Consider the following 134,584-nt stretch of genomic DNA (forward strand, 5'->3'; position numbering starts at 1 on the left):
AATCCCTCTAAAACCATAAACAAAAACCCATAGCAATAATCCAGAAACAGAAACCCTAACCAATTAAAAAAACCCCCAATTTTGTATTTCAGAACCCTAGATTTCGTCATCTTCAATCCATTGATATTAGAGATGAATAGTTCCCCTCCAAAACTTACCATAATTAGGGATTTCATCCTTCTCGTTCTCCCCATCTGCAGCTCGAGGAACCCACAAATCAGCGTCGTTCATGACCATGTCGCCACCATAAAACGTCGGTCTCTTCTTCGACTCAGGTTGCCTTCCTCACTACCAGTAATAGATGATTAGTAATCTGATTATGATTTAGGATTTTTGATTTGCAATGTTGTTGGATTTTGGGTTTGTAAGATTACGAAGAAGAGACTAGCTCCATTCTCACAAATTCAAATTTTAGAGTTTTTGGGAGTTTAGGAACATGATTTGGAGTATATCAGATCGAATGCACCGTAATAGAGGTAGGACTGTTTTCACCATTTTACAACCCATGTGGATCCACGTGGAGCCAGGTGTCGACTCAAGTTGCCACATCAGCATCTTCACAGACAATTTGGACGGAGGCTTGACGGCAGGGACGAATTGGGAGGAAATATTTTAGAGTTCAGGGATTTTTTAGGTGAAATTTGAAAGTCAGGGACTGAAATGATGAAACCCTATAAATATAGGGAGTAAACAATATTTAACTCTATCAATAAAACTCCACCTTCTGTTCATACAGTCTTTATCATATTTCAACCACAACAACTACAAGTATATAGCTCATATAAATCTATAATTGTATTCTTGAGCAATAATCAAGCAGAAGTTTGAAGTGCAGTAGACATTGGTGACTTCCTGTGTTCGAAACATGTTCGTGTGAAGCATCTGACAACAAGTTTGTCAACATTTAACTTTTTGCTGAAGTTTCAAGGAAGACTGTACTATTAGTACTAGCACGATCAAGTAGGTTTCTTCCACCCTTTATTTTTTCTATTTTCTTAGTCGACTTCTAGTCTCTTTTTACTTTTTATTTTTTAGAAGAAAAAGAAAGATTACAACATAAAGCCTCTAACAACACCAACACCAAACTAGTCTAAATTGAAAGCAAAAAGGACAAAGAGGGGAAGCATATTCCTCCAAAAGCAGGGGTCCCAGTTTGCATGGCCAAGAGAGGTCACAGTGTCAAAAAAAATTTTTGTTTCATGGAAGACATGCTTGAAAGAAATAGCATTGAACCTCTTGAAATGGCCTGAATAACTTTGATCAAAGCAAGGATGGGCCAAGGGGGGTCACATGACTTGTTGATGGAGTCGATAATGAGTTTAGAATCACCCTCAATAAGAATTTTTGAAAAATTGCATTGCTTTCCAAGGCTTGAATTAAACCATGTTAAACTGCACTGCACTCCGTAATGATAACATTGGAATGACCTATCTTCCTAAAACCAGCAATGATAGGGGAGCCATTAGGATCTTTGATGGCAAAACCAACATTAGCCTCTTTCTTTTTAACAACCGAGCCATCAAAATTTAGCTTGGAGAAGTGCTTCAAGGAAGGAGACCAGTGGATGAGAGAAGGCTGAGAGATGAGATCATATGTCTAAAGCGGTTGTGAGCTCTGTAGTTATAACCACAAGAGATAGCAGAATGGACTACGTACCAAAGTGGGAGAAGGAGGAACATTTTTGAAGATTAGATTATTCCTCGCTTCCTAAATTTTTTGGCTTAAAAAAGCCTTTCTCATCAAGATATCATGATCAACAAAAGTAGACGATTTCTTGATATTCCAGCAGTCATTGGCTGTCAAAATAATGAAACTTCGAAAGAATTTCAGAAGCAAAGCTCTGTACCCATTACACATCTTCATTTTCAAAGTTGTTAATTTTCAAATCAATCCTGGATTTTTTAATTATGATTGACTGATTGTCAACCAAAAAAGCATATAACAGTAATATTTGATGTGACTAAATGACATCTCAATATCTTCTATGGCCACTTTCAGTTTTTCAACAAACACGGATCATGTTCGGCAAGTAAGCCTATGGACACCTGAGAAGTAACACCATTGATATAGTCTACATCTCACTAACATTCAAACTGTAAGTGAATGTTTTCAACTATGGACACAATTAACATTGAGAAAAAGAATTGAACTGTAAGTGAAGGAAGCAAAGCAATGTATGACAGTTTCATCTTAAGAGAGACCCTGATTACATGCAAAGAATCATTTGATATGTAAATTCTGGTCCAAGAAATTCACAAAAAGTAAATGAAACCCAGTAAATATCACCCATGACTTTTCTCCCCCTACCCACTAAAACCAATCAATCTGTACATGAAAAAAAATCATAGCACCCATCATCATCACCATGATAAATAGCTAAATACATAAGACTTGATGTAAAAGATTGAAACTTTGTGATATTCAAAAATTTACAGTAAAAGCAATTCAGTACTTGAAAGGAGTCAAGGGAAGACGCCTGCTGGAGACCCAACAACCTCCATTAATTGGGAATTTTTGGTAGACAGGTAATTGACCCAATTTCTGATCTATAATGATCGACATCTAGAAGTAACATCTCATAATTACCTGAATTTTAATCTCATACAGGCAGTAAAAATATAAACAAAGAATTGTGGCTATGGACAAGTAGTGCGGTGTTGCACTGATAATCGAAAAGTTAAGCGGTCTGAAATGACTCAACAATGTATATCAAGTTTTGTCATGATCAATCTAAAGGAACTAATATCAAAGGTTGAAATTCATCCGAAGAAAAGATATCATGTGGTGAAGAAAAGATATCACGTGACAATTTTTTATACAAAATTGTCAACACCAAGTGTAAATGCATCAATGAAGGTGCATCTTCTTTATGAAAAGTCCTTCATATACTACCTACCCTAAGAGAAAGGGTTTGTTTTCTACAACAAAAAGAAAACCTTCATGTATGAGAAACCCTTGAGAATGACCAAAAGGCATTGCATTGTGGTGTAACAATTTGCTATATTGCTAGCACTTATCGACCTTCAATCATTGTAATGCTAGCTTCATTTTTGGAGGAATTAGTATTCTTAGAGTGTGGTGATTTGTTGGATCATAATTCATATACATATATGTATCCTAAAACATAGAAATTACTTGTTCTAAAGTCCAATTTAATGTTGACTAATTCAATTCCATTACTCGCCTAATCTTGTACTTTTGCTTAACCTTTGTGTGTGTTTATATATATTTATTATGTTTTCCTTGTCATGTTAGGAAATAATGGAGAAGCATGGAAATACACTAAAAAATCAACCTTAGAATATTTTCCTACTCCGGCTAGGAGAAAACGAGCTAGACAAGAAAGGAGGTGCGGAAGCCTAAACAAAATAACTCCAAATGAGTTGAAACTTTCCAGATCCATTCTAGACATCCTAAAAATAATTTCTTATGAAGAGCGCAAGAGCTATTTCAGAGTGAAAGGCCTTCAAAACATCGGTCCAAGTTTCTGACTAAAAGACGAAAAAGGCAAAACAGGACCTGTACGGATTCCGGCAGCATTACTGCCAAACCACAGTGAACTAAGAAATGAAATTATACCATGATGATCTAAACTTATCAAGGAACATTTGGTATGAAGAAGTCAAAGGCTAATTCTGAAGTCTCAGTGGAGATTCAATTGAAGGAAGCTTCATAGACATATTCTAGTCAAAACATGGCTATTTGGCCTAGAACCTTCTTTGGGCAGATTTCTTGTGCATTTTTGGAAGGGCTATGATGCTGAAATAATTAAGGAGAGCCCTAGAAGAATCCTACAAGACTATAGTAATATTAATCCAACATATTATCTTTTGGATAATAGGCATCCCTTGCAGACTTTCTATCCCATGTTTGTCATCTTGATTTTGGTGACCCAAAACCACTCCAACACTCTTCATTTTCATGCTTCCCATGCATAATAAAGAGAGTAAGCTGCTCATCTCTTCTCCCTTAGCCATATTTTTCTACTCTACTCTCTTTAATAGCTCATCATTACTTCCCTCTTTTTTCTCCATCTCTTCCATACCTTTTCCCCTTATTTTTAGGATTTATTACCACTCTCATACTTCACCTCCATGTTTTTTACAATTCTTGAGCTGCTATCTTTGCTTTCATTCATCATTTTACTCCTTTATCTCTTTTCTATATAAGCATCTCTTCATTACACTCTTAAACCATCACCCATTCCACCCCATTACATCTTTTTTCTCTCTATCTCCACAACAAAACCTCCATCTCCACCTCCCAAAATCCAAACTCATAATATTCATACTCCCCTTACTACTCCATCTCCTTCCACCACCATAAACGCCATCACTACCACTCAAAATTAGCCAAAGAAGCATCATATCTTCATCACCATTCCATTCATCCACCATCAACAAGAAGTCCATCATCAATCCAGTCCACCATCAAGAAGGATCCAAGGAGCAATCAAGGAGGACAAGGAGGAGCTAGCCATCAATTTGTCAAATTTCAACTAGTTCACTCTTTCCTTAAACTCCTTATTATTATTATTATTATTTTGGATGTATTTTAGATTTGGTGTTAATTTGTATGAATATGAGTGAGTAATTACTTTGTATGATGTTATACAATTTTCTTTAACATGCCTACATGCTAGTTCAAGAGTTGAATGTATATGCTTAGACTTTACGACTTTGAGCATGTGTGTTTGCTATGTCATGATATAATATTTAGAGATTGGTAACCTTTGAATGTTAAAGCATGAAAGCACACTAGATGTGCATGTAGGGTTTGTGAATTACAATCACTTAAAGATAAGCTTGACTGGTTTGCATGATTTCTTCATCTCCAAACTTTATGCACTTAGTATAATGCACTAGATACCTAACCAGATTTAAATGCATGATTTAAGTAGTTAAGTACTACACCCGAGAGGAGTTGCTTGATATCATAAAAGGAGCATGTCCCTTGTCATACTCGAGAGTGATACAAGGAGAGAAATTTGTTAATTAATTTAGACTCATTCATATTGAAATGCATCAATACTTGCAAGGAAGGTTAGTGGTAGACAATCTAAATCTTAACTTTCATCCATTTGATCACTAATTTAGTTTACATTTGAGCATCAAGTTGTTTTAAATTCAAAACTATCTTTAAAAACCAAAATCAAATCACTGCTCCATCTTGCACATACTCACCATGAGCCTAGATTTCCTTAAGAATTTAGGTTTGTGATTGTTCATTTGCATATTCTAGCTCTCCTTAAGTTCACACCCTAGCTAGTGAAAGGAATTCAATCTTTGTGGGTTCGACAACCTTTCTTAAATCCCTATACTATTACTTGTACCCCTTATACTTGAAGGTGGCTAGTTGGCTAATATGGTTGAGGATGATAAGCTGAGTTTTGGATAGTGAATATAGGCAGCTTAGGTTGTGGACCATCTTTCTCATTACTTAACGTCAAAGCTATATTTGTCATGGTTGGTCTATCCACAACATTGTCTTATACACACAGAAGCCCGATATGCATGCATTTCAGTACTTTCAATGAGGAATTTGAATCGCCCAATGTTTCATCTACCAACTCCAATCCCTTGTCTTCATTCCACAAGTTCCATGCCTATAAAGGTTCATATATATGGTTCAAGCTATATGAAAGAAACTGCCCATGAGTTCACATTTTACATTAGAAGTAAGTATGAACTTACATTGGCTAAAAAGCCTAGCTATTGGTCATATAAAGAGAAGTTGGACATCCGATTTTTCAGAAAACATCCCTCCCATGGCATACTCTGGAGACATATAGCGACTGCATGACAAACTCATTAGTAGGTAACAATTGACCATGTTAGAGATGAGGAAGGAAATGATTCTTATCGAGTTCCAACAACTCTCTATGTATTTTATAGATTTTGTGTTCCTTCAATTATGCGTGTTGTAACGCCCCAAACTGCACCTCACCAGCTTGAACACGTCACAATGCCGCGAGACCTCGAAACATAAACCGAAGGTTCGATTTACATTCCAGAAACCCGCAAGGCATTTTATTAAATAATTTTTCGTATACCGCATAGCGAAAACGTTTAAAATAATATTGAGGTGAAAACTTTAAAACTTTTATTTCAAATATTTGTTCGTCTAAAGCTTGAGTCAACAAGGAGTCAAGAAATAATCGACATATCCGAGTATCGAATTTGTAATAAATGATCCATCAACTACTTCTTAGATAACACTAAACAATCAAGAAATAGAATTAAACTTCAGAACCTGTTCCCATTACAACTATTTACCGAAGTTGACTCAGCACACCTGCTCCGTCCGTCAATCCCGTCACCAGTGCACAATACCTGCATCCACACTGTTGTAGGGGTGAGCTTTCGTCCTCGCTGCTCAACAGGGGCTTCACCCCGGCTAGATTTGAAAACCTTTAAATAAACTTTTGTGGCGCTAGTATAAAAACATATGTAAATGCATTTTCTTTAAGAGCGAAAAACTTAAATGATTTTCCGATATAAAATCTGATGCATGAACTTCAAGTAAATAAAGCCCAAAACAATACCTGATGGCCGGTCTCATAGACTAACTACATGACCTTATCTCAAATCAATTCATAACTAGGTAAGCGTAGCGAGAGCGTCCGCTACCTAGCTACACACACGGAATCGGGTTGTCATTACGTACGATCGTGCACCGTCCAACCTGTGTAGTTAACCCTCCAGAGGTTTAGGGGATCCAACCCAAGGAAATCAGTGCCCCTTTCGCTCTCAAGCCATCAACGATATCTCTCACGGAATGGTTAGTATGCATTGCATTTAAACATAACCATACCATATAATTTAACATGCATGCATGCATCACTTAATATAAAACAGGAAAGCTACTAACCGAGAAAGGCCCCGAATCCCCTACCTGGACTCTGAAGTCGTTTAATTCACGTTGTCCGAGATTCACGAACCTTCCGTTCCTAGGGTAACTGGAGTCCTAGATTCCGACATAATGATCTTTAATAATTTGTTAAACACTTATCTAAAATCTCGACGTACAACCTGTCCTGGTTTGACCAGGATTGACCAAGGTTTGACCGATGTTGACCAATTACGTCTAGTATTACACTGTCTCAATTACTGGACTTCTTATACCATTTGCTCGATTTACACATATCTATACCATTCCATAAATCTGGCAGCAACACCAAATTTCCAATTTTTCACAATCAATTCCAACTCACTTAGCAATCACAACCCATAGTAATTCCACTCAAATTACTATGGACACCCACTCTTAGAAACAAGCCATTTCTGCCACTTAAACCATTTCCACATATCCCAAATACTTAATTCAAAATTTCAAATTCACAATTGGATTTCAGCATTACAACTATTCACCTTGTTCATTCGATACCAAGCATCAGATTTCACTGGGACCATCGATCAACATTTTCAGGACAATCAACCATCCAACTTCAAATTTCCAATTTCACAACTGACACAATATCAACATCTCATTACCCAGAATCTGAGTTTATGACACAATTCCGTCGATACCCGAAATCACCCAAAATACAATTTCAATCAAAACTTAATCGAATTCGAGAACCATTTATACCAGCCCGTAGATTGTAAGGAGAGGGTTAGTTTTCCTACTTCGCACAGCCCCGAAGATCGCCGGAAATTGCAGAAGCATCGCCGGAAAATTCAAACCTTCCAAGCTTCGAATCTCTCTTCAGAGTCCGTGCATGGACAATCCGTGGCGAGAGGAACGTCTACGTCGTCGAGACGAAGCGAAGGCAGGTGGTCCGCCGCTGGCATATGGTCGGACGGAGGAGTTCTGACCGGGTCTTGTTCTCGGGTCATCGGGTCGCGTCGCGGGTCAGACGGAGCTTGATTTCTGGAACAATCTGATTCGTTGATCTGAACGAAGGTCTATATATAGTCCCTTAATAAATCCTGCACGGTCCAGATTAAGCGGTGGGTAAATAAATGGATCAGATTGAACCAGATAATTTCCATTTTCCTTAAATAATTGTTTATAATCCCAAAACTTCCAAAATTCGTATAAATTAGCTCGGATATCCGAAAAATTCTCCGAAAATTCTCACGAACTCGTCGTGTCGTGTACTTTACTCTTGAACAGTTAAATCAAGAATTTCACCTTGTGAAAAATTCAAATAAATATTCTCAAGTATTTAAATAACCATCGAGGTCGAAAATTTAACCCCTCAAACGATCTCACTAATACCTTTAAATTTTTCCGGGGCTCACAACGTGCCAATCCAAAATCTGAAATTTTTGGATTCATTTTCTCATCCAAGAAAATGTTGCTAACTTTCAGATCCCTATGTATCACCTTCACATATGAATCATGATGGAGATAAAGAATCCCTCTAACTGCACCCTGAATAATATTAAAGAGTGTCGCCCAATCAAACACTGCTTTTTTTCTCGTATCTAATCAAATAATCAATGCACCTATTTGGAGTGTAATCAGTAATGGTTTTTCATAAATCATGACTCCCATATAAGTTATAATGAAATATCATGAGACAGCTACCCTTTCAAAACTTGGTTAGAACTAGATTTCTAGCCTTCTTTAATTGCTATGCAATGCAGACACATTTGTATGAAAAGTAGTAGCTAGTGAATGCATCATAGAGATCTGTACAGACACATTCAATATCTAATAGTTCTCTGCATTATATATGACATACATAATCAATATATAATATCTGAAAGTAGTCACTAGATTATTTATCTCTCAGGTAATTTATTTCATGTGAATCTATTCATACACAACAAAGGTACAGAATACTCAATCATCTTCTTGCTTACTTTGTTGTTGTCAAAAACTCTTCACTCATGTTACCTTATCTTATTGCATTCATATTTGAGGATTGCTGCTAACACTCTTGTCTAAAAGGCTATTTCTCTATCAATTGTACAAGGATACAAACCCACTCATTATGTGTTGCATTTCATTCTTGCATTCCTCATAACATGATCTCACTTAGGGGGAGTATTGATACTTGGACTATCTTCCTCTGATTAATTCTTCTTGGGTTGGTGTCTATTGATCAACATCTACTGGTGATCCTCCTTTTGCATAGCTTCCGTTACCCTTTTCAGTTGCCTTTGTCATTCCTAGACAAAAAGGGGGAGATATTGGTGAACTTGTGCTTTGATTGTTTAAATCTTTTGATAATTGATTTGAAATTGTCTTGACCTTCCTATGCCTTATCCTTAACTTGCTTTTTACAAGGTGTGTTGATAAGTGTTTCAAGAAAGGTATTTTGATGATGGAATGTGATGATTCTCAAGTACTTGTTGAGGGGGAGTTTGATTAGTATAGGATTGTTTTGTATATGACTACCAAATGGGGAGATTGTAAGTACAAGATTTTGTACATGTTGTTGTTGGCATTCCCATACAAAGCAAGTGAAGTGTATCATGTTGTCTCATCACTGAAGAAGCTGAAAAAGTGCCTCAAAACTGATCTCAGAGATGTCTCAGGTAAATGCATTTTATGTGTCTGCATATGCACTAAGATTGCAACATCCCCGAGTCTGTCCTGGGTTTTAGGTCGTCCATTTTCGGAAAGTATCTTTCTGTGATTCAAATATTATTTTGCAAAGATATTTTTCACATGTTTAATTCGTACCATTTATGTGTATCAGTCCTAATTGATTTAGGATCGTTTTATTCTAATTGACAATCTTTTATTAAAATGTTTTCCTAATTGGAATCAATTAGGGTTAGAAACATTGATTGAGTAGGCATCTTTTCCTTCATATATTCTGAAAATATGCTTTCAAGGAGGGGCAGCTCTTTACGTGAGATTAGTGTGCATCTTGCTTAGTTAGAGAGCGTCTTACATGCTTCCTTAAAACTCTTGTTCCTTGTTAAGTGTTTCCTCATTCATTCAATTGCATGGTTCTCTGGAGATCAGTGGAGAAGTCATTGATGCAAGAAGATTGATAATTGAAGAACATCCAGGTGAACAAGACTGAACATATTCAAAGACAAACAAATCATTTAGTTAGACTAGAGATTGTAGTTGAGGCTAGTGCTACTTGTGTTTGTAACGCAACCTATTCTTCACTATTACTGGATTGGTTACTTCTTTTGGGCTCTCAAGAGTTAGAGCCCCGCAGTGTTTTTAACCTCGATTTGGGGATTTCACTGGGTAAAAAAAACTTTGTCTTCAGTGTGATTTTCAATTATCAGTACAGTCGGGATTGCAATATAGTTATCAATCCCCGATACCCAGAAACACGTTCATCCTAGTATTTTCACTAAAGCACCTAGGCCACATAGAACTTAGCTTAGACCAGGTAATTGAGAAAGTTCTATGATAGTTCTATCAATGCTTTCAAAGTCATGGTAGACAAATTTGATATTATCTAACCACACCTGGATTTTTTAATTGTGATTGACTGATTATCAACCAAAAAAGCATGTATCAGTTAACTTGAATATGATTAAATCATGACATTATATTGATACAGTTCACATCCCACTATCTTCTAGGCCACTTTAATTATTCAACATACTAGCTAATTGAGATCCAACTAACAAACACGGAACGTGTTGGGCAAGTAAGACTTTTGACGCAATAAGCATTGATACAGTTTACATCTCACTATCTTCTCTGGTCACTTTCAGTAACATTCAACTTGTTTCAACCATGGACACAATTAGCATTGAGAAAAAGTTAAACTTTAAGTGAAGGAAGCGAAGTGGTGTATAATATTTTCATCTTGAGAGAGACGCATATTACATGCAAAGAAATCATCTGACAAGTAAATTCAGCACCAAGAAATTCAGAAAAAGTAAATGAAACTCAATATATATCACCCATGACTTTTCTCCCCCAACCCCTCACCTAAAGCCAATCAATCTCTACATGAAAGAAACATAACACACATCTCATCATCATGACAAATAGCTGGAATAAATAAGAACTTGATGGAAAAGATTGAAACTATGCACTATTCTAAAATTTACAGTAAAAACAATTGAGTACCTGAAAGAAGTCAAGGGAAGTATAGTGAAAGCAAAATGCTTTGGCTTTTTGACCAGTTGTATGCTTTTAGGGAGTATACGACGCCTACCAGAGACCCAAAGAGCTACCATTGACTGGTTATTGACCCTGTTTTTAATCTATGGTAATTAGCATCCACAATTGACATCTCATATTTACTTGAGTTTTAATCTCATATGGCAGTAAAAAAACACCAAACAAATAATTGTGGGTATGGACAAGTGGTGCATGTGTTGTAGTGATACTCCAAAAGCCTAACCGTTCTAAATGACTCAACAATATATATCAAGTTTTATCGTGAACAATTTAGGGGAACTAATTCAAATGATGAAATTCCTTTGACAAAAAGGTATCATGTGTTGGAGACTTAATTTTTATATAAGTAATTGTCAACACAAAGTGTAAACTCATGAATGAAGGTGCATTTTCTTTATGAAGATACCTTCATATGCTACTTACTCTAAGAGAAACAGGTTGTTTTCTACATCGAAAAGAAAACCCTCAACATGTATAAGAACCCTTGAGAATGACCAAAAGGCATTGCATTGTGGTGTAAGTTGCTATCACTTATCGTCCTTCAATCATTGTAATGCTAGCTTCATTTTTGGAGGAATTTGTATTCTCAGAGTGTGGTTGAGGATAATGAGCTGAGTTTTGGATACTGAATACAGGCTGTTTAGGTTGTGGACCATCTTTCTCACTACTTAACATCAAAGCTATATCTGCCATGGTTGGCCTATCCACAGCATTGTCTTGTACACACAGAAGCCCGATATGGATGCATTTTAGTACTTCCAATGAGGAATATGAATCGCCCAATATTTCATCTACCAACTCCAACCCCTTGCCTTCATTCCACAAGTTCCATGCCTGAAAAAGGTTCACATATATGGTTTAAGTTATATGAATCTATGAAAGACACTACATGCTCATGAGTTCACATTTTACATTAGATGTAAAGGGGATGAACTTACATAGGCCAGAAAGCCAATCTGTTGGTCATATAAAGAGAAGCTGGTATTCTTCTTGCTGCTAATAATCTCCAACATCAAAACCCCGAAGCTGTAGACATCGGATTTTTCAGAAAACATCCCCCCCATGGCATACTCTGGAGACATGTAGCCACTGCATAGCAAACTAATTAGTATGTAACTATTCAACATATTGGAGATTAGGAAGAAAATGATTCTTACCGTGTTCCCACAACTTTTTGAGTATTTTCTAGATTTTGTGTTCCTTCAACTATGCGTGCCAATCCAAAATCTGAAATTTTTGGATTCATTTTCTCATCTAAGAGAATGTTGCTGACTTTCAGATCTCTATGTATTACCTTCACATACGAATCATGATGAAGATAAAGAAGCCCTCTAGCAATACCCTGAATAATATTAAAGCGTGTCACCCAATCAAGCACGGCTCTCTTCCTCGTATCTGATCAAATAATCAACGCACCTAGTTAGTGTAATCAGTAAAGGTTTTTTTTATAGATCACGACTCCCATGTATGTTTCAATGAAATATCATGAGACTGCTACCATTTCAAAACTTGGTTAACACCAGATTTCTATCCTTGTTGTAATTGCTAGGAAATGCAGACACAGCTGTATGAAAAGTAGTAGTGAATGCATCATAGATTTCTGAACTGAACACACAGCAGAGATTATATTATACAGACGTACGCATTCAGTATCTAATAGTTCTCTGCATTATTTTTTACAGCCGCATTCAATATATAATATATTTCTAATAGTTTAGATCTAGAAAGTACTGACTGATGGATTTTGTCTCTTGGTAATTTGTTTCATGTGACTCTATTCATAGCTTTATGGTAGTATGTCGTTGTGAATTTGTGATTTAAGGTTCAATTCTTCAGACCTTCCTAATCTTTTTCTTCTTAGATGAGAAAAGATAGGTGAGATCCTACTTTTTCAAAGAAATTTTCATGGTTACCTCAAGTTCGACATTTAAAAACAGCTAAGAGATGAAAGATTATATTGAAATATTAAGAAGATAGGTGAATTTGAGTTTTGCAATGCAGCTGAACATGCATAAAACACTATTGAAACTAACCGAATAGAAAAGTATCCAAGCTTTTGTTCGGCATGAACTCATAAATCAGTAACTTCTCATCCTCTTTAATGCAGCAACCCATGATCCTAACTAGATTTTTATGTTGAAGATTGGAGATCAACAGCATCTCGTTCTTGAACTCTTCAATGCCTTGTCCTGAGCTACTAGATAGTCTCTTTACAGCTACTTCCTTCCTATCATGTAGCATACCCTATAAATCACGAGCTCCACAATTTATTAACTGAAGTCATGTTTGTTTCTTGTACTTGTCGAAATTAGATATATAGTATCCTTGAGAAAGAAAGTACCTTATAAACTGGGCCAAATCCTCCTTGCCCAAGTTTGTTTGCGAGACTGAAATTGTTTGTAGCAATTAGTATGCTGTCAAAATCATATATCTTTAGCTCTGAGGGATCATGCTTTCCTATATATTCTCGGAGACCATCTCTTGAACTCTTAATCATACCAGTCGATTTAAAGTTCTCTGTTGTTTGTTTGATCTGTCCTGTTTGCATAAATAACATCGAACACTGAGTTAAAGCAAAACAACAAAGCAACATTCGGATGCCAATTAATAAACAAAACAAAAACATACTCCTATGAAGTTATTAATGAAAGTTACACTGATTTCATTTTATATTTAAAAACAGAGCGGAGAGATAATGTGCTGATGCATGAATTGGTTTATTTCTTACTCTTCTGGTTAGCTTGCCTCCTGTAAAATCCGAATACTACGGCTACCAGGATACTCACAAAACCAATAGCTGTAAGGCTGGCGATTAACTTTATTGGCTTTCCTTCACCTGAAAAAAGAAGAGAGAAAAAATGAACTTATAATACAAACACAAGCATGAAACAGAAAATTAAGAATGATATTGTCGTAAGAGTAATGCAAGCACTACTATCAGTTACCTAGTTCGGAGCGTGCTAGGCGAATATAAAGATCTACTCCGACAGATGCCGAAAACTGCTGTATATCAATAAGATCTTTGGACCACACCAAACACCCTATATTATTAACAAATGCATAAGCAAGGCAAGAACAGTTGTTTAGGCACCGTAATTTGCAGTCGTTGGACGTTTCTTCGGCATTGAAAGCAGTAAGGAACTCATGAGAATCTGGTATTTTCAACTTCATCATCTTCCAAAACCCATCATCATCAACTTGTTTTCCGCTTGATGAGACTGACTTATTTGTTTGTCTCTCACAAAACAATTTGGTCTGCCTCACACACCCTCCTGTCCAGTTTCCTTTGCTCCATTGCGCGCTTGACTTCGGTACAAAACCTTTCAAACACTTACAGATTGGAGATGCAGAAGCTTTGCAAACTCCAAAAGGTCCACAAGCTCCATAAATGTCACATGCATTCTTAGGTGTCTGCCAATAAACATACCACTTCCCATCATTCTTGGAAAATGTAAGCCTCACTATTCCTTCTGGAGATATGTATATGTATGCCACAGGTTTGTCATATAAACTATAAGAAAAATCCTGCGTGCCCTGCTTTAAGTTATCATCTACACTAAATCCATTTATATATCGATGATCCATTTCTGGTACACCAATGAAGCTTGACTTATCCCATGGTCCACTTCTCCAGTAAGGAACTGAATGTGAATCATTTGATCCATTATTGATCCAAATGAACACTTGTGACGGCGTCTGTGGAGCCAATCCAATCAAGAATCTCCCTGGTGATGGATCATTCTCTGCTCTCCAAGAACTCAAGAAGTTCCCCTTTCCAGACTTATCATAACGCAAAACCATGTTTGGCAGGACTGTGTCACCAGGATGATCAAAGCTCTGCCATAACTCAGCTCCCAGATGATCATTGACAACTAAGTTTCCATTGTCTAAAAGAACTGCAGCAACTGAACTATTATCCAATGATGACACCAAAAAAGTAACATTGGTAGACCAAATAGACTTCTGTTTCCCATCAACAAGCTTCAGATTTCCTTTGCTGCTAACAGTCAAGCTCGCCGAGGTGTCTGTAGCTGCGAGAGGATTTTCTCTGTTGGCCACCCATACAACTTTTCGCGGAGATATATCCTTGTGCCATATCCCCACATACTTGTTAGCAGAGTTATTAGGACTGAAGAAGCCCAACTCAAAAATGTGGCCAGGGGAAACTAGAGTCTGCCCTTGCGCTAATGGTTGCGAAGGAGTTATCTCATCAACGTCAGCGCAATGATAATGGGATGGAAGCAAGCTGAATAAGAAAATCAAAAGGAAGAAGAACATGGAGCCATTTAAAGCACAGACGCTTCTGGTTCTAGCATCCATTAATGGCATCCCAATAGGTTGTCAAACAGTAATGGACATTAAATGCTACTCTTATATATACTAGTGGTCAAGTTCAATTGCTTACAAACTTCTGTCAATATCAAATAGATGCGCATTTTGAAGCTTGTGAATTTCCTTGCCTAACTTTGGGGACAAAAGGTGACAAATGCTTCCAAAGTCATCCCTCAAAGAACAGTACGTCTTGAGTTCTGGAGGATAAGAGCCACCAGGTCCAGAAATTACACCGCACCATCCCCATCGACCATTGTAAGAACAATCAGCAAGTTGCCCCCTAACCTTGTGGTTTCCGTGACAACATTCCTCTTGCAGTTAAATTAAATTAGAAGTCGTCGGCAGTAGGGCGTGCGATTCTCTTATTAATTTCGTATGTGGGACTAGACTACAGCCTGGTTTTAGTCCAAGTAGTCAAAAATTTACACATTCTTCTCCAATGCAGTCCACTTGTGAGGCAAAGTGCACGGCGCACTGAAGCAGCAAGTGCATTTACTGTCCAAGAGTGGAATCAACGCATTGAACGAAGTCAAGTCTTTCCACTTCGAGTATCTACAGAGACTTAATTGCTACGTCTACTGTGAGTCTGTGAGCGCAAGAAACTTCGACTGGGCTACTAGGCCTCCAAAGTCAAGTCTTCCCAGGCTTTTGCGAATCTGGTAATAGCTTCATGAAAAAAAGCCTCGAATATTTTGAAGCAATTCGTCAACGCAATAGTGACTAAAAACAAGGGAGTGTTAAGTTATTTCAACGCAATTCTTTGGACAGGTGCTAGATTTAATAAGATTTATGTTTCCAGGACCAGTTATTATTCCCATTGAATAATGGAAACTTGGGACCCCTATAAGGAAATCAGAACAAAATAAAAAAAGGAAAAAAAATTCTCGGTGTGGTTATCTTAAATAGGGTGGTGGACTCGAGGCAAGGATTAAAATATATCAACTTTCACATGTCTATCAAAACTTTCAAAAAAGAATATATCAAAAATATTAGGAACATTTTAAAAAGAAATATAGAGTAGAGTGAATTTATTAAATTTATATACAATAAATACGAATCTTAACTTTATCTACATGAAAAAAAAAACTCTAGATAGTTGAAAAGTAGCTCGCTGATATATGAAAATACTATAATTGTTGATTTCTCCTCACCCAGATTCGTCTTCATATTCCATGCGAGAGAATTACTCCTCACTTAGATTTCCTTCGAGGAGACTACTCCTCACTCAGATTCTCTTTGAGGGGATTTTATTATATTGGGATATACCCTAAATATCTTATATATCATCATATCGAGGATATTTGACGATGTTCGATAAATTTCAAAAAATAGTGGAGGATTAGATATTTTCCCTCTATGATAGATCGGTCCATCCAAAATAGATATATCAGGGGATATATAAAAAATATGGCAGATATATCAATCATTGATTTGTGGTTCTATTACTCTATATTTTCTTGATTTGATATCTTGATTTTGCATTTTTCAAAATTAAATGCGACTAATAGTTTTGAGAATCATTATTTCTGTCTTAAACACAAGTAATGAACGAAAACACCTGTTTTTCAAGCCCAAATACCCTGTAGCATTCCGGAGACCTTCCTGTCGCAATTTGTGGTGGCAATGCATCGGGCTCAAAGGCAAGAGCAGATTAGGGAACTTGAAGAGCCACGCCAGGATGCGTTGCATGCCAATTATTGGGCTTCGACGAGCTAGAGAAAATGAGGAGATAAGTCAGATAACCATCTCTCCCAAGAAACTGCGACTTAGCCTAGTCGTTGGTAAAAATAAAAAATAAAATAAACCTAAATGCAGTGACCATATATGTGACACATTGAGGCACCTGTTGGTGCTACTAACCATCCAAAGCCGAAGAGAGAGGCCGCCATGTAAGAAGTTTAAACAAGTTGTCATATGGTATAACATAGAACAGCAAAACTACCGAGAATGATGATGATTACGGCAAGAAGATCACAAAGAAAAGCAAGAAGACCAACTTGTTGCCAAGTGATTACACACATTTATATGCTTGTAGTTATATCTAAAACACTATAATAAGTTAATTCTTAAATTAATTAATATGTAATTAATATTTTTATATATATTTTATAGAAAATAAGCAGAGTTACAAAAATGAGACAAATTAACGGGAAAATAGAATTATCAACAAAAAGACAAAGTAGTCGACGTGAGTCAACCACAATCAATGTCATCATCAAGTAAGAGAAATCAATTATCTTTGACGTTGTGTGAAAAGCTAGAGAAAAAAAAAATTATAATTATGCAATTATGGAACTGCAGGTTAATTAATCAATGGTTAATTGAAGCACGCAGGCCCCTGGTCTAGTTTTGGCTTATATTCCATTCATCTTTTATTTTCTCATATCTCTCCCAGCCACCCATGATCTCACCAAGCATCTTTTCCTTTAAAATCACAGCCATCAATTAATTATAATCTCATCCTTCTGCCTTTGCAACCATAACCGTACCCAGAATATATATGTACCGTCGCAGCCAATCCTTTTAGGGTTTTAGCCTTCCTTCAGAGTTCAGACACATAATATATGTACCACCACCATTTTTTTCTCAAAGGGGAGAGCTGCTGTCCTCTCCCTCCTTTCCTTCTATTTTTCTTATTTTGTTTAGTTTTTTTTTTTATGTATATTTAGCGGACTACTCACACAAAGTTTCAAGAATTCATCAAGAGACTTTGATATCTACAAGATTCAAGATTTGAGTAATTGTAGGAGTTGTAATTCAAGACTAGGCATGCTAGCTTTTTAGCTATTTGTGAGTATTCTTGTTTTCTCTTACACTTCTCTACTCTTTTATCTTCAAATTTTGTAATTTTGATGTCTATAATTATAGATTGTGAGTAATTTCATTGTTGGAGGCTAGGGTTGTGTACCCTAACCTAAATTTTGTGTAAAAGATGTTTAATTTAGTGTACGTAATGATACACTTTTATATTATGGATACTTATATCAATTAGTATTGGGTTGAAATGCATGTCTAGAAGTCTAGTCAACTCTAAGGCGTGTATTTTGAGCGTATCTAGGATGGTGGTAGAGGCTTGACCCCCTCTAATTTCTAAGCTAGAAATCCCCAATTTCGTATTCAAGAGGTTATAAGCATGGTGATTTACACCCGTTGCTTGATTGAGCGGGCAGATTGCTTAGTAGTCTAATTCCCGATCTTTACGCCGATTAGAGTGAGTTAGTGACCCTTGAACTGGCTCTAACACTCTCTAATTGAGTTAGCTAGTGTGACCTTTGAACCAGCACATTAATACCAAAATGTGCTAAATTATGGTGAAATTAGCTAAAATTTTTTACCACACATAATTTATTATAATAATCTCATCCAACGGTCGGTTTTTCAATTTTATTTGAATTGATAGAGGTTGCCCTTTGGAATGTATGATATATAAATATAGGTTTATAAGAGTAACTAAGTTTGACCTAGTTGATTGAATTCGAAACGAGAACCAAATTGGCTGGATTTTCTACAACCACCATAAAACATTACAATCTCTCCATCGAGCGGTTGGTTTCTCCGAATTCATTTTCCACTTCATGGTTGCTTTAGAATGAACCTCAACAATTTAAATGCAATGTACAAGTTATACAACTTTAGGAGGAAAATTGGTATAGGTTAACGTATTTGTAATTAAAATTGAAATTTTTATCTTATGTCCACGCACATCCATTGACTGAATATTTACATACGTGATGTGAAAAAATAAGCACGTTTCGCGGTCGCCATGTCATCGGTCAACCAAGAAGACATACAAGTGACAACGGTTGACCAATTCGATCGGATTAGAAAATATGGTGAAATTGGCTAAATTTTTTACCACACTCATAATTTATTGTAATAATCACATCCACCGGTTGTTTTTTTTTCATTTTATTTGAATTTATAGAGGTTGCTCTTTGGAGTGTATGATATATAAATATAGGTTTATAAGAGTAACTAAGTTTGACTTAGTTGATCGAATTCGAAATGAGAACTAAATTGGCTGGATTTTTTACAACCACCATAAAACATTACAATCTCTCCATCGAGCAGTTGGTTTCTCCATATTCATCTTCCACTTCATGGTTGCTTTAGAATGAAGCTCAACAATTTAAATGCAATGTATAAGTCATACAACTTTAGGAGGAAAATTGGTATAGGCCAACGTATTTGTAATTAAAATTGAAATTTTTATCTTTTATCTACGCACATCCATTGACTGAATATTTACATACGTGATGTGAAAAAATAAGCACGTTTCGCGGTCGTCATGTCATCGGTCAACCAAGAAGACATACAAGTGACAACGGTTGACCAATTCGATCGGATTCAAAAATATGGTGAAATTGGCTAAATTTTTTACTACACTCATAATTTATTGTAATAATCACATCCACCGGTCGGTTTTTTTTCATTTTATTTGAATTTATAGAGGTTGCTCTTTGGAGTGTGTGATATATAAATATAGGTTTATAAGAGTAACTAAGTTTGACCTAGTTGATCGAATTAGAAACGAGAACTAAATTGGCTGGAATTTTTTAAACCACTATAAAAATTACAATCTCTCCATCGAGCGGTTGGTTTCTCCATATTTATCTTCCACTTCATGGTTGCTTTCGAATGGACCTCAACAATTTAAATGTAATATATAAGTCATACAACTTTATGAGGCAAATTGGTATAGGCCAACATATTTGTAATTAAAATTAAATTTTTTATCTTATGTTCACTCACATCCATCGATGAAATATTTACAAATGTGATATAAAAAATAATCATGTTTCGCAGTCGTCACGCCATCGGTCAACCAAGAAAACATATAAGTGACTACGGTTGACCAATTCGATCGGATTCGAAACTATGGTGAAATTGACTAAATTTTTAACCACACTCATAATTTATTGTAATAATCACATCCAACGGTAGGTTTTGCCAGTTTCTTTGAATTAATAGAGGTTGCTCTTTAGAGTGTGATAGGAACATAATGATGCGATAATAATGTTGTTAATTCCCATATTTACTTTGTTAGTTTATCTTATTTTCTGGTTAATTTAGTTGTTTTTATGTTTATTAGGTTTTCCGAAGCAAGGAAAGAAATAAGAGCAAAAGGAAGGATATCAACCAATCTCAAACCTGTCTCAGTTTCATTTTCTTTCTGTCCTCTGTTTTGACGTATTTATTTAATATAGTAAATCAACTCCAAAATTCACCAAATTTTGTGTGCTGGACGCCTTGTGTGTCTGGTACGTCTCTGTAAATTTTTGTATTTTTCTGAGTTGTTTTGGTTAGGTTTTTAGTTTTTTTTTCGACTACTGTTCAGTAGGAACTGCAGTCACGTTTTGTGACTTTTGTTGAAGCTTTTAGTTTAACTTAATCCTTTGCGGGAGACCCTAATTTCCCTACACTACAATCGACATATTTGTAGGAGAATAAGAAAAATCAATAACTTTAAATTTAGCTAGAAGAGTGTATGATATATAAATATAGATTTATAAAAAATTAGTGTCTGTAAAGATTTATTTATAAAAAAGCCCGCAAGGCCCGGCCCGAAAAAGCTTGCAAGGCCTGTTTATATGGACGGGCTTGGATACTTCAATTTACAATAAAGCTCGGCCCGTTATTATTTAAAAATATAATAAGGCCCGACCCGGCCCGTTGACAAGGCCTATGACCGTGGGGTCCTCAGGAGGGAAAAGTGGACTGATGGGTGATAAAGAAGTTGGAGGTGGACAAAGAAAAAAAGAAGATGGAGGTGGACAAAGGAAACAACGTGGATTAGGGGTGGGCACTTGAACCCGGAAAACCGAACCCGACCCGGTCCCGTCCCGAAAACTGCCGGGACGGGACGGGTTTGAAACTTCAAACTTTACTATTTGGGCCCGTCCCGTCCCGTCCCGTTTTAACGGGACGGGTTTCGGTTTGGTTCGAAGAAATCCCTCAGAGGCCCGACCCGTCCCGAAGTATTAAAACTTATTTTATTTTCCTTACTTTTCGATCGGTTTTTGACCTAAACCCTAAACTCATTCCTCATTTCCTCTCGAAGTCTCGAGTCTCCAGTTCTCCACTCTCCACCTTTCCTTCACTACTTCACCGACTGAGGGTGTTCCCATTTCTGCAATTCACCTCCACTCCTCCAGGCTCCATCAATTCAGCTCATAAGCATCACCGAGACACCGACCCATTCCCAATTTCCCAAAGTACCTGCCTTCCTGGTCCTCGAGACTGCCTTCCTGGTCCAGTCGTCAGCTCGGGGAAGTGGTTTCTCCGTCGTCAGCTTCGCCGTGGTTTCGAGCCTTGCTTCAAACACATAAGACTGCAAATGTAAGCCATGGATTCTTAGTTTCTTACAGTTTTGCAATTTATACTTTATAGACAAACTTCGATTTCATTGCCGATGGTTTTGCAATTTTGATTTGTTTGATTGGGATTGTGAGATTACATGTGTAGGATTAGCCGATTAGGACTTAGGAGTTCAATTTGTTCGATTGGGTTTGTGAGATTACAGTTGAGTTCGCGAAGATCGATTGGGTCAGTGGGTTTTGTGAAATTTGTTCGATTGGGTCAGTGGGTTTTGTGAAATTTTGATACTTACGCTTAACAATTGGATTTTTAGAGTTGAAGCGTGAGTTAAGCAAGAACTCAGATGCTTCAATGTTGTTGTGCTTCTAAATGTAGAATCTGAATTGCACTCTCTAAATGTAGAAGAAGAATAAGAAGAGCATTTGGGGTTTTGAAGTGAAGAGAATAATGCAGGTGGGGTTATGGAGTAGGTGGCATTTTATTTCTGTGTTTTAATGTAAAAATCAATGTCTGTGTCTAAAAGTGTCTCGATCGAACTGGAATTTAAGCATTTGGAACAAGAACCTCTTTCTTTTCTTCTTTTCTTACAATTCTGATTTTGTATTAACACCTCGAGTTTTATGAAGAAGTTGAGCAAGGTATGAACTGTTGTAGTTTTTACATGTGTTTGACTGTTTTCAGTATTTTCACTGCATTGGCATTTACTAACTCTTTTTTTTTTAGAGCATGAAAGCACTGCATCTAGCAAAACCAATGTATGTCCAGCTCCAAATCCAAGAGCAAAAGGCAAGGGAAAGCTTGGGGCAGCTAGTAATGTGATAGATGTTTGAACTTTGTTCAATTCATTTAGTTGTGTGCACATTTTCAATGAAGTGTCAAATTGTGAACTGTAATGGATTATTAAATTATGCAGATTTGGTCTTCTTTCAGTTCTTTGAGTTGCAGTTTGCTTATTATATGATGTTTTTCTTCTTGTTTAGGTTTAGTTGCAGCTTGCTTTAATGGAAATGTAGAAATGCATTAGCTTTAGTTGCAACTTGCTTTGATACTTTGGTCTTCTTTGAGTTGTAGCTTGCTTTAATGGAAATGTAGAAATGCAAAACAGGGAAATTGATGAAATTGCAGGAGATTTTTTTTTTTTTTTTCCTTTCGGGATGTCCCGGTCCCGTCCCGATCCCGTCCCGGTCCCGTTCGGGTTCGGGATGGTCGGGATCAATTCTCAAAAAGTGTCGTCCCGTCCCGAGTTTTATTTCCGGGTCCGGGACCGGGATCACCAGAATTTCGTCCCGTCCCGTCCCGTGCCCAGCCCTAACGTGGATTGATGGGAAAAGAATACATGTGGGGCCCCTAGGTGAGGACGGTAGAATCATGGAAGGAGGACAAATCGATGGACAATTTTTAGACTCCTCCAGCCTACCATGTGGCTCTAGCCGAAAATTTGACAAGTTGAATAGTGCTGATGCTATAAGTTTAAGCCAATATGCTACTGTGCAGCCCCAAAGCGGCCTTGAAAGTGACCCTACATCACAAACTAATGAATTCCTCATTGACTAGCCCGTCAGTGATGCACCCAATGAACAAAATATAATTCAGAGTCCTTATCTATAAGTACGGGTCATTAACGGGCCCGACCTTGCTATATTTTTAAATAATTGCGGGCCGGGCCGGGCCGGGCTTTATTAAAAATCAAAGGATCCAAGCCCGTCCATATAAATGGGGCCTTGCGGGCTTTTTCGGGCCGGGCCGGGCTTGGCCTTGCGGACTTTATTTATAAATAAATATTTAAAGACACAAGTATTTTTTTTTTTTAATCAAGCTTTGGAAATTCAATGGATAATTATCAAATACAACCAAAGATAACAGATCTATATAACTATATTGTACCAAAAAAATCTATATTTATATATAGATACTAATTTATTGATAAATAAATTTTTAAAGACACTAATTTTTTATAAATCTATATTTATACATCATACACTCCAAAGAGCTACATATAGCAATTCAAAGAAAATGAGAAACCGACCGTTTGATGAGTTTATTACAATAAATTATGAGTGTGGTAAAAAATTTAGCCAATTTCACCATATTTTCAAATCCGATCAGATTGGTCAACCATAGTCACTTATATGTTTTATTGGTTGACCGATGCCGTGACAACCGCGAAACGTACTTATTTTTTCACATCACGTTTGTATATATTCCATCAATGGATGTGCGTAGACATAAGATAAAAAAAAATTTAATTTTAATTACAAACACATTGGTCTATACCAATTTTATTCCTATAGTTGTATGATTTGTACATTGCATTTAAATTGTTTAGGTTCATTCTAAAGCAACCATGAAGTAGAAAATGAATTCGGAGAAACCAACCGCTCGATGGAGAGATTGTAATGTTTTATGGTGGTTGTAGAAAATCCAGCCAATTTGGTTCTCGTTTCGAATTCGATCAACTAGGTCAAACGTAGTTACTCTTATAAACCTATATTTATATATCATATACTCCAAAGAGCAACCCCTATCAATTCAAAGAAAATGGAAAAACCGACCGTTGGATGAGTTTATTACAATAAATTATGAGTGTGGTAAAAAATTTAGCCAATTTCACCATATTTTCGAATCCGATCGGATTGGTCAACCGTAGTCACTTATATGTTTTATTGGTTGACCGATGCCGTGACAACCGCGAAACGTGCTTATTTTTTCACATCACGTTTGTATATATTCCATCAATGGATATGCGTGGACATAAGATAAAAAAAATTAATTTTAATTACAAACACATTGGTCTATACCAATTTTATTCCTAAAGTTGTATGACTTATACATTGCATTTAAATTGTTTAGGTTCATTCTAAAGCAACCATGAAGTAGAAAATGAATTTGGAGAAACCAACCGCTCGATGGAGAGATTGTAATGTGTTATGGTGGTTGTAGAAAATCCAGCCAATTTGGTTCTCGTTTCGAATTCGATTAATTAGATCAAACGTAGTTACTCTTATAAACCTATATTTATACATCATACACTCCAAAGAGCAACCCCTATCAATTCAAAGAAAATGGAAAAACCGACCGTTGGATGAGTTTATTACAATAAATTATGAGTGTGGTAAAAAATTTTGCCAGATTTTGGTGGTTTTTTGCCACCGGGAGAGTAGTCTCCGATCATATTCAAGGGCAAGGAGGAGAGGATCGAGCTTGGGTCGTTTGGGCCTTAGTTCGAATATGGTGTCAACAAACCATATCTCGTGACCTGCTGGATCTTCTATTTGTGGGAGACTCTTTGCAATCTACTAGTATTTTCGTACACCAATTGAGGTCTCTAGGCGAACTTACTTGTTGTTCAGTTGCTTTGAGTCATGTATCTTTCACTAGGTTGCGATTTCTCCTCCTTTGGGGTGGGTGAAACAGCCTGAAACCAAAAAACCAACCCAGACTAGCTGGTTCAATCTAAGAGTTTAAAAAAAAAAAAAAAAATTAATCAGACTAGTCTGAGTTGGAACCGTATAAGACCCAGTCCTGTCTTGATTTTAAATTTTAAAAAATTAAAAAGCCCAATGGGCCCAATCAATGTCTTAAACTCTTAAGTAATTTTTTTTATTAGTTGTCTTCTCCACGCATCTTTTTCTTTTTCTCCTTCTTCCAAATTTTTTTTTCTTTTTGTTCTTCCTCTTTCCTTTCTTCTGCAACTCCCATCATGGAGTAAAAATTTCCAACCTGCCGCAACCTCTCCATTGCTCCCCACCGAACTCCGTAGCTACACTCCCCTGCGCTGCCACATCCTCATCGTTCGATCAACCATGCCCACCTCAAGCCCCCAAGAACAGCACCGATCTGTTGTAGTTTAGAGCTAAAGCGTTCACAGCTGACTTGTTTCTCCAGCGTCGCCTAGACCTAGAGACTTGGTTCTTCATGGCTCTTTGTTGTCGTAAATTGGATTGGAAATATATACCAAATAATCTTCTACAGTAGTTTTTGGAAAAATACCAGCTTGAATTCGGTCTGTTGCGTTGGCTGTGGTGAATTTTTAAGGAACCTAATGGGGATGTGTTTGATATTTCTTGGTTTAGGATGTCGAGAACGTGTTGGAAGTGACAGTGTTGCTTCTTTGGTTATACATATATGGGAAGAGGAAGCTTCGACCTCTGAGAAGTGTTCTCAGTAACTTCTTTTTTGGCCTGTTTGGAACCAAAATCTCAGAAAACCGGCCCAAAAATTTTGAGCTGGACTTTATTCGGTCCTTAGAATTCAAAAATAGAAAGTGGACCCGACCTGAAATATTTCAGTCTGGGCTTGGACCTCAAGATGTTTAGGAAGGCCCACACCGTGCCCAGAATTTCCTAGAAGTATAGATTTAACTGGCCTAACACTACACCAAAAACGTTAACAGACAACACTTTTTGCACAAAAAAAGAAAAGTAAGTGTTGTGTGACGAAGAGAAGTGAATTAGACAACATGTTTAGTAAACTTACGTAGTATAAGGTGGTTAAAATGCTGAAGTTTTTGTTTAGAAGGCCATTGCACAACGGTTACAAGAATAATCTGTTGTGTGAATCATAAAAAAGTAGCGGCAGATTTCCCTCCTAGATCGACTCAAATTTGGCTCCAAATTGGTACTACATCGTACAACAGTATAGTTATATCTGTTGTATGAGGCATGCAAAACATGATACAACGGTTTTTTACTTTTTGTTGTGTGATGAAGTGGGAAATATTTGGATCGATGTGCCTTTATTTGGCCCAAAATGACACTGAAGTCCCCCAAAAACCTCCAAGTTTTGATTGAAATATAGCACCAGATTGATGATCCCACAACCAAATGAGTTGTTTCCGTTGTGTAAATAAGCATTGCCTAGCATGTTACTTTGGTTACATATTATAGCGGGAACTTTTCCCTCTTTGGAAGCTTAGCTGAGGTTTAATTTGTTCACAATCAGACAACAAAACTTCGTTTTTATGTTGTCTGATTCATAAAGCAAAAATTAAAAGCCCGCCTTTGACAACTTAATTATCTAGCTAGGTTTATTGGATTTGCTGTCTCCCCGTCAACACTTTGTCAAAACAGCCGTTTCCTCTTGTCGAGCAGCTCTCTTCTCAACTTCATCAAAAACCATCAATCTCTCATCAAAACACCATGGGTCTCTCATGAAAACACCATCTGTCATCAAAACACATCTCGATTAGGTCTATCTCTCAGAAGCCATGCCAACCTATTCCCTCTCTCATCTCCCCTCACCTGCAAACTAAAAAGGAAGAAGCTTTGAGTTTTGATTCTAAGCAAAATCACCACGAAGGTAATTCCCACCTCAACCAAAACGGTGCGGCTTTAAGTTTAATTAACAGAAGCACTGACCTTGTTGTTCTTGCGCAGCCCACTTGAAACCACTGAGCAGATCTCTCTCTTTCTCTTTTCTTTAGTCACTCGCTGTTAATGGTGCTCCGGCCACGAACCCGTCTGTAGTGAGCAATTTGACGGTGAATCCAACTAGACTTAACCTCCACCGTGATTTGTCGAAGCTTGTAGGTTCAAGTAAGATTCCAATTCCACCTCTCGAATATGGGTCATCCAAATTCGTGTAATTCATGCTTATTTTCATTAGTTATGTGATTCTATTGAACTAAGAAAGAAAAAACAAGCATGCCCACAAAGAAAAAAAATGACGTAGTTACTGTGATTGTGTGAGTGGTTTCCCACGAATTCTCCTTCTCTAGATTTGGTCTGTTCGTCCCATTCTACCATGTTTGGATTTCCTGATTTTGATTTTAGGGTTTTTTGTGGATTTTTTTCAAGGGAAAAAACTGTTGCTTTAGGAAATTGGATAACTGATTTGTCAAAATGGAGATAAGGTTTTTGACATAAGTAAATTGCTCAAGTAATGTCATAACAAATAGCAATTCTGTTTTATTAGAGTCCAGGGAACAAAATAGTATTTGATTGGTTCAGACTTACAATTTATAATATCTAAATTGGTGGTGAGTTGATGGTGTTAGTGTTAGGAATATGATTTGATCTTTTTATGATATTGTTAGACCACAGAAAGTGAATTTAGTTTAGGCTTAGCAGATTCAGTGTTCTTTTTGCCTTTGCCTTGATTGAAGATGTATATTCTGTGCAGTAAATTGATTGTAAATTCATGGAAAAATAGAGGTTTCGGTTACAATATTGAAAGTTTGGAGTATCATGGTGACTTTCAGTTTCCATTGGCTTGTATTGCTTGAATGTTGAATGTCAATCTTACTTTCCAAGTTAAAATGTGGTGATTTTTCTTCAATTAGTATTCCATAAGTCAAGGACAATATTTCAAAAGAGGCATGATTGTTTTTTTTGTGTACAAATATAGTTTTGAAGTTTGGATATTTTTTTTTTCACCTCAGGTATGATAGTGTACGAAAAGCAAGTTGTGAATATGCACTTTAAAAACATGTATCTATTTGGTTGGAACTGGTTTTCTGAGCTTTTCTTTTTTCAGTTTCTTCTTGTTGGGACAGGGAAGAATGAATTTTATTGGCTTGCAATGAATTATTTCATGCTAATCTTGCTTATAGAAAGTGATGTGATTATTGTTAACGGGAAGAAATTTGGTGGTAAAAGCTAGCTTTTAGGGAAGAAGGGAGTCCTATGATATATGTCCTACAGTGTTGAACATGATGCAAATTTGTTTTAGCTTGTCGAGACATAATTAGATTACTGAACTTAGAAGACATAAAAGATGTAGAACTGTCATCCTGTTATCAAGAGTGGTCTCATAGACTATACATCGAAATTGTTTCAGTCTAGAGTCACTATTGTTGCTTTTGAAAGTTCAATATTGTGACTTCAAATGTTAAATTGAAGCCACTAAAACTCTACTTCCTCCCAAGGCCGTTAGGGAACTTGATTGAAAGTATTTTCAAATGCTCTAGCCAAAAATGGAAAGGAAACATCTTAGGTAAAATTGTATTCTCTGTACTAGAAAGATGTCACTTAGATGTGGAAATTGTATTCAATGACAGCTGATGAGATTGCTCAACAAACAGATAAAGCTCCGTTTGAAGAAGTACTGAACAATGTGGATGGAACTAAAATTCTAAGCGTTTTTGAAGCAATGGAAAACAAGACCATCATGCGTACAAGGAAAAGGACAAAGGTTGTTAAGGAAGGCAGGTTGGATAAAAGTCCCGGGTGCAAGAAAGGTAATGAGTTTCCCAATAGTTGCTTGAGAAAGCAGTTGTCAACCATGAGGAGGTCAAGGAGGCTGTTGAAGAAAATGTCAATATGATAGGTATCAAGGAGCCGGAGAATGAGGAGGGGGCAGAATATGTGGATTTGACGATGCATCAACCTACATTAAAGGTAATTTGGTTTTATTTAACGCCAATAATGGACTGGAAAAGATCAAAGTTCGATTACTGCATACATGTGTTTGACACCCAAGTTGAACTAGTAGGGCATTTCATGATTTTTGAAAAACCTGTACTTATTATTTTACTCTCAGTTTTTGACAGCTTAAAGGAGACTCTTCAATGATCATTTTGAACTTGGTTTTGTGAAAAACGAAGTTAAAATGGAATACTTATGCTATTGTGATCAAACTGCACTGTTTTAGGATTTTTGTTTTGTTATGCGTTTATGTCACTTTAGATTCTTGTTTGACAACTCATTTGAACTGCGAATAGCATGAAACTCTGGAAAATATTAGCTTTGTATGTCTACTTGAAATCTGGAAAGTTGTGCTTCAAATCATTGAAAGAATAATTGTTGGTGAATTTTTCTTTCAAGTTACCAGTTTTCTGAAACTGTCTGAAGCTTGTAGCATGTTGTTACTCATAGAATGCTTATGAGTATGTCTGTGGAATAGATTTAAATCTGTTACTATTTCGAATATATATAGGGAGTAACTATAAATCTTGTTCTTTGGTCCATTTTTTAGTCAAAGGTAGCTGAGGTTGATTGCAAATTGGCAATAGGTTCTGTTGAACATATTGTTGCTTATGCCACTGTTATGGAGTGCGAGGATCCTTCCCAACTCATTCATGGCACTCCACTAGGGGATAGTAATGTGTGCATTTCCATCTATTCCGCGCTTGAGGAGAAAACAAAAGTGCAATTTCCTGTGAAAGATGAAATTGAAACAGTGAAGCAGGCTATGGAGAATTGGGTCCCATGGCCTAAACACCTAGTCATAAAATCTGCAGTCAAGGTAAGAACTCTGTATAATTCAACCTGTAGCTACTTTGATAACATTCATTTGTTTATAGAAAATCACTTAATTGTAGATATGCAGCATATATTTATGATATGTACCTTACATTTATTTTCTTATTCTAGAAACCTACCAAGGATAATGCTGATAAGAAGAAGAAAAGGAAAGAGATAGGGGAAGAGGACTCAGAGATTGAATTTGGCTTGGCCAAATTGGCACCATCGTTGCCAGCTTCATTGAAGATGTTATGTTTGTGGGGTGAGGATGCATTCAAAGATGGGAATACAATAGGCTTCTACATGGAGCCTGAAGTGTTTGGATATTCTCGCAAGACATTTGATAGAAGCATTTTAATGTGGTATTTTAATAGTTAATTCCTCACATTTTGCTTAGTTAATTCCTTAACGAATCGATTTTTAACTCAATTTCTATTTTCTTAGGTACATTGGAGTAAATGATGGTGAAATGAGCATTAGGTCCACACTTACCTATAAATGGTGGAGAAAAATGGAAATGTACTAAAATGACAATTTTACACATTTTCCTACTCCGGCTAGGAGAAACCAAGCCAAGCAAGGAAGAAGGAGCGGCCACCTGACCAAATGAACTTCAAATGAGCTGAAACTTTCCAGATCCATTCTAGACACCCAAAGGAACATTTCATATGAAGAGTGCAAGATCCAGATAGAAGTGGAAGGCCTTCAAAAGATCGGTCCAAAGTTCTGACTAAAAGACGAAAACTGAAAGTCGGACCTGAACGCATTCTGGAAGCATTTCCGGCCAAAATGCCTTTCTAAAAGATCTGAAATTTTACCAGGGTAATCTACATTCATGGGAGAATATTTGTTATGAAGAAGTCACGGGCAGAATCTAAACTTTCGGTGGAGATAAAATTGAAGTAAGAAATGAGCAGAAAATCCACTATCATCATCACCCAAAAACCTAATTCCATGTTTTAGGGTGTAATCATCATGTTTTCTCCATCATTACTTACCCTAATTTACTCCATCTTTCCATCATCATGTTTTCTCCATCATTACTTACCCTAATTTACTCAATCTTTTCCAATTTCACTCTCCTTTCTCTTCCCTATATAAACACCTTCTCCTCTCACTCTCAAAAACACACATTCCTTCATCCATTCCATCTTCTTTGTCTCTCCATTTCCTTTCCATCCTCTAGTTTCAAGTTTCTGCATTTCCAAGCAAAGAGAAGAAGATAAGAACAAGCCATGAAGCCTCCTAGCCGTCATCATCCACCTTGTGCCGTGATAGTGAAGTCTTGCTTTCAAGATTCAAGATCAACGTCTCAAGCTTTTCATCATCCACTCCCTTCATGGTGTAATTCTATCTTTTTCCTTGTAATTTCTTTTGGATTTCCAAACTATGAGTGAGTAATTTTCTTGTTGAGAACTAGTATGAAATCCTAGTTATGTGATGGATATTTAGCTTTTGAATCTCTTTTTCGATTACAAGGTTTTGTTTTATAAAATTTTTTATATGTTTATGTCTTAGATTGATCACCTAAAATATGAGCATGTAATTGGAGCTAGTTTTCAGGTGCAGTGCGTTCACGGTCTTAAAACACTCAAGTAGTAAAGCCTACATGTTAGGTGAAATCAAACAAATAAAATGCATGCTAGGATGGCGTTCCTCACTAGTTTTGTACTCTAAAATCAATCTTTCCAAAGAGCTTAATGTGTTTATGTGTGCTTAATGAGTTAATTTGATAGGGCAGCGTTCTACACCTTGATTGCATATAAGCAAGCTTAGGATGCAGTGCGTTCACGGTTCTAAGTAATTTTGGGAAAAATAAGGCTTTAGCGGCGATCCTAAAGTTCTTGATTGGTTTCATTCACATGCCTTAGTAATTGAAGATTAGGTTAAATTGTCTTTCTCTTATCTTAGCTAGTGGTGGATTACGAAGTTCTCAACGTCCATACATCTGATTTGGAATCCCTAAAAATTGAAACATTTTCTTTCTTTTATTATTGTTTGCGTTTTGAAAACTCCAATCCCCCTTTTTACATTAACTTGTATATATTTCTATTCTTTGTTTTATTTTTGTACATAATACTTTTTACTTTATTATTTTAATTCTTTATTTGTTATTTTTGTACATAAAACTTTTTACTTTTATTAATTTATTTTTGCAATTACAGGTGTACCCTCAATCCCCGGACTGAACGATCCCTGCTTATCCTATACTAACAATTGTCTTTTGCAGGGTAATTTTGTGCGCTTAATTCAGGCGTACCAATTTTTGGCGCCGTTGCCGGGGATTGAAAAATCACTTGCTAAATTGTGTCATTTATTGTATATATTTGTTGTATATAAATTGTTTAAAACTTAGTTTAAATATTATTTATATTATTGAACATGAATTTTAATTGTAGGTTGTAAATTGAGAGGAATAGGTGAAGTCTCTTTTATTAATATTGGCCTAAACCCCTTATTGGTACCTAGCTCAGGTCCCTTAAGGTTGAGGGCGGCCTTTATTAACACTTGTTGAACTGTCTTCACACTTATGAACTTTTTCATCTTAGTAAGTATAGCCTATGTGGAATGGTGTCTAGGAAGGGGACAACGTTCATGACGGGTTTTTGAATCCAGAAGTGCTTGCAAATGGGCCTAAACCACTATGTGGGAGTAGCTCATGCCAAAATGGATTTTTCCTCTCGTGTTCGTCCTCCCCCACCTGGCCATTTCAGTAAGGTTGCCCAAACGATTTGAAAGGGAGTTTGTGTCTAGGCGACTATACTTGGGCCGCACGTCCACTTGATTTGCCGCTTGGAATTTGATTCGATATCAATAATGTTAATAACAAAAGAAATACTTGTGAATACTCTATACGTGTAAATTATTTTGTTGTTTCACACTTTAAACTTGTAAAAATACTTTTCACGTTTTATACTCACTTGTGTACGTAACTTGTGTCTTATGTACAATATACTTGTTAATTATACTTGTAGTTTGTAATTAATAGTTATACTTGTTTTTATTTTGTATTTCTTTGTTAATTATAGTTACTAACTTTATTGTAGGTACCGTTTGGCTGCAAGACGTAAAATACAAGCGCTACTTGGGAGGCAACCCAATTCAGAATATAATCAGATTTGCTTTCTCTTTCCCTAATTCTTTTTATTTTTCAGCTTTTCCCTTGTTTTTATTTTAGGATTTATATTTTTGTCTTTCATTTTGAGTCCTATAAATATTTTTTTTTCTTTCATTTTTGAGTCCTATAAATAAAAAAAATAAAAAATAAAAAATAAAAAATAAAAAATAAACTGCATTCATTCAGTCTTATTAAATTCAGCTATTTACAAAAAAAAAAAAAAATGCACTATACTAAGCCATGTCAGCAGCTCCGGAGGAGTTGAGACTAAGCTCAAGAGAAATGCAGGAACCACCATTGTTGTCGTCCCAGCCACCGGAGTACCAACCATATGCGCTACCTTCCTCGGAAGTAGTCTTCGGGTTACCAAGGACGTTCTCACCGTGCATGGGGAACAGTGGAAGGGTTTCAATCTCCTGGTGATATTCTCCTCGTTGTTCCATGATCGATCCATCAACACCATAGCCGACACGTGACCCAAAATTTAGATCAATGGATCCATCATCACCAGTAGGACCAGTGGAACCAAAGTTTAGGTCAATGGACCTACCATCATCAGTGGAGCTAGTGGATCCAAAATTGAGATCGAGAGATCCACCAACCCGAACTTTCCGAATTGGCCTCATCAGCTGCCTCTCTCGAGCTTTGAGGTTCTGGAACCAAAAGAAGACGTTCTTGTCCTCGATCTGCCCATACTGTTTCAGATGAAGGCAGATCTCTTGAATCTGCTCTGGAGTTGGGTACTTAAAACCCTTATCATAGTAAAGGCCCTTGAGGATTCTTAGTTGAGGCGGTGTGGGAGCCCACCGGTTATTAGTCGGCCTGATAGGCGTGTTGGCACTACTCCCGGCTGCTTGGTTGTTTCCTCCATCCTCGATTTGTTGCTGGGTCTGTTGCTCCATTAGTTGCAGAGTTCGTGGTTCCACGGTGTTGGGTTGAGAGGAAGTGAAAATTGAAGAACGACGTTGTTGAGTGTTTGAGGCAGATTGTTGTTAGAAGAATTGAAGTTGATGAAGTGGTGTTGGAGATCTGAAAATCTCAGAGGAAGGAAGGGATTGAATCTTCCTGATGGAAGAGAAGATCGGGAGGAGAAGGATTGAAATTGAAGAAAGGATTTGAGTTTCGAAAGAAAGGCTGAAGGGTTGAGAGAGAAAGGCTGGAACTCAGAAGAATTTTCTTTTGGAGTGAACAGTCGCTCCCTCAGAATGCACCTATTTATAGAACGAGTGTGCAGATCTCCACCGTAGGATGGACGATCTCTGAGATTAAATCTACGCCTTGGATTAAAGTCACCCGAAAACATGGAAAAGCTGTTAGCGCGTGGAGGACACGTGGGGGAACCAAACGAATCTCGAGGAGCTGTGACAGAAAAGCTACAGCCGAAAGCAGGTCTAATTGCCATAAATCCAGGAAAAGAAAGGACACGTGGGGGAACCAAACGAATCTCGAGGAGCTGTGACAGACAAGCTACAGCCGAAAGCAGGTCTAATTGCCATAAATCCAGGAAAAGAAATGAATATTTACACGTGGGGAAGTTTTTTTTTTCATTTGCATACGTGTTTCTTGGGCCGTGAACTGTCATAACTCTTCTCCTTCCCGGAGAAGCTTTGTTTAAACCGTGTGCCTGTGCAGTTTCAAATTCCTTCTACTTCCTCATGGCTCGAACCAAGGTTATCCCTCGCAGGGGCATCAATCAACGTTGTGTTCTCTCTATGGAGGAAGAAGGTCGTCAAGAGGCCGTTTGCAGTCTGGGAGAGCGACGAGGAAGAGGAGGGGGACTGCGGCTACGCTCACGTGTAGGACGACGGTCCCCAGGATGAGTGAGGCCAGCGCAAGCGGCCTCTTGACGACCTTCTTCCTCCAGAGAGAGAACACAACGTTGATTGATGCCCCTGCGAGGGATAACCTTGGTTCGAGCCATGAGGAAGTAGAAGGAATTTGAAACTGCACAGGCACACGGTTTAAACAAAGCTTCTCCGGGAAGGAGAAGAGTTATGACAGTTCACGGCCCAAGAAACACGTATGCAAATGAAAAAAAAACTTCCCCACGTGTAAATATTCATTTCTTTTCCGTAATTTACGGTAATTAGATCTGCTTTCGGCTGTAGCTTGCCTGTCACAGCTCCTCGAGATTCGTTTGGTTCCCCCACGTGTCCTTTCTTTTCCTGGATTTACGGCAATTAGACCTGCTTTCGGCTGTAGCTTGTCTGTCACAGCTCCTCGAGATTCGTTTGGTTCCCCCACGTGTCCTCCACGCGCTAACAGCTTTTCCATGTTTTCGGGTGACTTTAATCCAACGCGTAGATTTAATCTCAGAGATCGTCCATCCTACGGTGGAGATCTGCTCACTCGTTCTATAAATAGGTGCATTCTGAGGGAGCGACTGTTCACTCCAAAAGAAAATTCTTCCGAGTTCCAGCCTTTCTCTCTCAACCCTTCAGCCTTTCTTTCGAAACTCAAATCCTTTCTTCAATTTCAATCCTTCTCCTCCCGATCTTCTCTTCCATCAGGAAGATTCAATCCCTTCCTTCCTCTGAGATTTTCAGATCTTTCACTTCCTCTCAACCCAACACCGTGGAACCACGAACTCTGCAACTAATGGAGCAACAGACCCAGCAACAAATCGAGGATGGAGGAAACAACCAAGCAGCCGGGAGTAGTGCCAACACGCCTATCAGGCCGACTAATAACCGGTGGGCTCCCACACCGCCTCAACTAAGAATCCTCAAGGGCCTTTACTATGATAAGGGTTTTAAGTACCCAACTCCAGAGCAGATTCAAGAGATCTGCCTTCATCTGAAACAGTATGGGCAGATCGAGGACAAGAACGTCTTCTTTTGGTTCCAGAACCTCAAAGCTCGAGAGAGGCAGCTGATGAGGCCAATTCGGAAAGTTCGGGTTGGTGGATCTCTCGATCTCAATTTTGGATCCACTAGCTCCACTGATGATGGTAGGTCCATTGACCTAAACTTTGGTTCCACTGGTCCTACTGGTGATGATGGATCCATTGATCTAAATTTTGGGTCACGTGTCGGCTATGGTGTTGATGGATCGATCATGGAACAACGAGGAGAATATCACCAGGAGATTGAAACCCTTCCACTGTTCCCCATGCACGGTGAGAACGTCCTTGGTAACCCGAAGACTACTTCCGAGGAAGGTAGCGCATATGGTTGGTACTCCGGTGGTTGGGACGACAACAATGGTGGTTCCTGCATTTCTCTTGAGCTTAGTCTCAACTCCTCCGGAGCTGCTGACATGGCTTAGTATAGTGCATTATTAAATTTTTTTTTTTGTTTTTTTTTTTTTTTTGTAAATAGCTGAATTTAATAAGACTGAATGAATGCAGTTTATTTTTTATTTTTTATTTTTTATTTTTTTATTTTTTTTTATTTATAGGACTCAAAAATGAAAGAAAAAAAAAATATTTATAGGACTCAAAATGAAAGACAAAAATATAAATCCTAAAATAAAAACAAGGGAAAAGCTGAAAAATAAAAAGAATTAGGGAAAGAGAAAGCAAATCTGATTATATTCTGAATTGGGTTGCCTCCCAAGTAGCGCTTGTATTTTACGTCTTGCAGCCAAACGGTACCTACAATAAAGTTAGTAACTATAATTAACAAAGAAATACAAAATAAAAACAAGTATAACTATTAATTACAAACTACAAGTATAATTAACAAGTATATTGTACATAAGACACAAGTTACGTACACAAGTGAGTATAAAACGTGAAAAGTATTTTTACAAGTTTAAAGTGTGAAACAACAAAATAATTTACACGTATAGAGTATTCACAAGTATTTCTTTTGTTATTAACATTATTGATATCGAATCAAATTCCAAGCGGCAAATCAAGTGGACGTGCGGCCCAAGTATAGTCGCCTAGACACAAACTCCCTTTCAAATCGTTTGGGCAACCTTACTGAAATGGCCAGGTGGGGGAGGACGAACACGAGAGGAAAAATCCATTTTGGCATGAGCTACTCCCACATAGTGGTTTAGGCCCATTTGCAAGCACTTCTGGATTCAAAAACCCGTCATGAACGTTGTCCCCTTCCTAGACACCATTCCACATAGGCTATACTTACTAAGATGAAAAAGTTCATAAGTGTGAAGACAGTTCAACAAGTGTTAATAAAGGCCGCCCTCAACCTTAAGGGACCTGAGCTAGGTACCAATAAGGGGTTTAGGCCAATATTAATAAAAGAGACTTCACCTATTCCTCTCAATTTACAACCTACAATTAAAATTCATGTTCAATAATATAAATAATATTTAAACTAAGTTTTAAACAATTTATATACAACAAATATATACAATAAATGACACAATTTAGCAAGTGATTTTTCAATCCCCGGCAACGGCGCCAAAAATTGGTACGCCTGAATTAAGCGCACAAAATTACCCTGCAAAAGACAATTGTTAGTATAGGATAAGCAGGGATCGTTCAGTCCGGGGATTGAGGGTACACCTGTAATTGCAAAAATAAATTAATAAAAGTAAAAAGTTTTATGTACAAAAATAACAAATAAAGAATTAAAATAATAAAGTAAAAAGTATTATGTACAAAAATAAAACAAAGAATAGAAATATATACAAGTTAATGTAAAAAGGGGGATTGGAGTTTTCAAAACGCAAACAATAATAAAAGAAAGAAAATGTTTCAATTTTTAGGGATTCCAAATCAGATGTATGGACGTTGAGAACTTCGTAATCCACCACTAGCTAAGATAAGAGAAAGACAATTTAACCTAATCTTCAATTACTAAGGCATGTGAATGAAACCAATCAAGAACTTTAGGATCGCCGCTAAAGCCTTATTTTTCCCAAAATTACTTAGAACCGTGAACGCACTGCATCCTAAGCTTGCTTATATGCAATCAAGGTGTAGAACGCTACCCTATCAAATTAACTCATTAAGCACACATAAACACATTAAGCTCTTTGGAAAGATTGATTTTAGAGTACAAAACTAGTGAGGAACGCCATCCTAGCATGCATTCTATTTGTTTGATTTCACCTAACATGTAGGCTTTACTACTTGAGTGTTTTAAGACCGTGAACGCACTGCACCTGAAAACTAGCTCCAATTACATGCTCATATTTTAGGTGATCAATCTAAGACATAAACATATAAAAGATTTTATAAAACAAAACCAAACAAAGCATTCACAAAACCTTGTAATCGAAAAAGAGATTCAAAAGCTAAATATCCATCACATAACTAGGATTTCATACTAGTTCTCAACAAGAAAATTACTCACTCATAGTTTGGAAATCCAAAAGAAATTACAAGGAAAAAGATAGAATTACACCATGAAGGGAGTGGATGATGAAAAGCTTGAGACGTTGATCTTGAATCTTGAAAGCAAGACTTCACTATCACGGCACAAGGTGGATGATGACGGCTAGGAGGCTTCATGGCTTGTTCTTCTCTTCTTCTCTTTGCTTGGAAATGCAGAAACTTGAAACTAGAGGATGGAAAGGAAATGGAGAGACAAAGAAGATGGAATGGATGAAGGAATGTGTGTTTTTGAGAGTGAGAGGAGAAGGTGTTTATATAGGGAAGAGAAAGGAGAGTGAAATTGGAAAAAATTGAGTAAATTAGGGTAAGTAATGATGGAGAAAACATGATGATGGAAAGATGGAGTAAATTAGGGTAAGTAATGATGGAGAAAACATGATGATTACACCCTAAAACATGGAATTAGGTTTTTGGGTGATGATGATGGTGGATTTTCTGCTCATTTCTTACTTCAATTTTATCTCCACCGAAAGTTTAGATTCTGCCAGTGACTTCTTCATAACAAATATTCCCCCATGAATTTAGATTACCCTGGTAAAATTTCAGATCTTTTAGAAAGGTATTTTGGCCGGAAATGCTTCCAGAATGCGTTCAGGTCCGACTTTCAGTTTTCGTCTTTTAGTCAGAACTTTGGACCGATCTTTTGAAGGCCTTCCACTTCTATCTGGATCTTGCACTCTGCATATGAAATGTTCCTTTGGGTGTCTAGAATAGATCTGGAAAGTTTCAGCTCATTTGAAGTTCATTTGGTCAGGCGGCCGCTCCTTCTTCCTTGCTTGGCTTGGTTTCTCCTAGCCGGAGTAGGAAAATGTGTAAAATTGTCATTTTAGTACATTTCCATTTTTCTCCACCATTTATAGGTAAGTGTGGACCTAATGCTCATTTCACCATCATTTACTCCAATGTACCTAAGAAAATAGAAATTGAGTTAAAAATCGATTCGTTAAGGAATTAACTAAGCAAAATGTGAGGAATTAACTATTAAAATACCACATTAAAATGCTTCTATCAACATTTATATTGGCAAAAGATGTTAGGTGACTTGCAAGCATGAGGAAGTAACTGGAACTTGCATTGCAGTGTACCAGAGGTAGAAAAAGTCCTTGAACTGATATTATATATATATATATATATATATATATATATATATATGCTTTGTCTGTAATGCCTTGATAAGAAGTATAGTTGCTGAAACCCAATGACTTGGTGCAAATGTTTGTTATTAGGTACCTATATGATCAGTTTAAGGCTTATAAAATGCTGGACATGGTTACGTTTGTTGACCCTTCACTTATTGGTGCCATGGCGTGTGGGAATGGAACTGTCAAGGCCCAACACATCAAAGATAGGCTTCTAACTGCTAAACCAGGGCAGATGTTCATGCTGCCATATAACTCGGGGTAAGTTAATGAACGTTTGCAAACTTTCATATCTACTGTGTCTGAACATAAAAATTTAGTGTTCAAGATATATGACATTTTGTATGCATGTAGTGATCATTGGATGTTGACACTTGTTGATCTGGAGAAAGGAACCGCCTATTTTATGGACCCGCTGAAAAGACGCTTACCTACAGGAGATTGGATGTCTATCGTGGATAAGTAAGTCCCTCGTTTACATATTGATCGAAATGCCTCAATTTTATGAAATCTGTTTAATACACTTGTTTGCCTCCCTTGCATTATGGTACATCATCGATCATATTGTTGTTTTGGTGTAGTGCTATGCGTATGTATAATGCTGAAAAGAATAAGCAAAGACAGAGTTCAGTCCATTGGAAAAATTTGGCTGTAAGTTTCACCACTTGTGGTTTTTAGAAAACAGTTTTTCATTTTGACTTTTCACTTTTTCATTCATTTGCTTGTGTAGAGCATTCCTCCCTAACACAAGGAATGCGGGTACTTTATCATGCGTTACATGAGAGATATCATTGAGGATAAAGACATGTCATTGTTTCCTTCCAAGGTTTCAACATATATAGCTATAAATATAGTCACTTGACTAAATTTCTATTAAGTGTGTTATTATATCCATGCCTCATTCACGAAAATGATTAATTGATCCTTTTAATTTAATAAACTGATTTTAGTGGGAGAGGAGAGGCAGCAGCCAATACACCTAAGCAGATATTGATTAAGTGCGAAATGAGTGGGGGAAGTTTGTTGTCAACACATATGTGCACGAGTCATGAAGTAGCACACTTGTTGCTGGTACATTTTAGATAAGGAAAACATCTTTTTTGTGCTTCTCTACTGGTACGTACATTATCATGCACCATGTGTGGCATGTTTTGGAACAATATATATATGTGTATCAGCCTTTTGATGTCCCAAATAGATGGGCATGCACTAGAATGCTTTTCTTGTGTAAAATATTGGTTTCAATGATTGGGAAATGCACCCCTTTTTCTTTTGAAGTTTAAAGTATTGGTTATATGAATCATTTGATGGTTTGCAATGTTTGTATTTGATAGAGTACTGTTCATTTGGTAAATAGACCAAATGAATGCAGAATCTAATTCAGGAATGGGATGTTCAAATGATCACACAACAGATTAGATATAATGATCACTGCCTGTTGTCTGAATGGCCAAAAATGGGACAAAAACACATTGTAATCAATCATATCACACATCAGTTTTTAACGAATCAGTGTCTTCTGATTTATACTCAGACAACAGAATTAATTGAACTCTGTTGTCCTAAAAGTTAATCATACAACAGAATTAATTGAACTCTGTTGTCCTAAAAGTTAATCACACAACAGAGCCAATTGAACTCTGTTGTCCAAAAGTTAATCACACAACAGATATAGTCCAAGAACTGAAGTGTGAAGCTCAATCAAACAACAGACAAAATTTAAAAATGTTGTCAGACACGCTTAACATACAACAGCTTAAAACTGGCACTAATGTCTGAAGATAGCACCTCAACTGCTGCGCAGCTATGCTTGGCATCTGCCGAGCTATCACACAACAGTTATAACACATACCTGTTGTCTGTGTGTTTCTCACACAACTGTGTTCCACCGTTGTCTGAATTTTCAACAGACAACGGCTCACTCTACAACGGTGGGTCTCCAAATCCCACAATGGTTTTCTGCCGTTGTCTAATAAGATTTTTGGTGTAGTGTAAATCACCAGAGATTATGGTAAGCCTCAAGAAAGGTGGACTTTGTTCTATAGTTTTTTTCGATTTGATTTTTCGGCACTAATAGCTAACAGAATCTATATCTCAATTTTGCATTTTTCAAAATTGAAACTGACCTAAAATTTATGAGAATCAAAATCTAGGTTGGTCATAACCTTTCTCCAATTATATAGATCATTTCTGGTAACTGAGATGGGAATGGTGATGTGTCTGTCTCTCCTTGATCGCCTCCCAGTTTCTCACAGCGGGCGGTTTTTTCCATTCTCTCTTCGTTTATGTCTTTGTAGTGGGATGTAACTGTTCTGTTCATCTCCCATGTCTCTATTTTACTTGCCTCATTTTATTTAGTTTCTTTTGCGTTTTACTATACTACCCCTTCATATTTGTTTTTCTAGAAATGGCTCAACAAGGTCAATTGTGGTGGTTCAAAATTTGTTGAAGCTTTTGGAGGCTTCACTTTATTGTTGCAAAGATATAATTTTTTTTTTTATAACATCTTATTAATTTTTTTATATGATTTTATAGTGCCACTTGTCGCTTTGTAAGCAATTATTTAGATTCTTGATTAGGTGATTTTATGAGAGAATGTGAGATATGAAAATGAGGTGATATGGGTGTCTATAGGAATTTTTTGTCTTTTTTTTTATTACATTTTCAAAAGTGCCATTACATTTTGAAAATAAAAAGATAAAAAAAACCAACGGATACATTTTGAAACAGCTAGTTGACTTCAGTTAGCTACAATCAATCTGAGTTGTTGATCTCTATATTTGATCTCATATGATTTATTTAGGCTAGCAATGTGGAGCTCATGAAAAAATAGCCTGAGGGCTATACAAAAGGTTGCCTTTAGCCCGACTCCTGGTCCTGTAGCCCTTCAAATGACCTTTTTGGTTTAGTTTAGCCTCCTTATTAGAGATGAAAATCTTCATTTTTTGGGCTATATCCACCCCACAGCCCACAACTGGAGATGACCTAAAACTTAGGATAGCAAAGTAAAACTCATTTTTTAGGTTTTCAAAGTTGATCAATGTTTGGATGGAGGAATTGATGAATTAAAACTAGTTAATTTGATAGAAGAGTAGTACATTAGCAAATTTTGAAAACCTAAGATAGCAAATTAGCTGAAATAAAACTTAGAACAGCAAATTGGTTAATTATAAAAACCTACAGTAAGAAAGTAACAGAAATAAAATGTAGAATAGCAAATTGGCACTTTAATAAAACTTGGAGTAACAAATTAACTATTACGCCTATAATTTTTAGAACAAATATCACAACCATAGTCCTATGAGGAAACTCTAAATCAAATAACAAGACAAATAAGACATCTATAGAGGAGTATACTCTATGTGACAAAGAGGAGCAGCTCATCGAAAAAATTACACAACATATATAGTAATATAGGTGACCTAAACATTAACGGGGAAAAAGCTTGTTGATCAAGGTACGTAGCTATAGAGGAGAAGTAACAATTGTAGCAACCAAACATTGCCTGGATCTTTGAGTTATAGGGGATTTGGTGCAATATCAAATGAGAGGTACAATGTATGTAACACTGAAGGCTTGCTCACCTAAGAGACAGTTTTTAAGGGACTGTGAGAGATAAATGAATATGACGGCTGAAAATAAATGCACAGTTTTAAGTTGTTATAATTTCTGCTTTTATATTTAATACATGTGGTTGAGATGTATTTGTCCCTCACAGTCCCTAAGGTGAGCAAATCTGTGTAACACTGAAAAACAATGTTAATACCAGTGTAAAGTATTCAATCCAAGGTCCTGGCCAATATCTATCTCTAGGAACCTCCATATACTCTCACTAGGGAAAAGGAGTTAAAGGAAAACCTTAAGAATGACCAAACATCAATGCATTTCGATGCAACAATGTGCTGTCACTCATCGTCCTTCAATCACTGTAATAGTAGCTTCATTTATGGGGGAATTAGTATGTTCATTCTGTGGTTGAGGATGAGAAAATGAGTTTTGCATAGTGAATTCAGGCCTCTTAGGTTGTGTACCATCTTTCTCGCTACTTAGCATTAAAGCAATATCCTTCATGGTTGGCCTATCCGCAGCATTATCCTGTACACAAAGAAGCCCAATGTGCACACATTTCAATACTTCTGATGAGGAATATGAATCACCCAATACTTCATCTACCAATTCCAATCCCTTGCCTTCATACCACAAGTTCCATGCCTGAAAAAAAAATCCACAAGTCCCATGTTATTGTTAAGAATTGTTAAGACTGGTGTGTTCAGCTCCAGATTTATGGTCTAAGCTGTATGAGATAGCTTGACAGCTAATAAAACTCACAATTTTACATTGGACTTACATGGGCTAGAAAGCCTAGTTGTTGCTCATATAAAAAAAAGTTGTTATTCTTCTTGCCGCTAATAATCTCCAATTCCAAAACCCTGAAACTATAGTCATCAGATTTTTCAGAAAATATCCCACCCAGGGCATACTCTGGAGACATATAGCCACTGTGTAGAAATTAAAATCATTAATTAGTATGAAACTAGTTTCTGGCTTAAAGTAAAATACCATGCATGTAACTGAAAAGAACTGATTCTTACCGTGTTCCCACAACCTTCTGTGTATTTTCTATACATTGTGTTCCTTCAACTATGCGTGCCAATCCAAAATCTGAAATTTTTGGTTTCATTTTTTCATCCAGGAGAATGTTGCTGACTTTCAGATCTCTATGTATTACCTTCAAATAGGAATCATGATGGAGATAAAGAAGCCCTCTAGCAACACCCTGAATAATATTAAAGCGTCTATCCCAATCAAGCTCTCCTCTCCTCGTTGGATCTAATGAAATAATTAATACGACCATTAGAATGTGATCAGCTATGTTATTCATATTTCCAATGCATTCAGTGATTCAGTAATGATCAACATGATGAAAATAATTTTCTTCAAAGGACTTCTAGACTTCTAATCTTTGTCCTCAGATTAAAACTAGAATTCTAATATAGCCTTTAATTGTTAGGAAATGCAGATAGTGTAGGAAATACACCGTACGTGAATAGATAAAATACATATAATGTTGATGGAAAATATGTGCCCTGGCAATTCAGTATTTCAGTTCATGTGAATTCACTCGTTAGTACTTGGTAGGCAGTTTTAATTCTAAAATGTAATTGCTAGGATTATACTAAGCTTTTGGCATCTCACTTTAGTAAGAGTCACTTTATAAAGAGCTCAGAGACAACAATTACTGGTAACAGAACAAGATAGCACTATAAGAAACTGCAGCATAAAGTGACAGTGAAACTAACCAAATAGAAACGTATCCAAGCTTTTGTTTGGCATGAACTCATAGACCAGTAACTTCTCGTCCTCTTTAATGCAGCAACCCATCATCCTAACAAGATTTTTGTGTTGAAGATTGGAGATCAACAACATTTCATTCTTGAACTCTTCAATGCCTTGTCCTGAGCTACTAGATAGTCTTTTTACAGCTATTTCCTTCCCATCTTGTAGTATACCCTATAAAAGGTCCACAGGTTAATTAATCATGGTGTTCATGTTTGTATTCTTCTACGTCTTACAATGCTATATTTCCCTCAAGTAAACAAATAAGTACCTTATAAACAGGACCAAAGCCTCCTTGCCCGAGTTTGTTTGTAATGCTGAAATTGTCTGTAGCAGTTAACATGGTATCAAAATCATAGATCAATAGCTCTGATGGATCATGTTTCCCAATATATTCTTGAATAATATCCCTAGAAGTTGGAATCGATCCTATTCAATGAAAGACAAGCTTTGTTAATTTGCATGTATAAACATCTAACACCGAATCAGAATATATAAAACAACAAAAGTCATGGATATATATCAACCAATATATAACTATATATGCTCTTATACAGTTCTGCAGGGGAAGTTATACTAATTTGATTAGTACTTCAGGGAGATGCATATAAATGTGCTAATGCATCAGAAAATTAATCTCTTCTATCTCGTTCTCTTACCCTTTTGGTTAGCTCGCAATTTGTGCAAACCGAACAGTATGGCAACCAAGCTAATCATTAAACTAGTAGCTGTAAGGATGACAATCAACTTAATTTGCTTTCCTTCACCTGCTAATGAATCTACAAAAAGAAAACAAACATGAGAAAAAGATGATATATTGCTAACTACAGAATTGCAAGGATTGTTATTATTTACCTAGTTGTTTGCGTGACAGGCGAATATAAAGATCAACACCTCCCTGGGAGAACCCCACTATATCTATAAGGTCTTTGGACCAGACCAAACACCCAATATTATTAACGAGTGCATAAGCCAGGCAAGAACAATTATTTAGGCACTGTATCATGCAGCCATTGATGTCATCAGTATTCAAAGATGTAATATACTGATGATAATCTGGCACTTTTGCCCCTGTCATCTTCCAAAACCCATCATCACTATAACCCTGTTTTCCTTGCAATGAGAATGACTTCTTATCAGTTTGTCTTTCACAGAACAAGTTGGTTTGCCTTACGCACCCCATGGTCCAGTTTCCCTTCCTCCATTCCTGGTCCGAACTTGGCACAAACCCCTTCAAACACTTGCAAATTGGAGATTCAGAGCTGTTGTAAACCCCAAAGGGCCCACATGCTCCATAGATTTCACATGGATTCTTTAGTGTTTCGAAGTGGAATGACCAGTTCCTACCATTTTGTGCATACATAAACTTAAAATTTCCCTGTGAAGAGATGTCTCCATATGTGGCCAAAGTGTCAAATAATTCATAAGAGAAATCCTGTGTTCCCTGTTCTACATTCTCTTCTACTGTAAATCCGCTAAGATATCGATCATCCATATCTGGCAAGCCGATGAACTTTGATTTATCCCATGGCCCACTTCTCCAGAAAGGAGTTGATCGATTAATCCAAATGATCACTTGTGCTGGCACCTCTGTTGCCCGTCCGCCTTCAACTGTATATATCCCAGTAGATGGATCACTCTCACTTTTCCAGGAAGTCAAGATATTGCCCTTTTTAGCTTTAGTATTGTATCGAATCGGCTGGTTTGGTAGCAGCGTGTCACCAGGATAATCAAAGCTCTGCCACATTGCTCCATCCTCCCATGCATCATCTTTGACAATAAAATTTCCGCTGTCTAAAAGAAGTGCTGCAACTGAACTAGTATTAGATGATGACACCTCACTAGTTACATCGGTCGTTGACCATAAAGAGTTATGTTTCCCATCCACAAGCTCCAGACTCCCATTGCTGCTAATTCTCAAACTCGCCAATGAGCCTGTAACTGCAATGGGCTTTTCCCTGTTGGCCACCCACACTACTTTACGGGGAGATATATTCTTGTGCCATATCCCCACATACTTACTAGCAGAACCATTAGGACTGAAGAAGCCTAATTCGAAAATGCTGCTAGGGGAGACAAGAGTGTCGCCCTGTGCTGACGGTTGCAAAGGAGTGATATTATAAACTTGAGAACAATGATATTGTGGTGGAAGCAAGATTAAGATGAAAAAGAAGAACATTGAGAGATTGAAGAAGCTAACACTTTCAGATTCAATACCCATTGGATATAGGGTGTGAAGGAGTTATCTCATACACTACTTCAGCACTACGATGCTGTGACAGAAGCAAGCTGAAGAAGAAAAGGAACAACCTACGGGAACCTAAAGCACTAAAGTTTGTATTCTTATACCCACTGGCATACCAACGCGTTCCCCAAGAAAACATACTGACGACGGCTATTGCTTTTACAGCACATGTTTTATCAGTTTTTTGTGCTTGTTCACGTAAGTTTTTTGGTTGTAGTACATCGAAAGACACTGGACGTAAACACTAACATGCATGCAGTCTGAACTGGTATTTGCTATTTTGACGGCCGAGGCAGAGCCTCTGGAATACCGTTCATAAAGAAGATTTCTTGTATTCTCCGCCGATACAGATGACGCACTACCAGATGCGGCCAGAAATTGCCAAAAACCCACTTGATATGAAGGTGCACGTTTTTCGTTTGGTGAAGAGGGCAATTACAGCTACATTTTTTTGGCCGATTTTTTCCACATTGAAAAGTCAAATAGTAACGATGCTGACAAACGGACATCGGTATATAAAGCGTACAACAAGGCTGATAGTTCCAAATTGTCTTCTTATGAACTTCGGCACAACAAGCCTGATCGAGTCTGAAACAGCAACAGCCGAATGCAATCCAAACCACTAAATGTTTTTGGTTCTAATACCCATTTCTATGGTACCCATATCAATACAAAGGTTGACCATACTATTAAGAAACCAAAGAAAAAGGTTAGTAAAAGACCAATGCTCGGGTAAAGAAGATTAAATAATAATAGAAATGTCGAGCACTTTAAAAGCTTACTTCATCAACAGGAGGCTCTCCCCGGCCACCTGAGCAATTCAAATCCATGTTGAGCACTCTCTACTACTATAAGCCGAATAAGGAAATAAAATAAAATAAAAAGCATTTTACCAAATTCAAATCAATCTCATGGATTTAGATCACGCAATGAAAGATACAATCACATAATTTTATTTTCTGTTGCTAACAGTCTGACCAAGAGATAAATTTCTCCAACGATCAGTATACGCTGTACATATCCCAATAGAGGACATATGGAAGAGTACAACTACTGCAAAGGGTCTTTAATGACAGTTTTTTTATGGCATTTTGGCAAAAACGTCATCAAAAAGCATTTTAATGACATTTTCAGGTCGAAACGTCATGAATAATTTCATAATAAAAAATTTGTGACACTTTCAAAACGCCATAAATTTTTTTAAACAACATGTTCCATAAACGCCATAAAAAATAAAATAAAAGACGGCATTTGTTATAATCATAGACAAATCCATTCATTATTAAGAAATAATAAACGGCGTCCGTTAGATGCCATAATTATAGGCCAATCCAAGGCGTTTGTAAACGTCATACTTGAATTTTTTTTTTTTTTTTTAAATTGTTCGCGCTCACCCAGCCTATTTTCTTGTTCACACATTCCAATCAACTTTTATTTTCTTTTTCTTCTCTGTTCTTTCTCCGTCTCTCCCTCCCTTAACCCTTTTCTTCTCGATCTGGAGCAAGAAGCAGAAATAACTCGAGTTTCATCCTCGGTCTCAATCCATTGTCTCTTGCTTCCTGAAGATGTTACGGCGAGGCCGATCCCCATGTCAAGTCATTGTTCGCTTGCATCAAGTAGAAGAAGAAGAGGCTCCCTGTCAAAATTTCACAGGTTAAATCTGAAATATCTCTTGGGTTTTATTCCTATTGAGTATTTTCTGTGATTGGGTCTATTTGATTGAAGATTTCTCACATTTTCTTCACATTGAAAATCACTATGTGATTGGGTCTATTTGATATCTCGTTTGGTATTTTCCAACTGTGATTCTATTAAGGATTTCGATGGGTTCCAGGTTCAGACAATTTTCAGGTTGTAGAGGTTTTTATTTTGAGTATTTTTGGTTTTGGGTATACCATATTTTAAGGTAATTTGTCCAGTGACTCCATTAGGATGATTAGGACTGGGAAGGATCAAGTTCAATTACTGCACACCATGTGTTTGAAGTTATTCCATGATTTTCGAAAACCCTATACTTCTTGTTTTACTCTCGGTTTTTGATAGCTTAAAATAGACTCTCCAATGATCATTTTGAGCTTGGTTTCATGAAGAACGGAGTTAAAATGAAATACTTATGTCATTTTGAAATTACTCCACTGTTTCAGAATTTCTGCAGAAATCAGTATTTTCTGCTACTTTGGATTCTTGTTTGACCACTCATTTGAACTGCGAATGACCTGAAATTTTGCAAAATAGTAGCTTTACATGTCTACTTCAAATCTGGAGAGTTCTGCATGAAATCACTGAAAGAGTAGTTGTTGGTGAATTTTTCTTTCTTGCTACCAGTCTTCTGAAATTTTCTCGAATTTGCAGCAACCTCGCTACCATAAAGCTCTTTGTCTAAAGATGTTATTTGTTATTCTTTAGATTAGCTCTTTGTATATGTGCTTGTTTCTCTGTTTTCATGTTTTTCAGCCTGATTAATATGGATTTTTGGTTTTTTAAGCTGCTGGTAAATATCCTTACTTTCCTGGCCAAGAACCCACTTTGCCTGGGGATATCAATTTGTTGCTTCAGGTATGGCTTTCATGAACCTCCCTATGTGTTTCTTGCTTAATCCAATGTACTTGAAGTTGGAAGTTCTATGGTTTTTGCAATGCACAGAAATAAGGGTATAAAGATTACTAATTGTCATCATTGTCATTGTGATCTTCTAAGTAAAATTTTTGTAGTAATTCAATTAATTGATGTCATTCTGCAGGTAGAAGTACACATATTTCAAGTGTAGTTGCCCTTTGAGAAATTATTTACGTTTGACAAATAAACAAAGTTTTAGTTTTCTTTCCTGTACATTGATTAAGATTCAGGAAATAGTCCATCACCAAACTTTGGAAAGAAGCCCAGATATGTTGTGAATAATGTGTGTTTTCTTTGTTGGCTTTCTTGCCTTGACCATATATTTTGGATGCAGGGGGAAACAAGCTCGCTGGGAGAGAACATTTCTTTGTCCGCATTAGGAAAAATTGGTGAATACAGCATGCTATAAATGGCAAGAGCAGTTGCTATTCTCCATCACTTCTATATACTCTGGTTTAGCTAGTCTAAAGCAACCTGTGTTATATTCCATCCCCCCAGAGCTTACTTGTTTGAGAATTTATTAATAAAATTTACAATGACGGAACTATTATAGATTGGATATTTCTGATTTATTAATTCAGAGTTACATAGTAATAGAATTTTATCATTTTTTTGATAGAATGAGGTCACTCCTTATTAACATATAGAAAACAAACTACATATTACAAAACTCAACTGCCAAAGCCGTAAGAAGAAAGGAAGGAGCTGAAAAATAAAAAGTTTCTTCAGTAAAAGAACTAGAACATGCAGCCATGAGATGAGCTACTGTGTTTGCAGACCTCCTTGTGTGAGAAACCTTCAAGTTAGAATGAGCATCCAGAATGGCACCAATATCATCATAAATACGCCCCAAGGTTGAGGTATTATACCCATCCCTGGTAATCAAATTACTGTGCACAATTTGAGAATCAGTCTCCAAGATAGCTGGAAGATAATCATGTTCAACCACAAATTGAGCAGCCAAACTACACGCCCTAGCCTCTGCTTGTTCTGGTGACAACAAACCAGTCAACGCCTTACCCCCTCCAGCAACCATAGTACCCTAAAAGTCTCTTATCACAAACCCACCACTACCTCTTCTTGAAGCATAATTGTAAGCCCCATCAACATTCACTTTAAACCACCCCACAGGCGGTGACTTCCAGCGGACAACCATGTGTGTTCTTACTCCACTTGGGTCAGTTTTCAAGTTATGAAAACGAAACTCATTCAATCGTGAAATTACCTTGATCAAGACTTCACCAACTTGACTACTTTTGTGCTCCCACACCCTACAATTACGTTCTTTCCAGACTCCCCAAAGTAGGTACATCAAATCACCTAGACTTCTCAACGACAACTCTTTTGCACAAAAGTTGAACCATTCCAAAATATTGTAATGCATAGCATGAGGATTGTAACATACCTGGTACAATACATCATTGGACTGGAGCAGTTCTTTAGTAAAGGGACAATCACGACACAAATGTAGATTAGTCTCTATAGCAGTGGAACAAAGAGGACAGATCAAGGTCTCCAATGCTACTCTCCAAGAAGCCAACCGTTCCATGGAAGGCAATATATCATGACATACTCTCCAAACATGGATTTTAGTTGAATTTGGAATTGTTACCTTCCACAGCTTTTTCCAGAAAGTCGCACCAACCGTTAGCTCAAAGGGACTATGAGAAGAAGTAGCAAATGAAAATCTATACGCAGTTTTCACCGTAAACTTACCATTCTTCTCGAGATGCCAAGCAAATCTATCATCAACCTCTCTGAAGGATAAGGGAATGGCCAATATTGCCTCTGCCTCTTCCACAGGAAAATTATCACGGACCAAAGCAGTATTCCACTGACCTGTTTGACCAATTAAGTCACTCACCAAAGTAAGATCATTCGACGCAGCATTACCCTGCTTAGGCCTAAAATCTGGTACCCCAGGAAGCCAGGAATCACTCCACAAGTTTACCTCCCTTCCATTACCAATCTGCCAATAAGTCCCACTTCTTAACAAATCCCTTGTAGAAAAAATGCTCCTCCATGAAAAAGAAGGAGAAGAGTGAGGAGCCATAGTCCAAAAAGAATCTTCTGGATAGTACTTAGCCTTGAAAATTTGAGCAACAAGAGAATGAGGATTATTAATCAAACGCCAGGCTTGCTTCGCTAACATTGCCGCATTAAAATCAGATAAACTATGAAAGCCTAAACCCCCCTCCTCTTTGGGATTACTTAAGGCTTTCCAAGTTTTCCAATGAATCTTCCTTTTATCAACAGTACTACCCCACCAAAACCGAGCACACATTTGCTCCAAATCTTCACAAAAGTTTTTCGTCAATTGGAAAACACTCATGGCATAAGTAGGTAACGCCTGAGCCACTACTTTGATGAGAATGTCCTTCCCGGCACCCCTTAACAATTTTCCTTGCCAGTTAGAAACTTTCTTACCCAAATTTTCCTTGATATACTGAAAAGTTACAGTTTTCTTCCTCCCCACGTAAGTAGGCAAACCTAAGTATTTTTCATGAGAATCCACCACCTCAACTCCCAAAAAGCTAGACACTTCTCTTTGCAAGAATCCAGGAACATTCTTACTAAAAACCACAAAACTTTTATCAAAATTCACTAATTGACCTGAGGCTCTCCCATAAGTGTCAATAACATCTTGTAACTGATGGCAATCCTCCAAAGAAGCAGTAGCATACAGCATGCTATCATCCGCAAACAGTAAATGGTTGACTTGAGGAGCCCCATTGCAAATGCCAATAACTGAAAGAAGACCAGAAACCTGCTTCTGCTGCAATAATGCTGTGAAACCCTCAGCCCCGATTAGAAATAAATATGGAGATAAGGGATCTCCCTGCCTCAAACCTCTACTTGGTATCACCAAGCCTCTAGGTTTACCACGTACCAAAAAAGAGTATCTGACCGAGCAAACACACTGCATTACCATTTCAATCCACGAGTGAGCAAATCCAAGTCTCTCCATCACTCTCCTTAAAAAACTCCACTCCATTCTGTCATAAGCCTTCCTAAAGTCCAATTTTAGTGCCATAAAGCCTTCATTGCCATCACGTTTATTGTGCACAAAATGTGCTAGCTCATTAGCCACCAGAATATTATCAGTGATCAACCTTCCAGGGACAAAAGCACTTTGGAATGGAGAGATCACATCCGGTAAAATCAACTTCAGCCTATTAGCAATAACCTTGGAACAGATTTTGTAAATAACATTACACAAGGCTATCGGCCTCAAGTCTGACATATGCTCCGGATTATCAACCTTTGGAATAAGACAGATATGAGTAAAATTAATCTGTCGAAGAAGTTGTCCAGAATGCAAAACATCATGCACTGCTTCAGTAATATCTGCACCAATGGCATCCCAATAATGTTGGAAAAACAAGGGAGGCATCCCATCTGGACCTGGTGATTTACTAGGATACATTTGAAAGAGAGCCTTTCTTACCTCCACTGAAGAGTATTGAGCACATAATTGCTCATTCATGGCCAAAGAAACACAAGGTTGGATGGCATCGAGTGTAGCTGCTAGAGCTTCATGGTCAATATTAGAGGCCGTGAACATCTTAGAAAAGTAAGAAGACACCACCCTTTCCATCCCTTCATCATCTTCACATCACTTCACCGTTTCATCAAATAAACCCTTCAAGGTATTTTTCCTCCTTCTATTTGATGCTTTCCTGTGAAAATAACCAGTGTTTCTATCACCTTCCTTCAACCAGGTAACCTTTGAACGTTGTGTCCAGAAGGACTCCTCCTGGGATAGTAGTGACTGGAGCCGATCCATCAACTGTCTCTTCTCATTTTGAACTGCCTCTGTCAAAGTATTATCCAAAAGCTCCTCAAGTCTAGCCCTAATTCCGAGCATCTGGTGTTGCCTCTCCTTAAAGGCCTGTTTTTGCCACTTATTTAGAGCCAAACAGGTATAAGCTATTATTTTTGTCACCTAGAACATGGGAGAACCACTACATCAATCTTCCAGGCAGCATCAACAACTCCATCACACTCCCCATGTTGCAACCAGTACGCTTCAAATTTGAAGCGGTGATGTCGAGGTCTCATGGCAAGGGTAATGTGCTCGCGTGCAACAGAATTGGTACATGGTCTGAGTCACTTGGTGGTAGATGCTGTAGACGAGCATACCCATATAAATCACACCACGACACTGTACAAACAGCTCGATCCAGGCGGAGCTGCGTCATAGAATTCCACCATGTTGACTGAGATCCAAAAAATCCTAGGTCAAGTAATTCACAGTAACCTAGGGCTTCCCTGAATCCCCTCATCTGGCGCTCTTCCCTCATAGGGCCGTCTATCTTCTCTGAACTATTGAGGATTTCGTTGAAATCCCTGATTATGACCCAATGCAGCGAGTCTAAATCCCTCAAATGCCGAAGTAATTGCCATGATTGATCACGATCTGACGTTCTTGAATAACCATAAAAACCAGTAAGTCGCCACCTAGGGTTTCCAGCACCCCCATCGATAACAAGATCAATATGGTGATGAGAGAGAGTGCCAACTTGCACCTTCACCTCATCGTTCCAAAACATCCCTAAACCTCCTGATTGCCCATCGCTCAGCACTTCCTTGTAATGCGAGAACCCCAGCGCATGGTGGAGAGCAATGAAGTCATCCATTCTGCTAATTTTGGTTTCGCACAGAAAGATAATTTGAGGCTTGTTTTGAGAGATCAGATCTTTCAAAGCCCTAGATGTGGTGTCATTGCAGATCCCTCTGTAATTCCAACTCAGTATTTCCAAATCCATGGTAGATTGAAACTTGCTTTCTAGGGCCCTAGAAAGTAAACCCTAGGTCAGAGAGCTCTAGGTCAGAAGAAAAAAAAAATTTGGGATATAAAGAATTTTATCATAGTCATGAGGTGTAATATTCTAGCCAATACTATAATTGATTTTCTGCATTTAATCATAAAATCAATTTATCTAATTTTTTTTTTTTAGAAGTTGGAAAAAATGTCATGGCGTTTTGGAAACATCGCCAAATATTTCAATGGCGTTTTGGAAACGTCATTGAATATCTTTGATGGCGTTTTCAAAATGTCATTGACGTTTTTTAATGGCATTTTCAAAACGTCATTAATGTGCCTAGGAAAAGACGGCGTCTGGGGATGGCATTTAAAAATGCCACTGAATGGTTTTTACGACGTTTTTAAAACGTCATTGATGTAATCTTGTGTAGTATTGAGTATGCATTCAAATTGAAAGATTACTGCTCAATTTAACCAAAAATTGCCAGCATTTTCAGTTTTAGACAATTTGCAAATTAGAGGTACAATGTATATAACACTGAGAAGCAATGTTAATACCAGTGTAATGTATTCAATCTAAGGTCCTGGCCAGTATTTACATCTAGGAACCTCCATATACTCTTAACAGAGAAAATAAGTTAAAGGGAAACCTTCAGAACGACCAAACATCATTGCATTGTGATGCATCAATTTGCTGTCACTCATCGTCCTTCAATCACTGTAATAGTAGCTTAATTCATGGAGGAATTAGTCTGAATATACTGCGGTTGAGGATGAGAAAAAGAGTTTTGCATAGTGAATTTAGGCCTCTTAGGTTGTGGACAATCTTTCTCACTATTTAGCATTAAAACAATATCTTTCATGGTTGGCCTATCCGCAGCATTATCTTGTACACAAAGAAGCCCAATGTGCACACATTTCAATACTTCTGATGAGGAATATGAATCACCCAACACTTCATCTACCAATTCCAATCCCTTACCTTCATACCACAAGTTCCATGCCTGAAAAATATCCACAAGTCTCATGTTATTGTCAAGAATTGTTAAGACTGGTTCAATTAGCTCCAAATTGGTCTAAGATATATGAGATAGCTCGACAGCTTATAAAACTCACTATTTTAGATTGAACTTACATGGGCTAGAAAGCCTAATTGTTGATTATCTAAAAAAAAGTTGTTATTCTTCTTGCTGCTAATAATCTCCAATTCCAAAACCCCGAAACTATAGACATCAGATTTTTCAGAAAATATTCCACCAATGGCATACTCTGGAGACATATAGCCACTACGTAGAAAAATCCTTAATTAATATGAAACTGGTTTCTGGCTTAAAGTAAAATACCATGTAACTGAAAAGAACTGAATCTTACCGTGTTCCGACAACCTTCTGTGTACTTTCTATACATTGTGTTCCTTCAACTATGCGTGCCAATCCAAAATCTGAAATTTTTTATTTCATTTTTTCATCCAGGAGAATGTTGCTGATTTTCAAATCTCTATGTATTACCTTCACATAGGAATCATGATGGAGATAAAGAAGCCCTCTAGCAATACCCTGAATAATATTAAAGCGTCTATCCCAATCAAGCTCTCCTCTCCTCCTCGGATCTAATTAAAGAATAAATCTGACCATTAGAATGTGATCAGCTATGTGATTCATATTGCCAATGCATTCAGTGATTCAGTAATGAACTTGATGAAAATAATTTTCTTCAAAGGACTTATAGACTTCTAACCTTTGTCTTCTGATTAAAACTAGAATTCTAATAAAGCCTTTATTTTTTAGGAAATTCTGATAGTGTAGGAAATGCATCGTGAATAGATAAAATGTGTAAGTATATTGGACTACTCCCTTTAACACATGACTTTCCCAAGATCTCAAGGATAACAGACATGCAAAGAATTAGGAGGGTATCTCTCCAAATTGTTCGGTGACTTAAAGAAAGTGAAAGAAGATCGCAGAATCAAATCATGAAGAGAGACTCAAGGAAGTTAATACACTGATCTTGAGATAGAGGTGTCTTTAATACATATCATCTTTACATGACTCTAAATTGATATGCATTGATTTTAATTGATCTCAAAATATCTTTGAATGCATATCCACGATTACTTGTTCAAAACGTTTTAAACAACCTTTCCATATTTATCTTATTTTGTAATTAAGATAAGATTTGATTGAGGGGGAGTCTTGCTTCCCTATAAAAAGGTTTTGAAACTATTCTGAAAAATGAGATTTTTTGTTGCACAAATTGTTTTCTCTTGAACCACTTGTGTTCTTGTTTAAATTGGTTTTTGAAAACTCTCATTCTGTGTTTCATGTATTCTCTTGCATAATCTATCATGCTCATAAATCATTCTCAAGATCAGTGATACGATTAAGTGCAAGGAAGGATTAAGATAGATTGTCTAGAAAGTTGTATTGATCTAGTTAGGAGTTAGAACAATTATAAATCAAGTTAGCATTTGTTGCTAAGTGAAAGTGTTTGTTATGAACAACACTACTTGTATATTGTAAACTCCTTTGATTAATATTGGATTGATTTTTCCGTGTTGGCTACGATAAAAGCAACGCAGTGAAGTTTCCTCAGAGGTGAGGTTTACACTGCATGCGTCAGCAAAAGATTGAGCTCCTTTTTAATTATATTGCATTATTGTTCCATCTAGTGTTTTCAAAATGCATTCAAAGATTGAAGGAGAATATGTGCCATGGCAATTCAGTATTTCAGTTCATGTGAATTCACTCGTTAGTACTTGGAATAGGCAGTTTTAATTCTAAAATGTAATTGAGCTTCTGGCATCTTACTTTAGTAAGAGTCTCTTTATAAAGAACTCAGAGACAACAATTACTGGTAACAGAACAAGATAATATAGCACTATAAGAAACTGCAGCAATCATAAAGTAGCAGTGAAACTAACCGAATAGGAATATGTTATAAACTTGAGAACAATGATAATGTGGTGGAAGCAAGATTATGATGAAAAAGAAGAACATTGAGAGATTGAAGAAGCTAACACTTTCAGATTCAATACCCATTAGGCAGGGACGTAGCCAGGAATCAAAAATGGATTGGGCTAGTTTAAGCTATATAAAAACTTGCCGGCCAGTTTCCAACACTACCACTATCTACACAATAAAAGCAAGGTATTCGATTAGCCAACCTTACGACCTCATTAACAAAAGTTTTCAGCATGTTTTAGAACTATTAAAACAGATTGATAACATTGTGGGCAAGAGTCAACAAAAAAAATCATCAACTTTGAAGTAGTTCCTTTTCTTATTTTCATGTAAAGCCAGTACAGCTTTCAAGGGCTAATCAGGCTTAGAGGAATGAGGTCGTAGAAACGGGAGGAATTGATGAAGATATTCAATAGTCCAACTAATGTATTTGATTCCTCTAAGCCTAAGGTACATGGCAAACCGACAAACCCTAAATTAAATGGGAAGCCGAAAAGAGGATCGAAGAGCGAAACAAGAAGATCATACAAAGGTTGACCAAATGGTAAACCCACAAACTCGAAACAAAATATGAACCTATAACTCGAAACGAAAACAAAAAACAATCGAATTAAGAAGACCTTGATGGCACGGCTCAGTGGTTTCTTCCTTGACTAATGTAAAGAGATCATGATCTTATCCTTGATTCCTTATGAGTTATGAAAACTAAACAGAGCACTTGTGATTCGATATACACAAGAAAAAGAAAACAAGAACATCTACATAATCTGAACTTCTAAAGTTGATTGTACTTGAGATTGTAGTTGTGGATTCGGCTGGAGTAATAGAATTGAAACAAGCTGAGATTCTAGTTGCTGGCAATGGCAGTGAACAACCCAACAACTGGACTGTTGCAGCGGCGGAACTGTGGGACTGATCACTGATAGACTTGGTATAATATTTTTTTTTTTTGTTTTTTTTATAATTTAGGTTGATATCTATACTTGGCAATTTTTTAGCCCAAATCTCCCTTGGGCTATAGCCCAAGTAGCCTTGGCTGTAGCTACGTCCCTGGATATAGGGTGTGAAGGAGTTATCTCATACACTACTTCAGCACAACGATGCTGTGACAGAAGCGAGCTGAAGAAGAAGAGGAACAACCTACAGGAACCTAAAGCACTAAAGTTTGTATTATAATACCCAAGAAAACATGACCTACATATGACTACTGACGACGACTATTGCGTTTATCAGTTTTTTGTGCTTGTTCACGTTAAGTTTTTTGGTTGTAGTACTTTGAAAGACACTGGACAAAAACATTAACATGCATGCAGTCTGAACTGGTATTTGCTATTTTGACGGCTGAGGCAGTGCATCTAGACAACTGTTCATAAAGAAAATTTCTTGTATTCTCCGCCGATACCGATGACGCACTATTTTGACGGCCGGAAATTGCCAAAAACCCACTTGATATGAAGCTACATTTTTTGGCTGATTATCCGTTTGGCGAAGCTACATTTTTTGGCTGATTTTTTTCACATTGAAAAGTCAAATAGTAACGATGCTGACAAACGGACGTCTGTATATAAAGCGTATAATAAGGCTGATAGTTCCAAATTGTCATTTTATAAACTTCGGCACAACAAGATCCAAATTAACCATTAAATGTTTTTGGTTCTAATACCCATTTCTATGGTACCCATATCCATACAACGGTTGACCTTGACCATACTATTAAGAAACCAAAGAAAAGCGGTTAGTAAAAAACCAATACTATAGTAAAGAAGATTAAATTACACACCTATAATACAAATGCCGAGCACTTTAAAGCTTACTTCATCAACAGGAAGCTTTCCCCGGCCACCTGAGCAATCCAAATCCATGTCGAGCGCACTCTACTACTATAAGCCGAATAAGGAAATAAAATAAAATAAAAGGCATTTTACCAAATTCAAATCAATCTCATGGATTTCAATCACGCAATGAAAGATACTGTCACATAAGTTTATTTTCTGTTGCTAATAGTCTGACCAAGAGAGAAATTTCTCCAACGATGAGTATACACTGACATATTGCTTTAGCATCCCAATAGAGGACATATGAAAGAGTATGCATTCATATTGAAAGATTACAGCTCAATTCTAAGACAAATATCTAAATTCAATTTTTTCTCTCTTTTCCCGCCAATTAAGATAATTGAATAAAAAATTGATTAATTATGATCACAAATGCAAAATAGAGTAACATACTATAACATTATGAATCTGTGAAGCAAAGTTGCCATCAGTTATTGTCCTAACATCACTGTTATGGTAGTTTCATTTGTGGGGCAACTATTTTTATGCTGTGGGACAGAATTTTTCCAAGCGTAATTAGGCTGCTTCGGTTCTGGGGCATCTGTCTCACTACTTAGCATTAAAACGACCTCCAGCATGGTTGGCCTATCGACCCGGTTCATCCTGTACATAAAGAAGTCCTATGTGGACAAATCTCATTACTTCTGATGAGGAATATGCCTCGGCCAATTCTTCATCTACAAAGTCAAGCCCCTTGCCTTCAGTCCACAAGTACCATGCCTGACCAAATTCATATATATATGATGGCTAGAATCATTAGTGTTTGGTATTTACGTCTATAGTCCTCATTATCTGAATGTGACTGTTCATAGATTCACAGTTTGACAAAGATTTCCAGTACGTGCGAACTTACATGGGCTAGAAAACCGAGTTGTACGTTGTTCATGGTTATAAAAGTTGGTATTCTTCTTGCTGCTAATTAATGATCTCCAATACCATGACCCCAAAGTTGTACACATCTGAGTTTTCAGAAAATATCCCGCCCATGGCATACTCCGGAGACATGTAGCCACTGCAGAGGAACCTCGTTAGTACATGAACAGAAATCTAGTAAGAAAAATGACCCCAAAATTATATATTTAAATCCACATGTAGCTAATCCTAAGTTATGAATATATGATTGATACCTTTTTAAACAGCACAGAACTTTTGTTGTGATTTGTGTAAGAAATTAAAAGTATGAAAAATAGGTAAGAAATGATGCTTACAGTGTTCCCATAACCTTCTCAGTATTCTCAAGATTATTCGTCCATGAACAATACGAGCCAATCCAAAATCTGAGATTTTTGGGTTCATTTTCTCATCCAAGAGAATGTTGCTGACCTTCAGATCTCTATGTATCACCTTCAAACAAGAATCATGATGAAGATAAAGAAGCCTTCTAGCCACACCCTGAATGATATTGAAGCGGCTAGCCCAATCCAGCCCTATTCTTCTCATTGGATCCATCAATAATCAACACATCCATTAGAAATGTAAACAAGAAATAGAAATTCCAAAAAACATAAAAGATCAGAAAGCTAACATGTTGAATATGATTTTCATTGATCTGTATGTTTACAATTGTACAATTATATAGCTAAGATCCGCTCTACTATTACAAGACGTTACCAATATAATTCAATGCTATAAATACAAATATTCAAAACTAATATGTAGTTACACAATCTGGTTTGATTGTGGAGAGGAAGTCAATGTAGGAAAGTGATTTTCTCTAACACCCCCCTTCAAACTGGGCGGCTCGATCGGGACGCACAAGTTTGGTACATAGGAGATTATGGCGCTGCTTGTGAAGTGGTTTAGTAAGAAGATCAGCTGTTGATCGACGGAAGGGACAAAATGAACCTGATGACTCCCAAGTGCTACTTTTTCATGAACAAAGTGATAATCTAACTCGATGTGATTGGTGCAAGTGTGGAAGACCGGATTAGAAGCCATGTATGTGGCACTTAGGTTATCATAGTAAAGCAGAATGGGGTACTGAATATGGACACCAAGTTCATATAGTAAGAAGCCTAACCAAGTTGTCTCAGCACTGGAATGAGCAAGGGATCGATATTCAAATTTTGCACTGGAGCGAGCAATGGTAGGTTGCTTTTTGGAACACCAAGAGATAAGGGTATTGCCAAGGTAAATGAGATAGCTGGAAGTGGAACGGCAAGATTCTAGGCAACCGGCCCAATCAACATCAGAGTAAGAAGAAAGGTGAGCAAGTTGGCGTTGAGGACTAAAATAGAGACCATGGCCTAGTGTGCCTTTGACATAGCGGAGAACATGTTTGGCTACAATGAGATGTGGAGCATGAGGCTGACTTATGAATTGTGACACAGAATTGACCGCAAAGGCGATGTCAGGGCGTGTAATGGTTAAGTAGTGCAAGGAGCCAACCATCTCACAAAAGACAATTGGATTTTCAAGAAGGTCCTCATCATGTGTGGTGAGAACAGCCTTTGCCGACATTAGGGTGCTCACTGGTTGACTGAGTAACAGATCATGCTTCTTTAAAATTTCATGAGCATACTTGAGTTGATTGATGTGAAGGCTATTGGAATGAGGCTTGACCTGTAAACCAAGGAAATAGTTAAGGGGACCAAGATCCTTAATGTCAAATCCACGGCCTAAGGCATCAATAAAACTTTGGATAAGCCGATCACTGCTGCCCGTAATGACAATGTCATCAACATAGAGTAAAAAGAAAATTATATGCAATCCATGCTAATAGATGAATAAAGATGAGTCAACTTTACTATGTCCAAAACCAACAGAAAGTAGAAAAGAACTCATGCATTGAAACCAAGCATGGGGTGCTTGTTTGAGGCCATAAAGTGCCTTATGAAGCTTACAGACATAGAAGGGTCGAGAGGGATCGATGAAGCCAGGAGGCTGGGTCATGTAAACGTCTTCCTGAAGACAGCCATGGAGGAATGCCTTTTTGAGATCCAGCTGACAGGGAGGCCAACCCCTAGATACAGCAACACAAAGAACGGTTCGAATGGTAGCAGGCATGATAACAAGACTTTAGGTTTCACCATAGTCGATCCCGTGCTGTTGATGGAATCCTTTGGCAACAAGGCAGGCCTTGTAACGCTCGACTGAGCTATCCGGTTTTCCCTTAATGCGGAACACCCATTTGCAGCCCACAATATGCTGAGATGGAGAGGGAGGAACAAGGACCATGTATGGTTTTTCAACAAAGCATTAATCTCCTCGGTCATGGCAGCTCTCCAATTCACATCTTCGGAAGTTTGAGTATAACAACTTGGTTCCATGGAAATAATAAGGGATAAAATAGCTTTTGGAATGGAATACTTTACAGTGCCATCAGTGTGAATTTTGGGCTGGATGATTCCATCTCGGAGCCAAGTCCTCATGGGATGAGGAATATGAATCACCCAATACTTCATCCATCAATTCCAATCCCCTGCCTTCATACCACATGTTCCATGCTTGAAAAAAAATAATACAAAGTTGTTGTCAAGAATTGGTAAAAAAAACTGCTGTATTCAGCGTCATACTATATGAAATAGCCCGACCGCTAAAATTCACTATTTTACATTGAACTTACATAGGCTAGAAAGCCTAGCTGTTGGTCATATAAAAAAAAGCTGTTATTCTTATTGCTGCTAATAATCTCCAATACCAATACCCCGAAGTTGTAGACATCAGATTTTTTGGAAAATATCCCACCCATGGCATACTCCGGAGACATATAGTCATTGTGTTGAAAACTCATTAGTACGAAACTGGTTTCTAAATTAAAGAAAAATACTGTGTAACTAAAATAACTTATTCTTACCGTGTTTCCACAACCTTTTAAGTATTTTCTAGACACCGTGTTCCTTCAACTATGTGTGCCAATCCAAAATCTAAAAATTTTCGGTTTATTTTCTCATCCAGGGGAATATTGCTGACTTTCAGATCTCTATGTATTCCTTCACATAAGAATCATAATAGAGATAAAAAAAAGCCCTCTAGTAACACCCTGAATAATATTAAAGCGTTTATCCCAAGCAAGCTCTCATCTCCTCATCCGATCTAAGTCAAATAAAAATACTCCCATTAGAATGTAGTCAACAATAATGGTTATTCATATTTCCAATGCATTCAGCGATTCAGCAATGGGCATGATGCAAAGAATTTTCGTAGAAAGATTTCAGTTTTGGCCTTTGTCCTTTGGTTGAAACTAGATTTCAAATCAAGCCTTTAATTATTATTATTATTTTTTTGATCGGAAATTACTTCATTCAATGAAACTGCAACTTCGGTGCAATCACAGCACCCAATCAGGGATTACAACAAAGGACAAATACTAAGGAAAGACACTACATATCCTTACTCTAAAAAAGAGAGACTAACGAGTCAATAGATCCAACGATGAAGACCGACTTGAGTAGCTTCTTGTGCTAAATTGACCAAAATAGGTAGCAATAACAGGAACAAGATCTGACCACAATAGAAACCTATTGGGTGGCCATCCCAGGATCTCTCCGAAACCTCAACACAGGCTAAAAACGAAACACTCGGCAAGAAGTCGGCGTAAGACCACAGCATGAAGCTGCAGTAAGACTGGGTTCTATTAGCAACAAACCAGCTACCTAAAGCCAATTGCTCTCCGGAATCTAAGACAACAACCAAAACTCTACAGAGTTTTGACTTATTTGAAATCTGACGAACAACTCCAAAAACTAAGAACACCAACAAAAAACTAAACCATAAACACATCAAAACTGACGATAAGAGTCCATGCCTGGCCCTCTGGAATGAAAGTGCATTCCCCCATACTTCACTTGTAACGTCTCGTATCTTAATTTACCTGTTTACTATCTTTTTGAATAGTAAACGATAATTTCTTTCACTTTTACTTTGTTACGATACTTTAGTGGCTCTAAAAATTGACTTCTTTTTCAGGTCAGTTTTTGAGAAAATTTTCTTCATGAAAGTTGTAGAGGACATTAAACCGAGCGCGTGCATATGTGGTACATAAAAATCAGAGTTCATATGCGAAAGTTATGGGTGAAATAAGGAAGTTACTGTTCATGATAAATTTGGTGTATAGATGGAAACCCACAGTAAATTTCCGCCGGTTTCTTCTTTTTCGGTTCGATTCACCGCTGACCGGCCAATTTTGGAGCGCCTATTCCTCCTCTACACACTAGGGATCGTGGGTTACGGTGATTTGGCCGGAAAATCCCAAATTGAAGCAAAAACCCTCATGGTGGCAGTTGGAGTTTTTTAGGCGATTCTTTCAATTCCGGCCATCTCCGGCCACCAAACCAAGTCCATTGGGAGCGCCTCGGGCCCTTTGTCTTTCCCCTCAAGTTTCATGCATCAATTTGCAGTGTAGAGGGAGAATCAAGCAAAGATCCGAATCCAGGGTTTTGAATTTTCTGGAATAATTTCACGGGCCGATTTCGAGCACTTCAAGGTAAAATTGGAATTTGTTGTAGTTGAGTGAAGTGTTGGGCTTGATGAGTAGATGTTGTTACCAAAATTTGGTGGCCATCGGAGGTGGTTGTAGGGGGCGCGTGAATCGCACGCGCCGCCACTGTTGGTGACGTGTGGAGGCGTGTAGGACTGCTTTCCGACTCTGATTTTTAGCCCATAAAATCCTATAAATATTGTAGAGTTTATATTTGAAGTTTGGATGGTTATCGGAGAGGATTTAAGGAGTTGAAATTAAGGAAACAATTAGAAATTCGATTTCAATTATCAGAAAAGTATTTTGTTCCGTCCTGTGATTATTTATGAACGATTATTTTGTACAGGACGAGAGGAGGCCCCATTTTTGAGGAGGAATCCGACTGACAGCAAGCTTAGCCGTTTATTGTGAGTAGACTTTTGTTTTTAAGTAAATGATGCATGCATTTATTTCTTAAAGTATGCTCTATTTAATTATCATATTACATTTCGAGCCTATGATTTAATTTCGGAGATTGATTTCGCTTTATCTCATATAATTGCTTTCGATAATGATTTGTTTCCGAAGTTGGTTATGATTTATAATGATATTCGACTAATTATTTTTCTGAGATGATTTCCGGAATTATATATACATTATATTTTCATTGGTCGATTTGAGATTTGTAAAGGATTTACATTATATCCCTTATTCTTAGAGTTCCACTCCTTGCGCCCTCCTTTGGGTGCATTATAATTTGCCTCATGAACGCTCTTAGTTCCAATGGGCCCTGAATTATAATTCCTCACGAGTATGTTATCATGTTTCTCAGCTATAGATATGATATTGATAAGTTGATGAAACCTCGTGATATGTCCAGCATTGACTTCAGTATGGTATTGCTTTGATACCACAATGGCTGAAATAGGGAAGATGGAGAGAGTTTTCTCAATTAGCTCTTGCTCTGTGACAGGTTGTCCACAAAACCTCTACATAGACTGTAGGCGAAGAGCTTGTGAACACATGCGTGTTAGGGCAGCAGTAAATAGCAGCGACAGCAACGCAACAATGGCAGCAGCGAGCAGTAGTGGTGGCAGTTGTCACGCCCCTGATTTTACACACCAGAAAATCGATATATATATATATATATATATATAATCCCATAATTATACATGCGTGAACGTTCAGTCATCAATACAAAATACCTGGAATCTTTTTTCCTTTTAACCAAGTACATACTGATGCCCTGAACCCTCAAAGTTAATATACACTCGCTCCATAGAGTTATATATTACAATGCTTACGAATTAAATTGTCAACAACAAAATAAAACGTAAATGCAGCTCAGAGTAACTATACAACGGAAGTCCTTATCAACGGTAAAGTCACAAAGATGGCTTCCTACCGTAAAGCTGCAAAAGCGTCACCTCAGCTTCAGCCACGATTTCCCTGACCTGCAGGATTAACCCCTACACCATTCCATTGAATAGTGCACCGGGTTGCCACACAACAAACCCGGTAAGCTTATGAAGCTCGTATGAGTAACTCAAAACCAATTACACAAATTTCACAAAAGCCTCCCGCTCATAACCTCAATCCTAGCATTCAATTACACAAATTTCGGTCAAACAAGACTTCCTCAAGCAATGTTGGACGCCACCCTAATGCACTACAGCGAATTCCAAAATCACACTCATTTCCCATTTCCCCCCCTAGGAGCTTTTGTCATCAACATGACATCAAAGGTGAAAATCAAAGAATCACCTTCCTATCCTCAACATAGAGTAAAATTCGTCACCACTATGCTCTTAAGATAAATCAAACCATCAATCAATACAATCAAGAAGAAACAAGGAAATCACATATCAAACAAGCAAAACGAATTATAGTAACCCCTGTATATAATTTAGTTCAGGAGGTCACATTAAGTCAAGCAATTCAAGACAAAGTAGTCATCGAAGTCCCACACTCTGACGTCTGTAGGTAGCCCCAACCATCATAGCAGTCCTCTCGATCTTTGTTAACTTAATAACAACTCAGCTCCGCTACCGAGCAATCATCACACTGATCATTACCTAGATTTCAAGGATCATCACATAGATTCACGCAGATATCGCCAATCATCGCACAGATAGCGATCATCACATAGATTTCGCTGGTCATCACATAGATAGCGATCATCACATAGATTTCAACCATCCTACTCATATTCCTACACAAGCTACACAGATATTTCTATACAAGCTTGACATAACAATCATCACAGAGATTCACCACGAAGTCACTAATACATGAATATATATGTGTATATATATATCCCATAATATATATATAGACACACATAGTCATCCACTTAGAAATGCCACTAATACCAACTATAGTCGTAGTTAACCTAATAACTCCAAGACAATAGGGTAATCATGTTCATAACAAATATCGATCATATTCATAACAAATATCGATCCTGCTCATAACAAATATCGATCCTACTCATAACAAATATAGATCCTGCTCATAAAAAATATCAATCCTACTCATAACAAATATCAATCCTACTCATAACAAATATCGATCCTGCTCATAACACATATCGTGAGATTTACTCACCAAACGATAAAGGTATTCCATACATCATGAACCTTGTGAGATTACTCACCTCGAAACTCCCGCTGTGTCTTCAATTCAGGACAAGGCAGCCAATCCACAAAATAGCCGTCCAAGGAGTACTACGTCACGTACCTAAGGAATTACAGCTCTCATTCAGTCAACGAATCACAAGGGATAACGTTCGAAACCCTAAATCGAACCAAAATTCCCAAGGTGACGCCAAATGAGGCGAAACCACATCCGAGACCTCCCAAAGTCCCCGGAATACGTCCACGATCGATGTGACCAAACCACATGTCGATCGGACGCTCGAATCCTCAAGGATCGAATAAATCGATCGGTATGAAACTGCAAAAAATCATAACAATTCCATACGAACTCCAAAATTTGCATATTATATATCGAAACGCTCGTATCAATGAGTAGAACATATATAATACCAAAAACAGTTCCTTAAGTAGCCGGAACACCGCCGGAACGCCGCCACAGACGGTGGCGCACCGCCGCCGGCCAAAACTCAATATTTCACAAAACTCCCAACATCAAAGTTCTTCATCTAAGCATGCTTGTGAACTTTCCTAACTAGCTCGAAGTCAGAAAACAAGCATAAAGGGTCGAAAACTACCTCACAAGCCGTGAACAGTAATCCAATCCGAGTTGATCGAAGTTTCATGTGAATCGATCCAAACAACCACCAAGGATCGATCAACGAGGCTGCTCTGAGCTCAACCAAGAAGACTTGAAGCCTCACCGACGTAGGAACAAGGAATTCCGACCGGGTCCGAAATCCACAAACTGAACTGCCTTGCAGCGCCGCCGTGGAGGAGAATCGGCGCTAGAGGACACCAGAGGGACGACCAGACGGAGGAGACGATCCTATCTGGAAAGTTTCGTCGCCGGAGACCGCCGCAGTTCGCCGTAAAAGTCGGGTCGGACCGTCCGAGTTCGGGTCGGGTTAGTCGAATTATTTCGATTCTAAAGGTGCAGCCGAGAGAGAAGAGAGAGAGAAAGTAAACTTCCGAAAATGGAAGTAATGAAAATAGTAAGTTTCCAACTTGGGAAACTTCTATTTATACCAAAATGGAAATTCCTTCCAATGGCCATAACTTTCTCATACGAACTCCGATTCTGGCGTTCCACATATCCACGAACTCGTATCGACGCGCTCTACAACTTTCGTGAAGGAAGTTTTTGGAGAATCCCAATGAAGAAAAAGTCAACCTTTGGCAACCCCCCTAAAACCATATTCTTCAATTAATTATTCGCCCGAAACACTTCCGCTCCATCCACGAGCCACGAAACCGTCCAATAGTTATAAAATTAATTCCGGAAAATCCTCGGAAAATAATTATGAATTTCCGAGGCATCACAGCAGTGAGCAACAGCGGTTTTGTGTGGCAGCAGGTGGCAGTTTTGGCAGCAAACGGTGCGGCAGCAGGCGTGCTGGATGAGGAACGCAGCAAGGACGCAGGGGCCGCGCGCGGCTGCAGGTAGATGGGTGGGCTGGTGCGTGGCAAGGGCAGCAGTAGGCTACAGCGGCTTACAGCAGGAGAGCTGCAGGGAGGCTGCGGTAGAAAGGCTGCAGGCTGCAGGTAGGCTTGCGGCTAGGGTAGCAGCTAAGGTTTTCGGCAAGGTGAGGGAAGCTTTTAGGGTATTGGTTTTTAGGTTTTTTTTTCTTTTCGCCTAGGGTTAAAGCTCGTGTTGATAACGTGTTGTAGAGAATTGTAATTGTGTGTTTATTATTGATAGGGTTAAATATTGTTTACTCCCTGAACTTTCAGGGAAAAAACAGTTCAGTCTCACCCTTTTTAATTTCACATGTTTACTCCCTCATCCCTCAATTTTTGACCGATAGGTCCATTTCGTCCAATTTCTCGGTTAAGTCACTGTTGTGGTTATCCCTTTCGCTGTAAAATGTTTATCCTACCCTCAATTCTTTTTTTAATTAATTTATTTTTTTCCTCTCTCTCTCTCTCTCTCTCTCTTTCTCTCTCTCTTTTTCCCTTCTGCTTTTCTCTCTCTTCTTCATCTTCCACCATCGATGGGATTGGGTGGATCCAAAACCACAACTCCATCCTCCACCTCCCCTCCCAACTTCTCCTTCACCCCATCCGAATCCGTATTCCTATTGATCCCACCTTCTTCAAGCTCAAACTCCAGCTCCTCGACATCTACAGCTTCGAATTGGTGAGACGAAGACCATAGATGCCAGATTTTAGGAATTTGTAGACTTGGTTTGCAGAAGCACTCGAAAATCGAGACCCATATCGATCTTCTTGATCAAAAACCCAGATTGAAACCCAGCCGGTTGGGACTTGATGGCTTGTGCTCAGATCAGATCTGGAAATACAGCCGGCATTTTTTTATTTACTGCTTACGATCTCTCCAAAACCCCCCAACCTCTTCTGTCTCCCAACCACCACCTCCCACGCACATTTCCCGATCTCAACTCACACAACTCATACACAAAATCAGAAAATCAAAACCTAGAAAATTTTCATGTTCTTGAACCAAATCCAAATAAAAAAGAATAAGAAAAACTGAAATAGTTCTTCTCCCAAACCCAGATCAATTAGACAAAATGCAAAGAAAACCAAAACGATCCCATCAACAATCCATGAGCTCCATCAAACCTTGCTCAAAACCTTCTTCAAAAACCCCAGTACCATCAAATCCCAATCTCAGGCCAAATAGCTCCATGCCAAAATCTTCTTAAATTCATTTACCAAAACCTCCACAGTAATCTTCTTCTACCTTGACATCGACCTGCTTCAGACAAAAACTCGACACCAGGAAGACCGAGAATTCGGAGGCCCATGGAATGGTTTGTACGCTCATCAGAAGCTTCAGCGACATAGAGCCTCAGGGGATTCAATTCTTCTTCTTCTTTAGCTTCGAACTTGATCTGGTGGGTCTCTGTAGGCAAGGTCAGAGTCAGAAAGGGTGAGGCAGAGTGGTTGAAGGTGGGGATGGAGACGGTGGAGGTGGAGCTGCTTCTGCTCGGTGGTCAATAAGTGTTTTCTAGTGTTTGATCGGCCGGTGGATTTGGGGCTATTTTCCGGTGGCAGCTAAGCAAAGATGAAGCTTTCAGATTCAATACCCATTGGATATAGGGTGTGAAGGAGTTATCTCATACACTACTTCAGCACAACGATGCTGTGATAGAAGCGAACTGAAGAAGAAGAGGAACAACCTACAGGACTTACATTTGACTACTGACGACTACTATTGCTTGTACAAAACATGTTTCATCAGTTTTTTGTGCTTGTTCACATAAGTTTTTTGGTTGTAGTATATCGACGACGCACTACCAGTTTTTTTGTTGTAATACTTTGTTTGTTCACATTAACATGAAAGCAGTCTGAACAGGTAATTGCTATTTTGACGGTGGACGCAGTGCCTCTGGACTACTGTTCATAAAGAAGACATCTTGTATTATCCGCTGATATTGATGACGCACTACCAGATGCGGCCGGAAATTGCCAAAAACCCACTTGATATGAAGGAAACCGTTTGGTGAAGAGGGCAATTAAAGCTTCATTTTTTGGCTGATTTTTTTCACATTGAAAAATTAAATAGTAACGATGCTGACAAACGGACGTTGCTATATAAAGCGTACAACAAGGCTGATAGTTCCTAATCGTCATCTTATAAACTTCGGCACAACAAGATCCAAATTAACCATTAAATGTTTTTGGTTCTAATACCCATTTCTATGGTACCCATATCCATACAACGGTTGACCTTGACCATACTGTTAGGAAACCAAAGGAAAGCGGCTAGTAAAAAACCAATACTCAAGTAAAGAAGATTAAATTACACACCTATAATAGAAAGGGTTTTTGTCCATTTACACTATTTTTGGAGATTTTTTTCTCATTTACCCCATTAAGTTTTTTTAATACTCTCTTACCCAAAATACTCTAAGGAGGTCTTCCCTAATATCTCGGGCTGCACACGGATTGGGTTGGATCGGTTTTGACTCCAAACCATCTCTATGCCAAAGTGAGCGGTTTAGGCATTTTGGAAAACCGGTCATAAAAAAAAAAAACTCAACCCGACCCAATCCAATCCAATTAAAGATGGTTTGGTTTGGTCGGTTAGGCGGTTTTCACCTATATAATATTAACATGCTATTTATAAAAAAAATTCATAGTAAAAATTCAGTCTCAAGAATTGAAATTGTGTTAAATTATCTAAATTTAAAATTCAATAATTAAAATCCAAAACATATAGTCCAAAACTAAAACCTAAATTAAATTCAAAGTGATTCACTTATTTAACGACTTAGCCATCAATACTAGCTTAATATGATAGTATTAAAGGTCAAAGAATGAGAGATTGAGAGATCAGAGATGTGATATGAAATGATCAAAAAAATTGTAGCGATTATATACTAAGGTTTTAGGCCTTTGAGCCTTGAATTCAATACGATAGTATATCATTTGAGAATAAAGTTATAACTGGAGATTTAGAACTTACTTAGAACAAACCGGACAAATGAATATATATTTATTATGTGTGTGTGTGTGTGTGTGTGTATATATATATATATATATATAAACTTTTTCTCTTATGTTTCAAACATACCGGTCGGTTCGGGTTTCGCGGTTTAAGTACAAGAGAAACCAAACCAACCCAGTTTATAAATGGTTTGGTTCGGTATTGAACCGATTTTCAATTTTTAAAGTTAAAAAATCTTAACCAAACCATATTTATCGGTCGGTTTTGACCGGTTTGGCCGGTTTATACCATGTTTTGCACACCCCTACTAATATCCCATTAAGATTTTTTTTTTTGTTTTTTAATTTTTTTTGATACCATTTTACCCTCACCCTTTTGTTACTTAGAGAGAGAGAGAGAGAGAGAGAGAGAGAGAGAGAGAGAGAGAAAATGGAAGAGAGAAAAACCATGGGAGACTTCACCGGAGCCCCGTCACCGGCCGCCGGAGTCCCGTCACCGGCCGCCGGAATCAGGTCAACTTTCTCTTGAAACAGGTCAACTTTAGCCGGAATCCTGTCAACTTTCGCAGGAATCCGGTCAACTGCTACTGCCCACCGGTATTTGCTAAAAATCTCACCGGAAAGTTTTTTTGCCCCATAATAGAGGGGCAATAGAGGTCTATTGCCCCCTAATAGACGTCTATTACCCCCAATAGACGACTATCAGCCATGTATTTCCCCCCAATAGACGTCTATTGCCCCCCAATATAACTTTCGGTAGCCGGAATATGAACTAATTTTCCTAATATTAGATAGATAAAACTTTGATTAAAGAAAAAAATGAAGAAATTATGTCAATTTTAAAACGTCTATTGCCTCCCAATAGACGTCTATTGCCTCCTAATAGACGTTTAGATTACCGAAATGAGAACTAATTTTTCTAAAATTACACAAATATAACTTTAATTAAAGAAAAAAAAATTACATTAATTCAAAACGTCTATTGCCCCCCAATAGACGTCTATTGGGAGGCAATAGACCAACAACTCAGCCATTTTTGTTAAATTTGCATTATCATCATCAATGTACCATTCGTGAAAAACAGACCTCCATGTACCATTAACTCTTTCTAATTATGACAAGAAACACCCAGTTTAGTTCTAGATTATATCACCAATGTCAACATATCAATCAAAAGTAAAGAATGGATTTAACTGTTTGGGCAGGTGGATTTAACTGCAGGAACAAAATCAACCATGGCTGTTAAGTCTCCTCTCAGTCTCAACCTGGGCATGTCTGCTTCGTTCACCGCGCAGGGACTGGTTCTGAGCGGTGTGATTCTTTGACTTGGCCATTTTTGCGATTCAAAAATCAAAGAGGAAAAAAAAACAATTAGAAGAGGAAATGAAACAGAGAGTAAGAATAAGCAGATATAAGCAGAAGAGGAAATGCTCACTCGCTGGGGCCAAACTCGGTGCCACCTCATCCCCGGCAGCGATCGTCTCCGGCGGCAACTCTAATGCATCCACGACAGCATCGCGGCGAGGCGATGTAGAGCGCCGTGCAGATCTCCGCGTCAACCCGATCTAGAATCCTTCCGCATCATCATCATCACCGCTTGCCGCGACGTCGTCGGAGCTCCGATCTATGACCACAACTCACTTGATCTGCCCGTTAACAGCAGCCTCATTCCAATCGAGGGAGAAGACGACAATGGAGCAGAGGAAAACAGAGAAGCCATGCTCTCTCTCCGCTAGTCAGCAACTGAGACAACGCCAGAGTAGCTTTGAAAAGCCCAGTGACGATTAGCAAATTAGGGTTTGATGAGGGATTCAGAGGTTGAAGAAGAAGAGGGAATTTGAGAGAGAGATGAGAGAGAGAGAGAGAGAGAGAGACGGCAATTTGAGAGAGAGAAACGGCGAGAGAGTGGGGTGATAGGGTTGAGTAGCAATATGTAATTCATTAATTAGGTTGAGGGCATAATAGTTATTTTACTTTAAATTGGGTTAGTGAGAATAAAAATCTCTTGCTGGGGTAAGTGGGATAATTTTCCCTCATTTTGGGGCTTTGGGTCAAGGACCCTAATAGAAATGCCGAGCACTTTAAAAGCTTACTTCATCAACAGGAGGCTTTCCCCGGCCACCTGAGCAATCCAAATCCACGTGCGCGCACTCTACTACTATAAGCCGAATAAGGAAATAAAATAAAATAAAATGCCTTTTACCAAATTCATATCAATCTCATGGATTAGATCACACAATGAAAGATATAGTCACATAATTTTATTTTCTGTTGCTAACTAGGGCTGTCAATGAGTCGCGTCGGGTTGGGTTTGTGTCGGGTCAATGTATTTCTCGTGTCGTAAGAGACAAACTCAAACTCAAACACAACCCATTTAATAATCGTGTCAAAAATTTAAACCCAAACCCAACCTATTTATTAAACGGGTTACCCGTTTCAAACCCGCTTAACCCATTTAATAAATAGGTCATGTCGTGTTAGACAAAATGACCCATTTAAGGGTTAACAATGCGACCCATTTAACTAAAAAAAATGTATAAATTGACGAATAATATAAATAATTATATATAATTCATAAATAATTAAATTCAAAAATTATAAAGAAAAATATTTCAAATTGTCTAATCATATGATCAAATACTCCCAACATCCAAAATTTCAAGAAGTATAACATAATCGGGTTATACGAGTTCACTTCGTGTTGGCGTGTTGACCCGTGGCCGACCCATTTATTAAATGGGTTATGGCAGGCTGACCCACGGCTGACTCGCTTTTTAATCGTATGGATTCAACCCGCATTATTTCGTGTGAGTTTCGAGTCGTGTTAGAATTGATAGCCCTATTGCTAACCGTCTGACCAAGAGAGAAATTTCTCCAACGATCAGTATACGCTGTACATATTGCTTAAGCATCCCAATAGAGGACATATGGAAGCGTATGCATTCATATTGAAATATTACAGCTCATTTTAACCAAAAATTGCCTCGATCTTTCAGCTTTAGACAATTTGGTGCAATACCAAATAAGAGGTACAATGTATGTAACACTGAGAAGCAAATGTTAATGCCAGTGTAATGTATTCAATCCAAGGTCCTGGCCAGTATCTACATCTAGGAACCTCCATATACACTTAACAGAGAAAATAAGTTAAAGGAAAACCTTTAGAACGACCAAACATCATTGCATCGTGATGCATCAATTTGCTGTCACTCATCGTCCTTCAATTGCTGTAATAGTAGCTTCATTCATGGAGGAATTAGTCTGAACATACTGCGGTTGAGAATGAGAAAATGAGTTTTGCATAGTGAATTCAGGCCTCTTCGGTTGTGGACAATCTTTCTCACTATTTAGCATTAAAACAATATCTTTCATGGTTGGCCTATCGGCAGCATTATCCTGTACACAAAGAAGCCCAATGTGCACACATTTCAATACTTCTGATGAGGAATATGAATCACCCAACACTTCATCTACCAATTCCAATCCCTTACCTTCATACCACAAGTTCCATGCCTGAAAAATATCCACAAGTCTCATGTTATTGTGAATAATTGTTAAGACTGGTTCAATTAGCTCCAAATTGGTCTAAGATATAAGAGATAGCTCGACAGCTTATAAAACTCACTATTTTAGATTGAACTTACATGGGCTAGAAAGCCTAGTTGCTGGTCATATAAAAAAAAGTTGTTATTCTTCTTGCTGCTGATAATCTCCAATTCCAAAACCCCGAAACTATAGACATCAGATTTTTCGGAAAATATTCCACCCATGGCATACTCTGGAGACATATAGCCTCTATGTAGAAAAATCATTAATTAGTATGAAACTGGTTTTTGGCTTAAAGTAAAATACCATGTAACCAAAAAGAACTGATTCTTACCGTGTTCCCACAACCTTCTGTGTACTTTCTATACATTGTGTTCCTTCAACTATGCGTGCCAGTCCAAAATCTGAAATTTTTGGTTTCATTTTTTCATCCAGAAGAATGTTGCTGATTTTCAGATCTCTATGTATTACCTTCACATAGGAATCATGATGGAGATAAAGAAGCCCTCTAGCAATACCCTGAATAATATTAACGGATCTAATTAAATAATAAATCCGACCATTAGAATGTGATCAGCTATGTGATTCATATTGCCATGCAATGCATTCAGTGATTCAGTAATGAACTTGATGAAAATAATTTTCTTCAAAGGACTTATAGACTTCTAACCTTTGTCTTATGATTAAAACTAGAAATCTAATAAATTAAAGCCTTTATTTGTTAGGAAATGCAGATAGTGTAGGAAATGCATCGTGAATAGATAAAATGCATTCAAAGATTGAAGGAGAATATGTGCCATGGCAATTCTGTATTTCAGTTCATGTGAATTCACTCGTTAGTACTTGGAGTAGGCAGTTTTAATTCTAAAATGTAATTACTAGGATTATACTGAGCTTTTGGCATCTTACTTTAGTAAGAGTCTCTTTATAAAGAACTCAGAGACAACAATTACTAGTAACAGAACAAGATATATAGCACTATAAGAAACTGCTGCAATCATAAAGTGGCAGTGAAACTAACCGAATAGGAATGTATCCAAGCTTTTGTTTCGCAAGAACTCATAAACCAGTAACTGCTCGCCCTCTTTAATGCAGCAACCCATCATCCTAACAAGATTTTTGTGTTGAAGATTGGAGATCAACAACATTTCATTCTTGAACTCTTCAATGCCTTGTCCTGAGCTACTAGATAGTCTTTTTACAGCTATTTCCTTCCCATCTTGTAGTATACCCTATACAAGGTCCACAAGTTAATTAATCATGGTGTTCATGTTTGTATTCTTCTACGTCTTACAATGCTATATTGCCCTCAAGTAAACAAATAAGTACCTTATAAACAGGACCAAAGCCTCCTTGCCCGAGTTTGTTTGTAATGCTGAAATTGTCTGTAGCAGTTAACATGGTATCAAAATTATAGATCAATAGCTCTGATGGATCATGTTTCCCAATATATTCTCGAAGAGTATCCCTAGAAGTTGGAATCGATCATGTTCATTGAATGAAAAGTTTTGTTAATTTGCATGTATAAACGTCTAACACCGAATCAGAATAAAACAACAAAAGTCATGGATATCAACCAGTATATAACTATATATGCACTTAAACAGTTTTGCAGGGAAGTTATACTAATTTGATTAGAACTTCAGTACTTCAGGGAGATACCTATAAATGTGCTAATGCATCAGAAAAATTAATCTCTTATATCTCATTCTCTTACCCTTTTGGTTAGCTCGCAATTTGTGCAAACCGAACAGTATGGCAACCAAGATAATCATTAAACCAATAGCTGTAAGGATGGCAATCAACTTAATTGGCTTTCCTTCACCTGCAAATGAATCTGCAAAAAGAAAACAAACATGAGAAAAAGATGAGATATTGCTAACTACAGTAATGCGAGGATTGTTATTATTTACCTAGTTCTTTGCTTGCTAGGCGAACATAAAGATCAACACCTCCCTCGGAGAACTCCACTATATCTATAAGGTCTTTGGACCAGACCAAACACCCAATATTATTAACAAGTGCATAAGCCAGGCAAGAACAATTATTTAGGCACTGTATCATGCAGCCATTGATGTCATCAGTATTCAAAGTTGTAATATACTGATGATAATCTGGCACTTTTGCCCCTGTCATCTTCCGAAACCCATCATCATTATAACCTTCTTTTCCTTGCAATGAGAATGACTTCTTATCTGTTTGTCTTTCACAGAAAAAGTTGGTTTGCCTTACGCACCCCATGGTCCAGTTTCCCTTCCTCCATTCCTGGTCCGAACTTGGCACAAACCCTTTCAAACACTTGCAAATTGGAGATTCAGAGCTGTTGCAAACCCCAAAAGGCCCACATGCTCCATAGATGTCACATGGATTCTTTAGTGTTTCGAGGTAGAGTGACCAGTTCCTACCATTTTGTACATACATAAACTTAAAAATTCCCTGTGAAGAGATGTCTCCATATGTTGCCAAATTGCCAAATGATTTCTAAGAGAAATATTGTGTTCCCTTTTCTACATCCTCTTCTCCTGTAAATCCACTAAGATATCGATCATCCATATCTGGCACGCCGATGAACTTTGATTTATCCCATGGCCCACTTCTCCAGAAAGGAGTTGATCGATTAATCCAAATGATCACTTGTGCTGGCACCTCTTTTGCCCGTCTGCCTTCAACTGTATATATCCCAGCAGATGGATCACTCTCACTTTTCCAGGCAGTCAGGATAGTGCCCTTTTTAGATTTAGCATTGTATTGAACCCGCTGGGTTGGCAGCATCGTGTCACCAGGATAATCAAAGCTCTGCCATACTACTCTATCCGCCTCTGCGTCATCTTTGACAATAAAATTTCCGCTGTCTAAAAGAAGTGCTGCAACTAAACTAGTATTAGATGATGACACCTCACTAGTTACATCGGTAGACCATAAAGAGTTCTGTTTCCCATCTACAAGCTCCAGACTCCCATTGCTGCTAATTCTCAAACTCGCCAATGAGCTTGTAACTGCAATGGGCTTTTCCCTGTTGGCCACCCACACTACTTTACGGGGAAATATATTCTTGTGCCATATCCCCACATACTTACTAGCAGAACCATTAGGACTGAAGAAGCCTAATTCGAAAATGCTGCTAGGGGAGACAAGAGTGTCGCCATGTGCTAACGGTTGGAAAGGAGTGATGTTATAAACTTGAGAACAATGATAACTAGAATAGGTGCCCGCGCTTTGCTGCGGGTGTTGAAACAAAATTTGCAAGTTTCGACTGCTAGAGACTTATGTTTGGAACTAACATTACCATTAATATAAATGGTCTGATATTGTGCAAATATTCAATACAACTGTTGTTGACACAGCTTGTCAAAAATATATTGTTCTATACGTTTTCCTTGGTTATGTTAAGCTAAACCCCACGCGTTACAGTCGACCGCGTATAACACACCGCCCGAGCTACAGAAAGAAAATAATGAGGAGACCATGTCACTGGCAGACCACTTCATCTTTTTGCTTAACTCGCAGATCACTTCATCTTTTTGGTTGTCATTCATCTGCTGCTGAAAACAATTGCCTACAGATTTGGAAGAAGAATTAATCAGCACATATTATAAAAGGAAAAACAGATGAATCAGAACAGATTGGACATTACTTTTATTATTTATGTCCTATTCATTACCTATTTCATCTCTTTTCCTAGTTTCTTGATTTGTGTAAAATATATATGCAAGTCTATTATATACAGCTTGTTACTTAAACACTCACACAGAAGAAAAACATGGTGAAGAACAGATTTGTAATGCAAAGCTTAGCAACAAAGATAACTGAAGCTAAAAATAGAACCAAGCAAAGCAACTACCAAGAAAACAAACATAGCAAAATTATCAAAACAAAACTGCTAACTCCCTTTTAATCAGTGTAGAAGGCTAATCAATAAAACTGATTTTCTTCTTTGCAATGATATAAATAACTGCATTATATTTCCAAGAGAAAAGAGCAAAACCAACATGCAAACATTTCAAGCTATTGAGTCTATAACTACAGTAATATCACCAAAAGAGATATGCAACATAACAAACCCAATATGATAATCGCAAACCCCTGCATTATTGAATACATCATACAGCCTTTACTGAAAATATCTATCATGAAAAAAAAAATCCCACAGTCACACAAATCCAGACCTAATGATTATTATACTCGTGTTGAAACTCATTCTCTCGCATCAATTCCAGCAAGTTATCTAAACATTGAAGCTAAATCAAAAGCGTAGGCCAGAGAAGACCCACCTTGTTTGAACCGCTTATATAAATTCCAAATTTTGTAAAAAAAAAATAAATAAATAAATAAAAGGAAGAAGAAGAAGGTTAAACGTTCAATTGTAGGACTCAACATAGACATAACATATATGAGAAGTAATTTTTTATTTCAAAATTTCATGCATTATAAGTCGAACAAAATTTTGCTTTCTGGTTGTTGTGTATAAATTGAAAAGGTAGAAGCAAATATGATAACTGTAGTGAGTCTTAAATGTTGATATTTCTTAGTAATAAGGTTGGCTGTTTTTTTTTTTTTTCTTATTATTATTATTATTATTATTATTATTAGGGAATAAACATTTGGAATAGTACATAAAAGATTGAAAGGTATAGAGTCGAAACTTATTTTATGTGCAGCAGTCTATAAAGCAAATCAATCTTTCCAATTGTGCTTTCAGAATAAGTGTTGATCCATATGAATGCAGAGATAAAATTGTTAGTATACCAGTAGTTAAAAGGTCTCCAAACTGAAAGACAATGAGAGAATTAGCAAACACCAGTAGACTACCTAATATTCACGAAAGTAACAGAGTATGAACTGTGTGTGATCTACATTGGATAAAACATTTGTACTTGTAAAAGCAAAGACTCCTCAATTTACACCTCCAAAATATTCAAAAATCTAAGATCTTTTCTATGATTACTTGAAAAAGGTAGCTGAAAATCAATATAGAAAAATCTTCAACAAATCAAAGCAATTGCAGCATTCTATCATTGATCCCATGATTAGATTCATATATAACTTAATAAAAGATTTGAAATTATCAAAGATGAAAACTGTACATTAAAGTAATAAGTACACCAAAAACGGTAATGTGCAAGAAATACAAAAAGCAGAGAGAAATTGATCCTTGCTATCTTTGAATTGATCATAATGCAATCATCTCTAATAACAGTTTCTTTTCTAGCGGATATATTTACATGGTATATCTTCTTGTTTTAAGACTTAGGAGAATTACAATAATTGTTGCAAGGAAGCTAAAAGATGAAAGACAACAGACTACTCACCAAGAAGCTACAGCTCATGATCTGTTCAATAACAACTTTCAGCCTCTCCTACAGAAAAAAACAATAGCATATTGGTATGAATTATTCCGACAGAGAACATGCAGAACCTATTCTCTCCACTGATTTGAGCTAAACTGGATAAATTACAAATAGAAAACATACCAAGAAGAAGAAAGCATATACAATTGAAAGTGAAAACGGAACCAAGCAAAGCAAAAAATGATATATACTGACATATGCATGAAACCATTTACTGAATCTAACCCCTTTCCATATGCAATTCTACAAAACACACCTCACATACAAATCCACACAGAACTCAAATTCAAATCAGAAACCAAACACAATTAGATAAACTTACAAACCCACCTTCTCTTCAAAAATAAGCAGACAAATAAAAAACAATGGTAATTCCAGATCTTCCTTCTTGCTATACCCAAATTTTCCTGCAAAACAGTGAAAGGATTAGGCATCTCAGATTAACTTTCAACCTTTATTTACACAGTCCATATCATACTTTGGTCAAGTAATCCATTGTACTATCAAAAATTGCTTAACATGTATTCTTCCATTTACCTTGATTTACAGATTCAAGCTTCTCCTTTTCTTCACACCTTGCAGACCGATTTCTTACAACAAATAAATCAATTGCAGCAACAATTATAGTAGCATGTGAAACCTGCATACAAAACCAATCACAGATTAACATTAAAAACACAAATGAAAACCATAAATCCCTAAAAAAAAAAAATTAAAAAAAAACATCCATAGCAACCTACTATCACAGATTAAGAATATAATCAGCACAACTCCAAAATTACTAAAAAATCCCGTGGTTTTCAATCTTATCAAGCAAAGCTATGAAATTTATAACAGGGCATCACAAAAATAGATGCTTCAACCACAAAACCAAAGTGACTATCTCTTAATTTGGAATTTCATCTCTGCCAATTTACTCAATTCCAAACCCTAATAGGAACAATTTACAATCACAACAGACAAAATTGAGAGAGGAGAATTAAGGAACCTTGAACGTAGAAGCAATCTATGTCTCCATGCATGAACAATAACTCTGGAATTGGATGTTTCAGGACACACCTCAAACACCAGAAACAGCAGCTCTCCTGCCTGTCTCAAGACACCTCCACCTCGTTGAGCCAATAACCCAGAAACCCCTGCATCACCAAAACCCCAAATCAAAATTCTTTCTACTCATCACGAAAACCCACTCTTTCAACCCCAATCAAATTTGACGAACTGTAAATCCAAAGAGCACCCAACAAAGAAATCCTAAATCGAAGAAACACAGACACAATCATGACATGCAACATCAGAACTGAAATTACCCGCAACCGATTGCGCAATCCTCAGCAAACAGCATAACATGGAAAATGGAATCAGACTCGTACATGCTAACAAACAGCACCACTTCCTTCACTATCTACCTCTCGGTGGAATGAAGTAGCATAGACACGATAGCACCTAGCAGCACCCCAGGTGTCAAAGCAAGAAACAACACACACTGAGTAGCAACCCAGGTGTCGAAGAAAATGAATTTCCTTCACTCGTTCTCTCTCTCTATACCTCTGTGTGGAGCGAAGAAGAGAGACACGGAGCTCTGAGACGGTAGACAGGTGTCGAGCAAGCAGGGAGAAAATTGTCTTTTCATCCATGACCGGCTCGGCTGGAGCCGTCACTGTTCATAAGCCGATGAACAGTTAACTGAGAATTAGAAGATAGTAAATGTGGTGGAAGCAAGATTAAGATGAAAAAGAAGAACATTGAGAGATTGAAGAAGCTAACACTTTCAGATTCAATACCCATTGGATATAGGGTGTGAAGGAGTTATCTCATACACTACTTCAGCACAACGATGCTGTGACCGAAGCGAACTGAAGAAGAACAGGAACAACCTCCAGGAACCTAAAGCACTAAAGTTTGTATTCTAATACCCATTGGCATACAAACGCGTTCCCCAAGAAAACATGACCTACATATGACTACGGACGACGACTATTGCTTTTACAACACATGTTTTATCAGTTTTTTGTGCTTGTTCATGTAAGTTCTTTGGTGGTTGTACTTTGAAAGACACTGGACAAAAACATTAACATGCATGCAGTCTGAACCAATTTGCTATTTTGACGGCCGAGGCAGTGCCTCTGGCCTACTGATGACGCACTACCAGATGCGGCTGGAAATTGCCAAAAACCCACTTCATATGAAGGTTCACGTTTTCCATTTGGTGAAGAGGGCAATTAAAGCTACCTTTTTTGGATGATTTTTTTCACATTGAAAAGTCAAATTGTAACGATGCTGACAAACGGACGTCGGTATATGAAGCGTACAACAAGGCTGATAGTTCCAAATTGTCATCTTATAAACTTCGGCACAACAAGATCCAAACCACTAATTGTTTTTGGCTCTAATACCCATTTCTATGGTACCCATATCCATACAACGGTTGACCTTGACCATACCAAAGAAAAGCAGTTTGGTAAAAAACCAATACTCGAGTAAAGAAGATTAAATTACACACCTATAATAGAAATGCCGAGCACTTTAAAAGCTTACTTCATCAACAGGAGGCTTTCCCCGGCCACCTGAGCATCCAAATCCATGTTGTAGAGACTATAAGCCGAATAAGGAAATAAAATAAAATAAAAAGCATTTTATCAAGTTCATATCAATCTCATGGATTTAGATCACGCAATGAAAGATACAGTCATATAATTTTATTTTCTGTTGCTAACTAGGGCTGTCAATGGGTCGCGTCGGGTTGAGTTTGTGTCGGGTCAAGATATTTCTCGTATCGTAAGAGACAAACTCAAACCCAACCTATTTAATAATCGTGTTAAAAATTTAAACTCAAACCCAACCTATTTATTAAACAGGTTACCCGTTTCTAACCCGCTTAACCCATTTAATAAATAGGTCATGTCGTGTTAGACAAAATGACTCATTTATGGGTTAACAATGCGACCCATTTAACTAAAAAAATGCATAAATTGACGATGAATATAAATAATTATATATAATTCGAAAATAATTAAATCCAATAATTATAAAAGCAAAATATTTCAAATTGTCTAATCATATGATCAAATACTCCCAACATCCAAAATTTCAAGAAGTATAGCATAATCGGGTTATACGAGTTCACTTCGTGTTGGCGTGTTGACCCGTGGCCGACCCATTTATTAAATGGGTTATGGCAGGCTGACCCACGGCTGACTCGCTTTTTAATCGTGTGGATTCAACCAGCATTATTTCGTGCGGGTTTCGAGTCTTGTTATCAGGCCGTGTTGGAATTGATAACCCTATTGCTAACAGTCTGACCAAGAGAGAAATTTCTCCAACGATCAGTATATGTTGTACATATTGCTTAAGCATCCCAATAGAGGACATATGGAAGAGTATGCATTCATATTGAAAGATTACAGCTCAGTTTAACCAAAAATTGCCAGGATCTTTCAGCTTTAGACAATTTGGTGCAATATCAAATAAGACGTACAATGTATGTAACACTGAGAAGCAATGTTAATGCCAGTGTAATGTATTCAATCCAAGGTCCTGGCCAGTATCTACATCTAGGAACCTCCATATACACTTAACAGAGAAAATAAGTTAAAGGAAAACCTTCATAACGACCAAACATCATTGCATTGTGATGCATCAATTTGCTGTCACTCATCGTCCTTCAATCACTGTAATAGTAGCTTCATTCATGGAGGAATTAGTCTGAACATACTGCGGTTGAGGATGAGAAAATGAGTTTTGCATAGTGAATTCAGGCCTCTTAGGTTGTGGACAATCTTTCTCACTATTTAGCATTAAAACAATATCTTTCATGGTTGGCCTATCCGCAGCATTATCTTGTACACAAAGAAGCCCAATGTGCACACATTTCAATACTTCTGATGAGGAATATGAATCACCCAACACTTCATCTACCAATTCCAATCCCTTACCTTCATACCACAAGTTCCATGCCTGAAAAATATCCACAAGTCTCATGTTATTGTCAAGAATTGTTAAGACTGGTTCAATTAACTCCAAATTGGTCAAACATATATGAGATAGCTCGACAGCTTATAAAACTCACTATTTTAGATTGAACTTACATGGGCTAGAAAGCCTAGTTGTTGGTCATATAAAAAAAAGTTGCTATTCTTCTTGCTGCTGATAATCTCCAATTCCAAAACCCCGAAACTATAGACATCAGATTTTTCAGAAAATATTCCACCCATGGCATACTCTGGAGACATATAGCCACTATGTAGAAAAATCATTAATTAGTATGAAACTGGTTTTTGGCTTAAAGTAAAATACCATGTAACTAAAAAGAACTGATTCTTACCGTGTTCCCACAACCTTCTGTGTACTTTCTATACATTGTGTTCCTTCAACTATGCGTGCCAGTCCAAAATCTGAAATTTTTGGTTTCATTTTTTCATCCAGGAGAATGTTGCTGATTTTCAGATCTCTATGTATTACCTTCACATAGGAATCATGATGGAGATAAAGAAGCCCTCTAGCAATACCCTGAATAATATTAAAGCGTCTATCCCAATCAAGCTCTCCTCTCCTCATCGGATCTAATTAAATAATAAATCTGACCATTAGAATGTGATCAGCTATGTGATTCATATTGCCATGCAATGCATTCAGTGATTCAGTAATGAACTTGATGAAAATAATTTTTTTCAATGGACTTATAGACTTCTAACCTTTGTCTTCTGATTAAAACTAGAAATCTAATAAATTAAAGCCTTTATTTGTTAGGAAATGCAGATAGTGTAGGAAATGCATCGTCAATAGATAAAATGCTTTCAAAGATTGAAGGAGAATATGTGCCGTAGGCAATTCAGTATTTCAGTTCATGTGAATTCACTCGTTAGTACTTGGAGTAGGCAGTTTTAATTCTAAAATGTAATTACTAGGATTATACTGAGCTTTTGGCAGCTTACTTGAGTAAGAGTCTATTTATAAAGAACTCAAAGACAACAATTACTGGTAACAGAACAAGATATATGGCACTATAAGAAACTGCTGCAATCATAAAGTGGCAGGGAAACTAACCGAATAGGAATGTATCCAAGCTTTTGTTTCGCATGAACTCATAAACCAGTAACTTCTCGCCCTCTTTAATGCAGCAACCCATCATCCTAACAAGATTTTTGTGTTGAAGATTGGAGATCAACAACATTTCATTCTTGAACTCTTCAATGCCTTGTCTTGAGCTACTAGATAGTCTTTTTACAGCTATTTCCTTCCCATCTTGTAGTATACCCTATACAAGGTCCACAAGTTAATTAATCATGGTGTTCATGTTTGTATTCTTCTACTTCTTACAATGCTATATTGCCCTCAAGTAAACAAATAAGTACCTTATAAACAGGACCAAAGCCTCCTTGCCCGAGTTTGTTTGTAATGCTGAAATTGTCTGTAGCAGTTAACATGGTATCAAAATCATAGATCAATAGCTCTGATGGATCATGTTTCCCAATATATTCTCGAAGAGTATCCCTAGAAGTTGGAATCGATCCTGTTCATTGAATGAAAAGTTTTGTTAATTTGCATGTATAAACGTCTAACACCGAATCAGAATAAAACAACAAAAGTCATGGATATCAACCAGTATATAACTATATATGCACTTAAACAGTTCTGCAGGGAAGTTATACTAATTTGATTAGTACTTTAGTACTTCAGGGAGATACCTATAAATGTGCTAATGCATCAGAAAAATTAATCTCTTCTATCTCATTCTCTTACCGTTTTGGTTGGCTCGCAATTTGTGCAAACCGAACATTATGGCAACCAAGATAATCATTAAACCAATAGCTGTAAGGATGGCAATCAACTTAATTGGCTTTCCTTCACCTGCAAATGAATCTACAAAAAAAAAACAAACATGAGAAAAAGATGAGATATTGCTAACTACAGTATTGCGAGGGTTGTTATTATTTACCTAGTTCTTTGCGTGCTAGGCGAACATAAAGATCAACACCTTCTTGGGAGAACTCCACTATATCTATAAGGTCTTTGGACCAGACCAAACACCCAACATTATTAACAAGTGCATAAGCCAGGCAAGAACAATTATTTAGGCACTGTATCATGCAGCCATTGATGTCATCAGTATTCAAAGATGTAATATACTGATGATAATCTGGCACTTTTGCCCCTGTCATCTTCCAAAACCCATCATCATTATAACCTTGTTTTCCTTGCAATGAGAATGACTTCTTATCTGTTTGTCTTTCACAGAACAAGTTGGTTTGCCTGACGCACCCCATGGTCCAGTTTCCCTTCCTCCATTCCTGGTCCGAACTTGGCACAAACCCTTTCAAACACTTGCAGATTGGAGATTCAGAGCTGTTGCAAACCCCAAAAGGCCCACATGCTCCATAGATGTCACATGGATTCTTTAGTGTCTCGAGGTAGAGTGACCAGTTCCTACCATTTTGTACATACATAAACTTAAAATTTCCCTGTGACGAGATGTCTCCATATGTTGCCAAAGTGCCAAATGTTTTATAAGAGAAATACTGTGTTCCCTCTTCTACATCCCCCTCTCCTGTAAATCCACTAAGATATCGATCATCCATATCTGGCACGCCGATGAACTTTGATTTATCCCATGGCCCACTTCTCCAGAATGGAGTTGATCGATTAATCCAAATGATCACTTGTGCTGGAACCTCTGTTGCCCGTCCGCCTTCAACTGTATATATCCCAGCAGATGGATCACTCTCACTTTTCCAGGCAGTCAGGATATTGCCCTTTTTAGATTTAGTATTGTATTGAACCCGCTGGGTTGGTAGCATCGTGTCTCCAGGATAATCAAAGCTTTGCCATACTACTCCGTCCGCCTCTGCATCATCTTTGACAATAAAATTTCCGCTGTCTAAAAGAAGTGCTGCAACTGAACTAGTATTAGATGATGACACCTCACTAGTTACTTCGGTAGACCATAAAGAGTTCTGTTTCCCATCTACAAGCTCCAGACTCCCATTGCTGCTAATTCTCAAACTCGCCAATGAGCTTGTAACTGCAATGGGCTTTTCCCTGTTGGCCACCCACACTACTTTACGGGGAAATATATTCTTGTGCCATATCCCCACATACTTACTAGCAGAACCATTAGGACTGAAGAAGCCTAATTCGAAAATGCTGCTAGGGGAGACAAGAGTGTCGCCCTGTGCTAACGGTTGCGAAGGAGTGATGTTATAAACTTGAGAACAATGATAATGTGGTGGAAGCAAGATTATGATGAAAAAGAAGAACATTGAGCGATTGAAGAAGCTAACACTTTCAGATTCAATGCCCATTGGATATAGGGTGTGAAGGAGTTATCTCATACACTACTTCAGCACAACGATGCTGTGACAGAAGCGAGCTGAAGAAGAAGAGGAACAACCTACAGGAACCTAAAGCACTAAAGTTTGTATTATAATACCCAAGAAAACATGACCTACATATGACTACTGACGACGACTATTGCTTTTATCAGTTTTTTGTGCTTGTTCACGTTAAGTTTTTTGGTTGTAGTACTTTGAAAGACACTGGACAAAAACATTAACATGCATGCAGTCTGAACTGGTATTTGCTATTTTGACGGTCGAGGCAGTGCATCTGGACAACTGTTCATAAAGAAAATTTCTTGTATTCTCCGCCGATACCGATGACGCACTATTTTGACGGCCGGAAATTGCCAAAAACCCACTTGATATGAAGCTACATTTTTTGGCTGATTTCCGTTTGGTGAAGCTACATTTTTTGGCTGATTTTTTTCACATTGAAAAGTCAAATAGTAACGATGCTGACAAACGGACGTCGGTATATAAAGCGTACAACAAGGCTGATAGTTCCAAATTGTCATCTTATAAACTTCGGCACAACAAGATCCAAACCACTAATTGTTTTTGGCTCTAATACCCATTTCTATGGTACCCATATCCATACAACGGTTGACCTTGACCATACTATTAAGAAACCAAAGAAAAGCGGTTAGTAAAAAACCAGTACTCGGGTAAAGAAGATTAAATTACACACCTATAATAGAAATGCCGAGCACTTTAAAAGCTTACTTCATCAACAGGAGGCTTTCCCCGGCCACCTTAGCATCCAAATCCATGTTGAGCACTCTCTACTACTTAATAAAATAAAATAAAATAAAATAAAAAGCATTTTATCAAATTCAGATCAATCTCATGGATTTAAATCACGCAATGAAAGATACAGTCACATAATTTTATTTTCTATTGCTAACAGTCTAATCAAGAAAGAAATTTCTCCAACGATCAGTATACACTGTACATATTGCATAAGCATCTCAATAGAGGACATATATGGAAGAGTATGCATTAGCTCAATTCTAAAACAAATATCTAAATTCAATTTTCTCTCTTTTCCCGCCAATTAAGATAATTAAATAAAAAATTGATAAATTATGATCACAAAATGCAAAATATAGTAACATACTATAACATTATGAATCTGTGAAGCAAAGTTGCCGTCAGTTATCGTCCTAACATCACTGTTATGGTAGTTTATTTGTGAAGCAACTATTTTTATGCTGTGGGATAGAATTTTTCCAAGCGTAATTATGCTGTGGGGCATCTGTCTCACTACTTAGCATTAAAACGACCTCCAGCATGGTTGGCCTATCGACGGGTTCATCCTGTACACAAAGAAGTCCTGTATGGACACATCTCATTACTTCTGATGAGGAATATGCCTCGGCCAATTCTTCATCTACAAAGTCGAGCCCCTTGCCTTCAGTCCACAAGTACCATGCCTGACCAATTCATATATATGATGGCTAGAATCATTGGTGTGCTGTATTTACTTCCATAGTCCTCATTATCTGAATGTGACTGTTCATATATTCACTGTGTGACGAAGATTTACAGTGCAAACTTACATAGGCTAGAAAACCGAGTTGTACGTTGTTCATGGTTATAAAAGTTGGTATTCTTCTTGCTGCTAATTGTTGGAAAGAAGAGCAAAATTAGCATCTTGTATAACTGTTAACATTTAACACATTTACTCTATATCATCACATTGATTCTATATTATTAGACATTAATAGGGCTAGAATAACTGTCTTGTTTTGTATCCTAGAATCAAGCTGTATTACTGTATATATGTGCTACAGATCAATAGAGCAATCATCTCTCCAGCAAATCTGTCTTTGTTGTTTTTCATGGTATCAGAGCAGGACTCACAATCCTGACTCTTCTCTAGCCTTCCTAGCAACAAATTCACAAAAGCCATAATCACCATGGCTGGTGATAACGTCCCATTACCACCACCCAATTCCAGCAAGTCAAATAATCCAACATCTGATATCTCAAATCCATTCTTCACTCACCATTCGGATCATCCTGGATTGGTCTTAGTCTCCAAACCATTGAATGGAGACAATTTCACAGGTTGGAAGAGGGCTATGACAATGGCTCTCAATTCTAAAAACAAGCTCGGTTTTGTGAATGGTTCAGTCAAAGTTCCGTCACCCGAAGCCGACCCAGAAGGATATGCAACCTGGTCAAGATGCAATGACATGGTCCATTCATGGATCGTTAACACAGTCAGTTCTGAAATTGCTGACAGTATCATTTACTATCCTACAGCTCATGAGGTATGGGAAGATCTAAGTGAGCGTTTTTCACAAGGCAATGCACCTCGCATATTTGAAATTCAGCGAGACATCGCTTCACTCAGACAAGAACAACAATCAGTTTCTGCAGACTACACGAAACTGAAAAGTTTGTGGGATGAATTGGCATCCTATTCAGAAGCATCACAAGGAGCACAGGCAGATCAACAAAAGCTCATGCAATTCTTGATGGGATTAAATGAGACTTACAGTGCAACCCGCGGTCAAATCCTCTTGATGAATCCCCTTCCAAGTATCAGACAAGCATATGCTGCAGTTGCACAAGAAGAAAAACAACGTTTCGTTGCAGCGGTGGAGTCCAGTTCAAGCACCGCCGCCATGGCTGTCCGGAGTGGTGGTCGGCCGAATCAGTTCGGCAGCAGAGGAGGTCGTGGTGACTGACCGAATCTTCAGACCAGTCGAGATGCCGAACGCGGCTTCACCGCGCGTTTTGGTTCAGGTCTAGGAAGGGGAAGGCCGCACTGTACCTATTGTGGTGATCCAGGACATTGGGTCCAAACATGTTTTCACCTAATTGGTTTTCCTCCAGGTCATCCCAAAGCAAAACAAGGATCGGGAAATTTCCCCAAGAAGCACACTGCCACACCAGTCGTGCCCTCTCCTTCTGCTAACCAGGTTCATGCGACAGGCATCGTAGAAGAGGAGAATGGATCAGCAGTTACTTTATCTGAGGCCCAATTCAAACAGCTTTTAGCTGCTCTCCAACAAGTCCAAAAGCCCAATCCATATACTGGCTCGAGTTCTAAGGCAAATGCAGTAACGCAGCCAGGTTTGTCTAGAGTAGCTTCCAGCAATTGGATAATTGATAGCGGGGCGACAGATCATATTACTTCGTGCTCTAAATTATTGAATAAAAATAAAAATTGTGCATTACCACCTGTTTTGCTACCTAGTGGACAAAAAGTGCATATTGAAGCCACAGGTTCTTTGCCTCTGAGTACCGTATTTTATCTACATGATGTGCTGTTTGTGCCGAAGTTCAAAGTTGATTTAATGTCGGTTAGCCGCTTGACAAGAGGTCTGAATTGTTCAGTAACATTCTATCCTTATTGGTGTGTTTTGCAGGATCTGGCTACGAAGAGGACGATTGGTTTGGGTAAAGAACGTAATGGGCTATACTATTTGGTGGCACTAGCGACGGAACGAACCAGGCCTTCCATTACCACTCCTTCCAGATCATCTTGCAACCTTGTCCTTTCCTCAACCAATCTTTGGCATAATCGCTTGGGTCATGTCTCCTCTCCATGTTTAAGTCACATAGCAAAAAATTTCTTGCATTTTTCCATTCAGCCAAATAATAATTGCCCTGTGTGTCCTTTGGCTAAGCAGAGTCGATTACCATTCAGTTCTAGTTCTATTTCTTCTACAAGACCATTTGAAATAATTCATTGTGATATTTGGGGTCGTTATCGACACCCTTCTCTTTCTGGTGCTTTTTATTTCCTTACCATTGTGGATGATTTCACCCGATTTACTTGGGTTTTCTTAATGCGGCACAAAGATGAAACACAACCACTTTTGAAGCGTTTTTTTGCTCACATTCTCACTCAATTCGACTCTCGCATTAAAACTTTCCGAAGTGACAATGGTAGTGAATTTATTTCACTTAGCTCTTTTTTTCAAGATAATGGCGTTATTTTCCAACATTCTTGTGTTTACACGCCTCAACAAAATGGGGTTGTGGAGCGCAAGCATCGCCATATTATCCAGGTGGCTCGTGCTTTGAAATTTCAGGCTCATCTTCCTCCACAATTTTGGGGGGAGTGTGTTCTCACAGCCGTCCACATAATCAATCGATTGCCTTCTCCCATCCTTTCTTACAAAACTCCTTTCGAGCTTCTTTACTCCAAACCACCTTCTTTTTCTCATCTTCGGGTTTTTGGATGCTTAGCTTACGCCACAAATGTGCACCCTACTCATAAATTTGATACCCGAGCAATTTCTTCCATTTTCATTGGTTACCCGGTGGGCCAAAAAGCCTTCAAACTGTTTAACTTAACGACTAAAAAAGTTTTTACCAGTCGAGATGTTAGATTTCATGAAGATGTGTTTCCTTATGCCTCCACTCAGCCCACTCTTCCTTCTGCTCCGTTGGCCCATGACCCAGGCCCAATTCCACTTCTCCCTAATTCCATAGACACCGATCTTGACTCCCAGGTCCCTCCCACGCGTCCTTCTTCTTCTCGTCCTTCCCGTCCTACCATAGACGCCGATCTTGGCGCTTCCTCTTTACCGCCTCCGCCTACTCCACCTCCCATCCGTCAGTATTCCCGGCGACCCAAGCCGCCTGCTCCACCGCCCCTTGTCCCACCTCCTTCGTCCTTCTCCACCCCTGTTCCTACCCCCCTGTCGTCCTCGGTGCTAGGATGGTCCCCATCCCCACCATCTTCTCCGTCTCCTCCTCCCCCACCTCCACCCGCAGCTATTTCCGGCCCACCACCGCTCCGTCGCTCCACCCGCTCCTCTGCGCCGCCTGCTCGGTTCGCCGATATCGACTTCTCCAAGCCTCAATCCAATGCTTGCTCTTACCAATCGCTCTCCTTCCCGCCAGGTCCTTCCAAAGGTACGCGGTATCCATTGGCAAATTATGTCTCTTATCATCGTTACACTCCTACCTACTCCTCTTTTGTGGCTCAGCTCAGTGCCGTCTGTGAACCGTCCTCTTATTCTGAGGCGGCTACTGTTCCGGAATGGAGGGATGCCATTTGTTCTGAATTGGAGGCCTTGCAGGCCAACGGTACCTGGACCCTTACCCCGTTGCCCCCTGGGAAGATCCCTATTGGTTGTAGGTGGGTTTACAAGGTCAAGCTCAAGTCTGATGGTTCGATTGAACGATACAAGGCCAGGTTGGTGGCCAAGGGCTTCACGCAATTAGCAGGTATTGACTATCAGGACACCTTCTCTCCTACTGCTAAAATTGTTACGGTCCGTTGTCTCCTTGCTTTCGCTGCGTCTCGTGGTTGGTCCCTTTAACAACTCGATGTCAACAATGCCTTTCTCCATGGCAACCTGGATGAAGAAATTTATATGTCTCCACCGCCTGGGCTCCGGAGACAGGGGGAGGAGCATTTGGTTTGTCGGTTGCATAAATCCTTGTACGGTCTGAAACAGGCTTCAAGGCAGTGGTTTTCTAGATTTTCAGAAGTTATTCGGTCTGCTGGCTTTGTGCAATCTAGAGCAGACTACTCTCTTTTTACCAGGAGGCAAGGCAAGTCTTTTACAGTCTTATTGATATATGTTGATGATATATTAATTACTGGCAATGATCCTGTGAGTATAGCTGATGTCAAGAAATTTTTGCATAAAACATTCCGTTTGAAAGATCTTGGCAATTTAAAGTATTTTCTTGGCATTGAAGTGTCAGCATCTAAGAAAGGGATATTTATTTGTCAGCGCAAGTATGCGTTGGAAATTATAAAAGATGCAGGGTTATTGGGTGCTGCTCCTGTTGACACACCCATGGAACGTGGATTAAAGTTGTCAGATAAGACTGAGTTACTCAAAGATCCAGAGAAGTATAGGCGTTTGGTTGGAAGATTGATTTATCTCACAGTGTCAAGGCCGGATATTACATATTCTGTTCATATATTAAGCAGGTTTATGCATCAGCCTCGAAAAGCTCATTGGGAAACAGCTTTGCGAGTGGTACGCTACCTCAAGTCAGCTCCTGGTCAAGGCTTGTTCTTTTCCTCAAATAGTGATCTTCGGCTACGAGCCTTTTGTGACTCAGATTGGGCAGGATGTCCACTTACAAGAAGGTCTACTACAGGGTATTGTGTGTTCCTAGGGCCTTCTTTAATTTCATGGAAGTCAAAACGTCAGAAAACAGTCTCTCTTTCTTCAGCTGAAGCAGAGTATCGTGCTATGACAGGAGCTTGTTGTGAATTAACTTGGCTACGTTATTTGCTTCAAGACTTGGGGATTTTACACCAGGAAACGGCATTGCTCTATTGTGACAACAAGGCTGCTTTACATATAGCAGCAAATCCAGTGTTTCATGAACGTACAAGGCATATAGAAATGGATTGTCACTATATCAGGGATAAGATTCAAGATGGTTCAGTGGAGACACGATTTGTGAGTTCTGGAAATCAACTGGCTGATGTTCTAACTAAAGCTCTTGGCAAGGAGGATTTCGAACTTATGATTCACAAGTTGGGTGTGCAGGATATCCACTCTCCAACTTGAGGGGGAGTGTTGGAAAGAAGAGCAAAATTAGCATCTTGTATAACTGTTAACATTTAACACATTCACTCTATATCATCACATTGATTCTATATTATTAGACATTAATAGGGCTAGAATAACTGTCTTGTTTTGTATCCTAGAATCAAGTTGTATTACTGTATATATGTGCTACAGATCAATAGAGCAATCATCTCTCCAGCAAATCTGTCTTTGTTGTTTTTCACTAATTAATGATCTCCAATACCAGGACCCCAAAGCTGTACACATCTGAGTTTTCAGAAAATATCCCGCCCATGGCATACTCCGGAGATATGTAGCCACTGCAGAGGAACCTCGTTAGTACATGAACAGAAATCTGGTAAGAAAAATGACCCCAAAATTATATATTTAATTCCATATGTAGCTAATCCTAAGTTATGAATATATGCTTGATACCTTTTTAAACAGCACAGAACTTTTGTTGTGATTTGGGTAAGAACAAGTATGAAAAATAGGTAAGAAATGATGCTTACAGTGTTCCCACAACCTTCTCAGTATTCTCAAGATTATTCGTCCCATGAACAATACGTGCCAATCCAAAGTCTGAGATTTTTGGGTTCATTTTCTCATCCAAGAGAATGTTGCTGAACTTCAGATCTCTATGTATCACCTTCAAACAGGAATCATGATGAAGATAATGAAGCCCTCTAGCCACACCCTGAATGATATTGAAGCGGCTAGCCCAATCCAGCTCTGTTCTTCTCATTGGATCTATCAAAATAATCACACATCCATTAGAAATGTAAACAAGAAATAGAAATTCCAAAAAACATAAAAGATCAGAAAACTAACCGAATAGAAGAATGTCCAAGCTTTTGTTTGGCATGAACTCATAAATCAGTAACTTCTCATCCACTTTAACACAGAAACCCATGATTCTTACAAGATTTTTGTGTTGGAGCTTGGATATCAACAGCATTTCATTCTTGAACTCTTCCTTGCCCTGCCCTGAGCTACTGGATAGTCGTTTTACTGCAATTTCCTTCCCTTCTTCTAGTTTACCCTGCACAAGGTCCATGAAATACTCATCGCATTGATGTCTGTTTCTGTAGTTGTACAAATGCAATAGCTTCCTTCAAACAAAAAATGTATGAGTAATCACCCTATAAACTGGGCCAAATCCCCCTTGCCCGAGTTTGTTTGTTTGTTATGCTGAAATTGTTTGTTGCAATTACTATGCTGTCAAAGTCAAAGACCAATATCCCTGATAGGTCATGCTTTCTTATGTAGTCTTGAAGAGAGTTTCCTGAAACCATACCAGTCAATTCAAGTCCCCTTGTTGTTGCTTTGATGTTTCCTGATTTTCCATATATAACAATCAAATTCCGCGTCACAGCAAACAACAAAGAAGATTAATGAAGTTTGATACAAAGTCATGCAGAGAAACTATATTGATTTAATTATACATTTAGAGTGGCAGGGAGAGATCATGTTCTAATGCATTAATCACATCCATGCATCTTGTTCTCTTACCAATTTGATTAGCTTGCAACCTGTGCAAAGCGCACAATATGCCAACCAAGATGCTGATAAAACAGACAGTTGTAAGGCCGGTAATTAACTCTATTTGTTTTTCTTTACCTGAAAAAGTGAATGTGTAATGTATAAGTATGATGCATCAAAGAACAGATATACCTATTAGTGTTCTGAATGTCATCATTTACCTCGAGGTGCTAGGCGGATAAAAAGATCTTCTCCACCAGAGGGGAATTCCTGTATATCAATAAGGTCTTTGGACCATACCAAACAACCTATATTATCGACAAAAGCATAAGCAAGACACGAACAATTATGTAGGCATTTTATCTTGCAGTCCTCGGATTTGCCTTCCACCTCCAAAGGCTCATATTCATGAAACTCTGGTACTTTTACCCTTACCATCTTCATAAACTCATCTTGTTTTCTTTTCGATGAGACAGATGACTTATTCGTGTGGCTCTCACAAACTAACCTTTTTTTTTCTCACACACCCTCCTGTCCAGTTTCCTTTGCTCCATTCGTGGTCAGGCTTTGGTTCAAACCCTTTCAAACACTTGCAGCTGATTGGAGATTCTGAAGCTGTTTTTGCGAATTTTGGAGGTTTCAAAATTTTGCAAACCCCAAAGGGTCCACATTTTCCATAATAGTCACATTGATTCTGCAGTGCCTCCCACTGGAGAGACCAGTTTCCACCATTCTCTGAACGCATAAGCTTTGTAATTCCATCTGAAGAGAGCTCCAGATATGTAAGATATTTGTTAAAAACAGTAAAAGAGAAATGAATTGTTCCCTGCTCCACATTTTCATCCAGATTGAATCCACTTAGATATTGGTTATCCATATCAAGTACACCGATAAACTTTGATTTATCCCATGGCCCAGTTCTCCAGTGGCGAGTTGATCGGTTGAACTTTGATTTATTCCATATGACCACTTGTCCTGGCATCTCTGCCGCCAGTCCACCTGCAGCTGAGAATATCCCAGTGGATGGATCACTCTCACTTTTCCAGGCTGTCAAGAAACTGCTCTTTCCAGATTTTCTATCATATCCCAGCACCATGTTCGGCAGCATTGTGTCACCAGGATAATCAAAGCTCTGCCATATGAAATGGTCAACTCCCATATGATCTGGGACAACGAAGTTTCCGTTGTCCAACAGAACTGCTGCTGGACTAGTGTTAAATGATGTCACCAAGTATTCACATTGATTGACCACACAGAATTCTGCTTCCCATCTACAAGCTCCAGATTCCCATTGCTACTAATTCTCAATCTAGCCAAGGTGTCTGCACCTGCAAGAGGCTTTTCTCTATTGGCCACCCATACAACTTTCCTTGGAGATATATCCCTGTGCCATATCCCCACAAACTTGTTAACAGAGTTATTAGGACTGAAGAAGCCTAACTCGAAAATGTGGCCAGGGGAGACTAGAGTTTGTCCCTGCGCTAATGGCTGGGAAGTAGTTATGTTATAAACTTCAGGAGAACAATGCTGTACGTGACTGAAGTAAGCTGAACAACAGAAGGAAGATGAAGGATGAATTTAAAGCGCTAAAGTTTTCTGTTCTAATACCCATTTCCATCCAATAGTCCACAAAAGCAAATGCTCGGACAATATATGACTACTGGCTAAAATTGATCCAGACTAGCTATGTTAATAACAAGTGGCTGCAGACTAGTTTCCTTAACAAAAACATATATTGTTAAACTGCAGTATCACAAAAGAACATTACTTTTTTGTATTAAGAAAATGGTACATACCAATGCTTTCATCATAGACAGAAGTCTTTGGAGGATTGCCCATATATACTAGTAAACTTCATTGTCACAGAAACGACACTTGTTTTCTGTATTAAGAAAATGGTACCCTGAGAGTCATCGGCAGAAGACTTTTAAATAGTCTTGCAGTCCTGCAGCAGAAACACAAGGATCCAAACATGCAAGTTAAAAACTGAGAACCAACAATTTGCCATCTACAACAGACGCACCAGCAGTTTATACTTTATACCCACCTTGTTTATTAGCCCTATCAGCAGCAACTTGAGGTCATTAATTCTTCTGGTGAGACACCCAATCAAGATTCCACTTCTCACATGTGGCCTGTCGTCACCTTCATAACCTAACATCAAACAATCAGCAAAGGAGTGCACTATTCCCACACCAATGATCAGCCACTCTTCAAAGCTTTGCTCTAGAAAATTAAATCACAGCTAAATCTAATACACTAATTTGTAAGAACCCAAAGATGGAGGAATGGAATACACAGAAGGAAGCGTACTACAAATTTTTCAGTCGTTATTAAATCCAAGCTGTCCAAATCTGGAAGTCAACAAAGCCAATAATTTCTGCAGATCAATTGTCTAATGTAATAAAAATAATCCAGTTGCTTCTTTTAATGTTTGTTTTCCCTTTTGTTCCAAGTGTGAGATGCTTCTATGACTAGTTGCTCCAATCTTGATTTTATTTTTCTGGAAGGGCCTACAAACATTCAGTTCTCATATAAATCACAAAGAGGTTGGTCGGCAGACTGCAGAATCCTACACACACAATAAACTAACTGTATGCATCATTTTTTAATAAATAAGTTGGAAAACATGTTTTGCAGTTGAATGATCAAAGAGCTCCCCTTCTCTAACTAATTAAATATGATACAGCATTGTGATGCAATAATTTGCTATCTCCTATCGTCTTGAATTGCTGTTATGGTAGTCTCATTTGTGGAGCAAGTATTTTCATACTCTGGTTGAGGACGATATACTGGCATGCGAATACAGGATAGTGAATACAGGCTCCTTAGGTTGGGGACCATCTGTGTTACTACTTAGCATGAGAACTACATCTGCCATGGTTGGTCTATCTGCAGCATTGTCCTGTACACAAAGAAGCCCAATGTGCACACATCTCATTACTTCTGTGGCGGAATATGAATCACCTAATACTTCATCAACCAGTGCCAATCCACTGCCTTCATTCCATAAGCTCCATGCCTGACAAAATTGATAAATTTTTGTGAGACTTGTCAAACTGTGCTGTAACTCTGTAAGCCTATAATTTAGCTTCACATATATAGTCCAAGCTACATGAAAGAGACTTCTATAAAGCCGGTTTGTCATATTAGGATTTAGAGCAAGAAATTACATAGGCTAGAAAGCCTTGCTGTTGGTCATGTAAACAGAAGCTGGTATTCTTCTTCCCGCTAATAATCTCTAGTACTAACTACTAAGACCCCGAAGCTGTAGACATCAGACTTCTCGGAAAATATCCCACCCATGGCATACTCCGGAGACATATAACCACTGCCCGGGAAACTCATTAGTATGTCGCAGAAGTTTCTTTTCGCTTTCTAACCTTATGAAAGTACCACAAAGAGTATACATCTAATGCCAATCAACTACTCTTCAGTTAAATTTTAATTGAAATGGGTTGATGAGTCAATTAAGAATGCAGGGTTGTAACTAGGACTGTACCAGACCAATCACCACTCACTAATATACAAATGTGCTGACAATATGTTTTAGTTGTGAAAGAACATGTGTGAGAATGGGAAAGAATGATGCTTACAGCGTTCCCACAACCCTCTCAGTATTTTCTAAATCTGGTGTCTCTTGAACAATGCGTGCCAATCCAAAATCTGAAATTTTTGCTTTCATTTTCTCATCCAAGAGAATGTCGCTAATTTTCAGATCTCTATGTATTACTTCCAAACAGGAATCGTGATGGAGATAAAGAAGCCCTCTAGCTATGCCCTGAATAATATTGAAGCGGCAAGGCCAATCCAACACTGCTCTTCTCATTGGATCTAATCAAATAGCCAATACATGTCACATCAGTAATGTCATCCAAATGTCTCAAGCACAGTATAATATTAGCATTGATGCTCACTTGACTACAAGGCTTTTCTTTTCTTAATTTTGTTGGTTAAAACTAGATTCTAGCCACTACTAGGAAATAGAGACACAGTTCTACGGAAACATTGATGCTCACGAGACTACCCTTAGTTTTTCAAGTTTCTAATATCTTACTTTAGGTCCCTGCAAAGTCATAAGACTATGTATGGGTAGGGTTTTCTTTTCTTTTTTGTTGCTTAAAACTATATTTTTTAGACACTACTAGGAAATATAGACAGTTTAATGAGCTGTGATAAGTTACATAATAGATAGCTGAACTGAACAAAGACAGCCACTATACATAAATATTTCAATAGTTAATAGTCAAAAGCAATAGATTTGCAGGGGTGCCTTCCATAATTTGTGTTTGTACAGAAATTTAATGGTTATTTGTGCATATATCGATAAATTCCCTCTTACTTTAAATCATATCAGTTTGCTGTTCAGTCACAGTCTTATTTTAGTATCACAGTTGTAATTCAAAGACAAAAAATAAAATAAAATAATATATATATATATATATATATATATATATTTGGCATGTTACAAAAACATGAACATTTCTATTGAAAGAATAAGAAAAGTAAAGATGAGATAGATAGCCGGACACAAAGCAGTAGTGAAACTAACCGAATAGAAAAGTATCCAAGCTTCTGTTGGGCATGAACTCATAAATCAGTAACTTCTCATCCCCTTTAACACAGCACCCATGAGTCTAACAAGATTTTTATGTTGAAGATTGGAGATCAACAAAGTCTCATTGTTGAACTCTTCTTTGCCTTGGCCTGAGCTACTAGATAGTCTTTTTACTGCTATTTCCTTCCCTTCTGGTAGCTTACCCTACACAAGGTCCATAAATTAATCATTGTATTCATGTTTGTATCTTCCACCAGTTGTAATGCAATATTTTTCTTTGGGATAAAAGAAAGATTACCTTATAAACTGGGCCAAATCCTCCTTGCCTGAGTTTGTTTGCGAGACTGAAATTGTTTGTAGCAACTAATATGTTATCAAAATCATAGATCAATAGCTCAGATGGATCATCTTTTCCAATATATTCTCTTATTGTGGCTCGTGAAGTCTGAATCTTATCAGCCATTTCATACTTCCCTGCTTTTACTGTGGTTTTTCCTGATTTTGCAAATATAACAATCAAATTGTGAGTCGAAGAGAAAACAATAAAGAAGTCGGATCAATTAGCTCATCTACTTCATTACAGCAAGCTACATAATTTAGGATATCAACCAGTAAATGCATGAAAGAGATCATTTGCTCATGGATTACTATTTCTCTTACCTCTTTGGTTAGCTTGCAACCTGTACAAACCAAACACTATGGTTCCCAAGATACTGGTCAAACAAATAGCTGTGAGACTGAGAATTAATCTTATTGGCCTGCCTTCACCTGAAAAATGAATTTATAATAAAAAAGATCATGAAACAAACAAACAAAAAGATCATGCTAATTAGAGTTGTGCAAGCACGATTATCATTTACCCAGTTCTGCTCGTGCTAAGCGAATAAAAACATCTACTCCACCAGAAGAAAACTCTTGTATATCAATAAGATCGTTGGACCAGACCAAACAACCTATACTATTAACAAATGCATAAGCTGTCAGCATTCATGAAGTTATCCCAACTGCATATCACCCCAACTACATTCACCTTTACTACTTTTACCTTTATTGACTTCTCTGTTATTTGTTGTTGTAACAGTTAGAATAGTTATTGTAACTGCTATTCTCCCAACTATATTTGTAGACTTGAACATACTATAAATCCTCCTAACTGGAGATGAATATACATAACAGATATTACCATTTGACATGAGCCAGACAAGAACAGTTGTTTAGGCATCGGATCTTGCAGTTTTCAGATGTGACTGGAGCACCAAAAGAAGTATAGTATTCATGCAAATCTGGTACTTTTAGCCTTACCATCTTCAAAAACCCGTCATCTTCTTTTCCTCTCGATGAGACGATTTGTTTGTCTCTGACAAAACAATTTGGTTTTCCTCACAAACACTCCTGTCCAGTTTCCTTTGCTACATTCCTGGTGTGACTTGGGAACAAACCCTTTCAAACACTAGCAGATTGGAGATTCAGAAGCTTTGCAAACTCCAAAAGGTCCAGAAGCATGATAAATGTCACATGGATGCTTTGGTGCTTCCAAGCCAAGAATCCAGTTCTTGCCTTTATCTGAAAGCATAAACTTGGTTGTACCTTCTGAAGAGATTTCTTCATAAGCCAAAGTTGAGGAAAATAGTATAGCCCAAGTTAAGTACTTTGGTCCTTGCTCCACATTATCATCTAGAATAAATCCACTTCAGGTATCCCAATAAACCTTGATTTATCCTACGGACCACTTCTCCAATAGGATGCTGAATTCAATCCATTATTAACCCAAACAAACACTTGTGATGGCGTCTGTGCTGACAAATCCAACCAAGAATCTGCCAATTGATGGATCATTTTCACTTTTCCAGGAAGTCAAGACATTCCTCCTCGCAGATTTGCTATTGAATCCCAGCAGCTGAGTCGATAAGTGTCACCAGGATGATCAAAGCTCTGCCATACTAATCCATCGGCTTCTACATCATTTTTCACAACAAAATTTCCCCTATCTAACAGATGTGAAACAACTGAACTAGTATTAGATGATGGCACCTGAGCAGCAACATTGGCTGACCACAACGAATTCTGCTTCCCATCTAAAAGCTCCAAATTCTCAATTCTACTAATTTTCAAACTAGCCAAGCCATCTGAAACTGCAAGAGGCCTTTCTCTATTGGCCACCCACACAAATTTTCGGGGATATACAATATTCTTTTGCCATAACCCAACATACTGCTTACTTGAATCACTAAAACTAAAGCAACCCAATTCGAAAATCCGGCCAGGGGAGACTAGAGTTTGTCCTACTGCTAATGGTTTGGAATCATTGATTTCATGAACTTCAGCACAATAACACCTTAAACTAAGCAAGCTCAAGAACAAGAACAACATCAAGAACATAATGGAATTCAAACCCCAAACGATTTCTCCTCTAAAACCCATTTGCATCAGACTAAGTTTGTCAATGATAAAAATTTAAGCATTGTTGATTTAGTTGCCAAACATGGGATTTATACAAACTGTGATCATCACAGTGACAATAATCTCATTTCAAGTTGTGTTACGAGAACATGCAAGCTACCTAACCATGCTCTGGAATTGAATGGAAGACTGATGAGAACCACAAAGACGTAACAGTCGTACCTTTTTGGGTGCAGCATTCAAGATCAGACAAAGATGTGATCATGATCGTCATCATGCAGAACCCAGTTTTCATGTTTGGCTTCAAAGTTCAAAGAACCAGCAAAAGCTGCATGCTTTGTGTTTATGTTGTACGAACTGAATCAGTTACTTGGGTCTTCCCTGAGTTTGACTTTGACTGGACCTCGGTATTAAGGAAGACCCATCGTTTCCCTCAAAAAAAATAAATAAATAAATAAAAAAGAGGAAGACCCATCTTTTGTTTCTTAGACGACGCGTCTTGGTCTAAGTGGACCGGTCCACAGATCATTGAAATTTTTTTATATTTTAAAAAATGAGTTTGAAATTCACATCGGGATCTCCCTAATTAGACCTCTAACTTATTTTTACAAATAATGAGTTTAGCTATACATCCCTAATTTTCTCATAATGTCCCTCATCCAATAAAATTAATAAAAAAAGCTTTTAAAGAGAGCTCTCATTCTTATCACTAAAATTGAAATTTTAACCTTTTTTTTTTCAAGTGATAGACGAAACTAATTAAAATCCTCCACTGAGATCACAGCTTAACCAAAAAGTAAGGAAAAAGATATTGAAACATTCCCAATTCTTGATTGTTTTGTATGACCAATGTGTACAACATATCATCCCTTTCATCCCTAAAAAAAAGAAAAAGAAAAAGAGGCGGTTTTGTTAAACGTTTTGTGTAGAGATGTGATTGCTCCAAAAAAAAAAAAAAGGGCTTAATCACTCTATCATCACGGCTACAAAAATAGGGAGGTAGTGACTTCTACACTCTTGGAAAGTCAGAATTCGGAACAGTTAATTTGTCAAATACAGATTTGGATTGAGCTATCATCAATCCGTCAGGTTATTAGATTGGGAATCAGCTTGAAAATTTTTATTACTAAACGGTTTTGGATTTTGATCGATGTGCTCCAAGTTTAATCATAAAATAGGTCTGCAGGTACATGACGGTGTAATCATTTAGGCCACAAACGATTATTTTAACATATGTTGTCGTAGTTTTAGTGGTTAATGGATAATATACCTTTACTTTAAAATTTCCTGGATATGTTTAAAAGTTTCCACTAATTTTATATTCACGCCCCTTGAACGTTTTGCGTAGCTTTCTCAAAAAACAAAAAAAAAAAAAACAAAAGCAGCTTCCTCTATCATCACAGGTTCACGGCTACAAAAATAGGAAGAGGCACTCACTTCTGCACCCTCGGAAAGTCGGAAGTCGGAAGAAGGAAAAGAAAAAGGATAGAACCCAACATTGCCGAAGGTCTTGAGGAAAATGGTGAAGGAAGGCTCAGCAATAATCTCCGGTACACTTGCTCTTGCTCTGTCTCCGTCTCAGTCTCTGTCTCTCTCTGTCTCTGTCTCTGTCTCTGTCTCTGTCTTTGGCGGTCTAAACTCTCTGTAAAAACCATTGCATTGCTGAACTGGCTTTCTGTGTTGCGCTGGGTTTTGATGGGTTTATGGCTATACTATAAGGCATTGGAAAAATGTGAAATTCACAGACCAAAGAGTGAAATAGGTGTGGACAAGAAAAATATATGTATGTGTGCAGACTATATGCATTGTCATGCTGTATAATGTGGCTGCGCTTCAGTTTGGTCCTGATCTCTTTGCTATATGTATTCCTTGAATTTTGAAATGGGTTGAAGCTGTTTCTTCCGTAGGACATCTTTTTGGTGAGATTGTTCACATAGAGATTTATAATGTCTGTGGAGTGCATTCCGTTCTGCAAGGGGATGATTGGTTGTTAATGTCTCTATGTGAATACGTCAACCAATTTATGTATAGCTAGCGTAGATGATGTCACGGCAGAAAATGAATTGATTGGTTTCTCGGTTTTTGTCACCAAGGTGATGCTCCTTGCAGTATTCTACTGACTATCTTTGGGTGGCATCAAAATAGAGGACTCGTGTGCATCTTAGGGTGTCGGCTGATTTTTATTCAAATGTATAGTTTGTCTAGAAAAAAGGTGGTTATGGAAGCTCAGTTGTTGTGAGATTAATGGATTATGTTTTTCTCTGGAGGCAGTGAAAAAAATGTGTACATGGGGAATCATCCTTCTTTTCTGAATTCAGAGGTGTATGTGAGCTGTTGTGCCTGCAGAAGGGTAGAGAAGGGGATACTTCTTCTTGTTACACTCTGTTTCTCCATTGGACTCTTGTTATATGAGATGCACAGATGATAAACTCAAGTGATATTTTCAGAAATATATCGGTGAATGAAGTTACCACTTTGCTGGAAGCAACTTTCATAGCTTGATCTTAGGAGGATGTGTTGACATTTCTCTTGTGTTCCAACAGTTATGGCTGTGGCCTTGTGCTGTAGATTTGAAATGGCTTAGGTATATCTATCCAATCATGAAACATGAGTTTTATACTACCTGTAATTCAGGTGCTTTGGTTTCCTCAAAAGTTGGTTCCAAGTTTTTGTTCTTGGAGGATGTGTTAACCTTATATTTAAAAGCTTTTGAACAATTGTTCAAGTAAGCATAGAGCAAAAATAACTACTGATTTTTTTTTTTTTTTGGCACTCCCCCTCCGCTGTATAACGTTGATATATCCACATTGAAGTCTTATGATCCCAAAAACTTTAATACCTAAGTTTCTGTACATTAGGGATGATAGTGATCCTTTCTCTTTTCCCTTCAAGTTTAGATCAAATGGTGTGGGGTGGATGTTTGTGCTTTTATTGATAACAGATAAATTAAGGTGTTCTTATCTTGACAGGGTAGTATTAATCCCTTTATTACTGGATTAAGTTAAAAGAAGTACAAAAGCATTTATTCACTTGGTGTAAGATTTAGTGGATAAATTTCACTGTGATACAAACTATACAGTACTCGAACTTGGTTATTTGGTTTATACTGAATCATATATATCTATGAAGACAATAATTGCTTGCTCCCTAATTTGTGGTACTTCATATTCTTATGTAGCAAATTCTTCCATCTTTAAATGCCTGTTAGGCATATTTCAACTGCATAACATGTTGAATGCTAAGTCTTAATATCATCATAAACATTTTACATACATCTAATAACAGCTTAGGGCAGAAATTTGAATGCCAAATATATTATATGAAACACATGGAGCTGATTTGCAGGACCACTATTTTCCTAAAGAAGAGACCTGCAGAACATTTTACATTTCAATTCTTAATTGTAGCTCTTGAGTGGTACCTTACAGTTATGTCCTAGGATGTTTTACATTTATCAGATGTTAAGCTGATGAAATATTAAAGATCTTCATGAATCTGCTCTAAGCGAAATAAAATTTCAATGCAATGGTGCTCATTGTGAAACAGGGTATGCATTAGGGCTAAATATTCCAATTAGATTCACTCCTACACAAATTATTTTTGCATGAAATATTGTTTTGCATCTTCATACTTTTTTTCTTTTCAACTTTGCACATAACAAAGCTTTTACTTTTATAGGTCATAACTTCCTTTTATTTCGTGTTTCTCCTCAGATATTGTAGAGCTTTCCTTTTATAATCTATTTAATGTATAGCGGTATACTCTTAATGTACTCAAATTTATTCTACCCTGGAGATGCAATAATCAAATCCTGTATCACTTTTTGACTCTCAGAGACATGCAACTCAAATATGAAGATCGCAACCGGTTTTGAGATAAAATTCACTGTTGTCAATACGTATGAATTTTCAGAAGACCACATTTCTACCTTTACTGGTATAACCGTTTAAGTCACATATATGAATTTGGAGAAGGTTTTGGTATCACAAACTCTTGGTTGTAAGTTGTAACTAGTGTCTTGATGCATTTACTTGATATAGATCCACCTGCATTCACATGGATAGGTGATGCATATATTCAGACCAAAAAAAAGGTGATGCATAGAAATTCTCAAGTTTCTTTTTTTTTTTTTTGGTATAAAACTCAATTTTGTACATTTCTCTATATAGGGATAATTTTATTCTAATATTTCTAGGCTTTTCAACATAAAAGATACATAATACCTCTACATGATGAAATAGAAATTCCTGTTTTGTTATTTGACTAATTAGTTCTAGAATTTGAATTTGGTTCAATTAGCAATTGATCATTAGAGGTTTAGTATAGTGACAAAAAGCAAGTTTAGTATGCTTTTTTGTTGCTTATAAACTGCATGAGTTACCTGAAATCACATGCGGTTATTTATATCTGTTTGATCCTTATTGTTGCTTGTTGTGAACTTTTTCTACCCTCAAATTCATAATTCTTTGCATATTTTGTTTATTCTTTCATGGCATGAGATTTGAAAAGCATGAAATGAGGGCATGAATTGTTGTCTATAATGTTGAAGGAGCTAGATGCAATCTACTGTATTTTAGGTGCTTCACTCCCTCAGTCAATGTTATCATCCACCATTGTAGTGTTCTTTTTTGATAGAGTAAACACTACATTTCCTGATTCATACTCTTGGAGTCCATACACGCTTCAGCAAAAAGTATTTCTTTTGTTCAAAAGAAAAAAGAAAAAAAATTCTAAATGCTGTTTCTCGTCTCAAGGTGAATGTGCTCCATCATATATGTTAGTTTGCTTGCTTGTTGGTGTTGATTTCTCACTCGCTATGTGTACAAATTTTGAATCCTGCAAAGTTTGCTAATTATTGACAGAGTTAAACATGAACTTTTTGTGCCATCCTTGTGATTTTTTAGAACTTTTTCATAGCAGCACCTATTTCATTTATTATTTATCTATTTCTTCCTGAACTTAGGAATATAGGAATATTCCGAAAACAAAGTGGCTCCTGCTTAATGGCTCTCCCCTGGATGGATTAGAAATTTGATTAAAAAACATTATCAGTGCTCTTGTGCGTGTGAAATATGAGAATTTCCACCAGTAACAGAAGCACCACTTTGTTGTTGTTTTGGTGGGTGGGGCAATGTGAGCATAATAACTTGTAAATTTATTTCTGGTTTTGGTAATTGTAGGGTTTGCTCTTATTATCTTCTTGAAATTATACTGTTGAATATTGCTTAATTTCTTGTTTAGGATTTGAAATTTTTATCCTTGCCCTGCTTTTCAAAGATTAGTTTCTGATTGTTTTCACTGTAAGGAGGAACTTTTTTACGGCATTGTAATATTCGTTAGACTAATAACCCATGTATTTTCGTTTCATATTGAGATTTCGCTCAATCATTGTAGGAATCAAGATTCAGGACCAGACACAACTATGTATAGTACAACTTGAATTTGGTGCACTGAGAAAAGTAGCCCCTCATATTCCATTGACTTATGATGTGCCCTTCAGGGAGCAATAAGTGCTCCTTGACCACAACATCTGTAAGTGTTGCTTTCATTTGTTTCATGTCATATATAATCAGTTTTATACTTATTGGTACAATCTGGTCAATGGGGACTGATGAAATGCTTGAATTTAGGTGCTTTTAAAACAAATGTAACTTTTTGTTGTGTCAGATATTCCAACAGCTTTTGCTATAGTTACTTTAGAAGTAACATTTTAGTTATCAATGTTTTAAAGTGAGACATCCCTATTCTATTTAAGGTAAGTGACATCCCTGGGCTTATTATTCCTGAGATCCAGTTGTTTACAAACAAATCTTCAAAAAGACTCGATAACATTGTAAAGATTTGATTACTTCCAGAAGACTGAACACTAGTGTTCATAACTGACGCTCTTATATAGCCAATACTGTAGGTAAAACATTGTCGGCAGTTTGAATGACTTTGTCTTCAAGAACCCAACTCCTATCACCTGCATAACAAATATGAGTTAGGACCCCTTCTTGAGAATATTCTAAAGCAAAGGTCCTAGGTATTGGAAGAAAAGCTGAAGCTTCACTTTACACTGTGGTGATTTAGTCTTCCAAGCATCATTGGTGCTTTGAGTGGTTTCAGAAATAGAGGCAGTGATTCTGAACCATTGCATCATGTAATCATGAAGGGGTCCATGCTGTCAGAAAACTTTTTAGTCCATACATTGTGCAGTGATTCAACAGGTAAATGAATTACTATCCCTAGCTTTCTGACACAGTGGCAGAATTGATTGAACAGCAAAACATTTTTCCTTTTTGCAGTCACTTTCTTGATAGACCCTTTCCTTTTAGTGTTGGATATGTCTGAAGGTGGATGAGCATGTAAAAATTTATTAATTTTGATACTGGCTAATTGAAATGACAGGTATGAAATACCAGGGATATTATATGATTAGCCAGACCATTAAATTAGATGGCCAAAAAATTGAAAATAAAGGAAAAGGAAATTGTTAAGCTGCTATTGTTTCTGTTTAGTTGCATGAAGGCCAGTAGAATTGATTGTTCAGCTTCTTCAAAAGAGTCGCTATGATCTTTATATTTTCATGCTCAATTCCTTCTGTCATCTTTCATTACTAGTTTCTTTTTTGCTTTTTTTTTTTTCCTTTCCAATTTATTCATTAGTAGTCTAAGATTAACCTATATCAGTAATGTATGTACACAGAGTCATGCAGATATATCTATATATAATACCTAATACTACACACACACAAGCACAAACACATACCCAGTCTGCTGCTTAGACAAGATTCTGCAGAGTGGGATCCCTTTCTGCTATGATCCCACTCAAGGCTGCTTGAGAAGCCTTTTGTTCTCTTTGGCCTTCCTCCCATTTAGGTTTGACTTTAAGGTCTATCTCTTAGTTCTGGGCTGCCCAGAGCTTGAGTGATAAATTTTAAACCCTAAGCCATAACAGCTATTTGACACCATTGATATACACCTGTTGAGACCACACAAAATTTAAGCTTGTTGCATGGGCAGCCATCCCGCTAAGCGGGATCCCATTGAAGAAGCTCCTTGTATTGTATGACTTTATATACATACATATATATATATATATATATATATATATATAATTTTTATCCAGAACGAGGCCTCGCTCTGAAATTAAAGTGCGAGATTAGAGTTTAGAGTCACTTTTCGGTCTCATATCCACATCTCTACTGTTCGGTTTTTATGTACTAATGTATAGATCATCTCTGCAAAATTTCAGCCAAATTGATGATCTTTAAGGTATCTAACTAGCTTAAACCAATTGACGAACTGAATCTGTCCAACCTGAACCGAACGGTCGAGATGTGGATATGCGACCGAAAAGTGACCCTAAACTCTAAAAGCGCACTTTAATTTCAGAGCCAGGCCTCGCTCTGGATAGGATTTGTGTGTGTGTGTGTGTGTGTGTGAAGATTCTTCTAACTAGCATGACTATGGAATTATTTTGTTCAATAACTCTTTGTAAACCCATGATTTTTGAGATCATGCTTTTGCTTTTGTTCTCCATATTGACATAGTTTGGATTCTTATCTTTTACTTACTTTCTTGATATCTTCTTTCTTTTTTCCTTTTTTGTCCCTGGAACTTATACTTGGACATGGTGGTTGTGTATTTCACCTGATTAATAGGTATATCAATGTATGTATTTACTAATGGCATGACTAGTTTCTCTACTTGGACAATTGCTGATGTAAAATTTGGATTATGTAATGGAACTGAACTATTGTATAAATGTACTTCAGACTATATGAAATGGAAGGTAGTGAAAGAGATTTCCTTAATGTCTCTCCAAATTCTGCCTCATCACTTTAGAAGTAGCTAAAGTGGATCGCTCTGTAGGTTTGAGCCCCTTCACCAATGTAGCAGTCGTCAGCCCTTTCCCAGTAGCTGTAGCCACTTGCCACAATATGGTACAAACTAGTGCTGCCCTGGATAGCCCAAAACTAAACTATAATCTAGTATACCTGGCTGGTTTAGTGGATGTGTGGCAGCACCAAGTGAGGCAAGGCTGTGCAGGCAATAAATTCGGCATTGCAACTACAGGTCAATTGTCTTTTTGTGCCCTGTTTCCTTTTTCTTTGTTTTTAGATATCCCTTTGATCTGAGTCTAATGTTACTGTTAGACAAGCTAACCCTACTTTGTATTGAACTTGTTGTCTGTTTTCGTTGGAAAATTATATTAGATCTTGTTTTTGAAACTGGATTCAAGAAATATAAAATCAGCCATATTTTACAGAAGTTAGTATTCACATCTTCTGGAGGGCTGGTGTTCTTCCAGTCCCTTTTACAACTATGATTTATAATTCAAGTCTGAAATAATTTACCCTTTCTAACGCCCTTCGCCTCCTTGTGACATGAACAGTACATGAGAAGGCTCATGCGTGTTAGGTTACGGCATTTTCCCATATCCCTTAAGGGCCTCTTATTTTATACTAGATGGCGACTGTGATGAGAAGGGTATTGCCTTTTGAAATATTCTTTGTCCTGGAGCAAGTATTGCCAATGGGTCATAAGTAGATTTTCTTTGCACAAATTTTTCCCAGTGGGGGCCAAAGTGGGCCTGCCAGTCTTCTTGTTTGGTGTAATGCGGTAGATATTGCTTGACCCCAAGATTGGCTGTTTCACAGAATTCTAGAATTCTTTTGTTCTGAATTAAGATGTGTTCTAAACCATCAGTTCCAGTTGAAGAGGGAACTGCAGAGGTAAGGAATGCCACCAAGTAAAAAATATGTTCCTCCGGTATAACTACGGAAGTTCTGTTGTCCCACCTGAAATAGGAATTACATCAAACATTAAGACAAGCTATAGGGAAACTTTGGAGATAATGGGACATTTGATGTAACTGTTACTTTGATCTGTTAACTGGATAGATGAGGATGGGGCCGTTGCTTGTTTCTGTTTGGATGTTGCCAAACACTCCTCGAGCAAAAGTATGAATTTTGCTTTTTGGTATTAGAAGATTGAGCCATGGGTGTGGAACATCCCACAGATCTTTTGAGCGTAGTTTCATCTCAGATATATGTACCCTGTCCAAGAAATCTGTGTATGTAACTTCTGACTCAAATAGCGTGGAAGGGATGTAGCTCAATTCAGACAATGACTTGTCAACTTCCTGCATGTCAGAAAGAAATATATGAGTGGAATTCAGTTATATATGTTCTTATAGATATTCATTTAACAATTATTTTCTCATTATTAAGAGAGCTTACAGGATATGCTGCTCTCAGAAGAAAAAAGAAAGAAAGAAAAAAAACAGTATCTAGGTGGGCCATTGCATGCTTCACCTGATTTATTATATCGATCTTGTCCTGGTTGAAGTATTTGGCCATTTCTAGGCAGAATAGAGTTCTTCCATCTGACTTGAACTGGCTGGCCTGAACTGGGTCTTTTGGATTGAAAGATGATCTCCAACTGTTCAGCAGACCACTCCTGTTTATTATGACAAATCCTTCGACGTAATTAAATGTATGTTCGCCAGATATTAGATGCTCCTGATCTCGGGTAAATGCTGCGAAATCTGAATACAGCACTCTAATCCATTTTACCTGTTCAAGATGGAGATTGTTATAACAATTAGTGCTTTCTACTCTACCTGGAAGCTTTAATTGTTTACACATTAGCCTAAATGATATGTTTTTACCCTTGCAGGTGCTGCTTCCAACAATATTCTTGCCCGGGTTATGATGCCAAACTGACCAAGTCCTCCAAGAACACCATGAAATAGGTCGTCGTTCTGCTTCTCTGAACAAGTTACAATCTCCCCTTTTCCTGCATTCAATTTTGGATATATTAGTAAGTAATGATGACGGTTCATGCAATAAACAAATATGAAATTGTTTATGAGCTATAGCCTGAATTTTTTTCATGAGACCAAACTCAAACAGTGACATGCTTAATGAGCAAGCCTAGCAACTTAAGTTTTAAACTAGACAGAAGTTACAGTTACTATAGTGTTCCTATATCATTGTCATTTCTGATCTCTGACATTGGTCTCATCTTCCGGTGGTGTTATATATCACCACAAAATCATCCCCCCCCCCCCCCCCCTTCAAATTTTAGTTTAACAAACCTGTAACAACTTCCAGCTGGCGGACATTGCTGATCTGGGGCCATGTCGGAATGCCTGCCCGCTGATCCCAGCATTAGACAGAGTACCACCAACAGTTAGATGTAGGTAGTCTGTCCATGATTTTGGTGCTAACCCATATTTCAAGCTTTCATGCAGGATATTTATCCACAACTCACCACCAGAGACATCTGCATATGGAAAATTTCCAGCGTAAACCTGGATTTCGGGCCCCTTAAGTGATTCCATATTGATGACAACTCCTCTGTGGGCTTGTGACTGACCCTGGAGTGAGTGGCCATGGCCTCTAGCAGCAGCTGTGAGCTCTGAACGAGGACCTATATCCCAAATATGCTTGACTAAAGTGGCTATGTCCGAAACCGTTTTTGGATGTAGTATTGCCATAGGGAGGAACTGGTACCTGTTGCCAAAATCTCGGGCTGCATGCTGAACTTCGTGAAAGTTGAAATGACCTTCAAGTGGAAGTGTGTTTAATGAAGGCGTATTTGGAGAACAAAGGTTCACTCTAACAGTTACAGAGCTCAGGAACAAGATCATGAAGCTTTTTATGATAAAAATGTTCATTTGTTTCAGAAGGTGAACTGGTGGATGCCTCATTTTCGGTTAGAAGATATGGAGGAAGCTGAAGGTGTAAGGAGTTTTGATCTTTTAGTTTCTTAGGGAGAAAAGGGTAAAAGGCGAAAGGAGAGTTGTAGAAGTGCAAAGGAAGTGGAGGGTTGAGAAGGAATTTAAAGGGGAGAAGGCTTGGGTGGATGAGTCAACGTATCGTCAATTATGAGAGTCCGTATGTAGACCGCCTACTTGGGTAGAAGAGTTTTAGGATTTTCTTTTAGTTCTCATTTTTGGTCTCTTTTGTTTATAAGAAAGGATGCCAAAGTTGAAGAGTTTGCCGAAAAAAAAAAAAAAGGTTGAAGAGAAAGTCACAAGAAAGGAAGATTTCACAAATCTTCCAACTGTTCCTAACAGTTGGCAACCACAATGCCACCTTTTCCCTTCTTTAAGTTTTATCATCACCAAAATGTTAAGGACTGTTTCCCATTTGTAGTAAAAATGAACGCCTCTGCCTGAATTCGTACTGCTCTGCTTCGGCTGATTGGATGAGAAGTTCTGGTACTGCCCATATTGATGTCTTGCGCACGTGAATGATCAGATGAGGATGCTGTCCTTGAAATCCATTGTTGTCATGGTGTTAACATCCCGTATCTAATCCCAGATCGGATGAGAAAGATTGAGAGGAAGAAATGGAGCTGTGGGGCTGTTATGGGTCCAAGTGACACGTGAAGTAGAAATGGTTTTGTGCTTTGTGGGGAGGGTGAAGTGGTATTATTGACTTACTTTGGGACCCTTTTTGGCTCACTTTGACGGGTGAAGAAGTAAGGACTAGGGAGTAGAGTTAGCGTGCGTAAACATGCGGGCTCACGACTTGTACGAAGCACCAGCACTGAACTCAAACACTACTCGTCTGCCCATCAACTCCTGCTACTGCTCTCAAGCCTTTAGTTCCCAGAAATGGACAAGTTTGAATGATTCTCTTGTTTATATGACCTTAATTTCAATTAAGTTACTCCACTGCAGTTAATCACTTTTCTCTGCAACTTGTGTTCGTTTTTTTTTTTGAAACATGCAACTTGTGTTGTTTAGCACCAATTTGAGGCATGCATCTCAACGGGGAGCATTTCATTTCCCCCTTCCCCTTTTCATGGGCATCTTAATAATAACTTGGGGACTTTTCTCGTCAGCTATCTATCTCAGATGTTACATTGTCTGACTGTGAATTTGAACCTAGATGATTGTTAATAGGTTACCGACAATCATAATCTGTTGAATTCCCCAGGAAGAGAAAAACTCACCTAGTCACTTATCTACCACAGTATGTTATACTGTGAATGAGTTTGATTTTAGTGTTCTAAATATTTTATTTTTGGCTGTGTCTCTTATTCTCTATACTAAACAAAATACACTAGTCTAATCTGTCTCAAATATAAGAGAAGATCTTCTGCTATAGCACCATAATTTGTTTTGCAAATGGACAATATATTACTATATAAAGCTAACAAATATTTTAGATCTAATCAAGCCTCTTGTGCAAAACATGTCTAACTAGTGTCGGAAAATCTGTTTTCTAACTATCGATGATCCAAGCTAAACCATAAGATTTTTCTTCTTTGGCTTGGAGCATTCTGACATATCAACAACCAAATCTTCTTTAGCTTTGTCTCGTGTATTCTGAGAAATTATTTTGTATATCTGATACATTGTATCGCGTCAGACTCTCACAATAATAAAAAAATAAAAAATAAAAACTCTTATGTTCCCAATAATGGATCCACATTTGCACGAACAATCACTTTATGTACGAAATAATCTGTTGAGTTTAAAACTATTAGTGTGACGACCTAATCCCAAAGATTTACTGAATCAGCTGGCAGAGGCAGGCACCTTAGATCAGCATAGGCATATGTCTTTTCCTGGACTTATGCCCTCACCGAAGTTGCTGCTCTACTGGCTGAAATCACTTATCGACTTAAGATTGGAGCTTAAACCGATGAAGGATTTGGGTCAGTAAACGCACTAGTTGCGGTAAAGTCTTAAAATGGAGTCATAATCTGAATATTTAGGACTGGAGGAAGAGTTTCTTTTTGCTTGCCTTGTGCTAAATGTTGTAAGCAAGGAAGAAGAAACCAAAGAATCAGTAAAAAGGGTGCATTGGACTAATGAAAACGACATAATAATGACCTCTAGACCAACAACATGATAAAAACCTCATTTTGGATGACATGGTGACTTAGATCGGTCTGGTACAAAGTGTCCTGATCAAACACTCAAATCTTTGTTAGCATTATAAAATGAAGATTCTTATAATTTGATAGAGATATTGGCTCTCAATTCCAATTCCAATTCCTCTCATCTCTCACTATGTTTGCCAAGTGTGAACTCCTTTGTAATCTAGTCTTCTCATATGTGGTGAAAAACCTAATCCTTTTATTGCATGCTTTCTGGAAGGAGACCGACCCACTAGATAAAGAACTCAAAGTCTTGAAATTACTTGAGCATTTACAATGTGGGAGAGCAACTTAAATATGTATTACTGAGGACCCATTGTGGGTCTCTGTTGTTCATCCCATGTTTGGCTTCTACAACTTAAATCAGTAGCTAGCCACAGGTATTTGGTATCGATAACTATGTTCACCTATTTAGTTATGTTTAACTGCCGTTTGATCTAAATCTAAGAATGGAGAATCGAGCGAAATATAAATAAACTTTAACTACCTTATTATTATCCACCCTGTGATTTATATCCAACAACAGTTGACCTACTTAATATACTAGCCACGAGCATTTGGTATCGACAATTCTCAGGGGCGGCCCTAGCCCAAGGCAGATACCTTATCTGCCTTAGGCCTCACTTGGGTGAAGGCCTCACTTTGAAACAAGTTTTTGTACTAAAAAGTCCAACAAAAATTGAATACAACTTCTAAATTACCCAACATATTACCAAGTCATTTGAACTTATCTAGATCTTGTAGAACTAGGCCTCGTACCTTTGCGTCAATTTTTTTCTCTCTTTCTACTACAAACTTTCTTGTATATTTTTTATTTGTCTATCTTTAGCTAATGCATACTCGATTGTTTGAACTTAAGTAGTTAACTAATTGAAATTAGGCTCCATTTATAGGTTATGTTATTCTTATTTTCATAGTAGAGACCCAAAATTCTTGTACCAAATACTTTGTTTGTAAAGTAGCGAAAATATGCTAAAAATACAAACAAATAAAAAACAGGTTATGATTTTCGCCTTAGGCCTCACTTACCATTGGGACGGCCCTGACAATTCTATTTACATATTTAGTTATACTCAACTGTCGTTTAATCCAAATCTAAGAGTGGAGACTCGAGCAAAATATAAATAAACTCTAACTAACTTATTATTGTCCACCCAAATGATTTATATCCAATAATAGTTGAACACAACTGAGCACAGAATTGATTGAGTATATGAATATAACTCTTGGTATCGATATGAATCATATACTTGTTTGATATAGTTGGATGAAAATTGGTGTCCAATATCACCATTGATTCTTTTTTCCAGGCACGTGCTATCATATGAAGTATTTTGATTATGATTTTACACTAGATAATGGAAAACGTAAGCAATTTGGACAAGAGTCTCCAAATTAATTTGGATACGTGTCTATTTCCTTTTAAGGAGCAAGATGGAGTTTGCTTGGCCAATGTTTCTATTTGAACAATTTTGGGGGAATCCAACATTGAGGCCAATTAACCCGTTTGCACATTTTCAGCCTAATAATATCATTTTTTTAGGTCTAAGATTCTTTCAAATATTTTAGCAGACATCTCGTTCTGATATCAAAAGACAAGATATTTCAGAATTAGAGAGAAGCATTATGCTTTCTCTATTTTGCTGGCCTGAGAGTCGGCATGAGAGTCGGCAAGTTCCATCACTCGTAAGTGAGTCTTCACCCTTGTAGTGATCTTTCTTTGAGCTAGATCATAGGTACATTATCACATTTCGCATCCTCCCATGTCTAATCACATACTCCTAATTTGTTTTTTTTGCACATAGTAACTTCATACTTGTCCCTTGTAGTCTCGATTTGGATCTATATACCTAACTATACATCTAAAAATTTTCCTAATGTTCATGTTCTTCACTATAGCTTACGGATTCCGTCAGATCAGGTGTTGTGCATACTGAGTTTCTAAATACCCCAAAAACTTTAAACATATCCATTTTAGTCTGTGAAACATTATTCGATGTGTCAGTACATATATCGTGATGTTAGGTAATACACCAATAACATTGTTGGAAGATATAAATTGAGTTAAGAGTACCAAAACCATTTCAAATTAACTAGTGTAGAGGCCTGAAAAGTAGGGTTCTAATGGGGCGGCCAGATGGAGGGCATCCTTACACTTTGAGGGAGCTGCTCTCGAGATTGTGATTGGGTGGTCGGAAATTGAACGTCCTCAAATGAGAATGTGACAAGTGGTCCGAGGACTGCCACGTGCCCCCTAGTCCTAATCATCATGCATGCCATTCAAGTTGAAGAGCACTGAATCGATTCCAACCTATGAGATTATAAAATAAATATTCTTATCATGTTCCCTAACCCACCCTTTATTCCACTTAAATCACTGTCTTCTTGTCCCTTCTAATCCCTGCACTAAAATAATCCCATCCCGAATCTCTGTTTATTTATTTTGTCGTTTCTTTCTTTGTTGGATCTACATCCACCCAGAGGTAAAAAGTGAAAACCTTGTGGGTGTCTCTCGAATATCTCATCCATTTCCTGAGGTAAGAGTCTGAAGTTTGGATATTCAGATATTGCATTGTCAAAGCCTCAAAGGATATGAATATATATTAGTCAATTGCTCGATTTCAAATAAACTATTTTCGACTCAAAGAAAGCGGAAATATATTTAAGAATGAGTTATACAGTCCGTTTTTCTCGTACATGATTTAATACGATAGGTTAATTAAAAAATAATAGTGAAATTTAATTTTCAATTGTAATCTTCAGGTCAGAACTACAACGTTATTCTTAGAAACTAATTGTTTTTTTATCCGTTGTTTCTCGTTGTCAAATTTCTGGTGGCCCTTGCCCAATTTTGAAACTTTGTGACACGGTGCAGAAGGCGATGCAATTCTTCTTATTGTTCATTACGAGTATTTGTCATGACTATTAAGATTGTCCGATCTTTGTGGTCTACAAAAAGGGAAGTTTAGTGTGGCTAGAGTTTGACTTGTTTTGTCTCATGATGTCTAATATCGCTGGTTTTTTTTCACATTATTGATTCTGTCATTCCCCTCCTATGAGGAATATATTATGAACTACATTTTTTTTTTATCAAATAAACAATTCATATACAATTCTATCAAATAAACAACTCATATACGATAACTAATCTATTGTGAGTCTAACTCGCGACCTCCTATTTATAAAAAGAAGACTTATGCCACTAGATCAAATGGTAGAGGACTGAACTACATTTATTTTAACTTCAAGAAAATAAAAAAATCTAGTACCATCCATGCTCTGTCTCTCTCTCTCTCTCTCTCTCTCTCTACACACACACACATATATATATGTTACTATATATTGAAACGTAATTAAACATATTATATCAAATCAATGCATGATATCAAAGCTACCCATATATTTAAAAAAAAATTTTAAAAAAAAAAAAAAAAAAAAACCTTATCATCTTAAAAGATAGAAAATATGGAAGTATAATTACAATTGCCTTAGTCAAAACTGAATTTGTATGATGTTAAAATTGATGTTGTAGCTTTATGTTTAAACAAATGCTAATATGACAGTAGTCATTGCGGATGATTTCAAAAATTGAAAGTGGTCTGAATTTGCAAAGAAAAGACAATGCTAATGCTTGGCTGGTGGCTACTCGACACCAAAACTGGGAAGCTGTCTGTATTTTCATTATTATTGTCTGAGTCAATTTTCCTTTATGGCATCTTTACCATATTATTTAGTACACAAGTCTCTTAAATAATCATGGAGTTAAAAAGAATTGATCATCTTATGGACCACTCTGTCTACCAATGGAAGACATTGCACGACTTGTATCTCTGCATAATTCTGTCACCTGTAGCAAATTACGTAGCTAGCTTATTAATGTTTCATCTCTCTTAATTTTATATTCAAAATCGTTTGTGTTTTAAATTTCTAATTTCATCACATATGTGTTAATTTTTTTCAATTTGATGATTCATAACCAAAGCTTATTTAATCCATCAATTTCTTCATGAATTGTTAACGTGATGAGCCCGCTTAAACTAGCTTTTTGGTCTTGTGTCACCCAAAAAACACATCATATATATCGTTAAGACTAAAAGTTAGCTCAAGTGAACCCGCCACATCACCAATTCATGAAAAAATTGACGAACTAATTGAATGATGACTATGATTGACTAAACTGATGACTATGATGAACTAAATTGGATAGTATAAGAGCATGTGTGGTCAAATTAGAAATTTAAGGGCACAAATTATTTTAGATATAAAGTCCAGAGAGGTGAAATGTTATAGATGAGAGATCCCACATTAGAAAAGTACGTGACAAATGAAGATATAAATTATAAGTGGGTAACTCATGTTAAACTGCGACAAGCGTGACCCATGGCTTAATAACAAAAGGTCTCGGTAACTAACTGAGCAACTGAGCTAAAACTATCTTTATTAAGTACCGGCCGGAACCAATGCTTGTATCACAGTGCAACTCCAATAGCATCAGAATCTCGAAACTTGACGTTGTCGTGAAGAGATATAGAAAATTACTTTTGAGGCGTCCATGTTTAGGGTGTAAACTAGGAGCCTCTAATCATCACCATCGAACTACCTTGGAATTGGCTAACCTATTTTTACCTATATATTTAGTTATCATATATTATAATTTTATTTTTTTTAGTGTAAAGGATAATAATAAAACTGGTAGTATTACAAAAGAACATGTCACGTAGTAGCCCGTCAAAATAAGTTTCTCACACAACACTACACTTATATATGCCCTGACCTCTCATAAACACAGAAAAATTTCAGAGGATATAAGGTAAAATTAAATTAAAAAATCAACACCATACTCAAATCTAACTGTGGTTACCAATTTTCTTCAAAGCAGCACTCATCACCCTACTACTTGATTTTTTTGTCAATAAATGTAAGTAAATAAAAGTTGCAAACCCAGCATCAAAAGCACTAGACCATAAGTCAGTCCACAATCCAAACCTGAGCTGAGCACGAAAAGAAACCCTAACCACAACTACCATCCAAAAAACTGTAGCCGTTAATGGAGCCACTGCTGACAACCTCAGACCTCTTTCTTCCAAAAAGAACGCGCCACCACCACCTTTAATGTTAAAGCTTGTCACGAGTGTGTGCCAAGACACTATCATCATTGAAAGGTGACGCAGCTGTCAGCCCACACCACCACAGCAAAAGAGCATCACCGCTAGTAATGCAACCAACAAGACCACCAGAACTCTTCTCGACGCAAGAAGCAAGTTCTTGGAGAAGAGTGGGGCTAGAAGCATCGGTGAAGAGGATCAAATATGTGAGGACACCCCAAGGAGAAAGTATGGCCAAGGTCTAAGAAGCCTAGCCATTGAAACAAAGATAAACTCCCTCACCAAAATCAAATAGATGGTGGAGAAGGAAAAGGGAAGAAAGAAAGGAGAAGGAGGTGAAGAGTAATTAAGGAAAGGTCTCGCCGACATTGTCAAATGAAAGTAACAAATGTCAACATTTCACTTTTAAGCAAAGTTAGATTTTTAACTGTTTTAGTTAAAACAAAAAAAAAAAACAATTGTTTCAATTGTTCTTGGAATATCAAAATAGCTAGGTGTTACAAAGCTAGTGATCCTTTTTATTTGATGCTACGGCAACCATCAAGTCAATGTACGCGTTGATGATCGAGTTCATTAGATACCCAAGATCTTCTCCTTTACATCTCCATCACATAATAAAGCTTTGCTAGCTAGCCTACCTATTTTCGTGCATGTTCTCCCTTTTCATTTTCATGAAAGCTGCACAATGTTAAACAGTCAAAATTAGGGTGGTGTGTGTATGTGAAATTTGCACACCCAATACTACAAACCACATATCTTTATGTTATTTTAATAATATTTTATCTAATATCTCTTTTCACTTCCTAAAATGCCCTTGAGTCAAATTCTTTTTTTTTTGGGTCTCTCTCTCTCTCTCTCTCTCTCCCCCCCCCCCCTCCAAACCACGATAGAACCTTTCTTCTTATTTTTCTCTCTTTCTCCTCCAAACAACGACACTGTCTTCTCCATTGAAACTTTTTGGTTCCCTAACCTTTCGTCTCTCCAAACCAAGTCATAATAAGGTTCTAAAAATCGGCGTAGGAAACTAAACCCAGAAATTCTATTCCCTAGAATGAACAATCATAATCATATGCATGGAAAAGAGTAAACGCAAAAGAAACGGCACTAGAGAATACCCGATGTGGGACTGTGGACAGCTTTGCCGGACTGCTGATTACCTTAGTCAGAGTATCTGCTTCTCCGCACTGGTCTCCGTCGAAGAGGGGTGGAGGTCTCCAGGTGAGGGAAGTCGGATTCTTGGGCCGAGTTGGCTTGTTGGGTGGGTATTGGTTGTTGAGGCGGGTTCGTGTTGGGTTCTTGAACCAGATTGGGATTGGGGATGGGGTTGGGGTTGGCTTTGTCCCCTATTTCAAAGCCGGCGAACTCAGGGATGGGGTTGGGTTCATCGTCTGGTTCAAAGCCCGAGAACTCCGGTGGAATGATGGGATCCTCCGGCAGTGTAATGAAGTTTTGTGGTAGAGAGGGTGGAGTGGGAGGGCAGGTTGGAAGCTGAAAAGCCTGAAGGTCCTCGGATAGACCTGTGTCAAGTAACACGTATATGTGGATGTCGCCATCGCAAATCTTCCGACGACACAATGGACACACCAAATTAAAGTGGTTCATGGCCGCGTAGCCGTTTTGGTAGCAGTCGTAGTGGAAGGCATGCTGACTGACTTGCTAAAAGAGAAAAGGCTGACTGAATTGTAGAAAGAGAAAATGCTGACTGAATTGCAGAAAGAGAAAAGACCAAAAAAAAAAAAGGAATCTGACTTCAGGGCATTTTAGGAAGTAAAAAGATATGTTAGATAAAATATTATTAAAATAATATAAGGGTGTGTAGTTTTTAATATAGGGTGTGCAAATTTCACCCCATATATATTCGTACATACGTGTTGGTCATCAACAAAAAGTATTCATACATACGTGCCCGGACTGACAATTAACATATTTGCATGGGGGCCGGATTAGATCTGGTTTCCCAATAACATCATGCATCTTTGAATCATTGGCCTCATTTTTCACTATGGTTCCATTATGTTTTTCCCTCTATTATAGAGATGATTTCATTCCAAGTTGGCAATTTAGTGATATAAAGTAATTAAATTACGAGATTGATAACTAGTCTAGTGAGATATAAATCAGCTAAAATTTAAAACACTCATCAAACGTTGACTTGAAAATTTTCATTATAACAGTTCTCAATAGAAACTTTCTCAAATTTTTAATATCAAATAACATTTTTTTTAGAGATATCGTTATTTTATTTTCTAGGTATCTACGATAAATTTCAGTATTTCGTACTAGTGTTACATGTAGCAGCAGCTCATGCAACTACTTGCTTGTACTAGCTAGCCACCCTTTTCTTCAATTGATAAAATTGAAAGGCGCGCGCGTGCTTTGAGCATCAGAAAACCTCTCCAAAACAAATTAAGCCAGCCAAATTGATATTTGCTTGACTTGAGCACCATGCATGAAAGATGAAACAGATGATATACAAGTTAAAAAAAAAAAAGGGACCGAATACCATCGACATCCATCGATGTGGTTCAAACTTTGAATGTCATTTTCTAGAACTAATGATATAGGATGAAAGTTTCCCGCAAGTCTCAACACGAAGACTAAAACAAACATTGGCCCCAATCTCAAAATATTTCTAGCCTAACAAATTCAGTGGTTGAGCTACATTGAGGTAGAAAGGAGATGATGATTGATTTTTTTTTTTTTTTGTCTTATTTTGTTTTTTGTTTTGACAATTCAACACGCTAGAGAATTACAAAAAACTCGATAAGCTAGTTGAACTATTGAGGTAGTATGTTACTTTCCATTACTTTTGTTCTTCAGTTTCCATTTTTTTTTTTTCATCTCACTTATGGAGACTAAAGATCCTCATATGATCTCCAGTTTTCATTTGTTCTGCTAGGGAGAATATCACAAATAATCACTCAACTTTTACATGTTCGACACTTTATTCACTCACTTTTTAAATATGTTACTTTGGTCACTCAACTTTAACTTTATTATTCACTTTAGTTACTCCGTTAATTTTTTCCATTAAAAATAACTTTATTTGTCACAATATCAATGATATTTTCGTTCAACTAATCGTGGAAAATTGAGAAGTCTGAATTGGAATGACTGGGAGAGAAGTGACTAAAGTGAGAAAAAATGTCCCTTCAGTGACTAAAGTGATATATTTAAAAATTGAGTAATCAAAGTATCAAATAAGTCATAATTTAGTCACCATTTGTGAAATATAATCGTTTGTTTAATTTTGTAGCTATCCAAAATTTCATCTCTAGTACCATGTACTGTTACTTATAGTAGCAGCACATGAAACTAATTTATTACTTGTAACACGTAGCTGCCCTTTTCTGAATTGATGATTCAAAGCACGCGTGATTGGGGCATTATATAACTTCCGGAGAAAAATTAATTGAAGCCAGCTAAATTAATTTTTGCTTGACTTGAGCACATGCAAGACAAAATATCATAAACAAGAATAAGAAAGGACCTAATCCAATCAACATCGATCGATGGATGTGGTTCAAACCTTGAACATCATTTTCGATCTGGAACTAATAATCTGGCCGGGATATGATAGTCTCCCACAAGTCTCAACATGAATACTAGACGAGACACTTGCCCAATCTCGATCTGAACAACTTATAGACTAACAAATTCAGTGGCTGAGCCACATTGAGGCAAATTAAAAAGGGCCGGGGTCATGTGCAAGAATTAATCGATTACTTTTTTTTGTTGCGCAAAAATCTCACTAGAACACATGATCAACAAGTTGAGGTAAAATTTTGTTTTTCATTATTTATATGACTTTACTGAAATTTTTGAAGAATATGATGTAATTTTAATGTTTTTAATTTTCTTAATTATGGAGACCGAAATTCCTCATAAAATCTTCATTGAGAGTGTGAGTGTATGTGTTCAAATATTCTCATATTTTGTTCAAATCTTTTCCTGTATTATATATTATTATTATAGGGCCCTTCTACTAAGAGATTTTTTTTTTTTTTGACTATTTTAAGGAATACCTTATTAAACCCATTTTTTTATTACATTTGACATCTCGATCGCATTTTAAGGGCCCTATATAAATATATATATATATATATATATATATATATATATATATATATGTTGTTGATTCTTTTTATTAATCAAGAACAATGTGTGTGGACTTGAGAAGGTATCTCCAAGTTGAAACTCTCTTTTGACGGCATTAGAAGTTTCTGAATTAGCACACAGATTGGCATTAATAATTTGTTTATGTGACACTATTTCGTCGGCAGTACATACTTTTCAGGCAAGACACACCTGCTTCATGTAAATGGGATTGGTTAGGTCCAACTCCAATATGAATTGGCCAAATGCTTCAAGTCCTGAAAGTTACATCCATGATGGTCGACCATGATTACTTTCCTCTCAAGCATGAAACTAGGGAACAAGTCCACAAGGTTTGAATACATTGGAAGTCTTCGATCGTTTTCCAATATATTATGTGCACTCTCTCTTGTCTGCGATGGAAAGTGACCATTACTAATGATTCGATTCAAAGCAAACTAATGAGTCATATTTGCCAAGGGTACGTAATCTACAATATTGGTTGGGATCGGTTCTGGAGCGAACTTTGCCACAAGATAAAGACAACACCATTCTAATGGCTCCTGTGTTTCATCCGATCAAAGTCTGCAGATCAGTTTCGGAACTAGCTATATATCGGCTGTTGTCATATTTATACGTCGAATACCAATACAAAACAGCTTCCATAATTGACATGCTTGTCTATAGTGATAATCGATCGACACTGGCAAATGACCTTATTATTAGGGTTTGATGGGATTTTCTCTTTAGAAAAATTCACATGCATTTTATGTTTTTAAGCACTCCACACGTGGCGGTTTAAGAAGTGTTATAATTATATATATATATATATATATTATTTAAGAATTTGAGGATTTTTACTATTTTATACTAGTATATGACCTAATTCAATGATCTCAACCGTTGATCTTTTAGATTCATATGCAACAAAAATCAACCAAATTCATAATCATTTGATCATTCAAAATTGTGTAAACAAATGTAGTCCATTAGATAAAATTAAAACGAATATTATGCTAATGAAATGATTAAACGTTTTCCGATTAGGATAATTTCTTGTATGATTCATATGTGTATATGTAACTAGAGAATGAATAATTTTGATTATTAAAATATATGCTAAAAATAAAAATATCCTCACTTTTCAAGTTTAAGGAGGTCAACTCTCTCTCTCTCTCTCTCTCTCTCTCTCTCTCTCTCTCTCTCTCTCTCTCTCTCTCTCTCTCTCTCTCTCTATATATATATATATATATATATCCACAGCGAGGTTAGGGTTTAGGGTCACTTTTCGATCGCATTTCCACATCTCGACCGTTCAATTTTTAGCCACTAATGTATAGATCATCTCTGCAAAATTTTAACGAAATTGATGGTCGTTAAGGCATTGATAACTGCCTTAAAGCTAGTACGATTTAGGTTGGACAGATTCAGTTCGTCTACTGGTTTAAGTGAGTTAGATACCTTAAAAATCATCAATTTGGCTGAAATTTTATATAGATGATCTATACATTAGTACCTAAAAACTGAACGGTCGAGATGTGGATATGAGAACAAAAAGTGACCCTAAACCCTAACCTCGCTCTGAAATTTCAAAGTGAGGCCTCCCTCTTGATAAAATCTATATATATATATATATATATATATATATATACAAAATTTCTCAAATACAGATATCCTTACCTAAGCTTATGGAACGGATTTTTAGTTTTTGGCCACTTTTTCGATCACATATTCACATTTTAACTGTTTAGTTTTTAGGTCCTAATATATATATCATCTCTGTAAAATTTCAGCCAAATTGATGATCGTTAAGGCATCCAAAATTGTAATTTACACAAGCAAACCGAATCTGTCGAACCGGAACCGTTCGTGTACATTGTTGTAAATTGCAGTATAGGTAAGGATGTCCTTAACCAGGAAGGAATACTATATATATATATATATATATATATATATATATATATATATATATAGGGCTATTCCACTAAGAGATCCCCTTTTTTTGGTCATTTTAAGGGATCCTCCTTTATGGGATCCACTTTTCAATCACATATCGGCATCTCGACCGTTTAATTCTTAAGACTCCATGAATATATCACTTTTGCAAATTTTTAGCTAAATTGATATTTGTTAAGGTGTCAAACTAGATTAGTTCCATGAACAAATCAAATCTGTTCAACCTGAATAATTCATGTTTATAATTCTAAATCATACTTATGGATGCCTTAACGATTATCAATATGACTAAAAATTTACATAAGTGATTTACTCATATTAATCTAAAAACAAACAGTCGAGATACCGATATGTGATTTAAAAGTTGGTTTAATAAGTGATCCCTTAAATTGGCCAAAAAAATGGATTCCTCACTAGAAGGGCCCCACACACACACACATCTCCTACTTAATACACCTTCCTCATTCACAATACACCATACATATTCACTAAATACACTTTTATATATATACACACACACACACACATACCATCTTAACTTGAAAAAGAAAAAGGAAAAAGAAAACCTCAATAAGAACAAGTTCTTCCTTAGTCAATGTTGAAGATTAGCTTTTAATTGTCTTACGGCATAAGATATGCATCTTCTCATTTTCTGTCTCGAGGCTATCTCTGGAACCAAATGAAATCACTGGAACTCGAGTCTTTGGCTTGGACTCAATGATATGATGTATGCAAAGGTGAAGCATTGTTGAAGAAATGGATACGCATGAACGTGTTAAGTCAAAAAGCCACCCTCAAGTATAAGGGGTATAAGTAATAGTATAGAGATTTAAGAAAGGTTGTCGAATCTACGAGGATTGGATTCCTTTCACTAGCTAAGGTGTTAACCTAAGGAGAGCTAGAATATGCAAATGTACAATCACAAACCTAAATTCACAAGGAAATCTAGGCTCATGGCGAGTATGTGCATTGTGGTGGTAGTGAAATTGTTTGTTGGATAGAGTGGTGAACCAACTTAAAATAAATGCTCAAATGTAAACAAAACTACTCTAAACTAAACTAGTAATATAATTGATGATTAGGAGTTAGATTGTCTACCACTAACCTCCCTTGCAAGTATTGAAGTTCAAATACAAGTGATGTTATTCTAATTTCTCAATCACCCTCTTTGCAACCGGATAAGACTATAAAAGCTTAAACTCTTTTAATGTTATCAATTCCAACCGAATAAGTCTAAAATTAACTACCTAAGAACAAATCATATTACCGGTTATGTCTCAATTCATTGTTTCTAGATGCATAAAGCTTTGAGTTTATATAATCGTGCAAGCAAACCAATCTTAGATCTAGGTGATTTTAAGTCACAACCTTCACATGCACATAGAGGATGCTTTCATGCTATCAATGCTTAAGGTTAACTACTCTCTAAACATTATTTCATGAGATGACAAACACAATACATTCAAAGTAGTTAAGTTTGAATGAATGCATTTACTTCTTAAATTAACATATGAAGATGAAATTAACAAATAACATTAAATGTAAATTAAAACATCAATTCATACAAGTTTCGCTAGGGCTTTCAACTCTAGTCCCAACAAAGTAACTACTCACTCATAATCATACAAATTAGCATCAAATCTATAAAGTACATCAAGAAAAATTAAAGAGTTAAGGAAAGAATGAACCTAGTTGAAGCTTGACAAATTAATGGCTAGCTTCTCCTTCGTTTTCCTCTTTTAATGCTCCTTGAGTCCTCCTTGATGGTGAAATATATGGATGGATGATGAACTTCTTGTTGATGGTGAATGGAATGGTGATGAAGATATGAAGCTCATTTGGCTAACTTTAAGTGGTGGTGGTGATGTAGTTGTGGTGGTCGTGGTGGTGATGGAGGTTGAGGAGTAATAAGGGGAGTATGAATATTATGGGTTTGGATTTTGGGAGGTGGAGATGGAAATAGAAAGGAGTGTAATGGATTGGTATGGGTGATTCTCTCCTTGAATGAGAAAAGAGATACTTAAATAGCGATGAGAGAGGTGGAAAATGTTGATGGAAAGCAAAGGGAGCAGCTAGCTTCATGAATGGAGCAAAAAGGAATAGTGTTGGAGTGATATTAGTTCCCAAAACCAAAGGGGAAAAAGTATGGAATGGATAGAGTGAAAGAGAGAAGTAATGATGAGCTATTAGAGAGAGTAGAGTAGGAAAAGATGGCTAAGGGAGAGGGAGAGAGCAGCTAGCTTTCTTAAGCAAGAAAATGAATGTAGAGATGGTTTTGGATCACCAAAGTCAATGAGACAAGCATGAGAAAAATGTGTGCATAGTAATGCCTATTATCCAAAGGATAATGAGATGGATGTAATGATGTCATTCCACCTTCTTGGCCCTCCTTAATTGTGATAAGAAAAGCTATGGCACCATCATATATGGTGGTGGGCCGCCATTTGTGGTAGTTCGCCAGAATTCAGAATTTGTTTTTTTATTCCACATTTAACCATAATTCTTCTTAGCTCCAATTCTCCACTTCAAAACCTAAAATAGATGTTTCCTCGACTCTTGCAATATTCCTGGATAAATAAGAAAATGATTTAGTGAAAGTTAAAATTCACTCAAAAACAAGTTAAATTCAATATTTAGAGAACTGCATATATATATATATATATATATATATATATATAAATTATGGTATAATAGAACTCATTACTTCCAAGGTTTTGAGAAGATGATCTACAGTTGACATTTGTGAACTACTGATGATGAAATTAGAGCAAAACAAGATAATATATACATCACCAGGGGAAATTTTCAGCAGTTTTCACTTGAAGGAAAGGTTCAAATATATCAAGAATGGAAGTCTTTGTAGATCTATTGGAATTTTTCGTACTGGTGAAGAATATATATATATATATATATATATATATATATTTTATTCATCTTCAAACTCTTAAGTTCAATGTTGTTTTGTTTGAAACTTTTCATACTCAAAGCAAGTCTGCAAGTGGATTTGTTAATGTCATCTAACATTTGAAATCCACTTTCGATCAAACTGGTTGGTGAGGTCAAAGTAATAAAAAAACATAATGATGATTAAGATACGTCGTGATTACCAATTGGATTTTCAACAAGATTGGATTAAATTACTAAGCCTAACACAGAAGCCGGCCATTTATGTATGTCGATTTTGTGACTAGCGTTCTAAAGCAGGATTTTATGTATGAAGATTGGTTTGCATCTTCATTCACGTAATTTACATACATGAGAGAAAAAACTCTAAAGCGAGATAATATGTTTCTTTGTTTTTGATATAAATGTCTCTTTTGCCAATTTAACCTACCCATAAAATTTGATATTGGGTGTATGAAAAATAGGATGTGTATCTAGTATTTTGCAATGTGTGAATAAATTTCTCTTATATAGCTCTGTATGGATCGTAAAATCTTACAAGAAGTTTTGTACTTTTGGCCTCCCAACCCATGCATTGGTAATTGATTCTTTGACATGATATTCTAAAGAGAAGTTTTAAATACACATCCCTTACTACTTAATACACGCTCCCTACTTAATACACCACCTATTTAATTTCTCATTCTAATGTGTTACTAAATACACAACCCAAAGTACTTAAAATATCCTTAATTTCAAAAACTATAAAATATCCTATTATTTGACTATATTAAGGTTACTATATATTTGATATGATTAGTATATATTACTATATTGACGTTTTGTAAATGACCTTATCGATTATTAATTGTGGTAGTTATTGGAAAATCCATAAAGATTTATTATTGTTCCCTTCAAATAGCTGCTTAGAAATAAGTTTTGCATTATTTGAGTTTTCATCCACCAAACACTCTGTTGATCAAGTATAAAATTTAGAGCTGAACATTCAACCAAAACTATATTAGTAGTTTCTTGACAGTGGCGAAACTACGGACTTATCACTAGAGAGGCCAAATAAATTAATAATTACAAAGTTTTTTTACATGTGATGTTTTATATTAGATAACAAATTGATTGTAACTTTTTAATTAAAAAAATTAACTAAAAAATGAGAGTAAAGCGAAATGTCATTAATGCCATCAATTCTGAAATTCTCAATTATATAGTTCTCACCCAATTTAATTATAATTTATTTAAAGAAAAATTAAATTAGATGGTTTCTAACTTTATTCTTATATTAAAGGGGCCGTGACCACTTACTCAGTTTTAGACTAAAAATTGTCCACTTGCTCCACTAAGAGTTTGTTAACCCCATTTACCTAATCTAACTTCTATTGACAGAATAACCCTCATACTCTCTCTCTCTCTCTCTCTCTCTCTCTCTCTCTCTCTCTCTCTCTCTCTCTCTCTCTCTCTCTCTCTCTCTCTCTCTCTCTCTCTCTCTCTCTCTCTCTCTCTCTCTCTCCAGTGGACGTCCCATCCTCCATCCATTTCAACGGCAAAACGTCTTTCAAAACACCTTGCACTTCCTCATACCCTTGGTGGTCGCCGACAAAAATCTCCCGGAGAGCACTGACCAATCTCATATCACTCGTCCCGTTCCCAACGAATGGCAGCCCGATCGAGCTTCCTATCCCCATCAACGACCCCTCTGGATCGGCAACGAAAACCACGTCCAGCGGCAGCGCCGGACTAGAAGCGGCCAACACTTGTCCATCGCTCGGGTCTCGCCTCCGGGAAACAATTGGCGCGAATCGTCAGGGCTGTGAAGAACGCTCCGACTTGTGGTTTCAAGAATGGCTCCTCATCTTTCATCTCTCCGATGGTGGATCTGAGAATGGTGTCAATGATGATGGGTTAACCATGACGGCGGAACGATCGCTGTGATTGGCCGGGAGTTTGAGGAATGTTCGGGTGTGGGAGAGAGTAAGGTGTTGAAGTCTGGCGGTAGAGATAGAGGTGAGTGCCCAGAGCAATTTCTGGGTGCCCAGAGAACTTTTTTTTTTTTTTTTTGTATACTGTAAGCTCTGAGAATGGGGAAGGAAAAAAAAGAAAAAAAAAGTGAACATGTACAATTGAACATATAAATTGATCAATTGTATATGTAGTGTGTTCATTTTGGTTTTGGGTGTTTACGCAATTCACTTGAGGGCAATAATATGATTATTGGAGGGTAATAATATGATTATTGGGAGGCAATAATATGAGTATTGGGGGCCAATAATATACATATAAATTGATCAATTGTGCCTGTAGTGTATTCATTTTGGTTTTGGGAGTTTATGCAATTCACTGGAGGGCAATAATATGATTATTTGAGGCAATAATATGATTATTGGGAGGCAATAATATGAGTATTGAGGGGCAGTAATATGGTTACTGGGGGGCAATAATATGATTATTGGGTATTATTAGTGGGCAATAAATTCAGAAGCCTGAATCCGGTTAACAGTCCTATGGCCGGATTCCGGTCACCTGTCACCGGAGTCCACGGCCGGCCACTAGTCACCGGAGCACAGCAAGGTGGAGGATGACTTTTCTTTCTAAGTGAGAAATAAGGAGAGGGCAAAAAAGTCTCAAAAATAAATAAAAAGAATAAAAAAGAATTAATTTGGTATTAGGGAAATAATCTTTTAGAGTGTTTTGGCTAAACAGGGTTAAAAAACTGTTAGTGGAGCAAGTGGGCAATTTTTAAGCTGAAATTGGGTAAATGATCATTTCCTCTATATTAAATGGGGGAGACCAAAGTTTTAAATATCTGCGATATTTCCGATATATCCCCCGATATCTTCTTTTATCGACGGACTGATATATCTTGGGGGATAAATATCTTATCTTCTATCGTTTATGCGAAATTTCTCCGATATCGTCAAATATCCTCGATATATTAGATATTTGAGATATATCCCCGATAAAGTGAAGAAATATCAGTAAAATTTGATATAAATTTTTAAAAAAAAAACTCAGTAATTCTCTAAATGAAAATCTGTGTGAAGAGAGATCTCTTCAAGGCAAATCTGAGTGAGGAGAAATCCCCTCAAGGTGAATCTAGGTGAGTAGAAAATCCCCTCAAGGCGAATCTAGGTGAGGAAAAAAATCTCCTCAAAGCAAATCTAGGTGAGGAGAAATACCCTCAAGACGATTTTGGGTGAGAAGTAATTCTCTAAATGCAAATCTGTGTGAGGAGAGATTTGGTACTGTGTAGTCTGTGACTATGGCCCCATTTAGGATTGCTTCGCTTTTTAAAAAATTAGCTTTTGTTTAAAATTTTAGATTTTATTGTGTTTGGTAAATAAATAAAAAACAACTTTAATTGAAAGTTATAGGTCAGTGACAGTAGATTTTAGAAGTAACCTAGAGGTTGCTTTTAGAAGCTGCTGTGGATCAAGACACACTCTGCAGTTATTTTATGTACTGACAGCATTTTTAAAAATATTATTTACCAAACACGAAACTATTTTAATTCACAGCTGATTATTCTCACAACACAGCAACAACAGTTTTTTTTTTAAAGTTACAGCAATCCCAAACTAGCCCTATGTCTGTAACTCTGTATGTAGTTTGTAACTCTGTAGTTGAATAATAGAAAGAAGATAAAGGTTCAATTATTCAAATGAGGACAAATGATATTGTAGAAGGAAGTCAAAGAACCATATATGGATGACATGATGAGAAGAGAGTGTAGAGTACGGAATGAGAATAGTTGGTCATGGTGCTCAAGAGAAGACCCGATATGGGAGGAGGACTAGAGGTGCAACTGATGATCAAAGTACCCATCTGATGTTTCTTCAATTGTCTTAAGTTTTGGCTATATCAGTTTAGGCACAGAGCGCAGTGGGACCTTAAATGAATCTCATGAAGGCAACAATCAATTTGATTATGATGCTTATGGATATAATCAATATGGAGAAGTGTATGATCAGTCATCCAGTTGGGTTCATCCTTATTATTCCCTTATAGGGGAAACAGTCGGCAGCTCTAAAGAGATCTATAACTATCATGTTCATCACTACAATTCGCACTATATGGGTCATATGTTTTGGTCTGATTATTGCATTTTCGTAGACCAGCGAGCGGCTTTTCAACCGCCTAGAGTCTCTTTTCGGATGTAGATGAAGTTGACATTCATATGTATTTATATGTAATTCTAAATTTCTAATAAATTGACTTTTTTCAAAAACGACATTTTGTTTTCCTGTATCCCCGATATTTCTTATATCTCCCATTTTCAAAGTACCGATAGATATGAAGATAACGATATTTAAAACCTTAGGGGAGACCATGTATAGAAATTATTGCCTTTATCTAACTATTATTTTTTGAAAAGTTTATCTAACTATTATACATAAATTTTTTTTTAATAAAGGGCTGGTGCGGCTGCCCTTAAATCTTAATTAATAAAACTGTCGAATACAATTGGGGGACATTGAGTCTAAACCCCTGATTACAATAAGCATCTAGAGAACGTCCTGAAATACTATCATTCGTCTCTACCAAATAATTGTATTCAACTAGGCACCAACTAGCAAAAAGCGCTCTAGTGGCGACTCTATTTGCTTTAATATAGCGGTGACATAACAGAAAGATAACTCGATATGTAATCCGATTACAACGTAGCATAATTACCATACGCACAGTTTTCCTACTATGTTGCCGTCGGAAGATAAATTCGACGACACTTAGTCTCACCCTACTACTAGGAGGCAACGACCATTTGACGAAGTAATGAACTCGCCGCC

At 37.4% G+C, this 134,584-nt stretch overlaps 6 protein-coding genes, 3 long non-coding RNA genes and 2 pseudogenes across 10 annotated transcripts; 3 read left to right on the top strand and 8 right to left on the bottom strand.

The window, feature by feature from the left end:
* Positions 1-11,115: 11,115 nt before the first annotated feature.
* On the bottom strand, positions 11,116-15,655 carry LOC112173789 (G-type lectin S-receptor-like serine/threonine-protein kinase At1g61500). Of its 2 annotated transcripts, XR_005805970.1 has the most exons (8): positions 14,004-15,655; positions 13,787-13,894; positions 13,400-13,596; positions 13,092-13,302; positions 12,216-12,453; positions 11,997-12,147; positions 11,482-11,892; positions 11,116-11,130 (listed from the first exon to the last, which is right to left on the bottom strand). XR_005805970.1 is itself a non-coding variant. In XM_024311476.2 (7 exons), exons 1-7 carry the CDS (start codon positions 15,385-15,387, stop codon positions 11,590-11,592), a joined length of 2,592 nt encoding a protein of 863 aa, XP_024167244.1. In that variant the 5' UTR covers positions 15,388-15,655; the 3' UTR covers positions 11,373-11,589. The 2 variants fall into 2 exon arrangements, 1 of the variants encoding a protein (XP_024167244.1); XM_024311476.2 differs by lacking the exon at positions 11,116-11,130 and having other exon boundaries at positions 11,373-11,892.
* A 6,661-nt stretch (positions 15,656-22,316) lies between these two features.
* LOC112182911 lies at positions 22,317-22,827 on the top strand. The gene is made up of 2 exons (XR_002929611.1): positions 22,317-22,346; positions 22,432-22,827. It is a non-coding gene; the product is annotated as an uncharacterized LOC112182911 (long non-coding RNA).
* Positions 22,828-43,368: 20,541 nt separating this feature from the next.
* On the bottom strand, positions 43,369-45,979 carry LOC112199286 (G-type lectin S-receptor-like serine/threonine-protein kinase At1g61370). The gene is made up of 7 exons (XM_024340324.2): positions 45,652-45,979; positions 45,456-45,575; positions 45,068-45,225; positions 44,760-44,970; positions 44,052-44,289; positions 43,808-43,958; positions 43,369-43,671 (listed from the first exon to the last, which is right to left on the bottom strand). The coding sequence occupies exons 1-7, from the start codon at positions 45,977-45,979 to the stop codon at positions 43,369-43,371; spliced, it is 1,509 nt and encodes a 502-aa protein (XP_024196092.2).
* A 9,177-nt stretch (positions 45,980-55,156) lies between these two features.
* LOC112199302 lies at positions 55,157-77,655 on the bottom strand (annotated as a pseudogene).
* Positions 77,656-78,743: 1,088 nt separating this feature from the next.
* Positions 78,744-82,043, bottom strand: LOC112176749. Its single transcript, XM_040515877.1, has 6 exons — positions 81,890-82,043; positions 81,642-81,718; positions 81,120-81,222; positions 80,913-80,989; positions 80,544-80,591; positions 78,744-78,790 (listed from the first exon to the last, which is right to left on the bottom strand). The coding sequence occupies exons 1-6, from the start codon at positions 81,927-81,929 to the stop codon at positions 78,767-78,769; spliced, it is 369 nt and encodes a 122-aa protein (XP_040371811.1). The 5' UTR covers positions 81,930-82,043; the 3' UTR covers positions 78,744-78,766.
* A 2,190-nt stretch (positions 82,044-84,233) lies between these two features.
* LOC112199312 (G-type lectin S-receptor-like serine/threonine-protein kinase SD1-29) lies at positions 84,234-87,880 on the bottom strand. The gene is made up of 7 exons (XM_024340346.1): positions 86,518-87,880; positions 86,322-86,429; positions 85,934-86,091; positions 85,626-85,836; positions 84,904-85,141; positions 84,668-84,818; positions 84,234-84,536 (listed from the first exon to the last, which is right to left on the bottom strand). Exons 1-7 carry the CDS (start codon positions 87,878-87,880, stop codon positions 84,234-84,236), a joined length of 2,532 nt encoding a protein of 843 aa, XP_024196114.1.
* Positions 87,881-89,458: 1,578 nt separating this feature from the next.
* On the bottom strand, positions 89,459-96,376 carry LOC112199318 (annotated as a pseudogene).
* On the bottom strand, positions 96,118-103,225 carry LOC112183596 (G-type lectin S-receptor-like serine/threonine-protein kinase At1g61460). The gene is given in 9 exon segments (XM_040515875.1): positions 96,118-97,285; positions 97,698-97,846; positions 97,949-98,923; positions 99,498-99,735; positions 100,454-100,534; positions 100,537-100,663; positions 100,758-100,954; positions 101,120-101,227; positions 103,082-103,225. Coding segments are annotated over 7 exon segments (879 nt in total). The 5' UTR covers positions 103,155-103,225; the 3' UTR covers positions 96,118-97,285; positions 97,698-97,846; positions 97,949-98,868.
* Positions 103,226-104,223: 998 nt separating this feature from the next.
* Positions 104,224-109,922, top strand: LOC112168169. Its single transcript, XR_005806610.1, has 3 exons — positions 104,224-105,443; positions 108,254-108,391; positions 108,756-109,922. It is a non-coding gene; the product is annotated as an uncharacterized LOC112168169 (long non-coding RNA).
* A 1,157-nt stretch (positions 109,923-111,079) lies between these two features.
* LOC112168160 (cytokinin dehydrogenase 6-like) lies at positions 111,080-113,647 on the bottom strand. Its single transcript, XM_024305287.2, is given in 6 exon segments — positions 111,080-111,644; positions 111,726-111,988; positions 112,161-112,421; positions 112,517-112,644; positions 112,946-112,981; positions 112,984-113,647. Coding segments are annotated over 6 exon segments (1,611 nt in total). The 5' UTR covers positions 113,561-113,647; the 3' UTR covers positions 111,080-111,298.
* A 10,862-nt stretch (positions 113,648-124,509) lies between these two features.
* LOC121051090 lies at positions 124,510-125,792 on the top strand. The gene is made up of 2 exons (XR_005805073.1): positions 124,510-124,628; positions 125,149-125,792. It is a non-coding gene; the product is annotated as an uncharacterized LOC121051090 (long non-coding RNA).
* Positions 125,793-134,584: the final 8,792 nt, after the last annotated feature.

Source organism: Rosa chinensis, chromosome 1 (assembly GCF_002994745.2).
Source record: "Rosa chinensis cultivar Old Blush chromosome 1, RchiOBHm-V2, whole genome shotgun sequence".
In the NCBI taxonomy this organism is placed as follows: Eukaryota; Viridiplantae; Streptophyta; class Magnoliopsida; order Rosales; family Rosaceae; genus Rosa; species Rosa chinensis.

Coding starts and splice junctions, on each gene's coding strand:
- LOC112199312 (XM_024340346.1), bottom strand. CDS start 87,880: ATGGGCATTGAATCTGAAAGTGTTAGCTTCTTCAATCGCTCAATGTTC. Junction 85,142..85,625: donor CTTGGATACATTCCTATTCG/GTTAGTTTCCCT, acceptor TTATTTAATTAG/ATCCGATGAGGAGAGGAGAG. Junction 84,537..84,667: donor AACTAGGCTTTCTAGCCCAT/GTAAGTTCAATC, acceptor GATATTTTTCAG/GCATGGAACTTGTGGTATGA.
- LOC112173789 (XM_024311476.2), bottom strand. CDS start 15,387: ATGCCATTAATGGATGCTAGAACCAGAAGCGTCTGTGCTTTAAATGGC. Junction 12,148..12,215: donor CAAAAAGTTGTGGGAACACG/GTAAGAATCATT, acceptor TTTGCTATGCAG/TGGCTACATGTCTCCAGAGT. Junction 11,893..11,996: donor AGATTGGCTTTCTGGCCTAT/GTAAGTTCATCC, acceptor AACCTTTTTCAG/GCATGGAACTTGTGGAATGA.
- LOC112176749 (XM_040515877.1), bottom strand. CDS start 81,929: ATGTTATGCTGTTTGCTGAGGATTGCGCAATCGGTTGCGG. Junction 80,990..81,119: donor GCTTGAATCTGTAAATCAAG/GTAAATGGAAGA, acceptor ACTGTTTTGCAG/GAAAATTTGGGTATAGCAAG. Junction 80,592..80,912: donor TGCTTATTTTTGAAGAGAAG/GTGGGTTTGTAA, acceptor TTTTTTCTGTAG/GAGAGGCTGAAAGTTGTTAT.
- LOC112199286 (XM_024340324.2), bottom strand. CDS start 45,979: ATGGGGTGCGTAAGGCAAACCAACTTGTTCTGTGAAAGACAAACTGAT. Junction 44,971..45,067: donor GCTTTGGTCCTGTTTATAAG/GTACTTATTTGT, acceptor GACCTTTTATAG/GGTATACTACAAGATGGGAA. Junction 43,959..44,051: donor CAGAAGGTTGTGGGAACACG/GTAAGAATCAGT, acceptor ATTTCTACACAG/TGGCTATATGTCTCCAGAGT.